The sequence below is a fragment of the Daphnia carinata genome, chromosome 3 (genome assembly GCF_022539665.2).
Source record: "Daphnia carinata strain CSIRO-1 chromosome 3, CSIRO_AGI_Dcar_HiC_V3, whole genome shotgun sequence".
Taxonomy (NCBI): Eukaryota; Metazoa; Arthropoda; class Branchiopoda; order Diplostraca; family Daphniidae; genus Daphnia; species Daphnia carinata.
Window position 1 is genome coordinate 10,526,425 of NC_081333.1, and position 104,081 is coordinate 10,630,505.

General features: G+C 39.3%; 15 protein-coding genes and 1 long non-coding RNA gene across 23 annotated transcripts; 9 read left to right on the forward strand and 7 right to left on the reverse strand.

Moving 5' to 3' along the window:
• The first annotated feature begins 7,031 nt into the window (after nucleotides 1-7,031).
• Nucleotides 7,032-25,980, forward strand: LOC130697510 (uncharacterized protein DDB_G0271670-like). Its single transcript, XM_057520413.2, has 2 exons — nucleotides 7,032-8,043; nucleotides 23,924-25,980. The coding sequence occupies exons 1-2, from the start codon at nucleotides 7,135-7,137 to the stop codon at nucleotides 24,617-24,619; spliced, it is 1,605 nt and encodes a 534-aa protein (XP_057376396.1). The 5' UTR covers nucleotides 7,032-7,134; the 3' UTR covers nucleotides 24,620-25,980.
• A 460-nt stretch (nucleotides 25,981-26,440) lies between these two features.
• Nucleotides 26,441-30,172, reverse strand: LOC130697513 (adenine DNA glycosylase-like). The gene is made up of 9 exons (XM_057520420.2): nucleotides 29,863-30,172; nucleotides 28,588-28,775; nucleotides 28,371-28,465; nucleotides 28,244-28,306; nucleotides 28,114-28,147; nucleotides 27,741-27,948; nucleotides 27,625-27,673; nucleotides 27,373-27,509; nucleotides 26,441-27,291 (listed from the first exon to the last, which is right to left on the reverse strand). Exons 1-9 carry the CDS (start codon nucleotides 30,080-30,082, stop codon nucleotides 26,819-26,821), a joined length of 1,467 nt encoding a protein of 488 aa, XP_057376403.1. The 5' UTR covers nucleotides 30,083-30,172; the 3' UTR covers nucleotides 26,441-26,818.
• Nucleotides 30,173-30,449: 277 nt separating this feature from the next.
• LOC130697496 (DNA-binding protein SMUBP-2-like) lies at nucleotides 30,450-38,387 on the forward strand. Its single transcript, XM_057520396.2, has 9 exons — nucleotides 30,450-30,764; nucleotides 30,826-31,027; nucleotides 31,094-31,323; nucleotides 31,396-31,678; nucleotides 31,742-31,934; nucleotides 32,007-32,328; nucleotides 36,539-36,717; nucleotides 36,820-36,896; nucleotides 36,967-38,387. The coding sequence occupies exons 1-9, from the start codon at nucleotides 30,515-30,517 to the stop codon at nucleotides 38,324-38,326; spliced, it is 3,096 nt and encodes a 1,031-aa protein (XP_057376379.1). The 5' UTR covers nucleotides 30,450-30,514; the 3' UTR covers nucleotides 38,327-38,387.
• Nucleotides 32,330-35,668, reverse strand: LOC130697506 (alkaline phosphatase-like). Its single transcript, XM_057520410.2, has 10 exons — nucleotides 35,566-35,668; nucleotides 34,830-34,978; nucleotides 34,351-34,571; nucleotides 34,124-34,171; nucleotides 33,907-34,051; nucleotides 33,673-33,839; nucleotides 33,412-33,613; nucleotides 32,993-33,337; nucleotides 32,680-32,901; nucleotides 32,330-32,617 (listed from the first exon to the last, which is right to left on the reverse strand). The coding sequence occupies exons 2-10, from the start codon at nucleotides 34,936-34,938 to the stop codon at nucleotides 32,412-32,414; spliced, it is 1,665 nt and encodes a 554-aa protein (XP_057376393.1). The 5' UTR covers nucleotides 34,939-34,978; nucleotides 35,566-35,668; the 3' UTR covers nucleotides 32,330-32,411.
• Nucleotides 38,388-38,544: 157 nt separating the features above from the next.
• On the forward strand, nucleotides 38,545-40,863 carry LOC130697542 (transmembrane protein 120 homolog). The gene is made up of 9 exons (XM_057520452.1): nucleotides 38,545-38,682; nucleotides 38,753-38,865; nucleotides 38,927-39,045; nucleotides 39,107-39,280; nucleotides 39,339-39,431; nucleotides 39,493-39,710; nucleotides 39,794-40,017; nucleotides 40,084-40,255; nucleotides 40,314-40,863. Exons 2-9 carry the CDS (start codon nucleotides 38,788-38,790, stop codon nucleotides 40,451-40,453), a joined length of 1,218 nt encoding a protein of 405 aa, XP_057376435.1. The 5' UTR covers nucleotides 38,545-38,682; nucleotides 38,753-38,787; the 3' UTR covers nucleotides 40,454-40,863.
• Nucleotides 40,864-43,293: 2,430 nt separating this feature from the next.
• LOC130697511 (uncharacterized) lies at nucleotides 43,294-45,206 on the forward strand. Of its 4 annotated transcripts, none has more exons than XM_057520418.1 (3): nucleotides 43,545-43,686; nucleotides 43,800-44,050; nucleotides 44,120-45,206. In XM_057520418.1, exons 2-3 carry the CDS (start codon nucleotides 43,805-43,807, stop codon nucleotides 44,948-44,950), a joined length of 1,077 nt encoding a protein of 358 aa, XP_057376401.1. In that variant the 5' UTR covers nucleotides 43,545-43,686; nucleotides 43,800-43,804; the 3' UTR covers nucleotides 44,951-45,206. The 4 variants fall into 4 exon arrangements, with proteins under 4 accessions (XP_057376398.1, XP_057376401.1, XP_057376399.1 ...); XM_057520416.1 differs by having other exon boundaries at nucleotides 43,548-43,686; nucleotides 43,755-44,050; XM_057520417.1 differs by having other exon boundaries at nucleotides 43,552-43,686; nucleotides 43,758-44,050.
• Nucleotides 45,207-45,235: 29 nt separating this feature from the next.
• On the reverse strand, nucleotides 45,236-49,122 carry LOC130697508 (protein tweety-2-like). The gene is made up of 12 exons (XM_057520411.1): nucleotides 48,987-49,122; nucleotides 48,364-48,523; nucleotides 48,147-48,307; nucleotides 47,948-48,059; nucleotides 47,625-47,872; nucleotides 47,448-47,543; nucleotides 47,290-47,362; nucleotides 46,995-47,225; nucleotides 46,763-46,902; nucleotides 46,533-46,634; nucleotides 46,250-46,462; nucleotides 45,236-46,173 (listed from the first exon to the last, which is right to left on the reverse strand). Exons 2-12 carry the CDS (start codon nucleotides 48,481-48,483, stop codon nucleotides 46,044-46,046), a joined length of 1,626 nt encoding a protein of 541 aa, XP_057376394.1. The 5' UTR covers nucleotides 48,484-48,523; nucleotides 48,987-49,122; the 3' UTR covers nucleotides 45,236-46,043.
• Nucleotides 49,123-49,247: 125 nt separating this feature from the next.
• LOC130697530 (nudC domain-containing protein 3-like) lies at nucleotides 49,248-50,598 on the reverse strand. The gene is made up of 5 exons (XM_057520439.2): nucleotides 50,404-50,598; nucleotides 50,014-50,334; nucleotides 49,747-49,957; nucleotides 49,516-49,689; nucleotides 49,248-49,384 (listed from the first exon to the last, which is right to left on the reverse strand). The coding sequence occupies exons 1-5, from the start codon at nucleotides 50,502-50,504 to the stop codon at nucleotides 49,328-49,330; spliced, it is 864 nt and encodes a 287-aa protein (XP_057376422.1). The 5' UTR covers nucleotides 50,505-50,598; the 3' UTR covers nucleotides 49,248-49,327.
• Nucleotides 50,599-51,179: 581 nt separating this feature from the next.
• Nucleotides 51,180-53,471, forward strand: LOC130697540 (fumarate hydratase, mitochondrial-like). The gene is made up of 9 exons (XM_057520450.2): nucleotides 51,180-51,399; nucleotides 51,473-51,604; nucleotides 51,671-51,781; nucleotides 51,862-52,041; nucleotides 52,106-52,261; nucleotides 52,336-52,528; nucleotides 52,588-52,791; nucleotides 52,897-53,189; nucleotides 53,254-53,471. Exons 1-9 carry the CDS (start codon nucleotides 51,256-51,258, stop codon nucleotides 53,383-53,385), a joined length of 1,545 nt encoding a protein of 514 aa, XP_057376433.1. The 5' UTR covers nucleotides 51,180-51,255; the 3' UTR covers nucleotides 53,386-53,471.
• Nucleotides 53,472-55,415: 1,944 nt separating this feature from the next.
• On the forward strand, nucleotides 55,416-64,934 carry LOC130697503 (calpain-B-like). Of its 5 annotated transcripts, none has more exons than XM_057520403.2 (18): nucleotides 55,416-56,004; nucleotides 59,199-59,375; nucleotides 59,510-59,579; nucleotides 59,843-59,960; nucleotides 60,035-60,169; nucleotides 60,252-60,420; nucleotides 60,487-60,668; nucleotides 60,743-60,996; nucleotides 61,540-61,590; nucleotides 61,661-61,773; nucleotides 61,852-62,069; nucleotides 62,223-62,265; nucleotides 62,522-62,566; nucleotides 62,993-63,119; nucleotides 63,429-63,440; nucleotides 64,005-64,132; nucleotides 64,208-64,403; nucleotides 64,486-64,934. In XM_057520403.2, exons 1-18 carry the CDS (start codon nucleotides 55,813-55,815, stop codon nucleotides 64,569-64,571), a joined length of 2,316 nt encoding a protein of 771 aa, XP_057376386.1. In that variant the 5' UTR covers nucleotides 55,416-55,812; the 3' UTR covers nucleotides 64,572-64,934. The 5 variants fall into 5 exon arrangements, with proteins under 5 accessions (XP_057376386.1, XP_057376388.1, XP_057376387.1 ...); XM_057520407.2 differs by lacking the exon at nucleotides 55,416-56,004 and adding an exon at nucleotides 58,040-58,323; XM_057520405.2 differs by lacking the exon at nucleotides 62,522-62,566 and having other exon boundaries at nucleotides 55,417-56,004.
• A 2,607-nt stretch (nucleotides 64,935-67,541) lies between these two features.
• On the reverse strand, nucleotides 67,542-69,373 carry LOC130697518 (uncharacterized). Its single transcript, XM_057520423.2, has 5 exons — nucleotides 69,075-69,373; nucleotides 68,958-69,006; nucleotides 68,462-68,898; nucleotides 68,094-68,387; nucleotides 67,542-68,026 (listed from the first exon to the last, which is right to left on the reverse strand). The coding sequence occupies exons 1-5, from the start codon at nucleotides 69,291-69,293 to the stop codon at nucleotides 67,802-67,804; spliced, it is 1,224 nt and encodes a 407-aa protein (XP_057376406.1). The 5' UTR covers nucleotides 69,294-69,373; the 3' UTR covers nucleotides 67,542-67,801.
• Nucleotides 69,374-69,661: 288 nt separating this feature from the next.
• LOC130697543 (uncharacterized) lies at nucleotides 69,662-70,359 on the forward strand. Its single transcript, XR_009002859.1, has 2 exons — nucleotides 69,662-69,969; nucleotides 70,030-70,359. It is a non-coding gene; the product is annotated as an uncharacterized LOC130697543 (long non-coding RNA).
• Nucleotides 70,360-71,125: 766 nt separating this feature from the next.
• Nucleotides 71,126-72,456, reverse strand: LOC130697527 (cell growth-regulating nucleolar protein-like). Its single transcript, XM_057520436.2, has 5 exons — nucleotides 72,258-72,456; nucleotides 72,056-72,179; nucleotides 71,882-71,989; nucleotides 71,756-71,807; nucleotides 71,126-71,680 (listed from the first exon to the last, which is right to left on the reverse strand). Exons 1-5 carry the CDS (start codon nucleotides 72,377-72,379, stop codon nucleotides 71,190-71,192), a joined length of 897 nt encoding a protein of 298 aa, XP_057376419.1. The 5' UTR covers nucleotides 72,380-72,456; the 3' UTR covers nucleotides 71,126-71,189.
• A 329-nt stretch (nucleotides 72,457-72,785) lies between these two features.
• Nucleotides 72,786-75,310, reverse strand: LOC130697505 (mini-chromosome maintenance complex-binding protein-like). The gene is made up of 7 exons (XM_057520409.2): nucleotides 75,160-75,310; nucleotides 74,831-75,099; nucleotides 74,681-74,775; nucleotides 74,155-74,603; nucleotides 73,968-74,091; nucleotides 73,435-73,715; nucleotides 72,786-73,357 (listed from the first exon to the last, which is right to left on the reverse strand). The coding sequence occupies exons 1-7, from the start codon at nucleotides 75,215-75,217 to the stop codon at nucleotides 72,843-72,845; spliced, it is 1,791 nt and encodes a 596-aa protein (XP_057376392.1). The 5' UTR covers nucleotides 75,218-75,310; the 3' UTR covers nucleotides 72,786-72,842.
• A 285-nt stretch (nucleotides 75,311-75,595) lies between these two features.
• On the forward strand, nucleotides 75,596-77,290 carry LOC130697526 (tumor suppressor candidate 3-like). Its single transcript, XM_057520435.2, has 8 exons — nucleotides 75,596-75,755; nucleotides 75,833-76,005; nucleotides 76,097-76,214; nucleotides 76,277-76,417; nucleotides 76,482-76,622; nucleotides 76,699-76,849; nucleotides 76,908-77,073; nucleotides 77,146-77,290. Exons 1-8 carry the CDS (start codon nucleotides 75,657-75,659, stop codon nucleotides 77,159-77,161), a joined length of 1,005 nt encoding a protein of 334 aa, XP_057376418.1. The 5' UTR covers nucleotides 75,596-75,656; the 3' UTR covers nucleotides 77,162-77,290.
• A 14,758-nt stretch (nucleotides 77,291-92,048) lies between these two features.
• Nucleotides 92,049-103,005, forward strand: LOC130697504 (alpha-1A adrenergic receptor-like). Its single transcript, XM_057520408.2, has 3 exons — nucleotides 92,049-92,772; nucleotides 93,950-95,033; nucleotides 100,870-103,005. The coding sequence occupies exons 1-3, from the start codon at nucleotides 92,305-92,307 to the stop codon at nucleotides 101,220-101,222; spliced, it is 1,905 nt and encodes a 634-aa protein (XP_057376391.1). The 5' UTR covers nucleotides 92,049-92,304; the 3' UTR covers nucleotides 101,223-103,005.
• The last annotated feature ends 1,076 nt before the right edge of the window (nucleotides 103,006-104,081 follow it).

The following is a 104,081-nucleotide window of genomic DNA, read 5'->3' on the forward strand; positions in this document are numbered from 1 at the left end:
CAAGTCGTGAAAATTCCTTTTTTCATCCAAACTCTTTTTCTTTTACATGTTTTTTTTTTTCTGGTACTTCACTGGCAAGTTTACGTTCGAAATATTTCTTATGATATATGTAAACGTAGGTTCACTGGAGCGTACACATATGTTGGCTTCAAATCGGAAACTCTGAAACCGGAAGAGATAAAAAATGATACAAGTTTTCCGCACAGGCCGCTGTTATCAAATGGAAAGCACGTCAATCATAGTTTTTTTATGGCGGGGTAATTACGTCACCTGGACAGCTGGTTGTGTATTGATCAAGTTCCATCTGGCCCCAGTTATTGCTAACAATAAACGAAGCACTACCGAACAGACGCTGAACACTCTGAGCTCCTTTGACAATCTAATCCCCGTTCCAGCACCGAAAGCGGATTCGGCTATCTGATTGGAAGCGAAATAGTTCATTATTTACTATTCAGAGCTTCAAACACTTCTGAACGATGCATAGGTCCATTAGTCAATTGTCCTTTTCTCCGATAGACTGGGACTACCATAAGGATGGTGTTTACTAATGCTGTTCTTTTAAATCATTCTTTTGCATTTCTGGGGTTAAGGTTCTGTTCGCAAGGCACTCGTGTTTATTTTTATATTTTAACTATCACGTATGCTGTACCTGAGACATGAGAAGAACTTCCTGGTCATAAAGCCATTTATACCGTCTGGTCGAAAGCCACCGGAATTGGCCGGTTCGTCGAGTTTGTTTCTTTATTTCCTGTAAATTGATTCATTTCGGCATCATTATGTTTGTTTGTTTTTTTCATCCTGCTTCTTCATTATATTGTCGTGCTCTCTACGGATTTCTATCACAGTTGAATTGTGTCTATACAGACATTGTTAAGTTGTTAGCTTTAACATTTTATTTTCGCCTCTTGCAGTGGATTCTAATCCGAAAGGTATTTCCCTTTCGTTCCTACGTAAACTCGATAACAATGAAACGGACTCGTTGTGAATTTTGTGTTTCTGTTTCGTCCTCTTGCTTTATCAGGTGCATACTAGCACTTTTCATGCACCATAACATTAGCTTACCTTTTTTTGCTTTTCATCAGCCAGAGACGCTGCGTGTTCAGCTACTTATCAAAGGCCCATAAAAATACTAAGTCTTTTTTTTTAAGTATTTTCCTCTATTGTCGTGTCCTGTTCTAAAGCTTTCAACATTTCCTTCTTCCGTCCTGCTAAGGAATTCAGATGTTGAAACCTTAAAAAAAGAATGGGAAAGTGTTTTTTTGTGCTTCCCTTTTTGATTCGTCAATGCGCCCTTTTCGCGTTTCGTTTCTTCAACGTGAAAAGAAACAATGCACAGTAGGCATCAGAGGTAGCATTTTTAGAATGCATTTGGCTTCTTTTTCTGTCCTATACTCTTTGCTAAGTTGTGACCACAAAATCTTGATACCAAATGGCACCGGGCGTATTCCGAAAGGAAAGGAACTATGAAAGGAAAAGAAGCGAAAGAAAGAAATTCTTAAAAAGTGCTCACGAACTACACTATACCAGATAAGACATACACAAAAGAAAAAAAAAAGAAAATACCAAACAATAAGACACACATGTACTTTACACACCCACAAAGGGCGAAAATGCAAGCGAGTGCACGATACCGGAACAGCAGCAATGCATTCGTCCGTCTCGTCAAGGCCATGTTTCTCCCGCGTGTCCAGTGTCCGAAACATTCGACTAAGAAGCACGACATAAAAAAAAAAGAAGTCAACGAAATACAAGTATTAAAAAAAAAAAAGCACAAAGAACATGATGGCGGATACGGAAGCTAATCCGAATCTTGTCCCCCCTTCGTTTTCCATTATTTATAGCAGGTTCGATTTTTTTATATGCACAGTGATCCGGGATGTTGTTCAGTTTTCTATCTTTTTCCCACTAGCATAGCTCGCGACTTGCTATTTTCACACACCTATGTATATGATAGTTAACAAAAAGTCGGACGTTATGTGTAGATAATATCGCATAGAGTTCTATTCACGAAAGGGCTCTCATCGTCCTTGCCTTACGGGGGATACAGCCGCTCGAATATTCGTTTGAGCGACAGTAAGCTAATACTTCATCCGCAATCTCAGCTATTTCTTCTTTTTTTTTGACGCAGTCGACTTGCGCTAAGTCTTTTTCTCTGTATTATAGGATCACGTGACTCATAGTTGACGGATGTATTTTTTTTTCATTAAGCTCCATCTCAAGGTTTCATTGCTTAAGGCTGTTTATTCTTCTTATTATCATTGGACTTTTTTTATTTTATTTTTTAAGGTTATTTGGTTAGACCTTTTTTAAGGCTGAATGCCACTGAGTTAAACAAACATAAGAATGCAGTATAAAAGAAGCAAAAAGAAATGAAACAAAACATTTGTTTTGATGGCCATTCGCCGTTGAAATCTGGAACTATACTAATTTCACAAACAATTCGTAGATAAGCAACAAGTGAAATGTAAAGAAAAACAAAAACAATTTTTGAAAAAAAAAAAAAAAAAATCATAGACAATGCAGGGCAAAGTGCTTTAAACTGGTGATCTAACTGTTTATTCGTACGCGTCGGCAACGCGTCGACACCGCACGCAATCACTGGTCCGAAACGGACAAACTGACAGGCACAGAGCAACGAGAATCCACTCGATGAGCTGTCGGTCACGTTATCAAACCATCTGTCAGTTGGCGCGAGACGGACCGAGTGGGCGACGGCCGACTTCGACCGCTAAAGGCGAGCCCATGTAACTGGATCCATTACGGATTTCTCGCTCAATTTTCCCGCGCTGATAAAACAATATGTATGTTTAACATGTGCAGTGCCTCTATACTTGTGTATGACGAGTGTGCAGTCCGGCCGTGACCAGGAACTGAAGGCGTAAACCTGTCACGTACGGTACAGTACACACAGCCTGAACGCACGCATCATCGAGAAACCAGAAAACAACTAAATTTTATTCCTTAGCTTTGATTTGTTTTTTTTTCTTGTATTTTAACCGTTTCAAATCAAATGTCAGCCAAGCCAAGATATAACTTTTTCTTTCCATCTCAGCACCTTTCACTTCACATTTTTATGATGCCAACTGCGATGAATATCAGTGAAAAATGGCAACTGTCATGTATGATGTACATACGTAAATTCTATCCAATTGATTGTGGCATTCAAGCTGGACAGAAAGAAAACTCCGGCTCAAGTTATTAACCGAAAGATTTTTAGTTTAGACCTCTCTTTTTATGTGTGTGTGAGTGTGTGTGTTTTACTTGATGCCCGTCACAGAGGAATGAAGTTTGGCAAGTTATCGCTCATTGAATTGTGCAATCAATTAATTATGCCATGATTTATTTTGCTGGCATTTGCCCATGGAAGGCCGAAAGCGAATGAACAGCATAATCATATTCAATTGCACGCTCTAGTACATGTAACATGGCGCCATTGTTAGAAATTTGTTATTTGCACATAAAAATACTAAAAAATGCTAATAACGCTATAAGAAAGGGCAACATAAATGCCAGTCTCAAGTGAAACCGAGTTCCTTTTGGATTGCCACGTTCACTTTTTATTCATCTGTTGCAACTGTTGCATCGCTAAGATGTTACAAAAAAGGTTTCTCTGTTCTGATTCAGCCAGTCAGTAGGCGGCCAGCTGACGAAAGGGCAAACGAGGAACAATCATAATTTTCTTAAAAAAGCAAAGAATTAATACGAAAAGAAATGGTTAGAAATGAAAAATTAGCAGGTTCAAAAGGAACAACCTTCACTTTCCCTCTAAAAAAGAAAATAGCTTCGTTATTACGGGCGTTCAGCCGAATAACAATGGAGTGTTTCTCGTCTTCTTAACAGCTGCGCTTCACGATTTAAATGCATTTGTTTATTCCCTGAACTCAGACGTTCTCTTTGGCCTTCTCCTCGGCTTTGTCACTAGAATCTCTCGGTCAAAAAGAAAAAGTTGTTTCAAAAACGAAATGAACATGTGCGGGTATCGTCGGTTTTACGACTCATAATGCGACATTGAATACGTAATGAGGGCGGCAAATGAACGGCATGTTTTCGTCTTCTACCCCCCCCCCCCCCTCCCGCTGTCTTGGATTCTTTCTTTTTTTGTTTCGTTTCTCTTCCGCAAGTGTGAAACTGGAATTTTCAATGACAGTGGGGGGTGGGCCATCGTTTTCTCTCTGGCACCAATGGCCCGAAGAATCAGTGACGTGATTCATTTTGATTGTACTTTATTTCACTTTTTCGTTTTGGCAGCACGTATTGTTGCCGATTGCAGTAGCCCGCCATTGTGGCATCTTCCTCCATCGTTCAACACCGAAAACAAATAAACGCTGGCAAAAGCAACACCAACAATAAAGAGAAGAGCGAGAGGAAAATTGGATAGGAATCCACCAAGTCACAGCGTGTACAAACGAATCAAAGTGAAAGTTCATTTGAGAAAATCAAATTTGTTTTTCTTTAAATAAAAAATAAAGGGGGGCGAATGAAAAAGAGAAGATGACGCGGAAAAGTGAAAAGTATAATAAGAATATCAGCCTGCGCGCACTTTCGCCCGATATTGTCTCCGACTTGATCAGCCGCCTTCCAGCACGCTGTTGGAGCCATATTATTTTTGTTTTCTTCTTTTTCGCTTGTTCGTGACACGCGAGGGAAAAGAATCTACTGCGTACTAAAGTCCGATTCGTCGGCCAAAAAAATACCCCAACTTTCTCCCCTCTCACTGTCCGAAACTTGGCAACAAAAGATGCGTAGTACGTACACGTATTGCTCTACGCAGAATGACGCAACACGCAAACAAACGCGTCCCAATAAAGCAAACGCATGGCACCGCCATGCGGGATTCTCGCGAGCGCGTCACCCTTTTTTTTTTTTTTTTGCATTTTTACGTGTGTTCATCTGATTGGTAATCAATGGCAAAAATGAAATCATCGCACGACGTTGAGGTCACGATGCGCCAGCAGATTTTCATCTGGAAAACACAAATTTTGTACCGAAAAATAAAATAAAAATGCCTCGTTCGGGGTTGGAGGGAGTGAAGGGGAGAGCTTATAAAAAGAGAGAGGGAAAAATGTTCCAGGAATAAAAGTTGAAAGCGAGGGCAATAAGAGTTACGGTAGTGTTTTGCATTTGTTTCACTTTTCGGATTTGTATTTTCCCTTTTTTTTTCTGCGTTTCACGGTTCCACGGTGATGTGTCTTGGAACCCGTTTGAAAATGCAAAGCTTGGGAAGCCGTCTTATTTCGTAACTGTTAAGCGCAACAAAGAGATTTTGAAATGGTGGAAAAACAAAATAAAAATAAAAAATAAATCTTTGATTGAGGTGCGAGCAGACCGTGTCAGAAGCCACAATGCCTCATTCCACACAAGCAGTTTTTCAATTATTTGTTGTAAAATGCTACCGTGGCACAGGGAGCAGCTTGCAGCTAGCTAAATATTACTAACTTGATACGGTATATGTCATTATAATACTGCTCGCTGGCGTAAGTCCGCTACGGGATTGACCGCGAAAAGCTTGGCGTGTCGAAGACACATGTATTTACACGGGAGCGGCAGACTAGTGACGGACACGTTACTGGCGGCTAAATCACATTCCCTCGCCCTTTCATTACGTTTCACAAGAGTTTTTTTTTTATTAAAAAAAAAATGGGCCAACAGTTAAAATTCAGTCAACTGTCATTTAACCAAAACCAATTTTATATAAAAGCAAATGAAAAGGCCATTCAATCGCTATGTAGATCTCGGTCGAATTAAATTTAGTTGAAACACTATTTTGAATATGGAATGAAAAAAAAGGGGGTAAGGAAAGCGTCACACATATGGCACGGATGCAGAACTTAATGGGTGTAGAATAATAAAAAAAAAAGAAACTGAGATATAGACACAAGTGTCAATACTTTCAAACTATGAGTTGAGATCCGGGACTTGTGTAAAAAGAGATAAATGAAAAAAAAAAAAAAAACAGAAATCATAATAAATAAGGACCGACCCATAAAGACATTGGTTATTAAAAGTCAGAAATTCACGAGAGATTGACGATGGCCAGCATCCAGAATATAACACGGCGTATAACACACTGTCCGCTTTCGCCCTAGTTGGGGTGCAGCGGGAGGGAAAGCGAACGATTTCGGGTCACGTCGCATTTCGGGATCCAACTGGAACGTTATAGGAAACATGTGATGTTGGTTCTTGTCAAGATTATCCTCAAAACCCAATGATGCCTTTGAAGGAGAGAGGAACATGTCAGAAAGGCTCCCGGATATTCGTCGTGTTTAACTCTCCGGCTCCCTAATACGGAGACGAATCAACGAGTCAACAAACGCGCTTTATATATCAGCAGGACTCACAGGCCAAGAACGGACGCGTCAGCTATACAAATGTGATGCCCTTCATCTTCTTATCACTTGACGCCTTTTCCTTTGCTGCTATGTCAAGCCAACAAATATTTTTTTTTTTCTTTCAAAAACGCGTCGTCTACAAACAACGTGTAGTGATTATTTTCTTTTTCTTTTTCTTTTTTACCCACGAATAAGAAAAGGTATAAGAATGTAATCAGTAAACTACGAAACATTGGAGTTGGAATTTTGTCTTTTTTTTTCGTACGAAATGTGAACCCACCCCGCATACATTTGCATTCTGTAATCCTTTTTTTTTCTCGTTAGAAACCTTGGAAGAGGTAATAACTTTTAATCGAAAACGATATTGATTTGACAATGCTGAACCGCCCACAGGTTCGAGCTAAAAAGAAACCAAACCAGATAACAACTTTACAAATCTCAAAGAAAAGAAAAAATGAAAAAGAGAAGTCGAATGAAGCGGGTTGATACTACATTAGATGGCTCCGCCTATATACCGTGAGGCAGCAACGAGGAAAGAGAGAGAATGGAGGAGGAACTTGGGAAGGTAAATGTCGACTTGCAAGTCGACTTCTTTTGTCCCCCCCCTCTCTCCCAACGAAAAAATGCCCGTAGGTGCAATATATTTCATTACACAACGTACCACCGCCGCCAACGAGAGTCAGTCGAGTCCGGCGTGCGGGCAAGGTCGGTTGATGGACCGCATGCTGCTCACGCTTTCAATTTGAAAAAAACAAAAAAAAAAAAAACAGATTCGACTGTGTTCTCCTCTCCTCATCAGTTTTACATGCGAACAGCAGATGATCATTTCAAGAACGTAAATGTTGGACTCAGAAAAAAACAGTTAAAAGAAACTTTTTGTGTTTCTGATTTCTTCATCGTAAATGTTAACTCCAAGTGCACCATCGTCGACAAGATGATGACGGCCAGCAATTGCGACGACAGTGCGATGCGTTCGTGGAAGGATTTGGTGAAAGTGAATGGCAGTTTCTACTGCAATCTGTCGTTGAAAAATGCCGAACCCGAGCTGGAGTGTTTACCGTTAACGAAGACGTTGGACGCAACGGAACACAGTGCCTTTCATCATCCTTCAGACTGGCTGACTAAGAATGAACCCATTTACGTAAACAGCCATCCGGATGCTTCTGTGCGTCTATCCAACGGGACCAATCGAACCATTTTGCGCATCGGTGACGAAATGCTCCGTCAGCCGGTTGAGCTGATTGATGCCGAATCGAAGGAGCTCGGCCCTCCATCAACGCCGCCTTGTCACACCATCAAATTGGTCATTGGCGAACCGTTGAGTTTGGACACGTCCGAATACGTTTCTTGGGACGGGAGCCAAATCGGAGCTCAATCAGCTGCTAGCGGTGAAGGTGATGATGATATTGGCCAAAATGAAGACGATGATGATGATGATGATAGCGGCTCGGATCAAATTCATTTACAAGTCGATGGATTGCCACCGTTATCGCCAGCTTCCCTTCGACGACAATCGATCGTCGACGACGAACTGACCCATTCGTGTTGCCGTTTCTTTGATCAACGTCAACAGAAACTCTCCTCTTTTGTCTCGACGACCTGGAATCCTACGAGCACGTCAACGCCGGAAGCGGCCAATTTGGCTGCTGATTCAGCTGCCAAATCGCCGATCCCCGGGCTCAACGCCAAGATGGAGCACCTGCGCAGGGAAATCGTAAGTTCATTTCCTTATCCGTTAGTCGGTCTTGTTTTTTTGTCTCGTCGCTATTGTCATCGGACACATTTTTTTTTTTTGCGCAGTGCAAATGACCTTTTTAAGGGAGAGAAAAAAATCCAAACAGGATGTTAGCAAATAAAAGGATCAGGTCTATACCATGTTCCGCTTTTTTTTTTTGGTTCTTTTTAAGGGGGTTATAGGAAACCTAGAAACCAAAAATTTCTAAGACAAAAATCAATAGAAGGACTCTTAGGACAATTGCAAAACGCGGACGCAAAACCCTTTACGGCTTTAAGCTTGGGCTGATGTCACTGGCTGCATGTTGGCTTGTTCTTTGTACATGTGATTCCGTTAGTTAAGAAAATTCGGAGACCTTCAAATCGATTAGTAGGAGACTCGATGTCGGGACAAGTTTAAAAGAAGGAGATAATAGGGAAGGTTGAACGATCCCTGCGCTCTGCGCGGCCGTCCTGCGAGAGTAAGAAATTCGCTGTGGTTCCATTGAATTCTTCGTTTTTTGCACGAACATGCGCGAGCAGATATAATCCTTTTATCTATTTCTTTATTAACTTGTTTTTCTTCTTTCATTTTCTTCGCTTTTTTTTTTCTCGAGTTCTTCCGCATTGTTCCGTCCCATCCTCTCTGTGTTTGTGTGTGTGTGTGTTATGAACTGCACAGTTCGATTGTGTTGGCGGGGGACGTAATGTTGTGATGCTCATAAAAGGAAGATGACCAAGAAAATCGTTGTGCTTCGTTCTACGAGCATACGGACTGCAAAGAATGCCGGTGATTCTTTTTTCTCTTCTTGCTGGCGTCGTCTTGTTGGACGCTCTGCCGTCCGCTTTTTTATGGTTGGCAAAAATTTGTTGGGGGTTCACCTTCAGGCAATATGGTAGGAATTGAAGGAGATTCCTTGTGCATCTTCTTCACGTATAAAAACATATCAAAATAAATAATTATCGTCGAAGGTTGAATCCGACCAGTTTACGTAATTCCGAGGCATTGCCGAGAGAGAAATGAGAAACAAGAAAGAAAAAGAACCTGAATGAGAAAAAATAATCAAATAAAAACGGAACGATTATTGCCGATCGTTTGTGAATTGCATTGCCTTATCTTATTTCCCAATGTCGAATGAAAGGTCGTTCTATCCCTGGTCGGGCGACCCGGGCCCTGCGAGCCCAGTGCATTTATGTATACTCATCCGCTAACGGATTAAAGACGATGCCGCATCTTTTGTTTTATTTATGATTATTATTTTTCTTTTTCTGTAGATTATTTTATTTTTTTTGAAATTTATTTTCGTATTATTATTATGCCGTTCCGTTTGAATGTTGTTCTAATTCGTCGCGGGTTTTGACCCCTATGGGTTTGGGAACCAACTAATTAAAACAAAAAAAAAAATGTTGAAAATCGGAATTGCTTTAGCGAATATTCTGTGTAAAACTATGAGCATAGATGTTACGAGCTTTTAAACGACAAAGCTATACGGGAATTCATTTTTCTTTTCCACTTCGAACGAGGAGATTTATGGGAAATTGTTTATACACTTTATGTGTGTGAAATGTATACATATATTTTCCTCGTTTAGGAAATGCTAAATCAACGATGCTCATGTGCGTCCCTCACAAACAGAGAAAAATACGCAACAATAATGAAACAGAATTCCCCCTCCCAAAACAATCCTTTCGCACCAAGGACGAGAACTGGTTAACATCGTGTAATACTCCTGTTGTTCAACCACTGAGCCTGACATTTTTTTTTGTTCTTTTACAAAGTGGAGGGTTAGAGGCTTTCGTTTCGTGATTAATTGGCCGAGTCGAATTGGGTCCGACGAAAAGCTACACGCTTCGTCAAACAATGGAACCATAAGGAGTCATCTACTTGTATTATTTACGCGTATATCTCATCTGCACGGCGGGTAAGAAAATCAAGCAAAAGAAAAAAAAAATAGCTGACGGTGGGACGATGGCGGAAACAAAAACGATAATAGTCAAGTCAATAGCTGTTTGTTTCGGCCTTAAAAACAAATGGAATGCGCCATCTGCTCAAAAGAAAGTGATGAACGTCTAACTTCGTGAATATTCCTTTTTCTATTCTCTCAAATCTCTGATATTGACATTTCCCTTTTGAATTCGAAACCAACAACAATAGGACAATAATAGCGACGATAGATTCCGAGATATCCGGACACACTTTCTCCTCCGCTTGCAGTCAGATTGTTAAAAAAAAAACAAAGAGACGTGGCAACTAAGATGATAAAAAAAAAAAAACATTTTCGGTTCAATACTCTTGCATGAACACGGGGATACCGTAGAGAATCGTGTACCTGCGTAAATCTGTACGGTATTCATATAGCGCTGTTAATGATGGGAGAACTGAAGGGAAACGGAAGAGAAAGAGAGAGGGGAACCAATGAAAAATCAAACGACAACAACAACAAGAACAGCGAAACAACAGTGCAACTAGCTAATGAAGTGTACCCCATGCACTTGTGGCTTGCCGATACGTTTGTCTTTTATATAGCTCAATGAGCACCGCGTGTGCAATATCATTTTTGCGGCTGGAAAACTCATTGCCAGATTCATCCGTGAAATCCAATAAATAGATTCCCTCTCTATTGCCTTCGCTAAAAAAAAAAAAAAAAAAAAACAGCTGTGAATGAAGATTCAAAAAGAAAAAAAAAAGAGGAAGAATAATAAAAATAAACTTGGTGCACAACTTCTCAGCCGGAATTTATCCCGTTATTCCATTTGGGAAAAAGAAAAAAAAACGAAAGCGCCTAGGGCTACCTTGGTCACGCGTCCGGAACGCCCGATGGCCACGTATGGTCGGAACTTCAGTCGCTAGCAAAAAAAAAATATGAGGAAACTCCAAGAGAAAGAAAAGAAAAAACGAAACCAAAGAAGGTGAATACAATTAGACACGGAGTGATGCTTTCAAATCCAAGCGACCACCCTATGCAAAGATATTATTTACTTTACTTATTCCTCCTCCTTTTTAAAAGAGAAAAAAGAAAATTGCCCTTGCCATATGCAAACTAGCTTTTGAAAAGAGAATTGTGTAGAGTCAACGTGTTCAACCATCAGAATAGAACGAACGCAACTCAGACGGCAACTCTTGAGTCTACACGCACTGTCGTATAACATCACTAGTGAAGCAGAGAGTCAAGAACCTCGCAACTCGTTTATTCTCACGAGTTCCGCTTGTTTGCAGCCCGTACGAAGAAAGAGACGGAGAACCCAAAAAATAATAATAAAAAAGTCCTAAGAATGGGAACGCAGCATTGACTAAATATAACACGCAGCGTGAAAGACTTGATGCAACGAGAGAAAAAGCAAGTGCATTGTTGGTACACGCATCTGCATATCTAATTGTCATCAGACAACCGACGTTTAAATGTTTTAGTGAATAGCAATGCCGAGTTGCGTCTCGAAAAAGACCGTTCCACTTGGCGTTCGCAACGCAAAGATGAGTCCGGATTCCCAAAGAAAAAAGAGCCAAACAAAACAAGAGCCAAAAAAGAAAGGGCGATAAATAAACAAACGCCAAGCGTAAGGCACACATGCGAAAGGGAGCCACACCTCATTGCTCTCGTGTCGTGAAAAAGGAAAAAAAAAAAAATAATACTGAAGACGCATCTCAGATTGCCGTGCTACATTGCATATACCCGTATGTAACCGACAACGCCGTCTATGGACACGAGAATGGCTGTGTAAATATAAGGAGACCATAAAGGCAGACTGTTTTTCTCGAGGACGTCTGTGCAAACACCAGGCGGGAGCACGATATGACGTAATCGTTCAACAGAGGTGCTAAATAGTTGGTTCCATCGTTCTGTCCCCGTTTCTTCTCTCGAAAACAATTTTCAATTTACCTTGGTATTTTGCGGGTCGTGCTCCAGGAATAAATTCTAGTGGCCGCCTCGCCACGTCGTGGGTTGTGTTCATTTTCCAGCGTATGCAAGTGGGAGGAAGCTTTGAAATGTCGACAAAAAAAAAAAAAAACGGGGGGAAAAAAACAAAAACTTGCGTTTAGATGAACGACAAAAATGCAACGTTCACGTAATACGTCAAGAGTGATGGAATGGTTTTTCTTACTTCTGCAAAGTACGGGCTATAAATCTGTGCATATAGATTAGTCGGCCGTTTCGAGCGAAAGAAACCGCAGTTTTTGTAGTTAATATCCCGTTCGTCCCGTTTGTTTCAGTTGAATTTCAAGTCTTTCACACATCCGTAATTCGAAGAGGATGAACCAGCAAAAAAAAATAATAAAATTAACAAAGAAAAAGAAAAGAAGTTAAACAGGAAACGGAGCCAAAAAGAAGCGTAGCTTTCATTAATTATTTTAAATCTACGGTCGGACTTGCCCTGTCGTTGCCTCGTTAAAGAAACGTCACACAGCGCATTCTGATTATGGTGACCGGTCCCCTAGAAAGATGCAAAACCAGTTGAGTAGACGTTTAAAAAACAAAAAGACAAAGGGCATGGCCAAGTTTTTGGTATAAAGACGTGTTACAGTCACTATACAGAGCACCCTGCTTTCCATATTTTGGATTCACTGTGTGCATTGACAAAGTCGGGAATACCGACAGAGTGGCCTGAATTTTTGTCCAGTGGTTTTCTTTGAAATGTTTTTTCTTATTCTTTTTTGTTTTGTGTGTGTGTTTCATGTCTGTCAAAGACGAGTCCAAGCCGTTTCGGTTCGCCTTTGATCTTATTTTTTTTTAATCCCCGATTGAAACCAAACCTCTGGAATTGTGTTACCCTTTTTTTTTTTTAAAAAAACAGACCTTTTTCTTGTTTGATACTTATTTTGGACAAGACAAATTTAAGGGTGGGGTGTTTTTGTTTTTTTATTTTGGTAAGGAGAAAGTAGATACAATACCAGTACTTCGTATGTCGGGCATTAAGGTGACCTACTGAGATAACAGCGTCTATAAAGGCAATGCGGTAGCTTAACTATTATCCCCATTTTTAGAAATACAGCCCTTCCAAAAATAACGAAAAATAAGATAAGGAAAAATGAATAAATTGTCTGACTCTCAATTTCCAATGCGGTTAAGCCATTCGATCGCATCTACCCCATCGACATCCGTCATTCTTTTCATTTTGTGTCATTTGAAGAGAAATCTCTCTCCAACCCTAAGGAAAAAGGAATCCAGGGGACTTGCTATACGAACGATTTCAAACCGAAGCCCACAGACCCGATTAACCGTCCCAGTTATGCGTCTTTCATTGACAAGAGAACGATATTAGGGTCTCGTAAAAATTGAAACCAGAACTGATTTATTGGGTCATATATATCATATATATTTTTTCTTAGTTTAATGAGTACGAAGAAAAAACAAACAAACTACAAGTTCACGTTGTTAAATAAAGGCCAGTCACGGCATACGAGTAGTCGATTGTCACGACGGTTGGCATCTTAAGGAGAAAAAAAAAAGGAAGGCATTGTACTGATTTCCATTTCTAGTTTATTTCTAGAAACATTTGCAAACACAATAAAAAAAAGAAGACATTCTAGCTCGATTTCAGTGTCATCTCTTGCTTCATAAAAGTAGACCATATCCATTTTTCTCGTTGTTTCCCATTCCGATAGCAAATATCCGTGTGAAATAAACATCCGCTTTGCTACAGACGCACATTTTTTTTCTATTTCGAAAGAAGAAAATAAAAAATATTATGAGTGAGGCTGCGCTGAGTTCCAAAGTTTTTTTTCTTTTCGTTTCTTTGCATATCTTTGGGCGGTGGAAGGGGGTGGGATGCACATGTTCCAGCATTCGGGTTAGTGTACCGCATTTTCAGTCATCAGTCACGCGTCCCGGTAACCAGTAACACGCACTCTCTCTTAACGACCTTGGCTACCGTAGCGCAAAAACATTGCACAATCATCAACATGCGGTGCTCATTAGACGGATGCCTTTTTTTCTGATGCAGCAACTCTTTTCTTCTGTTTTTCTTTTGTTCCCCCTGAATGGTTAGCCAGACATTTAGCTCAGACACGCTCGTATGGCCCTTCGGTATAATGCAGTTTTGTTTTGCGCGGTTGGAACGATTCATATTTGCAACGACCGGCATAGAATGTGCGGCAATCACGTAGTCGTTGACTCTGTTGATAAGGGCACCATTTTTTTTTGTTTTCTATTGTCTTGATAATTTGTGTATTGCCGAAATATCGGCTCGACCAATAGAATGGAACCGTTTATATTCAGACTATGTTGCCCAACGTAGTCCCACTTTTCGTTCAGCCAAGGTGGAACGCGTGAAGAATAAAATCAACAAGTCGAGAGTGGGGGGCGTCTACTGGAACCATGGCGGTAAACAATGTAGCCCGCTACATCACCGCGTTGACAAAAATAATAAGGCCGACTTTCATGCATTTTGCATTCTTCCTTGACCTTTTTGAATGTTTTATGTCTTGTGCTGCTTTCAAAATCTTTTTGTTTTACTTCTCCGTAGCTCAGCAACGTGCCTCTTCGTATGCGGGAAAGAAAGAATTAAAAAAAAAAAAAAAAAAAAGAAAGAGACGCACACAATGGAGAGAACGTGTGTACAAACACAACTGAAATTTTCGCGTACAGCATGATGAGTGGGTTTCAGATGTTAGGGGTCACCATGGCAAGGCAATGATCTCTCTATTCCTATCTATCTAGTATCCGTCTATCCATCTGTCTTTCTCTCTTTTACCGCAAAAGCCTGGCATACAATAGTGCAATCAATCCGTTTTTTTTTTTTTGTTTCCCTTCCATTCTTACAACAGCAACTGGAAGGGCCCTTCTCCTATTTTCTGCTTCTTTTGGCTAACGACTTAACGAGTCATCTCTCGTGTCCCGCTTTTTAACGACCAGACTCTATACGATTCTGAAACTTGCCAGTAGGATGAGACTAGAGACGTTCGGCAAAGCAAGGAATAAGAAATGGGGCAATTGCCGACCGAGATTGAGATTCGTGATACTTGTGTTTGTTGAATATCTCTGCGTTCCTCCCAGCGGTTGCTATTAAAGTCCCGCATTTAAATCATGAATGACAATTTTGAAGAGCCATTTGTTTGTTTGTTTCCTTTATTTTTATTACATTGTTACATCGTTCTTGTTTTGGCATGTAAACGTTAAAAGAAACAGAGTTGAAAAAAAGAAAAGTTATAGAAAAACAATAGACATCTAAAGGTTGTAATGGCTCGTTCAAACGGCCATCGGCTGATTGCCTATACGATGAAATAGGTTCGGACTGGATGGATTGTTTCTATTTTTTTTAAATACAACGTTAGTCGTGTGGTGGAACTAATACAAACGACAAATCAAGCACAGAGAACACAGTACTCTAATAGACCGTGTCTGTGTTACACAGCAATCGGGACACGATGTCCATACCCCAGCACGGATGATGGAAAGAGTAAGAGCGAACGGCGCGAAAGATAGAAAAATTAAAAAAAATAAATAAATTTCACAACAGCTGGTTGTGCCAAAACTATGAATGCACTTCTGTTGCCCCATTGACTACCCGACGGTCGTAATGGCTTTTGCAGTGCCCTGTCAAACTGTGTCTCGTAAAAACGTTCAGTCATCACGCCCAACGGCCATCAAACCCAGCTGGAAGTCTGTACATTCTCAATCGGTTCAACCTCTATCCGTTCCGTATCCTGTTGATGTGCCACTGGAACAAAGTCGAAAAAAGAAAAGTAAAAAAAAAAAATAAATAAATAAAAAGGCCAAAACATCGATAATATATGTCTATATACAAAAATAGAGCTTGCATAAAACAAATTCACCAAGAATTAGGTGACGGTGGCTGCTGGAGGGATAACAGCTGAGAGGCGGGCAAAAAAAAAAAAAAAAAAAAAAATCGTGAACCCAGCGAATGGCCCCGATGCGAACGACCCAGATGATGGCGCGCCGTTGAACGGGAACGGGGCCAAGAGTGGGGCAAGGACGCTCTCTGTTGTTCTTGCTGCTTCGCGCTCCCTAAACACGACTCGTCGTGTGTATACGTCTCTCTCTCTTTTCTCATTCTTCATATTATTTTTTCTTCTAAATTCTAGATGTGCCTTCTTGTGGGAAATAACCGGTCCTCACACACAGCCGGTTCTTTATTATTATTATTATTATTTTTTGCTCTCTATGTATGCGGGGGGTTGTCGCCTTTTTTTTCTACTTCAAATCTACACAAGTCTCACGAGCGCATTCATCAGTTTTTACCTTGGCGACGCAGCTCTTTAAGTGTCACGAAGCATCTCGAGCGTTCCAATCCCTACTCAGGTTCTTAACTCGACAGCAATCGTTCCTTGTCCCGCATCACGATGCATACCAAGTTCAAACCTTTTTTTTTCTTTTCTTGTTATTGCCAACTTTGTTGTTTATCTCAATATGTTGCGCAAGTGCATAACCTTCGATGATGATCGAATACACGCCAACACACACACACACACCCACAAAAGAAAGGGGGGGGATAGCTTTTCTATATCGGCGACAAGAACTCTGGAGACGATGATGGTGAGCGTCATTACAAGTTGCGTGTTTCCAAAGAACTGATTGAACACCTGGGTGGAGTTGACAGAAAAAAACCTGTCAAACAGGAATATCTTCGACCGAAGTTTAGCGTTTTTTGGCTAATGGCACCGATGTCGCAATCAAGGCGAAATAAAATTTGAGAAATTATCATCTGCGCTACTTTGGCAGGGTTCGATATAAATAACACGATAGAATTTGGATGCAACGCCTTTCCTACTTTCTTGTCCTCTTCGGCATGCAAATTTTTTTGTTGTTGTTTCAGATTTCTGTTTCTTAAAGTAAGACAAAATAATAAATACGAAAATAGCCGCGTAAAGAGTAACTGCGTACGTACGTGAGTGGAATGATGGATGAAGAAACAGCAAAGATTGATGGATATACAGTGTATGCGAGCAATCAACTTCCGAGTCGTGTTAGTTTTGTGTTCACTATTGTGTACACCCCTACAGAAAGTTTCACCGCCGGGTGTAGATACTGTTAAACCATAAACAATTTCCTGGTTGATGTTTTTTTTTGTTTTTTTTTTTGTACTGCCGTATCCGCCACTAGTTCTTTTCTTTTCTCAGTTTTGTTCGTTTTGTTTGAAAGCGAACGCCCTGTAGTGGAAACGTTGACGTATAAAAGCAAGAACAAGTTGACACAAGGAATCACATTAGTCAAAGTTCACATTTTATGAGAGGAAATCTGACGTTAATTTTTTTGTTGTCGTTTTCTCTGTTCCGTTTTCTTATTTTTCCTTGTCGAATATTGTTAGAGGCAACCATAAAAATCAGCCGGAATACGGGAATCCGTCACGAGCCGACAGGGGAATCGCTGTCAAGCAAAGAGGGAAAGTTATAAGGTCCCATCAGCCAACAAACAGCACGACAAAAATGTATGGGGAAAAGTGGTAACGATAACTATCTGTGGCGACTCTCATAACTTTTAGAGAAGACACACATTAGTGAATAGCTTTCACCGCGGCGCCGATCTCGGGAGACGTTCGGGACATCCGCTCCCGACGATATCGTTCTGCCCAAAGGCTCGGCCAGATGACTATCTCACGTCAGGCAGGCGATGGCCAAGATGTAGCCATTCCTCATTATTGGCTAGTTTTCCCATTCGTAGTAGTAGTAATGTGTTTGTGGCTGTAGCCTATTGTTTAAAAGCGTGAGATGCCAAAGGCCAACACGTATAAGAAAGCCGAAAGCGTGTGTGCATTGCCATGCAATTTCTTTGACGACCATGTTGAAGAGTAAGGACATTTTCGACACGATGACTCTCGTTTAAGTGAAAGTCTTTTTCTTCTTTGTTTTGGCATTTTTTCATGTCTCCGCGTTGTGTTTATTATCGAATCATGGCATTGCTTCATTTACACATATATGGGCGCTGTTCGTTTGAATAATGGTGACACGACAGCAATTATGGGAAAACGTCAGTGTTCGAACTAAAATCGAAATGTCTTTGTTTCATACATACAATATGTAGTTTATGCATTGCAAGGGAAAAGAGTGCACATGCAGATCATGGTACAATGGAACCTACTTTTCCTATTCCTTGACATTATCATTTTCGAGAAATGGACATCCGTTTTGCTAATTTCCACACGACCATTACGAGAATAGCCCAACTGTTTGGTTTGATGAGACTTGCTAAAGAATGTCAGCAACCACATTTTACGGACGTGAGGGCAGTTTTCGCTCAAACTTAATCGACAATTGTTAGGCCCAATTGGGAGCACGTCGCGACAAACCAACTTTCCCTTTCGTTTTTTTTTTCTTCTTGTCGCTGGATTGTCGTAACATATACCTCAAAAAGGAAAGAAAACGATTCCATAACTTGTATCAGGCAAAACAACTCCCTTTTTGATTTACGTTCAAACCACAGAGTAGACTAAACTACGTGCACTGTACAATAAAACTCGCTTTCCTTCCACCCTTTTAATTCAGGGTCGATCTCTATTGCCTATTGTGAGAGACACCTTGCTCGATTATAGAACTCTCTCCACGAAGAAAGAGAATTCAAATAGATAGATGCAAAGTATAGGCACAAAAATTGATCTTTGTTCACAGCGAAGGCGATAGAAAAAGATTCCGAGGAAGATGAAAGAAAAAATGGGGAAAACGTTACAAGGCCTGAGAAAGCCAATTGATGTGAAGCTTTTTGACACAACGAGAACGAGGGAGACGAGGCTAAAGAGTTGGATTACAATTATTAAAGAATATACATACGTAGATACTTCGAATTGAGGGGTGTTCTCTGTCATGTTCAACACCGTCTTCACGAATTTTGTTCCCCCCTACTTTCACTGGAATACACCATTTGTAAGCTAATGAACACGAACAGCTAAAAACTAACAAACTGATGCTGCATGTTCTCATGGAAATAAGCATTTTAAAAATATATTCTCACTCCTCCCTGGTTCTTTTCTTCTCTCTCTCTCTCTCTCTCTCTCTCTCTCTCTCTTCTAACATTAATGCACGCAAACACTTGGGTTATGTGGGTGTTGCTTTTTTGTGATACGGCGCCTGTCGTGTCCCACTCCCAGGGATTCGCTTATCTCGTTATCGACTGGATTTTTCCATCGAAATTGCGTTTTTGTTTATGTTCACAATTTTGCACGTTGCTCATCGTTGCGTCATTTGAATTCACTTCGTTTTTCAAATTTTATCCGAGACAGTTGCGTGTCTCAGCGACTTTCTAACGGTCGATCAATTGTCATTCAAAAAATTAAGTTGCGGTCGTCCATGTAGTTGGATCGTGAGTACCAAACTTGAAATCTTTGGGACTAGGTTTTACGCTAAGTGCTCGTTTGATTTCCATTGCCTCCATAATCAGTCACGGCCGTTTCCTTCCTTCGTTTATTGGGTCGGGATTAAAAACGCTCTAACGGGAGAAATGTACGCATCCAAATCCAGTTTGAAATATTAAAACAAATAATTAAATACTGACAGCCCATACAATTGTGCATGTCGTGCAATTGCTAGCACATCAAAGGCAGGAGGGAGAAAAAAAAGAGAATGGAACACAAAAGCGGTACAAGTTAGCGCTTTTTCCGCTTTCCTTCGTTACATTTAGAAGCTTTTATGGCTGAAAAATCTCTACCGAATTTGGTGAAAAGAAAGTGGTGAAATGTTGCAGCTGTTCAGCAATCATGTTTACTTAACGTTCAAGTTAAAAAAAAAGGTTCATGAAACCATTTTTTTTTCTTGAAATCCTGTACATGTAATAGGACCTGTAATAACAATAACAAAATAAAAGAATAGTCGTAGTCATTCGTCTTCAACATGATTAAAGCACTGTGCCCATCATTTCGTTTTTTTTCTTTGTGTGTGTCCTGTTTTTATTACACGCCTAAATTATTTGGCTACTCTAGCGTAAAACCTCCATAAAGCAACATAATGGTAACGAAATGAAATTTCAGTGACGACGAGTTACCGTTACGTCACAGCTCTGTACAGTTGCTCACATCGAACGGTGCAACACAATTGCGCAGTCTGCTTAGACAGGCCATCGATTGAACAGAGAAAGGAAACAATACACAAAGAAAAGAAAAGAAGTACAATGATCTATGCAGTTACATTTCGATCGGGTGGCGTTGGCTTCAAGAAAAGAGCGTCTGCCGCCTTGAAGAATGGACACGTTACAAAAAAGAACGGGGGAATTATTGACAATCGGCCGATGGGCTGAACATTTTCACACTCCGGACTTTTGCAACAAATAACCGTGGCTATGGTCTGCATCCTTGTGGTTTTTTAGACTTCCTCCTCTTAATTCTCTGAATTTCTTCCGTCATTTTATTCCCTTTCTTTTTACGACTGTTTCGCCTTCTCCCGCACTATACAACACTCTTCCGCCCGGCGTGACTCGTTCCACCGCAGTTTGAAGTGTCGAAGACGACGTTATTCGTTTTCTTCGAACCGATATTTGGTATCACGCTTCAGCTAGCTACCATACAACTGTACACAATGATTCAAATGACAGCAGTTCCTATCTTTGTATTGTGAATTAGTGTTGGATGCATTACTTGCTCCTCTTGCGTCACGTTGCTAATCGTGGTTTGGGAAGAACCCCAACGAATAGTGTACCGTTCTTTGAATCGGAATTACAGCGAAATAATAAAAAAACAAAAATAGAACTATAGAGGCAACTTTCTACAACTAACAATATTTCTATGCCTTTTTTTTATTCATTTGAAATACAGTTTTCCGCTTCAACAATCGCACAGCTTTCGTAGTCATGTTTTAACATAATGTCTTCACAGTTATTCTGCAAATGGTTTTTACTTTATATCCTTTACATTTCGCCCTCCGCTTTTCTCTTCGTTACTCTGGGAAAATGAAGGGGAAAATCTTTTGTCGATGAAGAACACTTTCCCGTGAAGCATCCACCTCGGTAAAATGTCGCTGATCCAGGGTATCTAACATTGGGGCAAGTCGACAAGAGTTTGCAGGTAGTCCAGAATGCTGGAATCAGCATTTTTTCAGTTAGCAATCTTATACATCTATTATAAACCTGAATAGTAAATCCTAAATCATTTTTTTTTTCGTCTTGTTCTCTCTCTGATTCTTATTCCTATACAAATTCATTATTACCCTTACAAATGCCGGACAGAAGGCGGTTGAATTAGTGAAGCATGTGGACAAGGGAAACCACAGTTGTTGATACTTTTCACGTTTGGCGCAGTCATCGGAAATAGGCACGCGTTCGCGAAGCGTTGCGAACGAAAATTGACCTTCCCTGTTTTCCAAGTCTTGACAATCAGTTGCCCGTTAATTAGTGGGCACACCACACCTGCAATACATCACCAAAGGGGAGGAGAACGTGGCAGGAAGGCGAAAACAAGGAAAAATGTCCTAAGCAAGAAGCGCCCAGTAATGAGCGATATGTTCTTGGAATGTTCAAGTTTGACATTTTAAAATTAGAACTACATTAAAACTTGAAGGTTACAGCATTACTGATTTAGTTGTGTTGTAACCAGTGTCAGGATAAAACCGCAAGTTCTGATTTTGGGACGTTGACCGTTGCGAGAGCGCCTGATCGCAGTCTGATTGATCTGGTTATCGTTGACTTCCTTCATCTTTGAGCCAGTAACAATTACGTCCTAATCTAATCTTTAATCTGACTCTCCGTTTTCTTTTTGGGGAACCCATCGTCATTGATTACTGCTTCCCCATGCCATACTAAATGAGAGTATAGATCCTAATCGTCCATTGGCTCGCTAAAATTTATTTCAACCACCAAGAGCAAAATATGTCCCCATTTATCCGAACTCGGAAACCACTCAGTAAAGATTGAAAATCTTTCAACAAATATTATTTTTCGTCTATGGTTTTTCCTTTCAATCACAGTAAAATGATTGGAAAAGATTACAAACGTTTTTTAGCGGCCTGGTCTAACGTCCCTATAATTGGATTATATGCCACCTTTAAATTCCAAAGCTGAAATTCCATAGAAATTGAATTTTATCTCCTACGTATTTGTTGCATTTTCCAGCTCTGCACTAGTCGGTATTCCTAAGTCGATTTGGGTCGCTACTATGGTTGTAAAGCAAAAGATTGGATCGACATTGCAGCACGTAGCAATTTTTTTCTTCTTCCATCGCCCCCCTTTTTTTTTTTTTTTTTGGCTTGCGTGTCAATTTTGGGATCTTCCCCTGGCATAAGAATAGCGTACGTCGTAGCACTTACCGTGCGCCGTCGCCCATTTGGCATGCATCACAATTTCTCTCAGTCTCCCACAGCGCGGCAGTTCTCCCGATCGGGAGGCCGTGCTATACGAAACTCACGGTCCGAGTGAAAGCGGTGCGCCAGGCTGGTATTAAATCAAAGTGTTTGTTTCCTCTGAACTTTCAAAAATTGTCGTTTGTGAGCGCATCGTTCACATCTAGGGATTCTCTTATGCTTTCTTTTTTTTGAAATATTTTCAACATTAGTATAGATCCATTTCCTGTTTCTGTTTCTTTTGTTTTCTCTTCCCTGACATTTGATTGCGGGGTCTTGTTGTCATTGTCGAGAAAGCTCTACTGCAGTATGATGCAGCACTGGAAACGCTAGCGTACCAATATGAAAATGTAAAGCAGAGGCCATCCGCTTTTGGATTTGTGTATTGCGCTAGACATTCATCATCTGGCATTCGTAATAACGATGAGAATGGCACTTTTACGTAGCGCGCTAGCCAGGGCGATGCGCAAGTAAAGAAATTGGAGAGCGAGGGTTAGAATGAGTAAAAAAAAGGGTGGTGTGTTCAACGTCGCCCGTAATCTGTTCTTTTCATCGGTTTCTCTTTTTTGGGAAATATTTCTTCCGCCAAACGTTGTGACGGAATGCGTACCATTCGATGTGACAGCGACAGCACGAACGGAACGCAAGAGAAAACAGCCAAACTGCGTAGCCATCAAATGGTATATGAATAAAGACACACATACATATGTAAAGGGACGTGTAAAAATGGCCATCATCAAACTCGGTTAAGTTTTTTGTGGCTTTCCCCAAAATCAAGATGTCAACCAAAGTAAAAAAACACAAAAAAAAGAAAATACCACAAAAATGGACACAAGAGGATTACCGACGAATGCGAAACGCGACGCGCGGTTACATATAATTAAAAATAATGTAAAATTTGTCAGGTAGACAAGAACAGACGGTAACAAATTAACAGAACCACCGCAGCACAACAGACATTTAACTTGAGTAACTAACAATGCGTCAGATGGAAGAAGCCTGTTATGCTGCAGATCCAGGTCGGGATGTGATGAAAACCCGTTGTATTTTCTATGAATAAATCTTTAGATTTATGCAGTTCAAAAATAAAGGGAGACAAAAAAAAAAAAGAAGAGAAAAAGATAAATAAAACAATCTTAATAAAAATGCGCTGCTGTCACATACCACCAAATCTTTGGAACGGATCGACTCATGGATGAATTTCGTGCTCAGCGCATAATGCCGAAACAATCTCTGGCAATTCATGAGTCTTGAAAAAAAAAAAATTCCACGAAAAAGTCCAATCAAAATGTCGACTCTGTGCAAACAGACACGCAATACACAACGCACAAATAGATCGTTAAAAGAAATGCATTTTTATTATTCATTTCTTTGTCTGATTTTTTTTTTAAACCTCGTTTTATTGACAATTGCGATCCATCAGATAAACCCATACCAGATTTATAGACCGAAGCCATTTATGTGGTAACTGGAAAAAAAACAAGATATGAACTAAAATTACGTGATAAACTAAAAAAGAAAAAAAAGAGTTAACAAAAGGAATAGGGTACAGTTATTCAAATGGACCATAAATCATTCAACAGCTGTAGCATTACTATTAAAATCGGTTGAAATATGCTTTGTTCGATCTCTTGCCTGTACTGATTGGACGTGTGTTTGTAATGAACAGGTGTCTTTGGTGAACCAAGACGACGCTCTGTTCCGACAACTGCTGGCGCTCAACACGTCCATCCACCAGCTCCGCAGCCAGTCGCTCCAGCGGCGGGCCCGGACGTTATCGAGCAATCGTTCACAGCGCGGTCAACTCTCACCGATGCTAAGTGCCTCTTTGACCTCTCTGATTTCTCTGACGTCATTGTCAGATGGAGAGGATGTCGAAGTCGAAGGCGATGACAGCGATCCGGATCCCAAAAATGCAAAGGCAGTTGGGTCATCTTCACCCGACCGCCAAATCTGCCAGATAACAGTTACCACACCCAAACCGATTGCTCCGCAGCAGCTGACGCTTACACGAAAAAGAGTTTCTTACCCGCCCAAATCGCGAAATCGGAGCAACTCGCAGCTCTCCCGCTGCTCTTTCAACTCGTCATCGTCATCGTCCTCTTCTTCTTCGACGTCTTCGGGATCGCCGACCTGGTCTTTGTCCAGCGCCGATGCCAAAGCCATTGTCAAAGGTGTCAAGACACCCCGTTCGCCGCATTCGAGCTTCTATTCGCGCTCTTCGACTAAACACCCACAGCTGTCGACTAAACAGCGGTCGACTAGCAAGCACGACGACCTCCTAATGGTGTTCCACAAGCGCCAGGGCTCGTACGATTCAGGTTGCCAAGGCTCGGAGCCTTCGGATGCAGAAGTCTTTGTCTGACCCTCGATAAAACGACGACACGTCATTGTTGCATAAATTGTCGTCGTTTCTTTTCGCCCCACATATCCCCATTTCGTGATTATTACAACGCTTTCTATGCGCAATCAGTAACCAGCAGGAAGAAAAGAAGTGAGAAAGAGGCTGAAAAAAGAAAACGGAATAAAATAGACAATTTTGGCGTCACTCGGTGGAATAAAAAGTGCCGTTTTTCATAACACTTGTGTCAGAGAAGATTGAGATGGAATAAGCCGTATGCCCCATCTGGTGTCGATGCTAGCGCGTCCCAGTTGCGAAGATGCTTGGAAGCCAAAACGGGCCAGCCACCCACAGATGGACCTTCACTCTGCGAATTCTGTGTGTAGGTGTTTTCATTAAAAGAAAGGCACGTCAGAAGCCGCACCTTCATGGCTCCTCTCATTTCTAAAAGACTTAACCCAAATTGTTAATTCAACTTGACGAAATATCACAGCAGGCACCGTCGCCTTCGCTGCACTTTTTAGCTGACATGCTCTCCCCGTCTGGCCGACTAGCATTGATTGGACATCATCTCTTTTCTCTTCTATTTTTATGTGTTACTTTCAACTCTCCTCAAATTTTTATTTTTTTTCCGCTATTATTCCCGAGTCAAAACTGTACAGTTATACTGCCGGTTGGAAATTGGTTACATCGTGCGCCAAGCCAGCTGCACAGAGTGAAACGTATCAGTTGATGAAATGAGGCAAAATCTAGAGATGTAGGTCATACTTCAGTGCAGCAATTAGGCAGAGACCGTGAACGAAACATTTTAAACGAGGTCTTTCGTTTTAAAAAGAGAAAATTCATTTTTAGTTCGCTAAAAAGTAAAAAATTTTAAAAATGTCTGCTGTATACTTGGTCCCCCCGGCTCGACTTGATGAATAGCATCAAATGAGTTGAATTTGATTTGTTCCTGTACATTACGCGTGTCGAATTTCACATGATTTCCTTTGTTTCTGCTGTGTGCGACCAACTTCCAAGTTCATTCGACAAGAGCTTTAGAACATTGCGAAAAATAAGTTTTTATAATATGCGCGATGCAATCAACAACCGGACATAGTAGGGGAACGAGTTTTCCTTTAGTATTTCAACATCCATCTGTAAACGCGATCGGTTGGTATAAGCTCATTATTTTTATTTTTTTTCTGTTGCTCTTTCGCTTGCTCCCGGCACTTACTCCCACAGAAAGTTCTCTTTCTTTACGAAAAGCATTGGCCGTGCGATAACAATCAAGAAGGCAAAGGCGTCGTCGATTAAGGGTGCAAGAAGATCGTCGGTGAGGTGACCTGTACAAAGCGTAAATTATGGTCGCGAAACCCAGTTCTTCACAACAACAAAAAAAACAACAACCTATGATTGATGATGCCAGGGCTTTTTCTCAAAATTTTTCGTCCATTCCAATCGGCTCAGGAGATCCGGAATGAAGGCCTCACCATTACGTTTACGATCCCAATTTTTGATTTGATCATAAATGCGGTATATATATTTTTTCTTTTTGTAAGTCATCGCTCACTCGTAAAATTCCTAGAGCAATTCATCATCTATCCCTCTCTTCTTCTACCTCCTTCATCGTCGGTTCAAATTCACGCCTTGTCGACTTCGTTAAAAAAAAAAAACGATCCGATCGTGAATTTTCCTCATTCATCAATGGGTGGGACGATACCGGAGATTCGCTCGTGAGTCTTGCCGACCTCCTTATTTTGGCTTTTTCCTTTTTTTTTTGTCTTCTTTTCTTTGTGTTATCATCTCTATCTATTCCCCTATGTTGAACGAAAAGAACATAACGCGAAAATAATTATGAAAAAAGAAAAGAACAAATCCTTGTGTATCTGCGTGATCTCGGGCAATTAAGAACGAAAAAGCACACAATGTGCTCGGTGCGTATGTACGCGCTTTGAAAATAATAATAATAATAAAACAATACAAGACTAAAAAAAGAATTGAATAAAAAAAAACAAGACATGCTTTGTATGTGTGAATCGCGATTCTTTTGGTTACTACCACCACTTGCTATTGTGATATCTGTTGCTGTGTGTTGGAATCTTTCGTGTGGAGATCATCACAAGCAATGAATTCAACTTGTATGCTGTGCTCCTCATCCACTATCCATCTCCTCTTTAGTTAATACACATTTTACGCCTTCGGTGCTTGTCATCCTTTCATTTTCAGGTTTTGAAATGGTTTCTATTGAGTGTGATCGCTTCTGAAAAACGACTGCATCGTCATTTGCTTCTTGGAGACGGTTCCGGTCTCCTTTGATTTCGTTTTCCGCTTCAACGAAGTCGACGAGCTGCTACTACCGTCCGCGTTCTGGGTGAAGGAGCGGAAGACTTTTTTCATAGCGGTAGAGATGGCGGCTTCAGCAATCTGACGGGCGCTCAGCCACCTGAAGCCCTGGTAGTGGTCGGGTAAGGACAAGTCGGCGTCATCGGCTCCTTCACACGCGCTGACCGCAATATGGTATACACCATAGGTCTGGCTTATGTGGGAAAATTGGTGATAAACATCTGCCACGTAGTGCAAGCGTTCGATGGCCCGGCTGCCCAGCAATCCTTTCGATTGGTCTAGAGCATTCGTCAGTTCGCTGCTCTCCGCGTCCGAGTCATCGTTCGGCTGGGAGGGAAAACTTGGAAACTCCCACAAGTTGGCGAGTAAACCTGACAGTACCGAAATAAAAACAACGATTTGTTCCACTCGAGTCACGTTACTAAACTACGGCACAGCTATGCCTGTCTCACCGTTGACTGGCCGTTGCCATAGTAAATACTCATTACTCTCCGATTCGTTTGTTGGACGCTCAACAATCAAGACGATATTACGGGCTATTTTGGCAGCAGTCTTTTTGGCTTTTCGGGGATAATTTGTTACTCCATCTCTAAAACACAATAAAAATTAGTTGTCGTATTCATTCTGTGCAAGACTGCACAAGCAGTTACAACTAAACACGAAAAAAAAAATATAATAATAATAAATAAATTGGATTTCATTACGTTTCAATCCAAGGCTGGTCAATTGGCAGGCACAATGAACAATCGGGAACTGAAATAGTAAGTTCAGAATTATGACTTTAAAATTTCGTTTCTGTGAATTTGATAAACGCTGTTACCGTCTTCGATATCTGCAGAGAAACCGGCGCTGGGATGCCTTGCCTTCCTATTGGCTCGACATAATGAACTGATTGGGCAGGATTGGCAATCAGGAGATTTTGGAGTGCACACTGTCGCACCCAATTCCATTATCGCTTGATTAAAATCTCCTGGTCTTTCCGGATCAACCAACTCATTTACTAATTTCCATATAACGTCCACCACACTCTGAAATTATTGAAATATGTTCTTCATAGATTTAAAAATTGAGTTCTTCCATTTTAAATGTTTGGAAATACATCATAAAATTACTTTAAAATGAAGACTCGCTATTGTTTTTTGTTTGTTTGGTTTTTTGTTTTGTTTTAGAGGAGCTGAAAAAATGGTACATACCTTTTTACTCGTGTCTGCACCGATTGCACACAACCTAATGCACGATAAATCAAACAATATGTAATTCACAAAAGTGCTTTGTAAATAGTAATATTAATTAGAAGTACAGAAACAGAAAACGTATAATTACCTAGTAATTACTCTAATCACATTCCCGTCAACAAGGCCCACTGGTTCATTGAAAGCAATTGACCTTCGGTAAACTTAAAGTATTTTAACAATTTATCCAAAATTTCACAATATATATATATACTGACCCAATGGCCGCAGCCGTATACGGTCCAACTCCTGGTAACCGCTTCTGCAACTGTTCCGCTTTTTGAGGCATCGTACCATCCATTTCGAAAACAACCTATAGATAACAATGACAGACATACCAATATTGTAATATATAGAATATACAATTAGTTATATGTAGACAATCATGTCATGTCCCATATTCATCACCAATAGTTCCGCAAAAATATCACCCACTTTACGTGCTGCTTCATATAGACGTCTTCCTCTAGAGTAGTAACCTAATCCTGACCAAAGAGTGTTCACTTCCTCCAAAGTTGCTTGAGATAGAGATGTAAAATCTGGCCACTTTTCTATCCATTTGGAGTAGTAAGATTTGACTGTGGCTACTTGTGTTTGCTGCAGCATGATTTCTGAGACTAAGACTAGGAGCAAAAAAGTAAACATTAGACAGTAAATAAAAGTTCAAATTAGTAGTCTTTAAAAACAATTTCAAACTAACAAATATTAGAAAAATCCCCTGAAACTAAGAAACAATAAATGACACTAGTTGAACTAAGCAAAATGGGCGACAGTACGTAAGGTTAGGGATAACGGGTGCTTTGCAAAATAATATTGATTAAATAGCATAAGAACAAAGATTCGAACTCGTGACATCTGCGTGGTAGCCGCAGCGTGGTAGCCGCAACTACGCCATAGCGCCATATTTCAATCACTTACTACATATATAAGCTACCTATATGAATGAGAGACACCGAAAGTAAAATTTGGATGGGATGTGCGGTCCTGGCACCGCGGTTATCACCCACGCTTTGTATTCTGTCGGTCTCGGGTTCAAATCCCGCCACCTCCAATTTCCAAGCCCTCCATACTCTCCTCCCACCACCCTCTCCTCTACCCCACCATTTCATCGCATCGCAAGATTCTTCATCTCATCGGACTACGCAAGATTCTTCATTTCATCGAATTAAACAAGATTCTTCATCTCAAGAAATAAGAAAAATGAAGTTTCTTTCAAGAAAGAAAAAAGAAGAGCCATGCCTACTATATAGGGGCTAAAAATAACACACACATACACATACATAACACACGACACGTATACAGACGTTTTATATCGATCTGTAGTACCGTTCACTACATGTTGAAGATTGACCCACAAACTTAGGTAGAGAAAAGGTGATCGTATTTCGTAGGTTGTTCGTAAGCCTCCCCATGGCCACTAGGTTCATGGATGCAGGCAGCTAATTATTGAGCTATGTGACCCTCTTCGATGCCAATAAGTTTTTGTTGGTCTTAGTCTATAAGGGGGTAGGGAGTACAGTAGTGTGGCTAGCAGGTTAGTATGATAATTATACAAGATGAACTGCAGATACAATTATTATCTCATGTTAGTCTTTTTACATCTTGGACTAAGCAATTGCCAAAATTTAAATGGAAAAGTGAATGAAATTATGTCACAATGAAACAAAACTTAAATATATTATTGAAAAATTGCAACATAAAACAGAATACCTGAATAGCCTCTTATATTTGGATCGCTATGCTTAGCTAAATCTCGCCACTGAAGGTTTCGTTTGTTACCATCATACCAATCGATAAGATTTTTCCTCAGACTTCGTATTTCATCTTTCGATGCCAAGCAATGATGATGACTATCTCCCACCTTGAAATTTGTTGTTTCCACAATTTCAGTTTGTGCACTGGATTTCCCTTTCGAACGCAAACGTTTCATTCTTGGTTGCTAACAACTAAGCACGTTTTCCTAATTTATTGTTCTGAAACTGAATGAACTTATAGAACCATTTATTGTTTTGAAACTGAATGAGTTACAGAACAGACGACAGAACATTTCGCGCAATCTTTCAAAACAATTCAGAACGTAGGTATTAAACGTCGAGAAATTTTATTTGAATCCAGGTGGTAATACTTATATTTTAAATAATGACAGATGCAAATATTTTATCGTGGTGTTTTATTGTCATGTAAAAAATATGGTATGGAATCTATAATAGTTTCGTTGAAAAACAGCTATCGTTGTGCGGAAGCGATACATTTATTTTCATCGTCTGCACACCAAGTCTATTTATTTACATAAAACACGTCGCCACATGTTCATTGAGAATTGAAAGGCCATTAACAGCTTGAAAGGGATTTTTATCTCAAAATGCAGTTCAAAAACATCGACGATTTTGTAATTCAGCAACTTGAGTTACTTAATCTTGAAAGGGATGCAGAAATAGCTGAAAGTAGAAAATTCCAAGAAACTTTTTCTGCCAAACAGCTCCAAGAAAAAGGAGTATGCATCTTAAATTTAGTTGTTCAAGGTTTGCGATCCGGTTTGTATGGTAGAACTATCGTAACGTTTGGCAGTAAAATGGCTGGTAAAGAATTACCATCATCTAACATGAGTTCTGGTAATATTTCCATCCTAATTTACTTTAGTTGGCCAGTTTTTACTTTCACTTTTTTAAACAGGGGATATTGTTGGGATATTTTCCAATTCAAGCGCTTCACAACTAGAAAAAGATCAAATTTGTTCTGGCATTGTCAGTTGTGTTAAGTCAGGCACAATTGAAATTGCTCTTGATGGTGAATGTGAAAACATTGACTTAAATGACAATGAATGCTACAAATTGTTGCAGCTAGCAAATAATGTGACCTATAAAAGGCTTAAAATGTATAGTCTTTAATTTAAAATTAGTTAATGTGGTATGGCAATTTATATAAATGTTCTCGTTGACAGGGGATTGAATAGCTTGAAAAATTACCAAGGCCCTGCTGCAACTCTTATGAATACCTTGTTTGGTGAACAGGAGTTCTCATCAGCAAATGTCTCTTTACCACCGGCCCTCTTAGGTTACAACAATGATCTTGTCTGGTTCAATAAGAACCTGGACCGTTCGCAGAAGAAGGCGGTTGAATTTGCGCTGAAACAACGAGAACTTGCAGTTGTGCACGGCCCTCCAGGGACAGGTCAGTAATTTCGTTAAATTTAACCTGTTATCAGTTTGCCTAACCCTTCTCAATCTTCAAATATCGATGTAGGCAAAACTACTACCGTAGTAGAAATTATCCTTCAGACAGTAAAAGCAGGAAACCGAGTTCTTGCCTGTGCTCCGTCTAATGTAGCAGTCGATAACATATTGGAAAAACTCGTATCAAATTCAACCGTGAAAGCTATACGTTTGGGACATCCAACTCGGATGCAAGAAGCCGTCCAAAATAGATCTCTAGATGCTGTTCTTTCTAATAGTGAAGCCCGTTCTATCGTAAACGACGTTCGCCGAGATCTCGATGCTCAACTTAAACAAATGACCAAAACCAAAAAGTAATGATAATCTACCCGTTCGATACGTCCTGCTAAAATTCGTATTACGTTGAACGCATCCAGGCGAGGACCTATTTTTAACGAGATTAAGAATCTGCGGAAAGAACTCCGCGAACGCGAGACAAAAGCAGTCAAGGAAGTCCTCTCACATGCAAATGTCATTCTGACGACGCTTACTAGTGCTACGCAAGATGGACCTTTAAAGCATTTGTTACCGGACCATTTCGATTACGTTGTGATCGATGAATGTTCGCAGGTTGGTCTCGAAAAATATAAATTTTTATCCGTATTTGCAACATGTGTTATTTATAGCCTTTCAAAATTTTAGGCCACGGAATCGGCATGTTGGTTAGCATTAACCCGAGCGCCGAGAGCCTTATTAGCTGGTGACCACTTTCAACTGCCACCGACTATCATATCTCCGGAAGCTGCACGCAGAGGACTCGGACTTACACTCATGGAACGCATCATTCAACGTAAAGTGGACGGCAAATCCTGCGTTCGCATGCTGACGACTCAATACCGCATGCACAGTGATATCATGCAGTGGGCGTCGGACCAACTTTATCACGGCAAACTGGAGGCACATCCATCAGTAGCGAGTCACTTACTTATGGAACTACCTGGCGTCGGAGACAACGATGACACAAGTACGTAAAATTCATGTTTATTCGAACCGTACTCTAGAGCGCTATGCGAACATTGGTGTTTATAATGCGTTACATGAGAAAGTCTATTGCCTGAAAATGGCTAAGCTTACTGCTAAAGCCATGAATAAGATAGTAAAGTGAGACGAAAGAGTTGAAACTCCAGCGCTTTGAGCTTCAGGTTTAGGAACGTCACAAACAGATGCGTATGGCCCTATGCAGGCGGCGTGCCCCACGACATGAGCAACGTAAGTCTGATCGTGTACTCCGTGAAACAAGTGCGACATCGGACCTAGTATTTTGGGAATTATAAAAATTTTACCGAACATTGCAATTCCGATAGTAGATTTATACCAGTCGCATAAACAGCCACATCCTCGCCTCCGTGGTAGGCGTCATCGGCTGGAGTTTGTGCTAGTTGCCTGTAAGTTTTATTGTGTACATCTAAAGTGCTAGCATCTAGCCACGGCTTGTGGGGATCTGTAGTCCCGTTGTTCACGTTATTCCAGAACCCTGGACCCGATGAGTACGACAGCGTCGTGTAATTGTAGCCATAGTCGCCCACACCACCTATACCTAAAGCCATAACAAAATACCCAAAATCAAACGAAAATTTTATTACCGATCCGCTGGTTAAAATAACCTAAAATCTTAATTCAGATCATACCGGTTATCTTGTTTCCTCTCACTGGGTAACCGTTAATATTGAAAGTATGCGAATGATCGGCAGTGACCAATATGAGTGTGTCTTTGCTATCTGTCAGCCGTTGGGCGATGGCTACAGCCTTGTGCATAGCCACGGTCTCCTCGAGTGCCAGTAAGGCATTATTTTTGTGGTGAGCGTGATCGATTCGGCCACCTTCCACTAGCAGAAAAAAACCATTGCTACTTTTCTTCTGTAAGAAACGAATAGCGTTTTCTGTCATTTCTTCGATGCCGGGGGCCAACGTGCCAACTTTGGGATCTTCGACTCTGTCGAGCTCGTAGGGGATGTGATTCATCGAAAACAAACCTAAATCAAGGGTTAGTTTTTTATTCAAAATTTTTTTCAAAAATAGTAATACGAATGATATCGAAACAATTTACCGAGAATAAACTCTGCATCGTCGAAATTGGCATTTAGTAAAGCGTCGCGGTTTTCCAAAAAGAGATACGACTTGTCACGTTTCTTTTTGTCTACTTTCCACGCTTCAATCAAATCCATATTGTCGCCCCTTTTACAAGGCCACTTTGCTGTGCCGTTATCGTTTGCGGCTTCAAAAATCTGTCGCCCACCGCCAAGGATTATCTGTAAAGCAAAGAAAGAAAGAATCAGTTTGATTCAAGATTTCAATCTTTTAAAGCAACCTTGATGTTTCGACCAGGTTCGTCTTCGACTAGCTGTCGAGCAATGTCTTTGCATTCGTGTCGATTTGCCAACGGTATTTGCGAATCGCACTCCCAGTCACGATTAGCAGTGTGGGCGTACAGACCCGCTGGGGTGGCATGTGTAACTCTCGTTGTCGTTACAAAACCTGTCAGAGGAAAAAGACAAATAGCCAGTCAGAGTGAGATCAAGTTCTTTCTTAACAAAGAGTTTACCAGTGGCCTTCCCCGCATCTTGGGCCCATTTCAGGACGCTATCAACGTTCGGTTTCGTGCCGAGATCAGACCGACATACGTTGTAGGGGGCTGAGACGTCCAACCCGAGAGTACCATAACGACCTTTCACTCCAGTCAAATAGGACTAGAGCGTGTGTTAGAAAATATTTCATTGCAATTTTTAGTAATAGATGAAAATCGTATTTGCCGAATTTACCGTTGCCGAGCCTGCGGAATCCGCCACTTGTTTATCTACGTTGTATGTCTATTGATGTCAGCAATATTTAAAAATAGAAATTTAATTTTACATTTTAAATCTCTTAACGGAAAAAGAGTAGTGAATCAAAACAACCACACAGGACGTTGACAAAGTTTACGTCTTTCATTGGCATATTTTGATCAACCGTTTGAATGGGCGTCCACATTGAACTGCTTTTACTTTACCTTGAGAAGGCCTAAATTAGGGAATTTTTCAAAAGATAAGTAATTCTCCTCGCCAAGCTCTCCGAGCTTTTGTCCGGCATGTATACGAGCGGCCGTCACTGTCGAAACTCCCATTCCGTCACCCAAGAAAAAGATGACGTTTTTGGCGGTGTTGAGATTCAGTTGGCGATTCAGGGCACGAAGTAACTCCTCTTTACCCTGGGCATGCCAAAAGGTTTTGTCTGCATTCGAAATGCGAAGATTAACATCAGTTTAAAACAAATCAGCTGGTCGATTCAAAAGTTAAACGTTTTAGTTTCAAGGGCTTTAATTTAACCCATAGCCATAAGGTAGTCTACTTTTTTACGTTGGTAACTTGCGAATGCGTAGATGAGTAACAGGAAAGAACCATTTAAAGCATAGGCGACGAGACACGCCCAAAAGGGATTTCCGCTCTAATTGTGTCAAGCCTGTCCGTACTAAACGAGAAAGTTATTTACCTTCATTTAGGATCTGCGGTGGTTCGCTGTCAGTTGTCGAGGGTTCGCTAGGTGCCACAATACCGAGTCCATTTAAAAGGAATAAAATGGGAAATATAATTCCCTTCATCTTATAGCGTTCGCCCACTTACGAAATCAATGCCAATGTTCTGAAAAAATTTTGAAATAGTTAGAGAAAAATAGAATCAAAATTTTCAACTGGACCGTCCTAGAATTGATATAAGGAACATCCGCATATACGGTCATTTACATTTTCGTAACCCATTGTGCTTCCTTTATACGTTTCTCTTTTTTTTTTTTTTTTTTTTTTTTTTTGGCTCTATGTTTAATGCCGTAACACTAACCAGGTGAATAGAAAGGAGGGCACTGAGTTACTTTGAAACAAAAAAATAATCAATTCCGCTGTGGCATTCCAAAAGTTTGAAATTTGAGCTTCCATTTGTCGAAAGTTTAAATTGCAATAGCGATTTCTTTTTAACGTTGGTATTGCCATTACCGACATTGCCCTTTAGCATTCGATCTGCCGTTAAAAACAGTTTTGGTTGATGGTTTTGTTCGACACTGTCTGTAATTTACTAGTTGTAGCCGCTTCTACACTATGCATTGAAAGGAAAGCGTAGCTACGGAAATTTAATTACATTTCTAAATGGATGTCAATTATTTTTAGACGCCGTAAATATTTGAAGGCTATCACCATGTCCGTTTGTGTTTAACTTAATTGTAACAATGCTCTTACCTTCGTTTAACTGCCCAGCGATGAGCAGCAGCGGATAGTTTTCCGTTGTTTGAATAGTAAGCGTTCGACAGTGACTGAGTTAGCCACAGGTTTTGACCGAATGTTTTACACACCAGGGCGTTCTTTTGTGCGCTGTGAACATAGGGACTCCATCTTGCCCTTTCTCACGTTTTTTTAATAGTAGCCTTTGGCCCAGCTTCGTACTAGTATGTATGGTATGCCAATTGATTGTTATTGACGTTTTATTTCTTCCATTTTACTGTTAGAGACTTCCCCACATTAGAAACCTCAGCTCGAAATCCGTTTTTAAGTAAATTAAGTACACTATTGTAATTAATAGCATCCTTTTCCTGGGAGAAAGACGGTTAAAACAAACAAAAACCCGGCCGTTTGACTTTGTACATAAAATCGGTCATAAAAGAAGTGCGCACGCCCGCAAAGCATCTACTACCCTTACATTTGGTTTTGAATCGAATGACAGTGATTTAATTTGTCACCTTCCACGAGAATTCGTAGTTCTCGATGAACGTTAACTAGACTAAGAAGGAAAGAAAGCATTTAAAAACAGTTGTTTCCACTTTTCAAGTGAGAAAGGAGAAACCAGTTTTCTTCTGGCTTTCGCTTTAGGCAGAAACGGAACACGACTCTGACATTTCCCCCACATGTTTCTCTAAAAAGGCGTAGCTGGTCACTGTTGAAAACATTGCTGGTCGAGCTTAAGAATGGGAAAAGGGAATGACAACATGATAGTTTCGAGGCGATCTTAGCAAAAAATAGTTACTGTAGGTCGAAAACACGTTTTTCATACTAAGGATTAGAAAAAAAAAACTAGGTCAACATCGTGTTCTTAACTATAGATAATAATCTAAATTGAGTCTAGTACATTGAACAATGATGAATCTATTGCTTTTGAAGTTTCTTAATAATTTTTAACATTATTAAAAAACAATTTTATCTTCTCATGCTTTTAAAGGAATACCGCTTTTACTACTTGACACCGCGGGATGTGATTTCCATGAATCAGCTACATCAGAAGAAGGATCCAAAGCCAACAGTGGTGAGGCGGCTCTCGTTTTCTTGCACGTGCAGCGACTGGTTGAATCGGGATTACCAGCTCGAGATATCGCTATCGTTACTCCTTACAACCTCCAGGTTTGAATAGCACCATATACAAGCAGTGTATCGTTTTCATCGATTGCGAAAATTCATGTCTAAACTTCTTAATGGAATACTCACTATGCGCTTTTTATCTAGGTTGAACTGCTGAGACAAATGTTAAGCGGAAAGTATCCGCAACTCGAAATCCGCAGTGTGGATGGCTTCCAAGGCCGGTATCTATATATTCTTAAACAAACTTAAATAAAACCTGAACATTCGTACTTATATGTCTTTTTCTTGCAGGGAAAAAGAAGCAATTATTTTGTCCTTAGTGCGATCTAACTCGACCGGCCAAGTCGGATTTGTGGCCGATGTTCGTCGACTGAACGTGGCATGTACTCGCGCCCGTCGGCATCTCTGTTTAGTTACTGATTCGAGCACAACAAGTCGCGCTACTAGTGGCTTGGTTGAGTACTTGGAGCAACATGGAGAGGTCCGTTCTGCCCATCAATACTTACAGGAGATGGATAATGTTGTTGTTCCCGAAATCGGCAACCGTATAACTGGAGAGGCGGCAAAACCACGCAAAGTCGTCACTCCTTCTACGAACACGATAGATAGCAACCAGTCAAAACAAGAAAAAGAAGAGATAGCCGCTAAAGTCAAGGCCATGTTGACCGAATGGGCGGCCAGTGCCGAATGTGGCGCCTCTTGTATCAAAGAATTCCCGTCGACATTGACGGCCTATGAACGATTAATAGTTCACCAGTGGGCCGAAGAGCACGGTTATCAGCATAGAAGCGTGGGAGAGAATCATAAACGCCGCATTCAAATTTATAAATCTGCTGTAACTATACCACAACAAGCATGCAAAGAAATCCAACCGCCCGAAAACGAACAATCTCACGCTATCTCTTTTGACGCGTCCATATCTGTTAAGAATGATGCTGACGAAGTCTTGCCAAAGTTAGCCGAGAAAATGGAATTAAAAGAGAGTAGTTCGTCATCGTCAAAGAAGAAAAAGAATAAAAAGCAAAAGTTAGCTTCGGGATCAGAGAAGCAAAAAGTACCAACTACGGATAAGCATTTTGTTCCAGCCACTTTAGCTGTCAGCGAGTGCGATGACAATAACGTCAAATGCGATGACTGCCAAAAACAAGTTCCAAAACAGAATCTAGCTCTTCATAGATTACGTTGCACCGGGGCAGGTCCTACAGAGCAAGCAGTGAGACCAAAACCGAAACCATCGATCAAACCTTTACCATCAATGATTCCCCCTGATGGAACCAAAGACTTAAATAGAAACGGAAAAGAAAAAGATATTGATGATGTCTTATCTGAATTCCGGAAATTAGACAATATTTGTAATTACTCCACCTGTAAAACGGGTATATCACTGATGGGTCAATTGTGCTTATTCTGTCAACGACGCTTTTGTCTTTCGCACCATCTTCCCGAAATCCATGGATGTGGTGATGCTATTCGACGCCAGGCACGTAGCGTCACACTCAAACAAGGCTTTGTTGCACCTGGGTCGTTACCTGTTAAACCGAAAGTCATAGATACCGCCAAGCGTGCTCATCTTCAACGTAAACTGGAGAAAAAATTAGAAGATATGTCCACTCAACGAGCTGGCAAGAAAGAAGAAAAGAAGAAGAAATAAAAAGTCACGTGCTGAATATTTTGATGGGGCAAAAATCCATTAATACGTGCTTTTTTGTATTCCATCCCAATTGATTAAACGGTTTTGTAAATTCAAACATAGATGTTCGCACTCGCACTTTATTGGTGTTAATCCATTAGTTTTTTTTTTTTCTGTGTATTCTTGTTTCTTTGGGATTGAGCAAGCAAGAGAAATAATCGCCGCTAGATGTCGAAATTAATTGACGTCTCGCCTAAAGGCAAATGACTGCGTGTCGTCTTCTGCTAGTAAATTATCAGTTTGTACGTATTCTCCGATCTTTCAAATTTACTTGATTTTACTTGGCACCACGTTACGGTAGCGCCGACTAAAAAGAGGTATAATTTTTATTCAGATGGGTTATCGTTTTCAGGAACATGATTGTCAAATGTCCTTACAAATTTTTAGTCTAATGAACTCGCTGTACACAGCTAAACTTTGAGATGGCCTTGAATTTGGGCGATATCGACGCCTGTATTCAAGATTTAATTGATTTAACCGAAGATTACAAAGAGCTTGAAGTAATGCTGATTTTCTGCACATCTTATGGAATATAATAAGACAATTTTTTGTACTATTTAGGCAACTCACAAAGACTACACAGTACAATTGGAACAACTGTCAGAACTACAAACAAAATGTGTGAAAAATTTGAGCCATCAAAGATACCGATTAGGGATTATCAAGTCAACATTAAAAAAGTATTAAACATTAGTAATTGCAGCTAAAAATTCATTATAGTGACTAGAGATAACTGTTTAGGCTTAAACCAAAGGATGACTCAGAGAAAGAAAAATTTCAACTTCTGAACAAGGATTTAATGAGGAGACAAGCTCAACTAAATGAGATGGAAGAATCTTTACCTAAAAAGAGTGGGACATACCTTAAAATCATACTAGGTTCAGTCAATGTGTCATTTCTCAACAAACAGGAAAGGTTTGTGTAATTTCCCTAAATTTATCACACATCTGTGTCAATCCATTATTTTTTGCAGGTTCAAGTACAAGGATGACTATGAAAAGTTCAAACTTGCTCTAAGTGCTATAGCAATGGGACTATCTGTAACAAACCTTCTTGCCAATTTAAGGTAGGCCCAATGTTCTATGTCAAATAATATTGAATGCTCATTGCCATTCACAAATTTCCAGGATCTTGGATTTGGCCTTTGTTTTCCTAATGGTGTGGTATTACTGCACTCTGACAATCCGCGAATCAATCTTACGAGTAAATGGCTCCAGAATCAAAGGGTGGTGGAGAGCGCATCATTTCATTTCGACGGCACTGTCTGCTGTTTTACTCACATGGCCTGACTCCGCTACGTATCATCTGTTTCGTCACCAGCTGATGTGGTTCTACGTCTACATAAGTACGTAATTATATTTAGTCCTATTATGTAGCGACGCTCATTTGATATGCATGTGATATAATTGTATTATTTCATTGGCTTAGGTTTTGTTCAGTACCTTCAGTTCAGATACCAGCAAGGCTGTCTGTATCGTCTCAAAGCTTTGGGCGAGCGACACGATATGGATATTACCATTGAAGGGTTCCATTCTTGGATGTGGCGAGGACTTAGTTTTTTACTACCTTTTCTCTACCTGGGATATTTCTATCAATTGTACAATGCTTGGGCCTTGTATCAACTTATTTCTCATCCGAATAGTGAGTGGCAGGTACAAAAAAAAATTTTATAACTTCAAATCAGGGAGCATTTTTTTCACTTTGCTTATCCTTCTCAGATTCCAGTCCTTTCCTTCCTTTTCCTGATACTTTTTCTGGGGAATATTTTGACAACATCTATGGTAATTCCGCAGAAACTAAGAGACAAAGTTCGTCTTAAATACCGTTTCACACGTCTCGACAAGTATTTTTCCACTTATACCAAGGGTGGTAGACGATTTACGTTATCTGGTAAGGAATTAGCTTTTATGTTTGTTCCCGCTGCCCTCATATTACTTTTTGGAAACAGATCGTTCGCGATCGAATGAAGGCCGTGATTCCGTTATCCAAGGGGAGCATGCAGCAAAAACTGATTCGGAAAAAATTAAAGAAAATCATGGTTCACCTAGAGACATAAGTCATAATTTTGAGAATGAAAAAGACCAATGAAACTAGTGTTACAAGAAAAAAAGTTCGTCCGAGATACAGTCAACTGATCGGAAAACTTGTAACTTCAGACTAATACCGAATCACATCACCGTTGAAAGCATATTTTTGTCTTGTCTGTTGTTTTTTTTTGTTTTGTTTTTTTTCTAGTTTTTTTTTTTTTTTTTTTTTGTTTGCTTTTTCATTATTATTATTTTGTTGGGAAGAACCCTTTTTTTAAATAAATTTTTCCCCTTTACTCAAACCACGAAAAGAAAAATTTATTGCACTGGCACATTTTCTCTTTGATTTTCACGTGTTTTTGTCCTATATGTTGTGGTTTTTCCAACATTTAAACCGATTTCGGTTTGCAACCAAAAGCTGGCTGTATCCACGGATGTTCTAAATAAAATAAACAATACGAAATGGATAACTTGTACAACAATCGCTACTCAACGGCTTCCAGTGCCCGCGAAGTTCCCGATAGCCTTGGAGAAAAAAAATCACAGGTTTTATTGAAAATAGAACTCTGATTTCGATTAAAGTTGTTGGTTTTCTCCATGAACGAACCGTTCTTAATTACACGATGGTTCTTTACGTTAAGTTCAAATTTTAAGAATAATATGGCAATCCGTTTTACCCAAAATAAAAATAAAAAATATTGGCCTTTTTTCTGTTTTACTGCTACCGCCATCATCGCGGTCACGTTTCTAGTTAATTCTCTACATACACTGACCGAAAAAATTTTAAGCCCGACTAAATAAGCCCGACTTTTCTCGGTCGGGTTTTAAATTTTTTTCAAAAAAAACTGACACTCATCGGAATTGGTTGAGTATCACAGGGTATACTCAAAATTGAATGCTGATTCCGGGAAAATTGCTATTTTTAAAATTAAGCTAATCATTTTTGAAATACACGGAATATTTAACGCAAAGCTAGCGCGCCAGTACGGTACAACGCTAGCGCTATACAGCAGGAAGTCGGGTTTATATTGTCGGGCTTAAAATTTTTTTCCTATTAAAAAATAATATCATTAAATCTAGATAACTATATATGATTCTGATTCAAAATTTAACAATGAACACGAAAATGAAATTTGTTTTTACGTAGAGTTTATTGTTTTTGAATAATCAAAGAAGTTTGATGTTTCACGCTAGCGCTGTAGCGTACTGGCGGCTAGTAATGGTTTCGATTTGCACACACACTAATTTTATATTTTGGACTACTCCAACACTATGAACTCTACGTAAAAACAAATTCCATTTTTGTTTTCCTTGGTTAATCTTGCATCAGAATCATGTATAGTTATTTAGATTTAATGATATTATTTTTGAATAGGACAATATTTTAAGCCCGACAATATAAGCCCGGCCTTCTGTTTTTCTTGTTTAATTCAAAAGCTATAAGGCCAATTAAAAAATAAACTTTATATTCGTGATTAGCATTCCATTCTTCATCGAAATCATGTATTTTAGGCCAAATTTGAAATTTGGCCAAAAATGAAAAAGTAAGAAGGCTATAGCCTTCTCACTTTTCCTATTTTCTTCAAATCCTAGATTTCGTTAGAAATACATTATTCCGATTCGAAATTTATCGCTGATCACGAAAAGGGGGTATATTTTTATATTAGGCTTCTACTTTTTGAATTAACCGTAAAAAACAGAAGGCCGGGCTTATTTTGTCGGGCTTAAAATTTTTTCCTATAAAAAAAATAATATCATTAAATCTAGATAACTATATATGATCCTGATTCAAAATTTAACAAGGAACACGAAAATGGAATTTTTTTTTACTTAGAGTTCAAGGTTTTTTAATAATCAAAGAAGTTTGATGTGTCACACTAGCGCTGTAGCGTACTGGCGCGCTAGTAATGGTTTCGATTCGCACACACACTAATTTTAGATTTTAGATTACTCCAAAACTATATACTCTACGTAAAAACAAATTCCATTTTCGTGTTCCTTGGTTAACTTTTAATGAGAATCATGTATAGTTATCGAGATTAAATGATACTATTTTTTAATAGGAAAAATTTTTAAGCCCGAAAGATAAAGTCGGGCTTATTTTTTAACCCAACTTTTACCGTTTTTTACGTTTTATTCAAAAACCATGAGTCTAATGTGAAAACAACCATCATATTCGTGATGCCCGTTCAATTCTGCATCGAAACTATGTATTTAAAGCGAAATCTAAAATTTTGCCAAAATTGAAAAAGTAAGAAGGCTATAGCCTTCTCACTTTTCCAATTTTCTTCAAATCCTAGATTTCATTAAAAATACATTATTCCGATTCGATATTGATCGCTGATCACGAAAATGGCGTATGCTTTTATGTCAGGCTTCTACTCTTTGAATTAACCGTAAAAAACCAGAAAATCGGGCTTATTTAGTCAGGCTTATTTTGTCGGGCTTATTTTCAAGCCAAAAATTTGGCGAAAATAGTGCACTGCTTGGAATTCTATTATAAATTACCCATTATAGTGAAAATTAAACGCTGATTTTAGGCAAATTAGTCGTGTTCTTGTCAAATCAGCTGTTTTAAAAATATATTAAGTATTGGGCTCTAAGAGATTGCGCCATAGCGTATTGGCGAGCTAACATTTGATACCATGGTTTCTATTTATTTAAAAATTTCTAATCTCATGAAAAATAGGAGTCAATTTTCCTGATTCTCTTTTATTTCAAATCCAATGCACATCTGCCCTTTGTTAAATTTAAAATTTTGCAAAAATGCAAAATTAATGAAAAGTCGGGCTTATTTTTTTTTGTCGGACTTATTTTTAAGCCCAAAAATTTGATGAAAAAGTATCATTTTGCCACCAACAGATGGCTGTATCCAAGGATGTTCTAAATAAATAAACAATACCGATGTGGATAACCAAGTACAACAATCGCCATTCGTCACCATGTGACCCATTTTCTATAAAAGAAGAAAATGCTGAACTTAAAACAGCCTTTAACTTTAGTAACGTGTGCCTCCGATTGCCTTATTGAATTAGTGCTGTTTTGGAATTCGCATCAACTTGATATTCAATCCTTCACAATTTTACGAGAATACCTTTTATCTATTCCCAACAACCTGTTCGACCAGTGGGCGGAGAAGCTAATGTTAAGGTTAGGTAGATTGCAACGTAATTCAGATGCCCTTTTTCTTATTTTTAGTTCTGCCTTAACACGAATGGATATTGATCATTTTCCCACTCTGCCTGTAAATGTGAATAGACTTTGTGATGGCTTTAGATTTACCACAAATCTAAGGTACTTGTGCTGTCGCTATGCCCCTTTTTTTTGGTCTCCATCAGATTTATTGATGCTTCAAAAATCAGTAGGTCATTTCACAAATCTTCAAAGGTTAGTCATATGTAATATAGATCTTATGGAGAGCCCCTCGTTTCTGGAGACTGTTGGAAACCAACTCAGCAGCCTAAAAGAACTTGACATCAGTTATGGGAAAATACCAGCAGACAGTTACAAAAAAATAGGTGACAATTTTTTACATCTTGAAGTCCTAAGGATAAAACAACATTCAGAAGAATTTCGTACCATCACCCGTAAACATGCAATACAACTACTTGTTTGTTTATTGAAGCTAAAGATTTTGGATGATGATTCAACTGCATGGGTAAATTAGTTTAACTTTGATAAATTTTTCAATTGTCTAATGAGTAGTACTAATGTACCTTTTACACAGAGCTGTGTTCTACCAGCCTTAACACAACTCAGCAAAGAAATGTACTCTCATTTATGTGCCTCCATAGAGCATCTTACCATCTACCAATGCTCAGAAGTAAACATAAAATTTACCAAAAAGGTTGTGAGTGTGTGCCTAGATACCAAAGTCTTCAGAGAGTCGCCGGAACATAACGTAACAAGTGTAAGCACTTGGCTATGCAACAATTTTCCCGGACTCCTGTCAATCAACCTTCGCCTAGAAAATGTTTTGTTTACCACAATTGCAAATTTTTTACAAAGTAAAAGCATGGGATGGAAAATTCATTCCATTTTCCTCTCCAAAATTCCTCTCAATGTAACGCATTTCCAAATTATTGGAAAATATGCTCCTAATCTTAAAAAGTTGGAAATACTGAACCAAGTAATTTTGGATGTATCAACCAATAATCAACACATCGCTGCAGATGATGTTGGCCGTTTAGCCCGGCCATATTTTCGTCATCTTACACATCTCTCTTTTACTGGAGCCTGGACGGAAAATATTGTCTGCGTTCTATTGAATAACTGTGTTTTCTTGCAAGACCTCATTCTAAAACCAAATGTTTTACCGGTGACATTTCTCAAGCACAATCCTCTTTCATATTTACAGCGACTCATCCTTGATAGGTCGCATTTGGTTTGGAACGAATGTGATCTAGAGTTGAATTTTCTTCGATATGTCCTTAAATCAGCATCAAACTCCCTTAGAGAACTTGGCCTTAAATCTAGGCCTCCCATAGAATGGGATAGTCTTCTTCAGCAGTTAAAACTGGAAAATTGTGATTTTCAAATATTGCGACCCATTGTTTAAAGTTCGTGCCTCAGGTTCCAAAGATTCATTTATCCCAACCTATAAGTAAAAATTGCCACAATTACTATAGTAACCCATTTTCGAGCATGTCATAAAACAATTATTAGTTAAACAGAAAAGTTTCAAAAATGCTGAATTTCTTACATTCCGGTGACTAAGTTTCCGAAGTTTTTTTGGCTTATTTTTTTAATAGCCCGTTGTAACTGCATAATAGAAAACATAATGCTTTGCATAATAAACGATTATTATACATTTGTCTATGTCTCACTTCGTTCTAATACTGACTTATTTCAGACCAAACGACGTGTATTGTAGCTGATGTACATACAGTAGAAATAAAGTCGATTTGAGACTCAAGACGAATAAGGAAATAACCAATTCGAGACCGATAGGAAAACATTCCTTAAGAAAACACAAGATCGCATGAGGTTTGGAGTATAAAGGTAAAATCGGCGGTAAGAGAGAATACAAGGAACCTATCAGGAATTGGCATGTCCCACTTCCTCGGAACAAAGGCTGTAAAAATGAGAAATCGCGACGTACAGAAAAAAAAAGAAAAACGCTTAGAATACTTCGCCGTCTCGATTTCCGTTCGGTCTACACGTGCACACTACATAACTGCCGCCATTTAGAAGGTGAGTGGATGCTGATAATAATTTCCGCGAGATTGACAAGTAAAAAAAGAAACAGACAATCTCCAATAACCAATAAGGATAAAGGAGTCGGACATGATTAGTTTGCGCTAGGGATAATAAAACCATATAGTTTCGTACATAGTAGACATGGCTCGCGTATATGTTTAATGATACCGCGAAGTAATAGAGCTGGAAATTGGTACCAAAGAAACTGTCATCTTATCTGACGGAGGTTTTCACACTCCCCTGCCATATTTTCCTGCAACTCCTAAATGTAGTGGTATCTGTTTACCCTAATGAGAAATGCAGTTAGGATAGCAACTGCTTTGTTTCTCTTTCAATGACTTCAATAACACGTGTATGGAGGAAAACAAATTCATTTTTAAAAAATCCACATAAATAGATTCCGCCAGTGCTAATCCCCCCTTTTTTTGCTTTCATTTCTGCACGTCTAATCACTAGTAAAAATCAGACGACTCAAGCGTTTTGCATGACTTACTCAACGTGGGATACTGGCCATTATTGGGACCCAACAGAAGTGGTGGGGCTGAGGGTTGCTCATGACGGTTATGACTTCCACGTCCATTCCTATCAATCGAAAATGCCATTACCATAATGACAATATAAACAATTGTACATACACATGTAGCGAATGGATTCTTACATGGTTCCCGGGAAAGGCGGCGTCTGTGGTGGAGTGTGTGTATGACGATAATGTGCGTGACGTCCAGGATACGTTCCAGCTGACGAATATGTTTGCGGAGGATTTAGCGATGGTCGGTTTAGACTGCCACCTTGGGCACCACGGCTGCTACTGCCAGCGCTACTAGATAGAGGAAGGAACGGATCTGCTTCGGCTACTTGTAAATAACCCTTACTGTAAATGGAAAGATAAAAAAATACTGCTAAGTAACGTAAAAGTTTGTAACCTTCTGTTTTAATCTCACCGTTTCCTTAGATAAATCCAAACGTGAGAATCTACCCAGACCAAAATTGTAAATAGCAATCCAGCGGCCAATGCACTTGCCAACATAAAGGTTAGTCCAAATCTATTTTTTTTTTTTTAAGTTAAAAAAAAAAAAGTCCGTTTTATATCATACCGATAGGAAGAAGACCCAAAACGAACAATGCGAAACTTAACATGACGTAAATATATAGAGTAAAAAAGATGATTTACAAAGCTTTGTTGCAGACGACATCGAGTAAATCCAAATATCGCCGATGAAGCGGCGCACAATCCACTAAACCGGCCAGAGTAGCCAAGTTTTGGGTTGCGGTTTTCAAAGATCTGGTAAGCTTGTCGAGTGAAGGCTGAACCTAATATTATAAAAAAAAAATATATATACATAAATAAAAAGAAAACAAAAATAAAATTGTAGAGGAAAGGATCGAAAAGAATAGTAACTTACGTCTTTTGGCGAATAGTGCATTTCGGCGAGAGCGGCAAACTCGGCAACTAGCTGTTCGCTTTTTTCGATATTTAAGCGGGCCTGGCGCACAAAATTGTTGAAAGGGCCACTCTCTTTGACTGCACCGTCAACCGGGCAGTGAATATAGTAATCGGCGACATCTATGCCATATTGATTGGCAATTAGGCGCTCGATAACACCAGCGGGATCGACACATGCATCCCCCATACCCTTAAAGACGACTGTAATTAGATTCTCCAACCAGTAATAAGGCAAACTTGGCAGAAAGACTTACAATGGCTACAGCGACATAGACTGAAGCGGTACACCAGCTGATGATAATCATTAGCAGGCCCAAAACGGCAAACCTGGAAAGTAAAGAAATTCGGCGTAATATCGGGAAAAAAAAGCCAAGATGTTCAAACTTAAGGGAAAATGTACAGAATTATTTACATGACAAGTAGGCAGCGTATGCGGCGAACGACTCCGAAAATCAGAATCAAGCAAAGCAAGATGAAGGCGCTGAGCAGGCCCATGGTAATCGGCCATCTAATTATTTCAGCCATTATGTAAAATAAAATAAAATGTTTTTAAAACTTTAGGTGACGGTTACAAGGACTCTCAACCCACCTATACACTTCGATGGCATCAAAAACTCTAAGGAATGGTGGCAGAGGAGACGGCGGCAATAAACGTTCGTAAAGCAGAGTCATATCATCGATGGAACGATTTATGTTTGCCGTGGTTCCATGTAACAGCTCCAATGCCAGACGCTGAATAGTAGCGTTCGGTAGGAGCTTACCATCGTCCACAACTTCTGTTAGACGATCGGCTAATGGGAAACTTTGAGTTTCTAGATTTAATTTTAGCGAATGACTCTAATAAAAAAAAAAACCATTAACAACTAATCAACCATGGCGACAAACACAAGAAGAAAAAAAAAATGTTTATACATTATCCTTGACGGCGTCAATATTGTGCTGAACGGCACGCAACGTAGTACTAAATCGCAAGAAAGCATTGTGTACATCGTCATTCCCGTAAAGACCGATCGCTACGGTAGCGCTGAGAATAACAAGAAGGAGTAATGTATACGTTTGCAAACAACGGTAGATCAAATAAGAAAGTTTCTAATAAATAGTCGTGGGTTACCTGCAAATAAATGCCGTCACGCCGAGAACCCAACGATGGCAGTAAAGACTTCTACCCTGTCTGAGCTGTTTGTCACAACAGCGAGAAAGCAAATATGATAGCAAAACCAATAGAGTCAAGAGCAGCCATACAGCTGGAACACTAGCTGCAACTCCCAATGACTAAAGGAAAACATTTAATGAAATTTGGAATGCTACAAGAGGCTTAAAGTACATACCTCTAAGTAGATATTGCTCCTGGGGTTAAAGGTACTGTTCACTAATTGAAAAGTAATATTCACATGGGGCAGTGAGTGATAAAACGAGGCCAGCAAAGATGGAACATAATCTTCATCCATGTTTAAAAGCTCTGATGTACCCTCCTAAGCATTACATCCCCTGTTAAAACGAAATATACAAAGCATCAGTATGGCTACCAGGTTCTCACAATTAATAAATGACAGACAATCTCAACTGATATTTTCACCATTAGCAGGCAATTTGTAAATGATAGGGAAAAAAAGAAGTGGGGGACTTTGTTTATGTTTACATTTGATACAAGCAACAACAATGATACAGTGGATCAATGGCTTTGTGCCAACCATACTGCATATGGTTTTTGAGGTAATGCCATTAATCGAATTTCGTCGTCTTACAATGACAGACTACAAATTCTGCGACAAATTATACCACGTAGGGGAAAAAGTAATAAATAGTGACATAACTGAAGTTTAGAATATTTGTGCAGATGTATATTAGTTAGGAACTTCAGAATCGAAGACCCGACTGTATCTAAGCTTCTCTCTGTGATTTGTAAAGCTAGTATCATCCCTATATTGAGACATTTCAGAATTTTACTTACATTTTGAATTTGTTCGATAGATGAAACTATCTTAAATTCATCGCTGTCGATCAATTGGTATGGGCTAAGTGCCTAAATTAGTAACAAATATAGTGCCAAACCCAGCGGGCTGTTAGAACTCGGACGCCATGAGCTCTAATAATAAGGATAGGCGACGTTGCCACGACAAAAACAAATAAATATTTCAAAAAATGAGTCGAAATTTACAGTGATGTCAATGTCTATGAAGGAATAACGACGTGATCAACAATAGTCGTTTATTTGAAATAATACGGAGAACGAACGAAAATACATTCATCATTACCAAATTTTGTCATGTTATTTTTATTCCGCTACACTCTTCAGGAGAATGGATCGTGATTGAAATTTTTATCCTCCAGAGGTTGCTCTAGACAAGCCTGAAAATATATTTTAACAAAGAAGTAATTTGATTTTTCCCCACAAACCATGTTTTGAATGAAGTCCAAATGAAACCAAAAGAAAAAATGGTTATCGGAACTTCATATTAATGTTATTACTATGAGGTTACATTTGAAAACTGCTGCCTTGTCCCTTGGTTAACTATCAACTCCTCAACTTTCATGTGTTCTTCTTGACTTAGGTCACTGGTCATAATGACTGTATCAATTTTTTTGGTATCAATTGGGGGATCAGAAGAAAACAATCTATCCCACCAACGTTCTTCTTTTTTCTCCAGATTGACCTAGAATTAAGATTTGAAATAAATTTGAAAACTTTATACTTTCAAAATTCTTGCTACCTGAACATGTTCTCCATCAAAGCTCCATAGACACTCATCTGGTATAACTCTGTGTGGGAATGTTTGGTCTATTAAAACACAGCTTCCCTCCTGTCCAACAGTTGCAACTTGGAGATGGAGAGGATCAATTTTCACATTGACTTGTTTAGCTTTTTGGATGTCCTTTGTGACTGGAATGAAAACATCAATGTCACCTAGGGTTTGACTCCACCTTGCAAAAATAGCTTTTACAGAATATTTTTCATACTAGAGTTTAACAATGCATACCTGTAGGTTCCCCGATCATCTCCATTATACACTTCCCTAACATTTTTTTCTTCATTTACCTCCATTTTTCTCAAGGCACCATTACTTGTTTCGACTATTAATGGTTCAGGTGTATCTGCTTCAATACCCAACACAACCTCTTGACAGGCTGAAGGGACATCACTGTCATTCGATGCCATATTCCCTAGTACAGCAGCCTGTTTCTCGTAATGAGTCTGATTTTCATATCTTTGGAACAATTTCTGTACAATGTCCTTAGCTACACCACCTGGAAACCCAACTTTTCCAGAAGAATCATTTTGATGCTGAAAGAAGTCTGTGCTAGAATTGCAAAGGCACAGTATTTCAAGTACGCGACTAAATGCAAATTGTTCAGTATGTTATCAATACCATCTGTAAAGGAATCCAAAGACAGAATCGAGAAACGTGACTATACTACGTTCTTCCTTTAAAATTTCGAGAAACAATCGGTCGTGCTTATTGCTCTGCATTTTACAGCCAACAAATTGAAAATGAAGATGGGCAAGCTAAAGTTAAAATATTTGCTTTAAGGCCAGTTCAAACAATCAAGAATTTGAAAAGCTTGTTTTAAAAAGTTTTCGCCGCCGCACCGTGGTGGACTGTGTATATCGTGTGTTTGGAACGTGAATCAGTACAGCGTGGAAATAACGTTGGAAATAGGCGGAGTCTTCAACGATGGAAATTGTTAGAGGGAAGGATATTTCGAAGAAGAAAATGATTACTTCACGCTCTAACGATCCGTGCAAATAATCAAATATTGGTTCCAACTGGAAATCCTATTATAGAATATTGATAAAAGCGTAAATCATGATCAACCGGGCTAACAATAAGTGCATCACGTTCTGTTATTTACACCTAGCCTAAAAAAAAAGAGACGCAAATACACCTATTCAAGTACGTTATAACCACCGTCTTCGTCCTTTCGGTGATTTTCAAACAATATCTGGTATAACGTTCCATGCTTCGCTGCTTCCATAACATGGTATTTAGTTATTTATACGCTCTTTGTTAAGCTCTTCCCATTAGAGGAGAGAAAAGCCATTCCAGATTCCACCTTCCATGATCGTTTTCCACGATACACTGGTACACGATACGCATATACGATTTACCGGGTATTGGCAGCAAAAAAGACTTGTCCTGAACTGTACAGTCAGATACCTTTTCCGGCTTCACAGCTGAATAATACAGCGACTTCGAGCAGAAAAGACCTTAAGTTTTACCATGGCTAACTCGATGCATCTTATTCCCAGCTACATTTCAAGGTCGACCTTGAATTCGAGAGGAATGAAAGTGGGTCTAGTGAAGTCCGTGGAGCAGTTGTTGAGTAGATGTTCTTTTGTCTTGGCGACTACAGCCCAGAGAACGGTATTCGAATGCTTTTTCATTTTTTGGTCTAGAAATTTTTACACATTATAACATTTTTTTGTTTTTATCACAGATGGCTAGTGGTTATCGAACTGAAGCAGATACATTTGGGGAACTACAAGTTCCAAATGACAAATACTATGGAGCACAAACTGTTCGTTCAACTATGAATTTTCCAATTGGTGGAGAATCTGAAAAGATGCCTGTAAGCACCATATCATGTGCTGAAATATGTATTCCTACAGCAATATTTTCTTTCAATTTCATCTAGTTGCCAGTAATCAAAGCATTTGGAGTACTAAAGAAAGCAGCAGCAGAAGTCAACCAGGATTATGGGCTGGATCCCAAAATTGCCGCTTCAATAAGTCAAGCTTGTGATGAGGTATTCAGAGCTCCATATCTTTCACAGTTAATTGGGGAAAAATATGTAAGCAAATTGTGTAATTCTTCCTTGTTTATTAGGTTATAAGTGGATCTTTGTATGCTGAGCATTTTCCATTAGTTATTTGGCAAACGGGTTCAGGAACACAGTCAAATATGAATGTCAATGAAGTTATTAGCAATCGTGCAATTGAAATTTTGGGTGGTGTTTTGGGTAGCAAAAAACCTGTTCATCCAAATGATCATGTTAACAAAAGCCAGGTTTTTAAACAATTTATTTTGTTTATGTTTCTAGTTTACTTGAATCATATTTTATGAATAATAGAGTTCCAATGACACATATCCCACTGCCATGCACATTGCAGTTGCAGTTGAAGTGACAAGCAGTTTATTGCCCAGTCTTGAAAAACTTCACGACGCAATTGATGCAAAGGCCAAGGAATTTCAAGATATCATAAAAATTGGTCGTACACATACTCAGGTACGTTCCTGTTGGTCAAACGTGAAGATGTATTTTAGTGTAATAAATGTTTTTTTTTTTTAATTTGTTTGTAGGATGCAACACCTTTGACTTTAGGCCAAGAATTTAGTGGATATGCTCAACAAATCGCATTCGCGATCGAGCGTGTCAAAGCTTCACTTCCACATGTGTATATGCTGGCAGCTGGTGGCACCGCTGTTGGAACTGGGTTGAATACGCGAATCGGCTTTGCTGAAAAAGTCGCCGCTCGAGTTTCTGAACTTACAGGTAACTAGAGGGTGTCCACTACTTTATGCACGCTTTCCTTATGCGTAAAAATGCTCTAGGATTGCCTTTCGTCACGGCACCAAACAAATTTGAAGCCCTTGCTTCTCATGATGCCCTTGTTCAGATGTCAGGATCTTTGAACACGGTAGCCGTTAGCCTCATGAAAATTGCCAATGATATTCGATTTTTGGCTTCTGGACCTCGCTGTGGATTGGGGGAATTATCACTGCCTGAAAACGAACCGGGTTCCTCTATTATGCCAGGTAACATTGAAGGGGTGTACTCTACTCATAGAAAGCAACGTTTTTGTACAGAGCTAAAAAGCATCAATTCTCATACGTTATTATTTTACTTTGCGGTTATTATAGGAAAAGTGAATCCCACGCAGTGTGAAGCCATAACCATGGTTGCAGCACAGGTAATGGGTAACCACGTGGCGGTAACGATTGGTGGAAGCAACGGACATTTCGAACTAAACGTTTTCAAGCCGATGATCGTTTCTAATGTACTCCGATCCATTCGGTTGTTGTCCGACAGCTGTAACGCGTTTACAAAGAATTGCGTTGTCGGAATTGAAGCCAATCGTGATCGCATTAATAAGCTATTACATGAATCGCTGATGCTTGTTACAGCCCTGAATCCACACATCGGTTATGACAAGGTTATATTTCGCATGAGACAGGTTCATTGATGAACATTGATTTATATTGTGTTCTATTTTACAGGCTGCTAAAATAGCCAAAACAGCGCATAAAGAAGGCTCCACGCTGAAGGAAACTGCCCTCAAACTTGGTTATTTGACGGAGGAGCAGTTCAATGAATGGGTAAAACCTGAGGATATGCTGGGACCCAAATAATTGTTGTTGGTAGCGCAAGAGCTTTCAGTTGGGTTGGTTTTTAATAGCTGTACAATATTATAGAATAAACATGGTTATCTGCTGAAGTTGCCATTAGCAACACCATACATCCGGTAACCATAGGCTGTTGACATAGGAAACGGAAGCACAACTTCTCCATTTACCCTTTCCGCAAATGTCTAAGAATAGAAAGAAAACATCTGGGTATTATCGATGACTGCAGAGCAGTCAATTCTTGTCGCAAATGAGAAAATGGATCTGTAGTCTATGCTTTTCTCGACAACTGCGCCTGCTTAAAAGGTTCCGTTTTGTGTAAGAGTCGAAAACCAATAACAAAAGTGACTTGCGAACAAGTGCAGATAGGGAATGTAGGGGTGGAGAGGAACCGGAGCAACGAGCATATGTTTGGGCAATGAGACCATCACGTGCAGAGTTGAAGAGAAATCACTTTTCGTGTTCAGTTGCTTTTTTGGTCATTTCTTGAGAAGTCGTCACTCGAGTGTCAACATGTGGCGGATGTAGTGCATTTTGTATACACTTTCTTGTGCACGCTATGGCGAATGCCAATATATTTAAATTCTCAGACTTGACAGCACCCAACTTCAACCCGATATGCAACTTTCAGAGGTAAATGTATATCAATGCAGTTGATTCTAAAAAGTTAAAAGGCTTATGTTGTACCCGTTCAATCAAAAAAGTTTAATTATGTTTTAACCAAACCGTTTTTTCTGAAGGCTCCCGAAAATTGCTTCACATCAATCTTCCTCAGAAGGGAATTCTGAGAAGCGCAGTAGATCCCGTTGTGCGATGCGGAACCAACAAAAACTTTGTAACGCAGTTTTAATTTTATCAGAAAATTCATCGTATCCACAGCATAAGGTATACGGGCAATTTTTGTTTTGCCTTGGTTTTTAAAAATTCTATCTGTTACTCCAAATATGGGAAAGTAGAATCTTAATTTATCCCTTAAGGTTAATTACACATTTTATTTTCTAAATTATATTCTTATCATCCTTTTTAATAGTTCTGTACTCTATGACATGGTGGCTTCGTATTTCAAGTTATTAATTTCGCGTCTACAATATGGCGACATAGTGCAAATATTGCCAATGCACACAACATTTTGGGCCGATCAATAATGTGGTACAGGGTAGCTCCGGAAATTACGCAGGGACCCTCATGCCAAAAAACATTGCATGATAATATGTGTCTTGAGGGATTTTTTTTTTTTTTTTTCAAGTGGTGGGACAAGTCGCGTGCTTTGTCACAGTTTTTCTATAGTTGCTGGCTCCGTTCTACTCTCTTTTTTTTTTGCCAAGAGAGGTTTCCTAGCTTCTAGTTTCTCCGTGGTTTTCCTATGGAAATGAGGAGTTTGTACAAAAAGAAAGCTTGTTTGATGTAGGCCAACACGTGTTTTTATCGGAAATCAGACGGGGGTTCCCACTATTTTTGTTATTTTTTTTTATTCAGGAGGGTTCGTGAGAGATTGAGCTACGTAGCAAACTCAACTTTCGTGTTCTAAATAACTACCCTCGAATCGCGATGAAAGATGAGGCCAGACGCTATGGCTGGGGGAAGACGATCCCTAGTTTTTCATCCATATTCCGCAAAGTGAAGGTCGTTGGCATGCGGAATAAACATATTTATGAATCCCACTAAAATTAAAGGCACCGTGCAATACGTTCCTGTCTTTCAAGTATCCTTGATATTTTATATTTTATATCGCCAGTCGAGAACTCTGTCGCCTTTGGTGTAAGGTTGCCTAAGGCCTGTCTGTCACGCCTACCATTTCTTTTTTTTTTACATAATATTATACGCTAGCGTAAAAGAAAGAGAAATGAAAGCTAACCCACACCCTGCCATCTTTGCGTGCAGCCACACTCGAGTGCACGAAAAGAGTAACGCTGTCGTTTTCATCAGTTTAAAATAATTTGTGTCAGTAAGAACCCTGCGGTTATACTGAGTACGCAACCGAAGAAAATTAGGTCACAAAAGGTTTAGAAAAAAAACGTGGCACTTTTAGAGAAACGAAAACATTTTTGTGGCACCGTGGCAACATCTTCAATCGCAGTTACAGAGGGAAGAGTATCCTCGCCTGGTGTCTGCAGTTACGTTGCCGATCTGACTCATTTATCTTGGGCCCTTCGTCCGTCTCTGTACGAAGTCCGACAGTGGCCTTGCTGGTGTTGTTTAGTTTGCTGAGGAATTCCTCGTGAATACACGTTGAGTTCCCGTCTAGTCTACATCGGTTTTGATACCGATCGAAAAATTTCGAAATTTTTTCCGTCACGGACAGCCGGAAACTAATTGGACTTCCTGTCACGATTTTTCACATCTTTCCGTTCGGGCAGCTATTCAAGTTTCTGTTAGTTCGCTTGAAGAAATCCTAGAGACTTCAGTCATAACACAAGTCTTCCTAACGCAACTATGGATTTCTTCCGTGCCGGCTTGAAAAATTTTGGCCTGGGTGGCTTCAAAATGGATGACACTACGGCAAATCTGGTGGCCAATTTTGCCAGTGGAGGGATTGGCATGGCCCTAGACCAAATTTCGCGTACTTCTTTGCCCAGTCGGCGGAAGGACCCACCCCCACCAAGACCACCCTGCCCTTTCAAAGTGGTAAGACATGGTTATGCTTAATTTCGTCCGTTTGTCAACGCAATCATTAAAGCAATCTATCCATGTTCACTTCGTTCATCATCTCCCACACATCAGTTAGACCAAAGCTCTTTTTAAAACCAAACCTTAGAAAATATATGGGAACAAAAAAATTCCTTGACACCGAGAGCTAGAGAAGGTGTTCATTGTCAAGAATGATCTCACCGGAATTTTCGCTTTCTGTGGTAGCTTGAAGCGAAATAGGTGGCTCAAGGCCCACGGTTTTTACTAGGCACGGCAACGGGCTACGAAAGCAAAAGCGAAGGCGAAACAGACAGCTTGCCACTAACGTGTTGTCCTATTGTCCCTTGCCGCTAGAGTTTCAAAATAGAACGAGCTTGAGAAAAGTAAAAGATGGATTACTGAGTGCAGGATGTGACCCAAAAATGTTTACCAACCGTACAAGAAGGGCAAAAACGTGAATTTCTGTTCCAAAAAAACAGAGATGCCTTGTATACTTCTTTTTTTAGTTGGCGTTTAATTAGATGTAGGGTATTCTATAACTGACATGCATCAGTTGCTTTTTTTTCCGCCCTTTTTTGTTAACATGAGTGAACTATCGTAAATATTCTGGCAAGCATTCGCTACGGTATTTATAGCTCAGCCAAATCACAGTTGGATCTGTTTGTTTTCTTAAGTTCAACAAAATTTGTTGAACAAACAGGTCGTTGGATCACAAACATCCTCTTGTCAAACATAGTTGTAATCATGCGAATCGCTTCCGTAGTTGTGTTGATTCTCCAATGTGTTGATCTTTAGACTCTATAAAAGTCGTGAATTTAGTTGTGCATTAGGCTTAGTTTATAGACCTCCGCAACAGAGATTCGCGCACGTCAGCCATCATAAACACCATAGTTTTCGTTACATTATGCACAAGAATGTCTCATAAAATGAAGTATTAACACCATATTTAGAGCTGAATAAGAATGTTAGGGTGCTGAATGCGTAAAAAAAAATCTAAAGTATCCAGTCCATATTTTTTAAAATGTTAATCACGGGAAAACCTGCATTGACAGGGTTTTATTTTTCCTTCGGGCGTTTCCCGTAGTCAATGAATCCGGTGCAATGATCCCGTTTATTGTTGTTTTGCATGGAGTGATTTCCTGTTTTAATGTGACGGGCGTTGCTCATGTTTGGGATTTCAAAAATGTGAATTGACCGACATTGGCCTTGAGTTTTGTTTTAGTTCTCTGGTTGCCTAACCAAAAAAGGTGAATCGTTAGTGGAACACCGTTAGTGAACAACCATTTTTTATCGAATGCAAGATAACTTAATACTCCGGAATATTCCAGCAGTCGAATTTCGTATTTCTTCTTTTTTGGGCCTCAAGTAGTTGACTAGTTTGAGGTCTCAAGGCAAGCCACACCCTCAAAAGGGTGTGACGCGTTACTCAAGTATGGGCATACCTTAAAACCCGGTTTAAAGTGTAATTATTTTGCTTCATTGCTGATGAAACGAACGTGTTGCATAACGGTTGGAATACATAAGATAAAATAGTAAAGGCAGGAATCTATGATTAGTTGATGACGCTGATCATTGTGTCAACAGCAAGATGGGCTTATTTTCCACCGACAAGCATTCCGATTGAATGCTAACTACTGCGTGGCTTTGAAACTATATGTCACGCAACCACATCAAACGGTCTGAATTCCATATCTACTATATTATGGGAATTCCTAGATGGCCTTCTCTTTCTAGGGTTGTTAATTATTACGGGTTTGTTGGTTATTAGGGCTTGTCGGTAATTTCAGATGGTAGAAATCGAATGGATGGGAAGACAGGGAGTCATTACCGGTGGTAGAAAGCGGCAGTTTGAAGGCCATATCCTTGATGGTCAACCAAGCAGTAATTCTACCGGATATCGTGTCGTTCAATTCACCACATCTAGTACATTAGAAAGTGCGCGTCCGGGGTTTTAGAAAAATTCGTTGTTCGTCCGATCGACATCGGCCTCAAGTATTTGTCTCGTGCAGTTTGTGGCTGAGAGCATTGTCGACGAGGTAGAAGAACTGTGTCCTACGCATGCTTAGTATCACCTATCGATTTTTTGGCTAAAGTGCAGAACTGGTGCCAACTTTCCTGCATAGCGAGCAGCTAAACATTATTGTCAGCTGTTTTTGTTTGCCTCGTTCATCGCTGCAAAAAGTATCTGCATTATCCCTTAGTGTTGGTTTTGCCATAACGCCGTGGATATTCGTGTAGTCACGTACGACATTCGAAAAAAAATCCTGTTGTGAAATCGAAATGCCTTATACCTACGGGAACTTTACAATCTACAACGTGAGTTATCGCATTCTGCGAAATGAGCTCAACGCATATTTTCCAAATCTTCTCCTGCCTACCCTAGTTTTCTTATATCTACTGCTATCGTAACAGTCTGCAGTTCTTTGCTTACGTTTTCGAAGTTCACACGGCCGCCACCTGTAGAGTATAATATATTGTAGATAAGGATTGCACTTCCACACACATGTTTTGGGAGGTCTTGTTTTTGTAATAACAAAGAGCCAATAGTACGGTATCTACCTTTAGATTTGGTACCGATTGAGCTATGAAATACTGTATTCTTATCAAGAATTTGTGAAGAAATGAATAGACGTACGTTTGGTTTTTTTCGTCTATTTCGTTTAGTCTGATAACTGTTTTCAAACCATTTGGAATTGTACACGCAGTCAATTGTTAACAATTGGCATCATCCAAATACGAGCATGGCTTTCAAACAGCCAAAAACGATTTTCCCCACTACTAGAGTATGTATTTTAATTTACAACATATGCTATTCCGGTTATTATCTTTCTAGTTCCCGCTATGTTTATTGGCCTAAAGCGGCCACAGAAGTTGAGCCAAATTTTTTGTACTAAATTGTTCTTGTGGATCCGTTCTGATTAAACTCAAATCTAAAACGTGGTTTAGTAATAAACATATTTTCGTTAATTACGAGAATGCATTGTCGCGCTTCGTGTACGTAGATCACGGGGCAATCTCTAGCGCGACTTATCTCTCATTATTAATTAATTATCAAAAGCGTAAAATTATCCACAACATTGATAAACATAACATGTGAACTATTTCGTAACTAGGAAACTCCTGCTTGCTTAAAGATGAGCAATTATTGATCAAATCCATTTATCATTTTACGTACCACAATCTTATGGCAGTTGGGTGAGAAGGGCGCCTCAATTAAAGCCCGTCAGAACGTGCAAGATTTCGTTCAAATCCGAGATAGCTGTCTACAAAATGGAACCCTTTTCGAGGATGCGTCTTTTCCAGCGGACACTTCGTCAATCTACTACAGCCGGCGGACTGCTCGCGACTTTGTCTGGTTGAGGCCAACAGTAAGTGCAACTTCTTGTGCCATTTTGTCTGAGTAGATAAACGAAACGATTGGTCATAATTCATTTTTAGCCTCAATCAGCATGACATTCTATAATTACGGCTAAACAAATAAATACATATTTAAATAATTTAGGAAATCGTCGAGGATCCACAACTCTTCGTCGAAGGAGCTTCACGATTCGACGTGCAGCAAGGCGAATTAGGTACAATTCTGTTTTAAATAATATGCTGCCTTTTCCTCATTAAGTTCATCATAAACTCTTGGCAACAGTTGAAGTTTGTATTGCAATTGAAGCACTGTGTTTGTTTCCGCTGGTTACCATTCAAGTTAGACTTCGTTTACTCAGTTACTTCCATTACGCAGTATATTGCAACAACTGTAGCGATTAGCTCCGCGCTAACTAAACATTTGGCAGTGAGTCTATTTCTTATTATGCTTGTTTTTTTTGTTTTTTTCAATATATAGGCGATTGCTGGCTGCTTGCTGCCATGGCTAGCCTGACTCTTAACCCAAAACTGTTTCATCAAGTTGTGCCTGAAGATCAAAGTTTCACCGATAATTATGCAGGAATTTTTCATTTCCGGTACTACTTCATCCTGTCGATACCGCATTGAAAATTCCCGCTGTTGAAATATCTTTTTCGAAACTCCAATCTAGGATCTGGCAGTACGGCACCTGGGTGGATGTCGTGGTAGACGATCGCTTGCCAACCTGTGATGGAAAACTGGTGTTTTTGCAATCACAAACAAAAAATGAATTTTGGAGCGCTCTGTTGGAAAAAGCATATGCCAAGTAAGCAAACCAATCCCTTGATGTGACAGTTCAATTTCGTGAAAACTCATAGGTGAAACTCTATTTCGCTTTACTAACACAGGCTCCACGGTGGCTACGAAGCCTTAAAAGGTGGCACTACGTGTGAGGCTATGGAAGACTTTACTGGCGGAGTGAGCGAAATGTACGAAATGAACCAAGCACCTCCTAATCTTTTCAAGATTTTACTTAAAGCTCACCAACGCTCATCACTAATGAGCTGCGCAATTGAGGTTGGACCTATAGTCACTTCATTCACTTTTCATTATTTTATTGCCAATCAACGTTTGACTATGCAGCCGGATCCTGACCAGTTAGAAGCCGAAACACCGTTGGGTTTGATTAAAGGTCATGCCTATAGCATTACAAGCGTGAAAATGATGGACATCCGCACTCCTCGAATGTCGGGGCAGATTCCCATGATCCGTATTCGAAATCCTTGGGGGAATGAAGCCGAGTGGAAAGGCGCATGGAGCGATCAGTAATAATAGTGTTAACATGATACCCATTCGACAATTTCTGATAACACCAACACCATTCGTTTGCTTATTACAGATCCCCGGAATGGCAGTTCATCCCGGAAGACGAGAAGGAGGAGGTGGGACTGACTTTCGATCGCGATGGCGAATTTTGGATGTCGTTTCGCGATTTCTCTGCTCAGTATTCTCGCCTAGAGATAGTCAATCTGAACGCCGATTCCTTAGAAGAAGAGGAGTTGTCTGATGGTACATCAAAACGTTGGTCAGCAAACGAGTTTGCTGGAAACTGGGTTAAAGGTGCATCTGCTGGCGGCTGCAGGAATCATTTAGGTATGTTACTTACACATCAGCTTTATATCAATACGAATCTATTGCGTTAGAGGTTCTCGAAGTATGTATTGATGCATCCGTTGCAAGATACAGTATTTATGATAGAAGCAAAGCACTGCCTGTAATCATGAAACCGCCTATTCCCAACGAGATTAATTATTGCCGTCACGAAATGGCGTGCCTATTGCTGATAATGAATCAATCCGCACAGGAAACGGAAAGTCCTCGGCAAAACCGCTCTACCGACAAAGAACATAAATGTTCTCCTTTTTTCCTTCTTTCCTCCTTTTTTTTTTCTTTAGTTTACTGAGAAAAAAAATCAGTGGCGAAAGACGCACGCACGCATAGTTATTTTTAAACTTCCGAAAACGATAGAGAGCTGCTGTTTTGATATTATAGACGTTAGCTACACAAAAGCTTTGCGTAATATGACTAAATCCAGCGAAGTAATTTCGTAATTGCATGATTTAAAAAATAATCATGGGAATTAATGTTTTCCGGATCAAGCGAGTGTTTCATTAGTTTATTTTTCCTTCATTATAGCCACTTTTCATCTGAATCCACAATATCGTATTACACTGGAAGATCCGGATGGTTAGTATTTCGTCTATTATTTCAGATTTTATTCAACGTTGTAACTAAATCCTCTTCTAATGAAATTTAGACGACGACAATGACGATAAATGTACGGTGATTGTGGCTTTGATGCAAAAGAACCGTAGAGCTCAGCGGAAAATTGGTCTAGATTGCCTTACAATTGGTTTTACCATTTATCACGTAAGGAAAATGTCGAATGAACAACGAAAATATCTGTAGATAATGGTTAATCACGGTACTTGAAACAAAATTCAACAGCTTAAAAATCCTGACACAGCGCCGAAACCACTTGACAACAAATTTTTTAAGTACAACGCATCTGTGGCTAGGTCACCATCGTTCATCAACTTACGAGAAGTCAGTTGTCGATTCAAGCTTCCACCGGGCGTCTACGCCATTATACCGTCAACATTCGAGCCGAATGAGGAAGGTGAATTTATTCTGCGCGTCTTCTCTGAAAAGAAGAACAACATGGAGTAACAACCTATAATTAATCATTATATATTCATCACATTTAATTACCCCCAAGCCAACATCGCGCGTCCATAATCTTTAAAAGGGGTTTTACGTCCTTTTGGCAGAACGTATGGTAGGCGCATTATAAAATCTCCATTAAATTCTTTTTTCAGGGAGAACGACGAAGAAGTGGATATCGGTGAAGCAGATGATCAAGTAAGCACTTTTCCATTTTTGCCAATAAAAGCAAGACATTTTTTGAAAGTCCCTTGCCATTTCGATGACGGCACGGCCGATAGCATGACGACTTTGGTTTTATTACTTAGTCTTTCCTGTCGCCTGTCGCTTGTTTATTCATTTTTATTTTTTCGACTGCTGAACGTCGTTCCTCTTCATATTTTTTTATCATAATTTTTTTAAAATTCTTATTTCCTTACTTTCTTTGACGTGGCACACGAATCTTTTCTACTAGGGTAATACTGGCCGGAAGCACAACAAAGGCAAACACTTTTATCACGTAAGTTTAGACTGTGAGACAGCGCTTTAAAAAATCCTATATGACGATATTTCGTATACCCTGAACCCGCTTGCAAATTTAACTTTGAATATTTTACGCCTTACAATTTTTTGCGTAAAAGTACCCGTATACAGTTCATTTTCAGCAGCGTTCTTTGGATTTGCTTTGAACTATCAAACGAGTGCTTTAGCGTAGACGACTGTGGGCAAATCATTTTTATTCATTAAACATTCATCTATCTACGTTCTGGAGTAACAAGAATAGCATCTTTACCTGTAAAACGTATTGCATTGCTAGTTCCAAGAATTTGAAGTGTGTCTTAATTTTCACAAATTTAGCAATGTTGTTTCGAAAGACAAGTCTATTCTCAATTTAAACATTTTTTCGCAACGCATTTTCATAGGAATTTTTGGCAATTATTTACAGGTTAAAAGTAATGATACTTTTGACGACTCCAGTGATGTTGTCCAGCTGTTCCGCCGCGTTGCTGGAGTTGACATGGAGATCGATTGGGTCGAACTACAAAACGTTCTTAATACTTCCTTCCAGCGTGGTAAATATTTACGGTTCTTTTATCTACCGATGTTTGAATTGCTGTACAGGTTTTGTATGCCCTTTACTTGGGATCATTGGTGTTGTTGCGTAGTGGATTTAATACCGCAATTGGTTCGAAGTGTTTCATCCGTTTATGTGTCTGCCATGGCATCGCTGTTTCGGTTTGCAATCCAGTTGGATTTTTATTCGTAGTAGATTTTAGAATACCCGTAATTCAACACATTAACCACAACTAATTGAAATGAATCCTTGCAACAAATACGTTGGGGAAAAAATCCTGTCGGGAATTCGGAACCGGACCATGCAGAATCTTCAGAGGGTAAGGCTAGTCGTTTTGAGCCCTTAGCTGATCACTCGTTAGACGATTGAAGACACTCTCCTTGTTTTTCTTTTTCTTTCGTACACGTAGCCAAAGAGACTTTTTTTGGCTCTAAAGACACAAAAACCTCGACAAAGTAGCGAGCGACAAGCATTTTCTTGCGACGGATTATCAAAATTTTTTCTAAGTTAGAGACTATTACCGAGACTTACGTTCCCGTTAGTGTCTCCTGGTCAATGAATAAGACTGCTTTGGTGAGGGTAAGGGCATGGGGATGTCAAATGGTTCATTGAAAAATGAATCCAACTTTGTTATTTCCTTCTCCATAACTTCTTTACTTTGGGTCTTTATCAAAAGGAATAAAATAGGATTGCATTTGCAACTTTACTTTAACCTTCTTACCGCTTTCTACTACATTTAATAATACTTGATTTCATCGTTTGTTCATAACTTTTCTTAACTCGTTATTGCATGATTTAATAATGTAGAAGAGCTCACAACGTAAAGCTGAACTCAGTTAACAGTATTTTTCCTGTTTTTGATGACGCATGGCGTCGGTTACAGAATTTGTATTCGAGGGATTCAGCAAAGACGTCTGCCGCAGCATGATCGCTATGTTGGATCAGGATCACTCCGGAAAACTTGGTTTGGATGAGTTCAAAAAGCTTTGGTCTGATATTCAAACTTGGAAGGTAGAGCAAAGCATATCATTTACGTGTTTTCAAACCCCATTCGATTATACCCATTTATTTTTTATTTAAAACTAGAACACGTTCAAATTGTACGACCGCGATCGTAGCAATTCGCTAAGCACATTAGAGTTGCGCTCTGCACTCCATGCCGTTGGTTATCGTCTAAACTATCACGTCTTAAATGCGCTGGTTTTGCGTTACGGTGATCGACGAGGAACCCTGGCGTTTGACGATTTCATCATGTGTGCCATCAAAATGAAATCCATGATTGGTACGCAATTTCACTTTCATTTTTTCCAAATTTCATGTGTGTGACTAGAGAGTTTCATCTAAAATATGCTTCATTATTACAGAGGCCTTTAAAGAGCGAGACCCGTACAACACCAAACGGGCTACTTTTACGCTCGACGAATGGATTGACAAGACTCTCTATTCTTAGATTTCCAAATAATCGTTTTACTTCTGAATCTTTACCGACATTTTGGCGGTTTAATAGCATAATAAGATCATCCATGTTTGCGAGCTTTAGAAGACCCATAGAAGCTTATGTTAATCTCTTCCGATATAACGCTCTTTCCATAAACGTTTGACGACATTTGCATTCAAAAGGTGCCCAAGGGTAATTTGCTTCCCGGTGAAATCAGTCTCTTTTGCGAAAGATTGGTGTTGCACTTTGCTTGTTCCTCTTTCCCTTTTTTTATTTTTTATTCACGTTGCCGTTACTTCTGAACATATACAACGTTCACTAGGGAGACTAACATAAAGGGAAAAGTTTCAATCCACACTACATCCTTAATCTGAATCGAAAAGATCATTGCTTGATGTTTCCGAACAATACATAGCATAAAAAATCGCAAGTAAAACACAGATGGTGTATTAACCGGTATGAGTCACTAATTCTTTTAATGCACAATGCATCACATCTTTGTTCAGACAGAAAAAATCGGGTGTATAAAACTCGGAAATATCATGTTCACTTATCGTCATTGTAGCAGAAATTACAAAATTTTGGCAAGAAATTCAGGACTTTTTGATTAGAAACTTTCGGGATTCTGTGACTTCGCAATCCGAGTCCACCGGATATTTCTGCTGCATCGCGCAAGCGCTGTAGCGCACTGGCGAGCTAGCATTTTGTCAAATATTCGGTGTATTTCAAAAACGATTAACTTAATGAAAAAAATACTAATTTTACCGGAATCAGCATTCAACTTTTAGTGTATCCTGTGACATTCAACCAATTTTGGTGAGTGTTCAGTTTTTATGGAAAAAAATTTTAAGCCCGACTAAATAAGCCCGAGTTTTCTTATTTTTTTTTTTTTTTTTTTTTACGTTTAATTAAAAAATCATAAGACCAATTGAAAAATATATTTGATTTTCGTGATAAGCATTCAATTCTGCATCGAAATAATATATTTTAATCCAAATTTTAAATTTAGCGAAAAATGAAAAAGTGAGAAGGCTATAGCCTTCCCACTTTTGCCAAAATCGGCAAAAAACGACATCTCTCGGAATTCGATAAAAATCACGTGGCACTACTAAAATGGAAGTGAGTTGATGTGTTCTGAGTTCGATTATGTTAGTGGTTTTCTCGTCAAAGCAGCCATTTTGGAAATAAATTAAAAAAGTGTGCTGTTTTGGCCCCGCTGAATCGAAGAACTGACTAGCGCGCCAGTACACTATAGCGCTAGCGTGACACATCAAAGTTTTTTACCAAACCATAAGCTCTACTTTAAAACAAAGTTCATTTTCGTTTTCCTTATTAAATTTTGAACTTAAAGCATATATAGTTATCTCGATTTAATGATATAATTTTTAAATAGGAAAAGTCGGGCTTATTTTGTCGGGCTTATTTTTTAAATCCCAGAACCACTTTAAAGTAAAAAAACTCTAGAACTATCAGTCCCAAGAAAAAATAACGTCAATTTTCGTGATCCTCGTGTGATTTCCAGTCGAAATGATGTATTTTTAACGAAATCTAGATTTTAGCCAAAAATGAAAAAATGGGAAGGCTATAGCCTTCTCACTTTTGTCAAAATCGGCCAAAAACCAAAATCTCTTGGAAATCAATAAGAACTACGCATTACGTTCACAAATGAACGATGTTTTCAAAAACATAACGCATTTTAATGTCACATCTGTATTTTTGAAAATAAAAAAAAAATATTGAAATGTCGGGCTTAATTAGTCAGCGTTAGTCGGGCTTAAAAATTCCTTGTGCAAAAACTGACACTCATCGCAATTGCTTGAATATCACAGGATATACTAAAAGTTGAATGCTGATTCCGAGAAAATTGCTATTTTTTTCATTAGGTTAATCGTTTTCTAAATACACCGAACATTGGACACAATGCTAGCGCGCCAGTACGCTATGTCGCTAGCGCAGCAGAAATATTCGGTGTATTTCCGAAGTGGTTGGGTTAATGAAAAAAGTAAAAATTTTCTCAGAATCAGCATTCAATTTTGAGTATACTTTGTGATATTCAACTAATTTTGATAAGTGTCCGTTTTTGCAGAAAAAAAATCTAAGCCCGACTAGATAAGCCCTACTAAATAAGCCCGACTTTTCTTCTTTTTTCGTTTTTTACGTTTAACTAAAACACCATAAGACCAATTGAAAAATAAATTTGATTTTCGTGATAAGCATTCAATTTTGAATCGGAATAAAGTATTTTAAGCGAAATTAAAAATTTAGCCAAAAATGAAAAAGTGAGAAGGCTATAGCCTTCCCACTTTTGTCAAAATCGGCCAAAAATGACATCTCTTGGAATAGGATGAAAATCCCTCAGTATAATCAAAATTTAACGGTGATTCAGAAAAAGCCACTCGTTTTCTTGTCAAGTTAGCCGTTTTTGAATTACACCGAATATTGTGCAAAAAATAAGGAAAGTCGGGCTTAAAAACTGTTTTCTGTAAAAACCGGCACTCGGAATCGGAATCGGTAGAATATCACAGGATACATTCAAAATTGAATGCTGATTCTGACAAAATTATTATTTTTTCGATTAAGTTAACCGTTTAGGAAATACACCCAATATTTAACGCACTGCTAGCGCGCCAGTACGCCCCAGCTAGCGCAGCACTTTCATTTTGTGCTAAATTTAGATTTCGTTTAAAATAAATAGATAGCAGTAGTCTAAAAAGTATTTTTTTTAGGGGAGTTAAAACGGATTGCCATAAAGGATATTGTTTTATGATTGTGTGTTCTGTTTCTATTATATGTTCGAATGATTGTGTGTCTGTGTGTGTGATGGCTTTTTTTTTTATTTCACGGCTTACTTCTTCTCTGGCGCCTTTCTGCCATGCGATTTTTGATTTTTTTGTATTGATGCGTTTTCATATAGAGTAGTTTTAGGGAATAAATTGAATGAAGAAAAATAATAATTGTAGCACACTTTTAATTGAAAATCTCCGAGTTTCATACACAACATTGCCTGATGCTTGTAAACCTCAACAATCTTTACTATTACCACAACAGAATCTTCAATTTGGTTTAAATGTTCTTTTGTAACTTTGTCTTAGCAGATTTTTCAACAGTAGCTTTTTGCCATGTTTAGCTTACATAGCGCTGATTTCAACTGGGGTGCTTGTAGGATTTGTTGTATTGTCAACTTCCTCAGTATGGTTGTCATCATTGTTACTGCTATACTTTTTAATTGGAGACAAGCTTTTCTAAGCTTCTTTTTTTACTTTCTTGTTTCCATTGAAAAGGTTCCCATTCACGGGCGCAGCTTTCCTTTTGGTTCCTTTTTCTGCAACTTCATCTTCTTGTCTCAGTTCATCAACTTTCAGACCCTCAGTTTTCTTATGCTGTTCCAGAATTTCACAAAAGAGACTCCATATTTTTTCATCTGTTGCAGGATTCACTTGAAAAGTAGGTAAGTTTTGCAAAAATGCCTAATCCATTGAATAAAAATAAAAATCATCTAAGCTGTGCCATTCTATTGAGACTTAAAATGCTTACCATGAATTTCTTTTGGTTGAGTTTGTTTAGATATCTTGGGATTTTCTCAGCTTGAGCTATGATCTGTAAGCTCTTTGTCAATTTCTCATCTTTATTATTAACAATTACATTTTCGCAGATAGTCTTCCAGGTCTGTTTTCGCTCTTGTTCTTTTGAACCCATTCTGATTTTTTCACCAATCATGCTTTTGGCACTCTTTGTTTGAGTTTCATTCAGGTGTTTCCTAATCAGGTTCCAAAGGCTATCAGTTATGGTTGGATCCACTTTATAAGCCGGGATATTCATCAAAAAAGTCTGAAATAAAAAAACAAAAACAACAAAACAATGCCGGTTTTTGATTGCATCATACAACCAGCTATTTAGTTTACCATGAATTTAGGCCTATTCATTGAACTCCATTTGCCTTTTTGAGGAATATTTGGGGCATGACTTATTCTCTCAAGATGATTTCTTAGTTCTTCATTGTCACCATTAACTTGCTGTACTAAACTTTGAATCATGTTTGTCCATTCTGCATTATCAATAACTTTATTCTTTGCATTTTTTTGTCTGGCTAGTTTTTTTGCTAATTTTCTGGCATTTTTTTTTTCTTCAAATGATGGTTCTTTCACTTGTGATCTACTTTCCTTCTTCAATTTCATATTAGCTTCGCCAGAAATAACATCATTGGTTGCCTTGTTTCCACTTTCTTCAGCTGTGATTTTACGTGCTGCTGTATGTTTTTTATTATCATTTGTTATGTTATTTTTAGCTTTATGTTTACGTTCATCTCTTAGGGCTTTTGAAACAAGATCCCATGATTGCTCTGAATAAACCAAAATGTAATTAAATTGTGTTTAATACTATTATGATGTAAAAAAATACCGTCTACTTTAGGATTAACGTAATAACCATCAATGTTGTTCAAAAATATCTGGAAAATCAATCCCATAGGTTATTAGAGCAGTTTATTCCAAGATTGCAATAAAAACAGCTGTGTACCATAAACTTGGGCTTGTTTATTCTATTCCACTTGACTGGGATTTTTTTTGCATCGCCAATTTTTCCAAGTAAACTTGTCAATTCGCCATTTGTGTTATCTAGATTTTTAACACAATTTTCAATCAGCGACATCCAAGTTTGCCTCTTACTGTTATTTGGTTTTGCTAAGATCCCTTTCGTAGAAGAACTTTCGGGTTTTGACATCGAGGTGTATTCCATTTTATTGATAAACTGTAGATCACTTAAAAAAACACTAAAGAACTATGGAAAATTCAGTCCTATTTTTATTGAAATAACCACATGTCCGCTTAACGACTAACTCAAAAATTGCAGACTATATAAATCGATACGCTGTTGCCGAACTACTTTGACACAGACAGCGCCATAGAACCATAAAATCATTATTTCTATTTTTAAATTTTCCAATCGACATTCCCCTAGTTAAATAACAAAAAATATTTAAAATCCCAAACTAGAGAAAAGTCAATCAGCTGTTATGCTATTATGAATTTTTGGCTAACTATTATTATATTTTAAAATTGGCACGAACTCAATATGTGTGGCAACGGTGTAGAGTTTATTTAGAACGCTTAGAGTTAGAGCCCGTCTGCTTCACTCCACGTGTTGTATACTTTTATACCACGTTATACACGTTCCGCAATTATACTTCACACTTCATACAGAAATCATACGTACTTTCATCATGGTCCGACATGCACACGCTAAAGTTGAACAATATACCATCGAAAGGAAAGAAAATTGGATGGCAATGCTTAAAGGTATGATCAAATCCGTAGGTGATACTAATGAAGATTTGACAATTGCGCTCGAAAAGTTGTGCCAATCCAAAAAAGTACCCAGGAGATGGATAAAGTTAAACAAGCCTAAATTTGTGGTAATAAACTTCTCATTAATTTTGTATTCAGTAAGCTGTCAATTAAATTTTAAATTCTAGAAATTTTTGAAATACCTTCGTTACAAGATTGATCCAAAGGTAGCAGACCAGATGTGGGAGATGTTTTCCAAAGCTCTTGAAGTAGAAAAAAAGAAAGAGGAAAAGAAAAAAGCCCCTAAAGTCACAGAAAAAACAGCAAGTGAAGAAAAAATGGAAAATTGACATACCCTTGTGACAATCCAATTACTGAATAATAAAAGGACAGAAAGCTGAAAAAGTTATTCGAGATTAAGTCTTTTTTTCCTGAATTTTGTGTGACATCATGCTTTTCTCTTTGCTTAATTCCAGGCAAGCATCGCTTAACCAATAAAAATATTGATTTCTTTGCTACTTTTTTCCTTACATGTTTCCTGATTTCTGTAGTTACCAATGCACGCCTTGAATTTGATCATTAGGGCTATCTATCGCAAAAAAAAAAAAATCGTTTGTATTACTCTTTTACGTCGGAAGTAACGCATGGTTTTTCCCACTAGCATTCCAGTAACATTTAAAAATTGTTCAAAAAATTCAGGTGGTTGTAGAAATGAAAAACTTCCTGAAACAGTTTTCATTTTTTCACTAGCTTTTCCAGAATTCTTTGATCTCGAAACCTTTAAGTCTATTAGATTACTAAGAAAAAGTATCAAGAAATGTCTTAATGAAGTTCCCCGTTATAAAAATCCGCCTATGAAGACGAGATAGAATAGGCTTCGACCCCGCGTCACATGGGTAAATTAGACCGATCGGTTGGGTTGTTTGCAATTTTTGTGCGTTTGTCTGGATAGTGGTTACATAGCCTGATCACAAGCGTTGATTGTCAAATCGATCATAATTCATCGAATTTTGCAATTATTAATGTCATTCATTGTTAGTAAAATAATCACTGCCCTCTTTTTGGCGGAATAATCGCAACGCAGATTGATTGTGCTGATAAAAAAAATCATTCAGACAACCATTGCTATACGCACTTTTCTATCACAACACAACAGTTTTTTCTAATAAAGGGATAAAAAGATAAATTACTGTGGTAGCACATGAAATCAAATAGGCAACAAGTGACCAACGCAGCTTAGTTTGGCAACGTACCTTTTGAAGTGAACCAAATAGCCTACAGTGCTAACAATTACATAGATCGTTTAATTTGATTATCAATCTCGTCATTGCACAGAGACAGAGTGGCATCATGAGACAAGCTTGATTTTTTCTTTGTGGATCTTGAATTTAGGATTTTTGGACAATTTCTTCTGGCACTTGGACCACAAAACCTCAACTGTTTCATCAGCACAAAGAGAATCTCCCATTCGGTTTAAATATTCTCCAATGATTTTTTTTTGAAATTTTTTCAAAGGTAACTCTTTGTCATCCTGAGCACGTAAAATAATTTTGCCTATTGTGCACCATTTGACTTTCGCTGGTAAATCGACTCTTCCAGTAGAGTTAATAGTATCATTCGCTTGACTGCAAACGTTTTCGTTCTGGCAATCGACAGGTTCCGTTTTTCTTTTTTTGTTGCCATTGACGGGAATTTTATTTTCAATATCATGTTTTCTCTTGATTCCATTTTCTTCGTCGGTGGTTTTTTCTTCCAATTTCGTACTGCTATTGTTTACATTGGGTGCTTTGCTAACTCGTAGCTCTTCAAGCCCTTTAGATATCAAATCCCACAATTGTTCTAAATACAAAGACAAAATAAGCTTATTGTTGTGTCCTTGTAATCAACTTTAAAAGAAAATTGTGTGTTATATACCAGTTATCCTTGTCGGAGGCATGCGATTGCCAAATACATTTTTCAAGAAATTCTGAAATGAGTGGGGGCAGCAAAAAATTATTTATTCTAATAAAATTGCACTCCATGGAAAATTGAATTGATTACCATGAATTTGGGCTTTTTCCTTGGGATGTTTTCATGTTGACTAATTCGCTGAAGAGCACTGCTCAGTTCATCATTTGTGTTCCCTACCTTTTCAACAAGATTCTGAACCTAAATAAAATATACATATGTTTATACACTATACATATTGCAAGCAAAAGTCTGAATCATGCTTACCATTGCCACCCATTCAGTTTGTTTTTTCTCATTTTTGTTTTGGTTGGGTTTAGCTACATAGTCTTTCCCAGAATATTTCTCTTCTTCTGACACACATTTGATATGAGCCTTATATTCCTGCCCTCTATTAAATTTTGTAGCCAAAATACACACTTAAATTGATGTTAATTTCACTACATTAATCTTTGAAAATGTTTCTTACACAAAATCTTTGGAACAATCTACACATGACAGATGCTGAGACTTCCTGCATTGATACTGATGTTTTTCCACTTGGTTCTTTTTCACAGAGGTGCCACAACCATTGCAAACAAAAAATACCATTTTCACGTCCAACTAGATGGTCAACTGTCAAGTTTGTGTCGTTTGATAAACACGTGTGGTTCGACTGGCGGAGAGAAGCACATGCTTTACTGCTAGCCGCTACTTACATTTCATGGAACACGGTTGCCAAATAGACTGTAACATTAAATACCATGACTTTCCTTGATCTGCCCGATCCGTGAATATATTTACGCAAGCTAGACTAAAGCAAATTTTATAGTTCTATTTGACGGACTCACTTTCGTGTCCGAGGGCCTAACGCCCTTTAAAAAAAGTGGATTAAATATCACAATATTAAAAAAAAGGTCTACCAGTGGTGTTTACTCATAGATGGCCCTTGATTGGCTTTTTTCGGGACGGAGCCCTTATTACAACAAATACGAGCCGATCGCTACTCTGTCAAAAGAAAACATGATGAAATTTATTTTTAAGTTTGATTTTACACAGCATACAATAATACATTTTAACGCCTGGAATGCAACAAGCGGCTTTTACGCTCGGCTTCCATTGACTTTGCCCTCTGCCAAAGATCAAAATTTAATTCTGATTTACCGTACGTAATTGCCAATAAACGGGACAAAACAAGCAATAGATGAAAATCTTCTGTGGACATCGGGTTAGTTTGACCTGGAGCACGACTCTGGATAAAATCCTGTTGAACTGCTTCTTGCATTGTGTCATCGAGTTTAAAGGGTAAAAGTCTCACTACTGTAAGGTAGTTTCTCATTCGCACAAGCAGTTCGGGATCGCCTTCCACCTTATTAACAAGATCAGGGAACGGACTCCCACGTGATAAGCTCAGCCTCAGCGGTAGATTTACGTCTGTGGCGACAATAGAACGCCGTTCGGATAGAATCAGAACGGGGATATCGGTATGGAATTCCACTTGATGATAATTGAAGTCATATTCAATTTTCTGCCATGACGTGATGTTACCAATCGCGGTGACGTTTCGCACCCCATCTGCGACCAATTGCCCTGACATGTCAAACAAGTGAAAATATAGCTAAGATTTTCAGAAGGATATGCTTTAAGAGAACTTTTTTAAGAGGTACCTTCTGTCATAGCAGTTTCATCGAGAACTAAGTGTGTTTGAGAACTAAGTTGAAGACATCCGGCTATTAGTCTGTTTTCTTGGTAGTCTTTCTTTGGAATCATTTGGAGAGTATTTAGATTTTCTAGAGACATTGGTAAGTAATGTGCTTTGGTAACAAGACGCTCCAATAAGCTGAATAAGGCACGAGGATAACTTTCTTGAAAAATTCCATTGTCAACTGGAATGTTAGTCAGATTCAACGATAATTTGCCAAGGGCCAATGTGTCCTTTCGGCTGTACCTGTAAAAAAAAAAAAACACGTTTAATCGATTGATTAAAAAAATTCCTTAGTTTAAAAAGAAAACAGTTCTCTACGTTTACTCCTTTCAGATTATATGCCCAAGAATACAGAGGCCAATTAAACTTTAATTTGGCCTCCACCTGATCGGACAAGTTTCCTCTAGGCAAGATGCAACAAAGGTTCGGTATTATCGGCCGAATTCTGCTGCACTATGCCGAATCTTTTTGCACCCATCGATTACGGAGACTTACACGCGTGACATTAGATGACAGAGGAGATAGTCCGCAGCAAAACGATCTCCTAAGAAGAATTCGGTAAACAGTCCATGAAGTTCGTCACGAACAGTAGTTGATGACGCTGTCACAATCGTTGTATCTAAATAAAAGAAAATGGCAAACTGTTTACGTGGGAAAGGCTAAGTTAAAAACTAGCACCCACCTTCGACCCATTTTTGTCCGCCATGCAAGGGCAAATATGGATTGTTGTGCTCCCATTTTTGAGTGCGAATGCAATGGATTCGGGGGACAACCGATGAAGGAGGTTGGAAATCTTCACGTTCATCATCGTCGACTAAGACTCCCGGGGTGTTGAAGGAAAGGACGCCAACCACCTCCATAACATCATTTAAGGGGATCTCATCGTCACTGTATACTTTAACTATGCAGCCAACAGACTCGGATGACGGTAGAGGAAAATTTAGTATTTTTTCCAAATTTCCGTTTGTTGCGCTTGCTACGTTGTTGCTTGTACGAGGACAAGGCCGTTTGTTAGGCTCCCCTTCTTCCATCATTTCACAGTCATCTTGCTCTTCTTCAAAGGTACGCTTCTTTCCAACTAAGAGACTTCTACTGGGCTGCACATCAGGAAATTTGTTCTTCTCTCTGAAGATGTGTAACAGTTTGTTAAGGAAATAACAGAAATGATTTTACAAACAAGAACAATTGTATAGTTAAATGAAAAGGATATTTGTTTAACCCATGGAGTTTCCCCAGGTACTGGCACACAGTAATAGCATGATCTGCTTTCTGTAGAATTCCAGTGAATAACTTCTTCATCAAGCTAATAAAACAAACTTAATATAACTGGTATTGTCATAAGGTCTAGAACTTCTTACCCCTAGAGACAGTTCATCCTTAAATTTTCCTGTTATGTTTTTTTTACATCCAGAAGCTGTGTTCTTTATTAGAGCACCAGAACCATACATTTCCGGACCAAGTTGATCCTGAAACATTCCTCGAAACCTGACCAATTGTCCATGCCTGAGATCTTTAATGGGCACCTCATTCAGAGAAGGAATGGAAACCCATGCTTCCATATTTGCCATTCTTGAAGTGAAGTAATCATCAACTTCTTTCTCCCAAGGCGAACGGCCACCATGCTTTTCTATCCATATAGCATGCACAATAAATAAAAGTCATAGCATTATGAAGTAATGAAATTTACCATAGATTTTTTGAATGATTTCCTGAGGTGTTTCAAGCCAATTATCCAAAGAAGGCATTGTTCTTCCAGAAAGTGATGAATTGTAACACAGATGTTTACCGGAAATAGTTTCCCGCTCAACTGCTTTGATGCTGAAGCTGAACTGCACATGCTTGCTTACAGCTGTTTACTTTTACCTGAAGTAAGTAACCTGCCACCTGGAGTGAACAAGAAATTATTTTCCAACAATGCAAAATATTTTTAATTTGAACTTTAAAGTACAAGTATGATGTTCAAAAGCAGTAAGAATTTTGCTTTCATTGAAGGATTGAATATTTTGTCCATAATTATTTCTAAAAAGGAGAAATAGTTACAATTAAATTGAAGATTGTAGGTGGCACTGCTTCCGTGCGTTTTCAACCATTGATGTCAACTTTGTTTTCGAGAACTTATGCTGTCTGACACCGTGGCAAGAGCGTAGACGAGTCAATCCGGCAAAGTTTTGACAGTCGGCAAACATGATGACGAATTTTAAGCCTTCGACATTAGGGCTAACCCTCTTTTTCCTCCTTTTAACCATCGCTAATGTCTCGGAGGGCCAAAAGAAGAAACAGGATGTAAGTCGGGAGTTCAGAAGTCAGTTTAGGCATTATACTTCATAAGGTATTAAAGCACCTATCATGTTGGATCTCAGGCATCGGGTTTAAACGATCGCTATCAACAAATAATGGATATGAGTTCCAAACGGACGGTTATTAAGCTTAATGCCAACAGGTATCGAGAGCTAGTCAGAACTTCACCAAGAAACTACTCTGTTGTGGTTATGTTCACGGCATTATCACCAAAGCGTCAGTGTGCTATCTGCAAGTATGTATAATAATATAACCATGCTATTACTTTTTTTAAATGATTATATTAAGGAAATAATGTATAATAAAAATTTTTTTAATTATTTTAGGCATGCATTAGATGAATACACCATAGTAGCCAACTCTTTCCGGTACCAGCAGATGTTCACCAACCACCTTTTCTTTGCCTTGGTTGATTTTGATGAAGCGCAAGATGTTTTTCAACAGGTTCTTAATTTTTTAATATTTACTATTTCACAAAATTGCTAATCTTGTTGTTTTTCCCCTAGCTCAAACTGAACACTGCTCCTGTTATCATGCATTTTCCAGCTAAAGGTAAACCAAAGAAGACAGACACTATGGATATTCAAAGAGTGGGTTTTGCTGCTGAAGCAGTAGCTCGTTGGGTTGGAGAACAAACTGAAATCCAAGTAATATAACATAACATGAAATCAATATTTACCAACTAGTTGGCTACCAAATACCTATTCATAGATCCGTGTTCTGAGACCGCCAAACTATTCCGCTACCATTGCTCTTGTTGCTCTTTTCACTGTCATTGGAGGGCTATTGTACCTTAGACGGAACAATCTGGAATTCTTGTACAACAAAACTATGTGGGCCGTTATGTCGCTGGTAATTATTTATCCTTTTAGATTTTTTCCGAATAGTCGAAAACTATTAACTGAAAATCTGTTGTCCTTCGTCACAGTTTTTTGTTTTTACTATGACATCCGGTCAAATGTGGAATCATATTCGGGGCCCTCCTTTTGTCCACCGCACTAATGCCGGCAATATTGCTTACGTCCATGGGTCTTCACAAGGACAATTCGTCTTGGAAACATATATCGTGATGGGAATAAGTAATTCTGCCAAATGCTTGCATTTCTCAATGTATATTAACGATGTTTTTCCATTCAGCTGCCGTGACAGTGTTGGGCATGATCCTTATCATTGAAGCAGCCTCGGGAAAAGGTGACATACGAAAAAGAAGGATTATGTCGATCGTCGGCTTGGGTCTCATGGCTTTCTTCTTCAGCTTGATACTCTCTATTTTCCGATCCAAAGCAGGGGGTTATCCTTACAGGTAAAATTTTAAACATCAGTCGCCTTTTCCTTTTCAGATATAAACCTAATTTGAATAACTTCTTGCTTTCAGCTTCCTATTGAAGTGATTATCTGCAACATGACGTCGCTGGTCATAGAAAGCGGAGAAGCAAAACAGATTTAATAATTAAATTTTGAGAGAAGTTTGTGTTTGTATAATCTTGCTTTACCAAATTAAAGTAAGGATATACGTTGGATTTCAGATTGTTGACTAGAAATTTGTTTAAGTATTCTAGCCCCATATCCAATGAAAATGCGGTAGTGCATCTGAACCGTTTTTTTTATTGTATTCTGAACTCATACCATGTGATTTGGAAGTTCCCTTTATAAAGCCGTTTTCAAGTTAGATGTGGCCACAACAAACTAGCCGATTTGTAATAACTTGAATTGAGCTTCACCTGAAAATGAAGAATTTTCATCATCAAATTTATAAATTGGATCTCCTCTCTAATCGTCTTGCCGCCTGACACACAGTTGGGTAGTGCTCTGAGACTACAAAGCTAAATTTTCCACCTCCATTCTGGCATATGTTTGTGTTGGTCATCGATCTACGCCGTCTACCATTCTTTGCTTCCTTCTATCGATTTAAGGGTTTAATTTATGTTTTCATTCATCTGTAGATGTACTGGAAGGAATCGGAGGGAAACGTCATCATTTTGGCGGTATCGGAAATTCGAATCACATCCGTTATTGTCTAGAGGCTTCCTCGCTTCCATTAGTTACCCAAAAGCCTATCATCCGGCCTTAAAAATCTGAGGTCGACGTTCCCGCTTCCGTAGCGCTGTCATCAGCACTGGCAAGTCATTTCTACTAACGCTGATGGAGCTAGATGACAAGATCGTGTTCTACACTTATCGGTGGGCAGATCGGGCAAGACGAGCAGCAAGAATAGCGGATGTTTTAGGCAATACGCCAGTACCCCTACGTAGTGAACGGAGGATGCTTTTCCTATCGCTTCGGCGCATTGTATTTCGTTTCAACATAAAAGCACCTTGCAACAGAAGGGCAACCAAAACAGCAGCGTTTGTCAAGGCTTTGCGCATAGTTCTTCCCAATTTTTCGGTAGCTCAACGTTTCTCGGATTTCACGTTTGAAACAAAGCTGATGCAAAAGCTCGCATAGGATTACATAGCAAATAGATGCGTGGAAATGGCAATTAATTTTTTCTTATAGATTGCCTATTCGTTGCTTCTTCGATAATGACTAAGAAACAATTCCGCGTTCCGCGCACCTGAGAGTTCTTTGCGTGATTAGTTTAGTTTCGCCCTGGACCAGGTTCCATAGCAATGAGTCATAGCAGCTATTGTGTTCCGCGAGCTTTCTGCTCTATTCCGTAACTGTAGAATGTTAACAAGACGATCGAGAAGAGTCAACGGGATTGAGTACTAATAACGTGCACGATATGTGAAATTTCTCGTCCCTTGAAAAGTAAGTAGCACGATGGGGGATGAAGAAGCTTCCATTCTCTCGAGCCTTCAAGTGTCTCGAGTGTTTGAAACACTCATAAGATAAGGAATCGGCTCGTCGTGCGCTCGCGTTCAATGATAGTGAAGCATTTGCTGCTATAATAGAAGCACATGTATAGGCTGCTTCAAGAGCCTCTAGACGATGCCACGAAATCTTGAAGGACAGGCCAAGAAATCTTGAACGATGAGACGTTAGAAGCTTCGCCTGTCTCCTTGATGAAAAAAGGTATAGGTAACAAAAGCTACTTTTCTGAGAATCTTGTTACACTGTAATAATGATCACTGAACACCAACTTTGGACTTTGTTGCCGAATTCGTGTATTTCCTTTTTTATCTCACCATTATAGATTTGCCTGCGCTTCTTTTGTATTGTGCATTTCATGTGTGTATTTAAAAAGAACATGGTATTATTCGGTCATACTTACATTTTGAAATCATCCGTACACCGTCGTTCGTTCACCATGTGAAAGCAGGTAAATTCAGCAGAAAAAAACTGTAATTTTCGATCAGTACTTATTTTCAGTCTGCCACTGCCAATTCCAACCGATCGACAAGGCTTACACAGCAGCCTTGAGAGAAAAAAAAATACGACTTGGTTGAAACTGAAGGATTATTGGCCTACGCATTCACTGCGTCCTTACCTTTTCCGTTACACGCAGGATCTGAAGTCACGTTTCTTGTTAGTAGCTGGTCTCTAGATACTATGTCTACATATCTAGTCACCACATGCCAAGGGTCGTCTTTTTCCTCTTCGATTTCCTCTTTTTTCATTCTGTTCCTTTTAAGAACTAAGCTTCGTGAACAGTAGGGACACATTTGTGAGCAGTTCTCTCAAGTTGATGAAAAAAATATTGGAAGAAAATAAATCTAGCGGCCGCTATTATTCTACCTTGAATACAATTGGATGTACGTTTTTTCTCTTTTCTTCCTAAGCTTTATTCTCATTTCGTTTCCTTACACCACAATCATTTTGATTTTATATTTTTTTAAAATTTGAAACGAATGTCCGTTTTTTCGACTCGCACGCATGCAACGTGACGATGATAAACTACGAACAATACAATTTTGCAATCGATATGTGGGTGCACAGAAGGATTGAGAAGGCAAGGAAATGAGGGGACATGAGAAATCGAACTTGAAGCGTCGAATTAATAATAGTTGGACACTGTGCAAGGACTACATCTTACAAAGCAAGGTTATAAGGTAGAGTATGCTGCGTTCAATGCATCGGGATTGTGACGACGAGTCCGCATCGGGAGCTAGGTCAATGTAGGCCTCTATAGATCTTCCGAAGTAACAAGGAATTGATGTTTGTTTGCTAGGGCTACTGGAATCCGGGCAACGGCTACCGATCCATCGTTGAACGTCTAAAGGTGTTTCCATAAACTTTACGCTGAAAACTTTGCATGCCAAAGTGAGGACATATAACTGAATTAGCATTAAATTAAATAATTCCTTGATGCTACATTTTAAAAAATAGTTAAATATTATTGTTTCCCATCCGGTAGAATTTGTCTTTCCATCCATCGGGTTAAAACGTATCTTCAAAGGGAACGAATCCCTCCCAGATTACGCCTCCAGTTGATGGAGTGGTATCTTCCAGTACGTTAGACTGGCCATAATAATAAAACGTAGGGAAAATCAATGAAATTCACTTAACTATTGAATATTGATCCCTTTGACGTCATTCTACGGTGTGATTCCAAGTACATCAGAAGTGTACTGGACATAACAATATTCCTACCTCGAGTGGAATAGCCAACTGGTTTACAGACTCCAAAATTGGGGTGATCCTACGTATCATGCAGTCGTCATTATTGGAACGCCAAAATCATATTGTTCGCTTCGAGAAGACGCAGGATTTCCATTATGACATCAGCCACTCCAATTGGATCGTGGAAGACATGTAGCGATGGGTCTCTGGTGCAGAAACTATTCGCACAATCACAGATTGCACGCCAACGCGACGCCGATCCCTCTGATCCCTCTTATTTCCCGACACATTGATTCCAGAACAAATCACACACGAAAAGGGCACGCTATTCACAGCAGTCGAACGTGATAGTAGCGGAGTCGGAACATCTGCACTTTCGATTAAGCAACAAGTCACTCTTTATTCAATCCCAAATGCAGCGGCCTTTGAAGTGTCTAGTAAGTCGGTAAATTATTTGTTTTTAGCCTGACAATGTGTCCATGTAAATTGTAGGAAAGCCGAACTGTACACAGGAAGGCAGCTTAAACTTTTCGTTGTCATTATTTACCCTGTATAAAGTAAGCAACAAGAAAAAGTGCGATGCTGGGAGATAGTAAAGGCCAACAAAAGAAAGAACCATCAGCAAACCTACGCATTCGAGAGGGATTGATATACAATGAAGCTAAATACAAAACCTTTTCAGGACTTGCCAAACAAAAAAAAAACATAAAAAAAAGATAGCCTTGTACAAGAAAGTGGATTTAAAAGATTGAAAGAGAAAGTAAGTCGCCAGGCATTTGTCGTCTTAAAAGCTTGCATTCTATAGGTTAAGAGATGTTGCCATTTGGCAATTCTCCGTCTTCCCTACAATTCAAGTTACTATGCCTGCTCTTCAATCAACCTATTTTCTAAGAAAGCCCTTCGTTCTGTTACCCTTCGCCTTTGTACAGCCTTTCCGTTTATATCGGTCTCTATATTTTACTTTGTCTAGACTGGATAAAGCCTCCCTATGTCGCAGCCATTGTTGTGGAATTGTTCTCACCTATAGCTACTTGTCAAAGACCTTGGCTATTCCTCTTGTGTTGAACCCAATAATAGGGAAGTTCCTGAGGAAGTTGATAGTTGAACTAGGGGAAACAATCGTATTTGCGTTGCTACAAACCCAGCATTATGTAATATAGTTGATAACATCTAATTACAAAGCTAGAAAAGTTTCTACTATGTAAGCTGACGTACCAAAGGGTGGACGAGTATGTCCTAAAAGGAAAATCGATCGACCCCATTTCAGATCTACAGTGTCTTCGTTGTCGCTTGGCCGAGGTGTGCCAAGTATTCATTCGATTATCTACGTCCTCATCTTGCCGACTATAACATGTCAGGGAAGAAGGTTGGCAGCATTTTTCGTAACTATTCTCTATAAGTTGCCTGTATTTCTGGCGACGTTACATTTCATGACGATAAGGAGAGTCCAGAGACGTGCAATTGCGACAAGTTACGTGCGATGGAATGATTATGCGTCTTTCATGGTTGAAGACTATTTTCATTGGCGTGACAAAGTAACTGAACTTAAGAGACTATTTGCAGAACTAAAACAATTTTCCAGATGAACCAAGGACACACTTTCAGCATTACTCGAGATGGCCCCTAACCCAAATTCCTTCAAAAATTTACGTGGTGTGAAGAAATCTCCTGCTTTATGTGGTTTGGGTCGTTGTAGAAACAAAAAAAGGATAAAAACTTTATTCTTATCGTCCGTCAAGACATCGGTTGCCATTTAAATTACCCTCAATTTAGCAGTACTTCCGTGCTTTTTTGTTACTCGTTTTTCATTGGCTTGTCGGTGTTTTACGTTTCATTGATCGATTTGACACTGTGTTTTAGGTCTGCTATCCGCCAACGGACACGCGGAAATAGCTGGCATCGTTCGGCTTCACGATCGTTAATGAACTCAAATAATGTAGACGGAACGATGGCAACGTAACAGCTGACAAGTATATATCGGGTAGCCAAGTTTCTCGTGGAACGTGAAAGCAGTAGATTTAAAGAGCGCAGCTGGCAATAACAAACGCAACGAACAAACAATTCACCCGTTTGTATATAAACCATACGTCTGATGTACAGTAAGTTGGTGAGTGTTACGTAACACTGAGCGAAAGAGAACGAATTTTTGTCTTGATATGTGATTATGAATCTTGGATCTACTCCAAATTCAGATAAAAAATTTCCTTATCGCACATATAACTTTGTCTGGCTTGTTTATGTCCGGAAATGCTATAAAGTAAAAAGAAAAATGGTTGTTGGTTATCCCTTTTTTGCTATCTTGCAGCATCATTCTTCGCGTTCCACTCTTACATCACACTAAGGATTACAAAGAAATGAAATTGCTTTGGACCCTATAAACTTCATTTTTTATTCAGAGGCATACTGCCGAATTGTATATAGTCGAGATTCCAGAGCAACCATATCTTTTCATGTATCTACACTCATACTGTACTCCGTCGATTTTCCGGCTTTAGGAGCAAGGATGTTAAAAGCTTTGACTGGTTCAAGGCAGAAGAGAAAAAGAGCTAGGCGCCTATACAGTGTAGATGAACGTGAAATGTAGTCCAGCACGCGGAAATGATGCAAAGGCGCAATAACCACGAACGCATCTTTTGTTGGGAAAATACGTAAGAGATACAAGAGAGAAACAGAATATCTGGTGGACGACTGAAAAAGGATGTGAAAACTTTTCGGAGCGGCCTAACTGTTCTCGTTTTTATTGGGTCGCTGCCTCTCAATAATAGAAAGTGTCTATATCTGTCGGTAGTGAATATGTCAGCTCAACCACCACGCCCTTTCTTTATTTCCTTCTTAGAATCGTTTTCCTTTTCTCGAATATTTCTTTCTTTTTAGCGGACTAGATACTACATTTATCTATTGTTGAAAAAGCTGCCGCAAAAACAGACCATAGCACGCCCATATAGCTAAACAAATGGTGAATAAGTACATCTCCAAACTCTGTCCAACTTGATTCCACACATCAAGGAAATAATGACTGTATATTTGTGGCAACGTAAATGGAAAACAAGTAGTACATCGAGCAAAAGACTCTGTTTATATATGCAAATTGACGTAATATAGGATGTCGAAAATTATGTAGCCAGGGTGCAATGGGCACATGGTACTGGACTAAAGCCTTTGGTTCTTTTTCTTCATCAACACGACGTCACTGTACACAGATAAATTTCAATTCTTCTAAAACTAATAGAATTTGACTTGCACGAACATAATTCACTCAAACAAATGTTTTGTTTAGACACAGCTTGTTAGTTTTCGCAAATTAGTTTTCATTTCCAAGCGTACATCGCTTGTTTAATTTCAAACAACAGTTCCGAAAGAGCGAACACTATGGAATTCAATCCAATTTAACTCGTTCTTTAGGAGATCAAAGGCTATAGAGATACCAAAGCAGCGATTTGACTGCATACTGCGCATCAAGTGCAGTATACGTGAAAAAAGTGTATTGAAATCCAGCAATGTAGAAAAGCAGCACTGTAGATGCAAAATGCCCGATAAAACTGACATAATGCTGCTCTTCTTTTTTCAATAAAGAATATGCACGTAGCCTTTGATCTCATTAAAGTAGACGTCGTTTTTTTTAGCAAAGTACCGACGTCCACCGTATATGACTTGGATATGGTCGATAAATTTCAGAGAACCAAGTGGAAACTGAATTTCAATGGCGGGGGAAAAGAAAATCTAGCATAAATCTAGAATCCCAAATGGGGGTGATGCAGTCCATGGCAATTAAATGGGAATCTGATTTCAATGACTCATTAACTGTGAAAAAAAACGGGTTACGTAATTCTATTTAATTACACGAGCATATTTTCATGATGTACACTAGAAATTAGAATTAAACAGTGGTCGCATTTCCCCACTTCATTCATCGCTGCTCACCAAACGAAGAAGACCGAAAAATGTATCCGCAAGCGGCAGGATCAGTGGCGAAACGGAGAAAAGCACATTAGTCTGTCTTTCATGTCATTCCATTTTTTCATCTCGTTCTATTTATTGCAGCCTCGCGATAGTAATAGAGAACAGCAAGATAGTGGAACGGTACATCACGCTCCAATCCATTTGGTCCCCGGTGTATTCGACAGTTTGCGCTCTCGAGCCACACATCCGAGCAATATAGCTAGTATTGATACAGTCGAAGAGAGAGGCGTCATAACCATGGCACCGTACACTGACTGCATATTGGTGATTTTCATGCTGCCGTTGTCATTTGCTGTTATACCGCCGACATAAAACAATTAGTATAACAATGTTAAGAAGAGTTTTTTGCACGGCCATCTCTCTTGATTGGGGAAGGTTAACCTGGTATGGAGATTGAAGTGTGAAATATTTCTATAGCAAAATATTTTAAGGAAAAGCTAAGCAAATAAAGGAGGTAACACTAGACGAATTAATCGATGAATGAAATAAACGTTACATGGCGTGAGCATTGATATTTTATTGAGCTAAATGATCTTGCCCCTCTTTTCTCGTGTTGTCGGCCATTCTGTGTTTTGGTACTTGAAGCCAAAACGTGTAGTACGAAAGCTCCTAATGATGTTGAATTAGTTGAATTACGATATACTTGGGAGGATAGACACAACCACTTAGGTCGGCAACACGAACACTGCCGTGGGGTTTGGAGAAAGAAAGCAACATGAATCGTACAGACTATTTTCAAATTAAAGAATGAGCACTGGAGTGTTACGAACATTACGATCTTCAATCTAATATACGCAGGTGGAGTACTATAAAACTACTTATAGAGGGATATGTAGCTTCGGATCATACCCTTCTGAAAACCTGATTGCCACGTTCCATAAATTGCATTTGACGTAACATGCCAAAAAAAAATGTGATACAACGCGATACGAAGGTATTGGAATGAAATCCGAACCGACTGAACCAGTAGAACAAAAACAAAAGGAGGAAAAGATAATTTCATTTGATCTGAAAGCTGGGGGATCCACAAATTTGCATTTTTGAATAAGGAAGTAACTTTCTACCATGGAGCCAAAACACTGCCGATATAAGGTGGATATTATTTTTTTTTTCCAGTCATAATAATACTGCATTTACTTGTATTATACACCGACGAACCATTTATAGCCATTACCCTACACGCATCGCTAACTTGAGAACGAAGCTGAAACTCTTCCGGTTGTTCTTTTTGTTTCCGCATTTGCTGTCCTTTTCCAAATTTTTTTTGGTACGTTCGTTCTGGTCGTCTGGAATCGTTTTTTTTTATTATGATATAAGATAACTTTTGCACGATGAGAAGAATTCTCTTGAGCCATCCGTTGGCATGGAAAACAGCAACCTTCATCATAGAATATTTTTGTGGAAAGAATCCAAAATAAACAACGAAACAAACAATACCAATTGCTTCTCTTATTTTGCACATCGTCATTCTTTTCCTGTCGGGGATTTTCATATTCTATCAGCCTCGTAAAACAGAGTTGCGTAATTTAGTATACAAGTTGTTTTCTGACGAGTCTGCAAACACGGTAGATAAACTTTCCGTTCAAAGGCCTTTCTTCTTCCATTTTCATTTTGCGCCCATCAACGCGATGCAGCTACAATGCAAGAACGAACTAAGTACATGGTTTTATGCATACGTTAAATGTGGACATAGTGAAATGACAATTTATTTTAATATTGCCTGGAGAAATTTCTATTCATCTGTATAGGCTATATAGAAGAAATACTAAAGCTGCATATGGCAGCTCGTAAAATACTGAGGCCGTTATACAGCGTATACGGAACACGTATCACAACTATGGGCTTCAGTAATAAAGTTGAGCACCAACGGAGAGTCGGATAGTAGTTGGTTTTTTAAGAGGATCCACTAGACTGTGTACTGTGGTTCTTTACTCCAACCCCTATGTAGAGACCATAAAACACGGACAGTGTGTGTGTGTCTTGGTGACGAAAAAGCTTGAGTGGAGTGCGATGTGTCCGCCACTATAAATACTGACTCGCTGATCTTGTTTTAAGACGCTAGACCCAACCAAGAGCAGCTCTCCTTTTTCTTTTGTTCTCATTTTGCTTGTAGAGCTCTCAGCTGATAGACTGTAGAGCATGTGTGAAGTTCCCATCAGACGTTTTGATTTTTCATTCGCCTTTGCTGGTGTCGATCAATAATGTATATGGATGCCTTTCGATTGACAATGAACGTTTCAAGCCCAAAGTACAATGCGCTCATTGTCAAATATCTAAATGAAAAAATTTAATTAAAATTTCAAGTGATTGTTTCATGGAAACGCTATAGGAACTATGCAAAGAGCTCGAATCAAATACGTGCTATTGTTTGACACGTGATTTTATATGCATGAGCTGCTTACGTAATAAAAAGCCCTGTTTCCCTTTACTCGTCGTTTAGCGTTTCTTGGATTTTCAATTGTTTTTTTTTCCTCACAATTTTTATTCGTGAATTTTGCGAGAAGGCCAGTTAAATCCTGTGCGGTTGCTTTATTTCCCGTGGCCGCCCTCGTCCGGACGAAAAAGCCAAATAAGTGTATTGCGTAACACGCAATCTTGTTCCATTGAGGATGGCTGATAGTTTTTCGTTTCCTTTGGACCCTTTGTTTTTATTGCTTTTTCAATGGATGCTTTTGAAGATTTTATGTTATTTACCGTTATGTTATAGTGCACGACTAAAACTCAGAGCTACAAAGTGAATTTGACGTTAAAGAATAGTTAACGATGGCCAAGGGAAGGATTACAAAGTCGGAGAAATCAAATGTTACAACTGGCCTTTGTATACATCCTGAATTGCTGCTAAAGTTTCTATTATTGTAAACGGACCCCACTGTATTTTCCCCTTTCTACAATTGTTTTATGTACAACCGTTCTTTTGTATTAATCTCGACAAGGCAACATGGCACATTGAGGAAACGCTATTAAATTCTTCCCTGCTTGATAGATTCGATTCCTATACTTTGCTTTTCTCGTTTGAAGGACCAATGACTGCGATAGAGGGTCTAAACTACTGTTGCTTTAAAACGTGTATAGTTTTAGCATCAGCAAATGTTTACAGCATAATTCGTGTCACGCTCAACGTGAATATAAATGCTGATGGCGTATAGCAAGGAAAGAAGCAAGAATTGCCCCAACCCAATGCCAGACAAACCGAAGAAATTTTCCTTGGCAATCTAGACGTGCTTGTATTAAGCTTCATGAAAGATAAGCAAACGACTAATGAATGTTTCTGATAATTGAAGCGTATCCTGTCTGTTGGGTCGTTGACATGGCATTACTGATTAGCTGACTGCATACTCGGTTGTTGGGACAATTTCATTTGGTCCTGAAATTGCGGTAGCATTCCATTATACGTTTTCTTGCCATTCGCAGGTAACAACTGGACACTATTTGTAGGGGTTTACTTCTATTCATGAAGTCAGTTGTTTGTTCCGTTGCGTATAAGGCTGCTGGAAAAGGCTTTTTAGTATTTCTTTTTTGCTCATGACACTTTAATAACCCATTTTATCCGTGCCTAAAATGGAAGGGCTACAGACGTTTAGATAAAGAAACAAATTAACTTTTACATATCATTATCTCTGTGAATCGTGTCGTTGGTTACCTTCCTGAAGGGAAAATAATTGAACTCAACGACGGATCCTCTTTTTGCGGTGCGCAGCGGTCAAGATAGATACGAGGAAGCCTCTCGTAACTTTTACGCAATTTTATTTACTTTTTAAAACAATTTCTTTTTAGCTCGTCTTTCAATGGGCTCTTGATTTCCGTATCCGCTCAATAATTCTGTGTATTTTTCTGTGCTCTTCTCTCCTTCCGCTGCTTCCAGCTGTTCTGCGTTGCAATTTCGAACTTTGTCTATGTACAGTCAAACGTTCTTATATAGCAACGGGATTGGCGGTCTTACTTGATGGTCCCATAACTTATTCCTTATTCTATAACGTCTAGCAACTGTGCCCTAAGCAATTTTATACAGCAAATGGCAGTATTTCGTTATTTACACTATTCGTTTATTCCGCGAGCTGGCGCATATACCCAACAGCATTTTTCCACGGATTTTTTAAAACTAGTCCTTGAACACCTGAGAGTGAGCTAAATTATATCATTACACCCGAGATAAGCTCCTGTTTTGCAAATAGATTTTTCATTTATTCTGTGAATTTTAGATCGCAACAGAGAAGTCACTCCAAAACTGCACATTGTAGTCTAATTATTAAACCGGGCCAGTCGCTGAAAGGGCAACAGGCAATAATGGTACAAATTGAATGGCCAAATAACGTTGCGATGTACCGGAGCTTAACTATAATACATTCGAATCAAATCGTTTGACTAATTGAAAACATTTTGTGGGTAACTTCTGTATCTGCCTTTTATCACCACTGTAGATTTGGTTTTCAGCGCACGTCGCACGATCATGGACCCAAGCTTTGTCATGAGATCGATTGCTTCTAAGAATTCATTCATTATAGTAACTCAGGACTCCATGCAAGAAGTGATACTGAAATTCATTCGATAATTCAATGACTTTTTTTTTTTAACTTGCTATCTTTGTCGGGTATTTCTTGCCTTAATATATCGGGTTTTGGACGATTATCCAGAGTCATTTTGTTCGTACCCTACCATCTCTCGCAAAACGACAAAAAGTAGTGAGCAAAAGGTTTTTTTTAAAGGCAAATTAAAAGTTAAAATCCATCGTAAAAGCAAAATTAAAATAAAAATAGAACAAAGAAAACGGGAAAATCACTCTGATAAACGTCCTCGAGATTGCATAATCAAAACGAGTTTCATGAAACCCAGTAACCCCACCTTTTTTAATCAAGGTAATTCTCCATTGACTGAATCTGGTAGATATTTTAATAAATCAAGAAGAAAAAAAAACATATTTTCATCTCATTTTCCCGTTTAATATTTATGTAATTACACGCGTCATATACCTAATAGAGGTTACATTATTTTTTAAAGCACGAAGCTGCTATGCTTTAATATACACGAATAAAAACATCAGAAATTTCCATGTTATAGACTAAAATAGATGCCCTGCCAGTGGCAGGGTTCGGGTGATCGAGTCTTATTTTTAAGCCGATAAAGCCAATATATCATTGCCAGAAGACTTCAAACTGACGATGGCATAATTTAGTAAAACTACTACATAACACACCTTAACAAAGAGGGAAAAAAGATAGAATCTGCATGTAATTATGTCAGCCAAATTGGGGAAAAATATTGATCCTGTATGTATATGGCATACATCTAGTGGTTTATAGCGATATACTGTAACGTTTTATCGTTAAAGTCTTATATGCAGGTGTCACTTCGTTCTTCAAGTGAAAGGTATAAAGACCGTTAAGTATAGACCCAAAAGCAACTTGGTTTGGTCCGCTGTAAAGGTCGAATTACTACGAGGAAGAGAATTCGATTTTCCATCAACAAAGGAGCAAAGGCATTGCAAAAGTACTTTCCAACCGCATTTGCTGATATCATACGTAAATTTTTTTTTTCATTTTAACCTTAGCTACAGGCACTGACGATGCTCGTGTGTTGAGTGCAGTAGGAGTACAGGCAGGATCCACTTTAATCATTTCCTGACTGGTTGCCAAGCGCTCGCGTTTTATGGCTTGCAGTATAGAGTAGCACTGGCTACTCTACCAGAGATGGCGATATTATAACAAAAAGTTCATGATCATCATCAGGCGTAATAATAACAAACCGTTGCTGGGTTTTCAGTTATAAAATAGTCGCCGTAGTGTGCCATACAGCATGAGTATGGACAGGCTTCATGTCAAACACTGACGCGTCTATACGATATAGTCCCTGAAAGAATGCCTCTTTGTTGACTGTTTTTCACTATTCTCTCTTTGCCGTTTGTTTCCGGGAATTCCTACACGGTCCTAATACGTAATCTTCTCGCTAGTATGGAAGAAGGGCCAGCCTCTCCCTTGTAATTGGGTTACTTCATTTCCTTGTCCATAAAATGAGATGAACCCAACAGCGAAATCATTGAATTCATGTTCTGACCCTCTCTTTCACATACCGTACCAGTTTTAGGGTGTCATTTACGCCCACAAGAAAAGAAATTCTCGTAAAGAAAACAATAAAAAGTGGTGGCGTAAGAGCGCAAGCGGGTCGATTGTATAGACACAATCGGCGAGCAAACCAAATAAAGAAAATCAGTGCTGCGAAAAAAAATCTGACCTATTCTATAAAGAACATGTAATTTTGTCTACACAAACTGTTGCGCTAAAAGTTAGAGATAGTAATCGGATTAGAATTTAAAAGCGACGGTGTGAGCGAACTGAGCCAAGCAGTCACGCTGTCATTTACATGACAAACTGCGTTCGCAGACGAAAATACATCTAGCCCTGGATGCCACACACAGCAGTATCAAAACGGAAAGACATAAAAAGAAAAAGAAAAATTGGATGGCCTTGCAATAGTGTTGTGAGAGCGAAAAGCAACTGGAAATATATCGTTCAGGGAGTTTTGTGAATTTTGAAATATTGCCCAGCTGCTCGCTATTGTTGTGACATTTAACTAACTTGGTGGTGGAATGAAGAGTATAGAAAATGGCAGACACATCTATTTCTTATTGTGAATCAACCAAAAACGTAAATGTAGAATCAAATAAACATTGTTTGTTCCGATGTGAACCAATATCCCGTTTCTGTCCCGATTGTATGGGATTCGAACCTTCTGGTGCATCACGGCAGCTATCCATAATGCAATCAAACTTTGAAAAGGACAATTGGTGCATGTCGGGATTGTATTCTTTGACGCAATTTGAGAAGCCCCATCGATTGGTATAGATAACCATGGTAACGTCGAATAAGTCATGTTACGGCTCTATAATCTATAAAGTGGTACGATCCTAATAGCCCTACGTGACCCACAACGACTAGGAGAGGAGGACAGCCATGCAAAACATGTAAGAATAAGTCAGTGAAACGATGGATGATTTATTTATTTCATCTAATGTGCGCTGTCGTTCATCCACGTTATGTATCTATTACAACGCACGACAGGCTTTTGGCAAATTCGCACTTTTAAACGGTGGCAGAAATTTTTTTTTCTTTTCTTTTGGTTGCGATGATGTCCAGAACGCGAAAACTCCACAATGTTTTTAAGCTCGGTTAAACGTGTTTCCTGCGATGAGAAAGCGCTGGATTCGCTGGGAGCGAGCAATTACAAGCGAACCAGTGTGGTATGCAGGACAGAGTTGCTGTTAGTTCTAGGCGATAATGGAAAAGTGACAGCCAGCTGGGAGAAGTTCTGTTACGGTGAGGTGGTTTTGCTTTTGGTTAGTTGCAAATGGGCCGTTTACCACGGCTGCCAGTCCATCCACATTTGCACGAAGCTTTATGGGCTAAATATGCGTTGTATCAGTACCGGTCTAAGACTGAATACAAGAGCATAGTGTGCGTTCTAGTGTTGGAAGGAGCTCTGCGTATGTATGGAATTGAGCAAAAAAGCCGCCGCCCACTCTTCAATGACGGCGCATCCCGCTGCTCGTTTTCGTCCCTCGTCTCGTGCAACCCTTCAGTCCGTTGAGCCACGTCGTCCTCTGCGGTCTCGCACAACTGCGCAAGTGTTATCCTTTCTTGTTATTTCATTTTTCTTTATTGCTAGATTGCATTTGCTTGTATAGGCATAGTGGTGCTGACGCAGTTGATAAATAACGACGGCGACGATGTGAAGGAAGTTTCGTGCATATTGCCAAATAACCACCCGTCAATTAACGGCAACACTTGCGGTGCGTGTTTAAACTAGAGAAACATACAGCTTAGTTTCTCTTTCTTAATGTATATTTGATTGATTGGGTGTATTTGTTCACTGAAGGTTGGAGAATACTGCTTGGCTATACTGCTGCTGTAGTTTATTGCACTTTTCTTTGGCATACATTGATGTGGTGTGCGTGTGCTCGTGTCGTTCTCGCGAATTTCCTCCTAACTTAATGGGTTCACGAGAGATAACACAATCACCAGTGCAAATGACAGTGATTCGTCAATCTGCAGAAGACCGTCGGAACGCACAGAAATAAAAAATGCAGCCGCTCACCAAGTTCGTGACAGATGTGTTGGCCAAAAATGTGAGCAACGCTGGAACCGATTTAAATTCCATTGCCAAGTATTTTGATTTGCTCAACGCCGTGGATGGTGTTGACGTAATTACGGCAGTAAGCGGTGGCGTTATTGATACCACTACTGAAGACGTATCGGTACAGTCATCTGGACTTGCCGTCTTCGTTATTAATGGACAATCTTCTTCTAACGACATCATGCCCACAGACGCTTCGACGTTACAGGCCGCCAGCGTGAACTGGCTGTCTCTAGGGGTGGTCGTAGTTCTGTCCATCATTGTCCTGTTAACCATATGTGGCAATTTGCTCATCTTGGCAGCTGTCCTCTTCAATTCCAACCTGCGTGGCCCTACCCACATCCTAATAGCCAATTTGGCAGTTGCTGATCTTCTTTTAGGATTCCTAGTTCTACCCTTCTCCGCAACACTAGAGGTAAAAGCCCAGCTTTAACGGGCGCAGTAAAATATTCATACTTCAATGAAATTCCCTTTCAATATTCCCATTTCAACAAAAAAAAAAAAAAAAAAAAAAATAGAAAAAGAATACATACAGTGGCAAAGAAGAGGTGTGAAACTGATCGCTTTTTGGAATTTTAAAAAACGGCAGTGCATTATTCTAAGGCAGGAGAAAGAGAGACTTACATTAGCCTTTAGGCATCATAGTGCATTTTGATAGCACTCAGGAAAAAGAAAAAGCTAGGGTGATTTATAGGTACGAATACCTCTATATTGTCGCATCCCCCGCAGTCCTTTTCAGAAATGGTAATATCATATATCTCGTCTTCCCATTCGCCCCAATGACGGTATCAACAAACGAGCAACTGTGTTGTTCGCTTTCCTCCACTTTTCTAACTCTACTCTCGTCGCCCATGTCTACAATATCTATGCCAGTTGTCGATGTTTCTTTTTTTTTCAAAAATAGTTCTCGTCGTATTTCGAAGAAATGCGCTGAAAGAAAATCCGCTATTCAGCAAGGGATAGCGGGACGATGAGCCGGGAAGGATCACCAGCGCAAAAGGTGAACTACATTCTGCTTTGATGCCGAATGTATATCAGGATAAGATGCGTCACTTTAAAAAGTTTGCGTCTGTACAGAAGGTGACGCTAAAATAGAACTGGGAAAAAAAATAGCTCGAAAAAAAAGAAGTTGAGACAAAGAGCTGCTATTTGGTGCCGACGGGTTATAATAGAGTGGGAAAATCTACTTTCATGATGCTAGTTGACTTTTGGCCACCCAACCGTAAAAAAAAATAAAATGAGAAAATTGAAGATAAAAAAGAATAGAAAACTTTTTGTGGCACCGAAAACTCTGAACTTTAGTCCCTTCCTTCGTTTCGTTCGTCTACGATTGACGTCACACACGATAGTAGTATTTGACCTTCCACTACTCTTCTGAGATTGTGTCACTTGCTTCCTTTCTTCCGCTAAACCCAAACTTGTAATTATATAAATCATAATAAAATTTGAATCGACTTTCCCTGGACGAATTACTAAGTCAACTTCTTCAATTGATGCCGGTTTTTAAGTATACCAGACAAAGACGGTGTTCGTTTATCATTTTAGCATGGAATGTCATTCATCTTTTTCAATGTTGGCTTCATGAATTTTAGGTGACGGGCAACTGGTATTTCGGGGCCGTCTTTTGCGACGTGTGGGCGGCCGTCGACGTGCTCTGCTGCACGGCATCCATCATGTCGCTCTGCGTCATCTCCGTCGACCGCTACATCGGCGTGACCAGGCCGCTGAATTACTATTCGATCGTCACAGCAAAACGTTCTACTGTACTCTGTCTGATTGTCTGGATCTCTTCGTTATCGATCAGCATCGGTCCGCTCTTGGGCTGGAAAGAGCGAAATGATTTCTCTTTAGGATCTGTTAATGATTCGTCGCCGGCGGTTTCGACGACAATATTGGACTCGTCCGAGCTACAAGCCTGCAATGTCAACAAGGAAAAAGCGTATGTCCTCTTCTCAGCCATAGGCTCTTTCTATTTGCCGACTTTGATCATCTTGGCTATCTACTGGCGCATTTATCGGACGGCCGTCAAACAGACCAAGTTTTTAGAGAGTGGAACCAAGACGGACAAGTCAACTTCGTCGCTCAGTGGCAGTGAAGTTTTGACGCTGCGGGTTCACGTTGGACGCGCCATTCCGTTGAAACCCGTGTCGACGACAGCGGTCAGCCATCACCGTACCTCGAATCACCTCCATGCCGCAAAAGGCCGTCCGGTAGCCCGTCCGTCTGCGTTTGACTCGTCGACAAACATCAGTGATCGATCTCCTATCACTCCGTCTTCACGTGGAAAGAACAACAAAAGTTGTCGGTCATCTCAAGCGTCCCAGCTTCCTTTAGACTCCTCGCCCCCTCCGCTGAACAGTGAGCTAGCCAAGGATCTGAACGAATTGACCACTGGCGCTGTAATGAAAAAGAAAGGCCTAGCGAATCACTTTCAAAGAAAAAACTCATCAAGGCGGCCTTCTAACGCAACGAACAACTCGCTCACGCCAACGACTGGTACGACGTTGACAGTGAATGCAAGCGGTGCAGCAGTATCGAGCAACAGTGGCGGATCCACGGGATTGTCAGCCAAAATGTTTAAATTTCGACGTCAAAAGAAAGCAGCCAAAACCTTAGGAATTGTCGTTGGAGCCTTTCTGCTCTGCTGGTTCCCGTTCTTCGTTATCTTGCCAGTTGGTGAGTGACTGCTTTGTTTTCCTTGTTCACGCTTTTGATGCGCTAAATTAGGACTTTTTCCCAATTATATTACTAACCGATGGGGTTGACATCCTTGACGATTCGAGTGGAACTTCTCGGCAAGATGTATTTTTTGCACGAAGCTTAGATCTAAAAAAGAAAAACATTAACGAGAGCTTTGATTTCCTTTTTGATGTCTTGCTTATCAGTCCACACAGCTGCAAAATTGCCGTTGAAAATGATAGAATGAGAGAATAACTTCGCCACTGTTCCATTTTTAGCTCGTTTTCTTTTCCCTGCTGTTTGATTTCTTTTTTGAGGGGAGCGTTCGCCTAGACCGAATAACAGTTATGGTTATGAGATTGAGTGGAAGAGCGTTCCATCCCCATTCTTGTGCAGAGTAAAATCCCGAATTATGATGTGATTAAAGATAAGCACGCTCATCCTGTTTACCGGCAGGGATGAGCAAATGGTTTTTTCATCAGATTTTGATGCGATATGTAAAAAGCAGAGCTTCTCAAGCAAATAGCTCAATAGGGGCCCTATGGTTCGGAAAGACAACAGCTGGGCCATATCTGTCAGGAACATTTAAAGTGAAAACAATGAAAATAAGAGCCCACTATTGCATTCCAACGACTACTATTTTTTTTTAAACTTTTACCACAATAGGCGCGCAGCGTGAGGTATGATATGTTTATCCAGCCGGGTGTTAAATACCTATGACAAGTCGCAATTGCAGCTTCGCATGTTTAGAATATAAAAATATGCCTGGATTTGATAGCTAATTTGTAGGCGGCGTAAGCTTGGTAGAGGCCTATCATTCTATAACGCGTGCGCACATTATGTTTTTCACTGAGAAACCTGTCCGGGATTGCCGAAATAATGGGAACAAACGAACTAGAACAGGTTGGTAGGACGAGTGATAGTTCTCCTAAGGAGAACTATCACTTTAACTTTACAGAGTTTTTTTTTGTTATTGCGTTGCAGGTGGAAATTATTCTATGCGATGCTATGAATAGCTATTAATATTTCTATATAATCGTCATATTTCCAAAAAATTACACTGAATCACGCTGTATTACATTCCCACATGTCAATCTCGTCTATTTTCAGGCTTCCTTTAATCGGTACCTTAAGATATTTCTAAAAATAAACGGTCGCTTCATAGAGCGAAACAATGTTTGGCGACTTCTATTTTTCGTTGCCGTTTTCCGGTTTGACACCATTAACGCGCAAATGACGGTTGGTCTCACTGGCCAAAAGCCAAGTCTGCACGATGCTGCTATGTTACTGAGACGTAACTCGAAACCTTCTTGGCTTCTCTGACTTTACGATAGGCCCTCCCTTCGCCAATGTTACTCGTGTGGACGTGGACAATGGTGGGACATATAAAAATGGCTAAATAGAAGCTGTCTTGTATCATCCATATTTCTATTCGAAGCAGTTTTTAATAGCGTTCATTTCCGGTTGATTTTGACGGACGAGAAACAATCCGTTCAACTTTCCCGTGCCACATAGCATATACATGAGGGTTGGTTTTCATGTTCTTATTGTTTGTTATCATGGGTAGCTGAATCACTAATTACCGGTACTTTGGAAAGTTGATGAATCAATGATGCTTATAACACAGCAGTTGTTTGTTTGTTCCAGCGTTATAAATTCGAACCAGCAAACGGTTAAAAACATAATGATGATCACGATACTCGTACGAATCACTTGGCTTCACGGTGATTTCATTGGATCTTCGTTTCATCTTCCTAACGTAACTACATGTATACGTACGAAAGACATGCGGGTCTTTGATATGCAAATAATTTTCCACTAACTATAGTAACAAGTTCGCTGTCTTTCTTCAATTGAGCCAACTGCGCTCCGAGACGTGTGTCACACGTGCGATAAGACTTGGTTTCACTACTTCGCTGTAACACTAAGTTTAAGCAACCTTATATAAGATGTTGAAGTTTCCTCGCATACATCTTTGTATAGTTTCGTGCCAAAATGAAACTAGCAACATGCTATTGTATTGCATTTAATCCCGACAACGCGTATTGTATGGGGATGCCGTATGTAATGAGAGCATCATCATTATGAAAATCCTTTTTGTTCGTCAACTTGAAACCTTGACTTAAATTTCCATCCTTGAAACTGGTATTAATGTTCTTGGATAGCTTTTTCTTTTGCATGTTTAAGGATTTTCTCTTTCCAGCTTTAGTAACATATAAAAAAATAACAGTCATGACAGCAGGCGTTGACTTCATCGATCTAATACTTACCCAGACATGAATTTTTAAATTAAAAGTAACAAGGAAGCCGTTACATGAAATATTACTATAACCAACGCCCCGCGCACGGCTCCCATTTACGCCTTCATAAATGGGGTTAAGCGTTGGTGAAATTGATGTGATTATTTTTCAAATTGCTCAGCGGGAAAATGAAAAATCGTTACAACGTGTAAAAAACGAAAGCGAGTGGTAAGGAGAGAAGGTCCTTTCAAGATAAATTTTTTTCTTTCGCTCCCCATTGTCGGCCGTATATATAGCCTTCTTTAAAAATAAGCTGTCTAAGTCCCAGAGATCAGCCACGCATCCTTCCCTTTTCTTTTTCGAAAACATTAATAAGCCGACTATCCCAAGTTGTTTAGTCATAAGGAATTAAGCGAGCCCAACTTCGGGAAGGGTTTTCTCTACCCAAGGAGCAGTAATTATACGCTAAAAGTCTGCAGTACCGTAAATCCATCTTATTCTCGTCCAGCTAAAAACTAGCGTAGGCATGTTAACAGCTCTTGAACAGTGTCCGTTTTTTGCTCAAACATCTGCGATATAAGCCTCATATTAAGAAGTTACGTAGAATGTTGTAAATGATCACTATGTAATTTACAAAGGTAGACCGAGCTTTTTTCAAGACCCGTGGTTGTTGCTCTTCTGTATGACACTGAACGCCCCCAATTAAAACCCAAATTCAATTCCGGATTTTAAGCCGGAATTTTTAAGCCCGACTTTTTGGGCAAAATCTCAGGACGAAATCCACGAAATTATAAAATATGAAAAGGAGTTGTCTGCAAAACAGCAATCGAACAAATGGCGTTCCGCAGTATTCAGCAACGTAAATTAATTAAAAATGCGATTAAATCGAGCGTCGTGACATTTGCTCACGGAATTTTAGTTTAACAATAGCATCGCCATCATGAGATTTAACTTTGAAGCTACAAACCACTGGTGGTATAGTATACATGCTTCTCATTCAAATGAGTGAGCACAACAAACGTAGAGAAACAATAACAGCATACAAAGCACTCCAGCAAATGCGTGTTCTTGGCGCTGAATTATTGAGCATGTACTGTAGGTAACACTGAATACATTTAAACCAACATGGTCGTTTGATGGAATAGGCATAACAGCATGTCTATGTGCGTTCTCCGTTCCAGAATATTAGAACAGTAAGAGTACATTTGGGTGTCCGCCTTCAAATGGATAGCAACCTGACTCTGATATAGAAGAATCAATAGGTGAGCGACTCTACGGTATCAGTCATGTAATGGAGCTCCCAAGCAGATACATCGGGTGTGTGTAAAAAAAAAAAAAAGAACCAACTGATTGATTTCCAACATTCGTAAAGGCAACACGGTGATCCCCGATAGTGGTCGTTTCCTTTTTTGCTTAAGAAAACCGTCTGAGTTATTGGTAGACAAAACAAAAATGTAAAGAGGTGTTTTTTTTTTCGTTTGACACAGATTTATTCATAGAAGTCAACAGAAATATAGTATGAATGACCTGCATGTTTCGTTTTGATTGCGATCCTTATAGCTGATGGAGTTGGCATGATGGAACAAAAAAAAAAGGATTTTTAATATAGAAACCTCGTCATCGACGAAAGCCTGTGGTTGTACTGTCTATTGATGGCTCTATAGTGTAATCTCCGGTTGATGGGTTTGGTGGTGCGTTTTTATACGATTCTCGACTTTTCATCAGTTATGGGATTACATATCCAACGGAAGTCGGGACATTTTCTTACTTGATATAATAAAATAGTTCCATAGGCACGTATACATAATTTCAAAAAGGAATATTCTGTAGGAATGCGAAAAATTAAAATTCTTATATTTTCTCATTTACATTAACTTATATATAGTTTACCCTGCAATTAACCCTATCCGTTGTGTCATGCCAAGTTGAATACATGAAACCCATATAAGACTATCGATTTTCCCCATAACCAACATAATTTATATGTTTCATGTTTGTTCTTTTTTGCCATTGCTCTCGTACATCCCCGCATTCATTTTTGGAAATGAATGAGGGGACTGTACAGTATATGTAAGTTACGTACTATAAGTAAAACGTTGACAATAGAAAACAAGGGATCACAATTGCTGCTGCCATTTTCAATGTTCACGTGCACCCATCTTTATTTCTAATACCATCCAGCGGGAAGTGAGCATTTCTGATTGCTCACGCTCTACTTGAGGTCACTGCACGGAGGGTTTAACAGAGTGTTTTTATCTAAATAGACCTAGAGGATCTGTACGTATAAAAGAAAAAGTATATCGTGACCCGAATTCCATTAAACGCTTGACGGACACGAAAAGAAAAGGGCGGAAATTGTAGGGGAAGAATGATGAGATTTTCTATCATGTGACCTTTTCTTTTTTGATGCCGGGGATTCAACAGGATCAATCCACGCTTAACTGATTAATGAAATTCGCGTCCGTGACTCGTGCGGAAGGCAAAAGAAAGAGACATGTATAATGTACTGTAATTTCTTCAGAAAATAGATATAAGCTGCGCGTCTCAATCGTCTTCGTTTGATGCGAGGACTGATTAATTGGACGTCCTTTAATTAAAGCCGTTCAGACTCCTACCGAATTCGGACGTAAAACAGCTGAATGAAAGGAAAAAAGAAGTCCCTTTCATTTTGTAGTTTTGCAACCGGATGATTTAGTCAAGCCTACATTGATTGATCACCTTACAGACACAAAAAGATAGGAGGTAAATAGGAAAGACCAAAAAGGACAGTTTCTTCGTCTAGACAGGCCTTCAAGTCAAAATGAAATTAACGATCATTTTAATTGATTCCAACTTCCATCTATCTCTCAATGGCTTTTTAGAATTTTGCTGGTGCAAAAGTCTGCGCAATTCGCCTATTCTTTTTCCTGTACATTTGCTCGAAGCAAATTGAATTACGGAACAAGAATGGATGATGCTAATACAGGAAAATTACTGGGTGCACTGAATAATCAATATAATATCAAGTGGAGAGCCTGAGCCAAAATGAGAAATTCCTATCCTCATTACAAAACCCGTCAAGAACGAACAAAAGACTTTCTTACGAACTTTCTTGCAAACAGAAAAGGACGTGCCTTTATGAAATAGGAAATCAGGTGTTGTTGTGTTTTTTTTCAAGAATCTTCGCTTGGGTACCGTGCACACATTTGAATATTAGTTTTGGGTTCTTCCCTATCAACGGAAATAATGATGTTCTCTTCATTTCCTTTTGTGATAGGCAAACACAAAAGGAAGCAATGAATATTAATGACGGAGTGCGTCAGCCTGTATTTTTATGCGGTTCTAACAAGCCATCGTTGTGAGATATCCTTTAAGACACCATCATTTTAAAGGGGTGCCATTAAGGGTGAAGCGTCAACCGTTCATCTTTTATGGGCCAATTGCACGTCATCATTACCATTGGTTTTGCATTACGTTGAGAAATTCTGGGAAAGAAAAATTAACCGCTTAATAAAGCATTCAGCGACAGGGTTTCTGAGGACTTAATCATATTAACTTACGACGTAGAATGTGCCATTATTAATGTCTTTCTTTCTGTTTGTTTTTTCGCACAGAGGCCCTTTGTTCAACGTGCAACATCCCATCACCGCTCTTCTCCTGCTGCTTCTGGCTCGGCTACTGCAACAGCTGCCTCAATCCGTTCATCTACGCCAGTACCAGTCGCGAGTTCAAACGCGCCTTCTCCAAGATCCTGTGCGGCCGACGGGCAAGATGGCCCAGTGGCGCTGGTGGACGCAGTTTCAACCGAAAACCGCCGCAGATTATGGCTCCGTTGCATTCACGTCACACCAGTGGAAACCCCTCGGTTGACAACGTTTCACCACCGTCCACTCTGGGCAAAACTAATGTCCAGGTGTCAGCGACACCTTGCTTTGGCAGCGACCCTTGCGCTTTGAATAGTACCTGATCATTAGCAGTGACTAGTACCTGATGACTAATGGCCCTTCATCATCGTTCGCATAACGAGGGACGTTTTCACATCTGGAACAACAAACATTGCGAAGGGGCTTCAAACAAGAGAAAATTTGCAAACGCGTGTTCGTTGCGACAGAAGGAGTTTCAATCACGAACTGCCCGAGTGCAATATACTGCGATGAATCCTTATTCAAATTCATTAACTCGTTGGTCATCAGACTTTGATGAAAGGACACCTCTTCATTTACTTTGAACGTTGGCCGCTGTTATTGTTGATATCTCAAGGTTTTCTTGGATGAAACAAAACCTATGCATCAACCATTTGCGTTAGAACTCTTTGAAGATGCAAAACAAGAGATGTGTGCTTTGTAACACTGCAAGATATGAATCTCATTACAATATCATCTGCACTGTTTTCATTTTTATAGCCAAAACATTTTCGAGACCAACAGTGTCGTTGAGACGGAGAGGAGAAGATTGTCAAGTCAACGCGTTTTTTCGCGTTGATGAACGACCCGGAGAACATTTGCATGAGATTGCCATTGGACGCAGCTGTTGTCCGCTTGATCATTGGAAGCCAACCTGCGATGAAAACGATAAATAATACCGACGGCTACACAATACATCAGAGAGATTGTGCGCTGGCCTATGCTCCCACGCATAATTTATAGGCTATAATAATGCCATTGAGTTGCTAGCTCATAGCTAAATCACCTAGACTCACATCTAGCCCGCAGATGCATGCCGTATTTACAGAGAAGCTTAACGCTTAGCTCATTTCAGATTTTGATTACAGGCGCATTCCTGAAGGACGGACAGACGTCAAATCCCTATTACCTTTCTGTAGATATTATGATGCGTTGACTGGAGAAAGGCTAAGGGAGGAGCACAATAATCGGTATTAGAAACGTCTATGTTAAAAGACTTTAAAAAACTATTCAATTATAAATACGCTGGAAATCTCATACACGAATAGAGGAAACGTCATCGATGGGAAAAATTTTTTTATCTTTATTGTAGTATTGGAATGCTCTAGCAGAAGTCCACCTATGCTGGGGAATTGATGCATACGTTCAGGTCTGCAATGCTATGTGAAGCCCAAATCGATTTCACGTTTTTTTTTTGTTTTTTTTTTTGTGTTCGTTTATATCTTTGTTTCTATCCATGTTTTTTAAAAGGAGAGTTGGCTTCGTTTAGTTTACATGTTGTCCGTTGGTTCTGACGTTGGCAGTTGCCTGATCCCGCGGGCATATAGCGACTGCTCACCATTATTTGTGAATTTATCGTGATTCTTGTTTCTTCACTGGTCGTTGGACATCTTGCGTCTACACGGAGGACTTATTCCCAGCGTAACAGTTTCCCCGCCGTCGCTCGGCTGATTTTTTCCGAGCCTTGCATCTCCGGACATTATCCAGCCGATTCTAATCGGAATAAACGAAAGTGGAAAAAAAGATGTCATCTGGAACGAACACCATCTTCTTCTATTCTCGTTGGCCTTGGCGTCCATTGTATAACATCAACTTGTTTTTTTTGTTTGGTTTTTCTTTTTCTTCGATCCCACCATTGAATGGATGGATATGTGTCTAACAAGTCACGTGCGCCTGCTTTGTGTCCTTACCACCCCCCATTTGCGTTTGAACGAAACCTTAACCAAATAAAGGCGCTTTCGACGTTTGACTTTTTTAAAAGTAAGAAACACAATTATTCATGGCTCAATGCATCTTTGAATTTATGCGCATCTTGCTCACGTCTCCTATTTTGAATCTTCTACTTTCACCGAGATTTGTGCTCTTCTTTATTCAGTCCTTCTGATGGCAATAGCTGACGCACGAGCATCGAATGCAAACAAATTAATTATTGAATCAAGCCAGTGTCAAACTTTTCTTCGGCTATGGAATGCGATGACATTCATAGTTCAAATGGAAACGTATGCCTACGTTACAGGACTAATTAACAATTCAGAAAGGGACCATCATCGTACCGCGATTTATTTTTGATTCGTTGATTGTTTTCTTTAAATCTGCCTTAAGTTATTGTCATGACGATACATCAACCCAGCATACCCAAGACGTCTCCCTTAGGTTAACTCAAGTGGCTGTAGAACTTTTGCCACTTCACCGGCAGCCGAAAATTCTTAATTAATCATTACGTTGTTTCCTCTTACATCCAAACTTTTTCAATGGCGTCGTGCGATTGCGTGAACGAAAGATGATCAACGTGTTCTTCGGCGCTAGTCTGCCATGACGACAGCTGCAGAAACATCAGCGTCTGTTTACAATAGCTCACCCATATCGACGTAGACTGTATAGTATGGGGACTCTGTACATATATAGAGGCAGGACGGAAGGACAATCTATTTGCTTTGCTAAAGTAGCGATCGATTTTCATCATCCATCATGGCGATTGGTAGACGCAGGAAGTTTATGTACGCAAGAGCAATGACGTTGCCCAGCGAACAGGCCTTCTATTTACAGAAGCCCATTTTTTGTCACCATACACTTGAAGCGAGGATCGGACTAGAAGAACTCTCCAGGAAAATATGAAAAAATAATAACGATTCGGCAATTTCCTTGTTGCTTTTTCTTTCATTATATTACTTTTCTCCCTGTTCCGCTATTGTTTTCACTCCCTGCCTCGTTTCTCGGTGCCGTATCCAAACTTTTCCCCTTTTTCTTTTTTCTTTTAGAATGGAACCTCGCAAAAGTGCCGTGCTATCTCTTGTATATAAAACATGTATGATTCAATCGATGGGTTGGTAAGTGTCTGTGACTGTTTGCAATTGGGCATGACGACCATGTTGACATCCTCCTGAAAAATACAACGTATTATCATATTTTTTTTTTTCTATTCC

Coding starts and splice junctions, on each gene's coding strand:
- LOC130697518 (XM_057520423.2), bottom strand. CDS start 69,293: ATGGAATACACCTCGATGTCAAAACCCGAAAGTTCTTCTACGAAAGGG. Junction 69,007..69,074: donor TAAACAAGCCCAAGTTTATG/GTACACAGCTGT, acceptor TTGATTTTCCAG/ATATTTTTGAACAACATTGA. Junction 68,027..68,093: donor TCAACCAAAAGAAATTCATG/GTAAGCATTTTA, acceptor TCAATGGATTAG/GCATTTTTGCAAAACTTACC.
- LOC130697513 (XM_057520420.2), bottom strand. CDS start 30,082: ATGAAACGTTTGCGTTCGAAAGGGAAATCCAGTGCACAAACTGAAATT. Junction 27,674..27,740: donor CTCTGCAGATATCGAAGACG/GTAACAGCGTTT, acceptor TTACTATTTCAG/TTCCCGATTGTTCATTGTGC. Junction 27,510..27,624: donor GACCAGCCTTGGATTGAAAC/GTAATGAAATCC, acceptor ATTGTGTTTTAG/AGATGGAGTAACAAATTATC.
- LOC130697496 (XM_057520396.2), top strand. CDS start 30,515: ATGCAGTTCAAAAACATCGACGATTTTGTAATTCAGCAACTTGAGTTA. Junction 31,324..31,395: donor GCACGGCCCTCCAGGGACAG/GTCAGTAATTTC, acceptor ATATCGATGTAG/GCAAAACTACTACCGTAGTA. Junction 36,897..36,966: donor GTGGATGGCTTCCAAGGCCG/GTATCTATATAT, acceptor TTTTTCTTGCAG/GGAAAAAGAAGCAATTATTT.
- LOC130697526 (XM_057520435.2), top strand. CDS start 75,657: ATGATGACGAATTTTAAGCCTTCGACATTAGGGCTAACCCTCTTTTTC. Junction 76,006..76,096: donor CGTCAGTGTGCTATCTGCAA/GTATGTATAATA, acceptor TAATTATTTTAG/GCATGCATTAGATGAATACA. Junction 76,623..76,698: donor TGTGGGCCGTTATGTCGCTG/GTAATTATTTAT, acceptor CCTTCGTCACAG/TTTTTTGTTTTTACTATGAC.
- LOC130697505 (XM_057520409.2), bottom strand. CDS start 75,217: ATGCCTTCTTTGGATAATTGGCTTGAAACACCTCAGGAAATCATTCAA. Junction 74,092..74,154: donor CGGACAAAAATGGGTCGAAG/GTGGGTGCTAGT, acceptor TCTTTTATTTAG/ATACAACGATTGTGACAGCG. Junction 73,358..73,434: donor TGAAACTGCTATGACAGAAG/GTACCTCTTAAA, acceptor TTGACATGTCAG/GGCAATTGGTCGCAGATGGG.
- LOC130697506 (XM_057520410.2), bottom strand. CDS start 34,938: ATGAAGGGAATTATATTTCCCATTTTATTCCTTTTAAATGGACTCGGT. Junction 33,338..33,411: donor CGATGCAGAGTTTATTCTCG/GTAAATTGTTTC, acceptor CCCTTGATTTAG/GTTTGTTTTCGATGAATCAC. Junction 32,902..32,992: donor GAGAGGAAACAAGATAACCG/GTATGATCTGAA, acceptor TTATGGCTTTAG/GTATAGGTGGTGTGGGCGAC.
- LOC130697503 (XM_057520403.2), top strand. CDS start 55,813: ATGGATTTCTTCCGTGCCGGCTTGAAAAATTTTGGCCTGGGTGGCTTC. Junction 59,961..60,034: donor GCAGGAATTTTTCATTTCCG/GTACTACTTCAT, acceptor ACTCCAATCTAG/GATCTGGCAGTACGGCACCT. Junction 64,133..64,207: donor CTGATATTCAAACTTGGAAG/GTAGAGCAAAGC, acceptor ATTTAAAACTAG/AACACGTTCAAATTGTACGA.
- LOC130697527 (XM_057520436.2), bottom strand. CDS start 72,379: ATGGTATTTTTTGTTTGCAATGGTTGTGGCACCTCTGTGAAAAAGAAC. Junction 71,990..72,055: donor AAACTGAATGGGTGGCAATG/GTAAGCATGATT, acceptor TATTTTATTTAG/GTTCAGAATCTTGTTGAAAA. Junction 71,808..71,881: donor GGAAAAAGCCCAAATTCATG/GTAATCAATTCA, acceptor CACTCATTTCAG/AATTTCTTGAAAAATGTATT.
- LOC130697511 (XM_057520415.2), top strand. CDS start 43,364: ATGCTGAACTTAAAACAGCCTTTAACTTTAGTAACGTGTGCCTCCGAT. Junction 44,051..44,119: donor ATGATGATTCAACTGCATGG/GTAAATTAGTTT, acceptor CCTTTTACACAG/AGCTGTGTTCTACCAGCCTT.
- LOC130697508 (XM_057520411.1), bottom strand. CDS start 48,483: ATGGATGAAGATTATGTTCCATCTTTGCTGGCCTCGTTTTATCACTCA. Junction 47,363..47,447: donor ATACGCTGCCTACTTGTCAT/GTAAATAATTCT, acceptor TTTACTTTCCAG/GTTTGCCGTTTTGGGCCTGC. Junction 46,463..46,532: donor TGGATTTATCTAAGGAAACG/GTGAGATTAAAA, acceptor TTCCATTTACAG/TAAGGGTTATTTACAAGTAG.
- LOC130697540 (XM_057520450.2), top strand. CDS start 51,256: ATGGCTAACTCGATGCATCTTATTCCCAGCTACATTTCAAGGTCGACC. Junction 51,782..51,861: donor TAAGTCAAGCTTGTGATGAG/GTATTCAGAGCT, acceptor CTTGTTTATTAG/GTTATAAGTGGATCTTTGTA. Junction 53,190..53,253: donor CACACATCGGTTATGACAAG/GTTATATTTCGC, acceptor TCTATTTTACAG/GCTGCTAAAATAGCCAAAAC.
- LOC130697510 (XM_057520413.2), top strand. CDS start 7,135: ATGCGAACAGCAGATGATCATTTCAAGAACGTAAATGTTGGACTCAGA. Junction 8,044..23,923: donor AGCACCTGCGCAGGGAAATC/GTAAGTTCATTT, acceptor TGTAATGAACAG/GTGTCTTTGGTGAACCAAGA.
- LOC130697542 (XM_057520452.1), top strand. CDS start 38,788: ATGGCCTTGAATTTGGGCGATATCGACGCCTGTATTCAAGATTTAATT. Junction 38,866..38,926: donor AAGATTACAAAGAGCTTGAA/GTAATGCTGATT, acceptor TGTACTATTTAG/GCAACTCACAAAGACTACAC. Junction 39,281..39,338: donor TTTCTCAACAAACAGGAAAG/GTTTGTGTAATT, acceptor TATTTTTTGCAG/GTTCAAGTACAAGGATGACT.
- LOC130697504 (XM_057520408.2), top strand. CDS start 92,305: ATGCAGCCGCTCACCAAGTTCGTGACAGATGTGTTGGCCAAAAATGTG. Junction 92,773..93,949: donor CCTTCTCCGCAACACTAGAG/GTAAAAGCCCAG, acceptor CATGAATTTTAG/GTGACGGGCAACTGGTATTT. Junction 95,034..100,869: donor CTTCGTTATCTTGCCAGTTG/GTGAGTGACTGC, acceptor TTTTTCGCACAG/AGGCCCTTTGTTCAACGTGC.
- LOC130697530 (XM_057520439.2), bottom strand. CDS start 50,504: ATGCAGAGCAATAAGCACGACCGATTGTTTCTCGAAATTTTAAAGGAA. Junction 50,335..50,403: donor TTTGGATTCCTTTACAGATG/GTATTGATAACA, acceptor TTGCAATTCTAG/CACAGACTTCTTTCAGCATC. Junction 49,690..49,746: donor TTGATGGAGAACATGTTCAG/GTAGCAAGAATT, acceptor TCTTAATTCTAG/GTCAATCTGGAGAAAAAAGA.